This window comes from Phycodurus eques, chromosome 6 (genome assembly GCF_024500275.1).
Source record: "Phycodurus eques isolate BA_2022a chromosome 6, UOR_Pequ_1.1, whole genome shotgun sequence".
Lineage (NCBI taxonomy): Eukaryota > Metazoa > Chordata > Actinopteri > Syngnathiformes > Syngnathidae > Phycodurus > Phycodurus eques.
Genome location: NC_084530.1, coordinates 17,496,031 through 17,640,209, shown reverse-complemented (window position 1 = coordinate 17,640,209; position 144,179 = coordinate 17,496,031). Strand labels below are relative to the sequence as shown.

Genomic DNA, 144,179 nt, shown 5'->3' with positions numbered 1-144,179 from the left:
TCAAATTCATCACACAAGATTTTGAATGGATGAGTAGTTTACCTGGAACCAATTTGACAGTGTCAGGTACAAACACAGCAAAACACAATATTTCCAAACATGATATTATTTTATTTTGAACACACTCCCCCATACTGAGGCCAGTTTTGTTTGTTTGTTTGTTTTACAAAAACACGTTTGAGTTTTGCATCAACAGAAACATATGAGCGTAGATCCACAGTTTAGCTTTTATTTCCATGGTCATCAAATACAGGACTTAGAAGTTTGTAACATTTGTAATATTCCATCATTTTCAAGCATGTGAGCCAATGATAAGAAAACTTTTGCATTCTTCTTTTCTGATGCTTTTAGGCAGTGGAAGATTAAAGACTGGCCAAGTCAATCTCCAGACTTAAACCCAATTAGAGCAAGCATTTTGATTGATACTGTTACTGTCAGTATTAGTGTTGGAGGTCCATCCCAAAGTCAATATGGAAATACAGTTTACATACCAACGTAAATATAGAGGATTCTCAAGGCATTGAATCCATCGCAACTGGACTGTTTGGGTTGTCTTCAAAGACATTTGGGCTCTTATCCGAGCAGGCTTCATCAGTTCATGCACGAGGCTAGTTAGGATAGCACTAGCCTGGGTTTTGGTGTGGAAACTCCAGTATTTATGCTCCAAGTTGGAGGCACACCCCAAACCGGATGACCTCGGATGAGAGGCAAAACCATCAGAACAGTCCAGTTGCGATCGATTGAATCCCCTGAGAAAAATGACCGAAATGAATGAGAATATTTACTGGAACGAAGTCAATTTTACTTACCAAACTCAAAGTAGATGTCCAATATAAGTCTCAATACCAAAATGGAGGTCCGCCATAAGTCCCACAGTCAAAATGGATGTCCTTTCTAGGTGCCAAAGTTAAAATGGAGATCTTTATATTTAGTTGCAATAACTGCAACAAGCCTGTATGCCAATGACATCACCAAACTTTCAAAGCATTCTTCCTTTGTACTTTAAGGCAACAAGTGGAAGGTTTTGACTAACCAAATCAATCTCCAGACTTAAACCCTATAGAACATGCATTTCCTTGACCCACCTGTTTGCTCCTCTCGCTTCCAGCTCTGCAGGTGCATGTAGACGGCATAAAAGAAGATTCTCGCACGGTTGCTCAGTTGTCGTGTCACACGAGCTGCATCCCGGCAGCTCTTTTGTCTTTCTGCTGGTCGCAGAATGGACACCACGTGGATCCCTGTGCACCTTCTCAGACAACCAAAGAAATCACTTTAAATCCTGGAGACTACGTCACCTGTGGTGTGGAAGGACATGCCCTCAGTGTTTCTCCTCGCCTGTGTGAGTGTGGTTTTTTTTGTTTTGTTTTTTTTATATGAAAAGGAAATAACACATTTAAATCACTTAAGTCGGTCACATAGCAGAAAAGGTGCATGACTCTCATGGTCAATTATTGCTAGACAGAATTTGTAGACTCATCTGTGCCCCAAAGGCCATTAAAATAAATTACAGAGTAGGGCACAGCAGGGAAACAAGAGGAAGTTTTGGAAGTTAAAGTCCCCTTGTATCAGGGGCAGTGACCCGCCAGATGGAACTTTAATGAATATCATTACTGCCACCTGCAGGACTGGAGTTGAACAGTGTTACTATATACTGTATGTATGGGATTGTTGGGCCTTGGTGGAGCAGTACTCTCTGGTGACTAACATTCTTCTCCATGTTCTTACCTCCTCCTCCATGTATTTACCTTTACCTCCAGGTACTTACCTCCTCCATGTACTTACCTTCTTCTCCATGTTCTTACCCCCTCCAGATGCTCTGAGAGCTCCCTCAGTATTGCTGAGTGATTTTCGTGACATCCTAGAAGGTAATCCACTGACTCTGAATTGCAGTACCGACACCACATCAGCTGAACACCGCTGGTACAAGAAGATCAGACCTTCACATCATAAACTCATGAAAAATGGATCAAAGCTGGTCTTCAGCTCAATCAAGCATTCAGACTCAGCAGAGTATTTCTGTACTGTGGAGAACGAGTTGGGGAAGAAAACATCTGAACCAGTCGTGATTGATGTGAAATGTGAGTACCGTGGAGTTTTTTTTAAGTTATGAGTCATCACTCGGTCAATTCTTTGCAGTTGAACTGCGAGCAAAAAATTTGTATGACGAGACCATCAGACATGCTGCCTCTAAATTGCCACTACATAGCAGCAGCAAACTTCACAATATCCAACATTAGTTCAAATGGTTACCACGCAGTATGTCTGTTGTGTTTTCTTCTCGTATTTTCCTTTTCTTTTTTTTGTGCATTTATTTTGCCAAATGTCTTTTTTCTAACCATGGGTCAGAAGAAAGCGAGTGATGAGAAGAAGTTAATGATTTCCATTGTATTAAAGCCTGAAATCATAAAAAATCATGAGTGTGTCATGAACGGAACAGAGGACAAGACCCAAAAATGCACGACTCCAAAACAAATGGACAGTTTCAAAAAGAGAGGTTTAATCAATGAGCAGAGGTCGTAACACAGACAGGCAATCCAAAAAAGGCAACAGTATCCAAAAACGTGAGGAAAAAAGGTGAGGTCGATAATCGGAACAGGGTCTAGTCTTACTGTGAGTCTGTGACGTGGAAACAAGGACTGCTGGAACGCGACAACAAGATACAACGAACTGGCGACTAGAAAGAATGAGAGACGAGGTTAAATGCAAGGGGTAATTACGGCACAGGTGGTGAAGATGCTCTCAGGAGCAGGTGTGTATGAGACAGGGGGAAGACAACAACCGGAACACACACCCATGACAGAGTGAGGTGTGCGCAAAGTCGACTTGGTGAAGCAGTACTGGTGTAGTACATCTAACATACAGTATGTACTATACTGAAGCTGAAGGAGTTGATTAAGGCATTAACATCAGCCAAGGGCATTCAAATAATGCCTAAGTCTCTGTTCATGAAATGAAGGAAACCATGCTGAAAACATTACAGAAAATATTTTTGTTTTTTGTGGGGCGAGAATGGATTAATGATATTTATATTAATTTTAATGGGGAACGTAGATTTGATTGATTTGAGTTACCATCATGGTCACAGAACAAATTAAGATTGTAAATCAAGGTACAACTGTCTAAATTTAGAATTAGGAATCTAATTCTGTAAGCACCTCACTGATGGGGCCAATATTTGTGTTCTTCAGTTGCTCCAAGGTTCTCCTCTTTGTGGGTGAGTCCATCAAACGTCGTAGAGGAGGGCCAGTCAGTGAATCTGAACTGCAGCAGTGATGCTAACCCAGCCGCTAGCTACACCTGGTACAAGGGCAACCAAATTCTGCTCCAGGGAACAGAAATACATTACCGTTTCATCTCCATCCACGCAGAAGATGCTGGAAGCTTCTACTGCAAGGCCCAGAATAAATATGGACACGTCAATTCTTTATCAGTGTTTGTAGACGTCCAGTGTAAGTACCAAATTCAATCTGGGGGTCCAGTTTAGGCACCAAAGTTGGAGGTCTTGTTTTGGTATCAAAGTCAATATGGACGTCTTGCGTAGCTACCAAAGTTAATACAGAGGTCGGCCAAAGCCAAAATGAAGGTCCAGTTTAAATACCAAAGTCAATATGGAGGTATATGGGTCATATTCATATAATTTGATCAATAACAGTAAAGTATGTATGTAATATTAGCCAATTTTTATGCCGCCTTGGTTTTATCTGGGTAAATATCTCCCATGCTGAAACATCCATCCATCCATCCATCGATTATCTGAACCGCTTATCCTCACAAGGGTCACGGGAGCGCTGGAGCCTATCCCAGCTATCATCAGGCAGGAGGCGGGGTACACCCTGAACTGGTTGCCAGCCAATCACAGGGCAGATACAAACAAACAACCATTCACACTCACATTCACACCTACGGGCAATTTAGAGTTGTCAATTAACCTACCAAGGCCAATATGGAGGTCCACTCAAGATCCCCAAGTCAAAATGGAGGTCCACTGTATCTAATGTAAGTGCCAAAAGTCCAGACTAAGTACCAAATTCAAAATGGATATCTATTCTAAGTACCAAAGCCAATACGGACGTCCAAGGTGAGTCCCAAAGTCAGTATGGAGGTCTTGCATAATTATGAGATATGTACATGTTTATCTCATTTTTGTTTCCATGTTATTTTTCTTCACAGTTGATTGTATGCCAACTATCTCATTGTAATCTATAAGTAAGTATCACTTGTCTTTGTTCAGACGCTCCGAGGCTTTTGCGGACATCTGTGGTTCTGTCCACTAAGGTGACGGGGGGCCGCTGGTTGACTCTGACCTGTCGCAGCGATGCTAACCCAGCTGCTAACTACACTTGGTACAAGGACAACACACACTGGCCTGTGGCGTCGGGTCAGAACTTCAGCATTCGGCCGGAGGACGTCGCCAATTATGTCTGTGTGGCCAGAAACAGCCGAGGGCTCCGCCGGATCACCGTGTACATGGATGGTAAGCAGCAACACGGCTACTTGTGAGAGAACAGCAAGTTGTGCCGAAAGTAGTGAAACAGTCAACAGTTGGACATTCAAAAATTTACAGATCAAATTAGGTTCACTTGTTTAGGTTACTGTGCATTTTCGGTTCTTCCTGAAATTTCACTCCAAAGCCCAATATCCCTTTTTGGAAGTAGTGTATGTGACTTTACTCCAACCTTTGCAATTTGTAGCAACAGTAAGAAACAACATCATCAGGCTGACTGCGACGCTTGTGCTCCTGATCCTGGTGGTCCTTCTGGCTCTCTGCATGAGGTACGAGCACACCCTTGACCTTTGCTTCTCAAAACGCGCCTCACTCATTCTCATGTTGATGTGACCGCAACGATTGTGTGCAGGAAGATGACGTCTCCCTCCTCCAGAACGCAACCAAACGAGCAGCGGCAACCCGAAGAGGTGACATTTTTTTCATTGTCTTTTTCAAAACTTGAATCCAGCACTGTCTCGCTTTAATCAAACTCGTTGTCGACTTTTTGCTGTGTCCGTCCATCCATTTTCTATAGCGTTTATCCTAATTATGGTTGCAAGCGAGCTATGTTGAGGAGTGCAAGGTGATGTAATTCAATTGCAAAATGGGTGGAATTGTAATCCATTACATTACTGGTAGAAAATGCGGAATTAAATTACAGTTCATTTCCATGATTACAATTTTAGTTAGATTTGAAAAGTAGAGGCAAAAGCTCCGATTTTTGTTTCACCTTCCAAATCTGACGCTTGTGATTGGCTCTCTCGGGTCAGTGCCGTTCTGCTGTCGTCTCAAACATGACACAGTTTTTCAAATGACCTCAAAACGCCACCTTGTAGTGCAATCGTATAGTTTGCCTGAGAAAGGTCTTTGAAAGGTTAGACTCATAGTTACACTTTTGAACATAACAGAACATTGACTTTTGAACAGTTTTATCTTTATCATGTTGGACTTTTTTATGGAACTTCAATTTATTTGGGTTTTGTCATATGAGGTGATATTGTCAAAACACATGAGGTCAACAGGGTATCATGTTTTCCACATGCTGTACACATATAATCCATCCATTCTCCGAGACGTTTATCCTCACTAGGGTCGCGGGAACATATAATCCAACAAATACTTTTTTATTATGTATTTACAGTTCAACAATTTTAGTTATACGTTTGTTATCTGTGTAAAGAACAAATATCTGTTAATTCCAAAATAACTCATATGTGGTAATTCCAAAATAATGATATATGGTTCCACTTTTTTGAAGAAACATCCATAGATCGTGTCAATGTATTTATTCAAAATTAAGAAAAGTAATCACATGTAATTAGTGATATTACTTGGAGAAAGTAATTCAGATAATTTTCAACACGGTAAATTGTAACCAAACTATATTTCCAAAGTAATATTCCCAACATTGCAGTTGAGCTGGAGTCTAACCCGGCCAACTTTGGCCGAAAGGTGGGGTACACCCTGACTGGTCGCCGGCCAATCACAGGGGACATACACTGTTCCCCGGCTATACAGTGGTGCCTTGAGATACGAGGGACTTGATTTACGCCGTGTTATTCCAGACACGAACCGTTGTGAGCAAAGGTTTAAGATACAAGCGCTGTATGGACAGTGAAAGAACTCAACTCAATCCACTTCACAACAGCAAGCAGAAGTTTGGCAGATAGTGGACAATTTATCAAAGGAATTGGCTTCTATCTGTGAACTGCCACTCCCAGTTGAAATTTACTGTTAAACTAAACATAAAGCAAAAAGAATTACACATTGTGTGTTTAGAACAACCACATAACCTTCCGAAAACTTTCATCTAGCTTAATGTTAAAACACAACGCAAAATGCCATAGACGGGTTAACAAATAGCATCGATAGTCGAGGATTTGCAACATTTTAAGCAACTGATATTTTCTTTATCCTCTGTGAAAAACAACTAATATTACTGTAGCTTAGTGAGTCACTGGCAGCAGGTATGAAAGCCATCTTCTCTTGTACATACTATTGAAGTATATTATTACGTCATGTTTTATTCAGTATTATTGCAGTGATATTTTCCTTATTAAAAACATTACAGACATTTTGTTGGCTTTTTGGGGGAGGCTGGAACGGATTGATGGCATATCCATTCATTTCAATAGCTGTTATATAGTGTTTTGAGCATGGTTACAGAACAAATGAAACTCGAAACTCAAGGCACCTTTGCGTTGCGGTTCATTGCTCGCACCCCCACTATGCAGTTTTACAGATTTTTTTTTAAAGTGAACTATTTTATGGCTTTTTAGAGTATACAATGGTAACATGAGTGGCCCAACTTTCAAGTTTTTGGAGTTATGAGCTGTCACTTGGTCAAATTTTTGCTTTGCGTCCCGAGCCAAAATGTGTGTTAAAAGCGAGCTTCAGAGCGATGAGAAAAAAATATATATATATGGAGCAATAAAGGTACTGTAATGTCCTTGCATGAAGGCAAGGAGAGTCAAATTTGCAATGCACTTTCAGCCGTTTATTGAACGCGACAGTCAAAAACACAAATACAAAATGAGAACACCCGCAAGGAGCTGCTGTAGGCCACAACTAATGCCCAGACACTCACAAGTAGACAAACCTGCTCTAGATCCTGATATTTTCATGTCTCCTCAGCAGCGCCACCATGGGGACTATGAGAACATCTTCGCGGCAGTGTTGACACACAAACATCAACAGGAGGACACGCTGTGAAGGACATCTTGATTTTGTCAAATAAAACTTCCCAACAATGGCTGCACTTATTTTAAAGCATTGATACAGGGAGTACATTCTATTTATTTCACTGACATCACAACAATCTGATTGGACGTCTCGAAATTGCTATGATACTCTGTGACATCATTGCTTTTCTATGAATATTTACCTTTGGGACTAAAAAAAAAAGAAAAGTTCCCTCTCAGTTTACAGTTCAACAATTTTAGTTATAAGTTTGTTATTTGTATAAAGAACAAATATCTGTTAATTCCAAAATAACTAATATGTGGTCATTCCAAAATAATGATATATGGTTCCATTTTTTTTTAAGAAACATCCATAGGTCGTGTCAATGCATTTATTCAGAATTAAGAAAAGTAATCAAATGTAATTAGTGATATTACTTGGAGAAAGTGGCGGCACGGTGGACGACTGGTTAGAGCGTCAGCCTCACAGTTCTGAGGACCAGGGTTCAATCCCGGGCCCCGCCTGTGTGGAGTTTGCATGTTCTCCCCGTGCCTGCGTGGGTTTTCTCCGGGCACTCCGGTTTCCGCCCACATCCCAAAAACATGCATTAATTGGAGACTCTAAATTGCCCGTAGGTGTGAATGTGAGTGCAAATGGTTGTTTGTTTCTGTGTGCCCTGCGATTGGCTGGCAACCAGTTCAGGCTGTACCCCGCCTCCTGCCCGATGACAGCTGGGATTGGCTCCAGCACGCCTGTGACCCTAGTGAGGAAAAGCGGCTCAGAAAATGGATGGATGGACTTGGAGAAAGTAATAAAGTAATATTCCCAACATTGCAGTTGAGCTGGAGTTTAACCCAGCCAACTTTGGCCGAAAGTACACCCTGAACTGGTTGCCAGCCAATCGCAGGGCACATATAAACAAACAACCATTCGCACTCACATTCACACCTGCGGGCAATTTAGAGTCTTCAATTAACCTACCACGCATGTTTTGGGGATGTGGGAGGAAACCGGAGTGCCCGGAGAAAATCCACGCACGCACGGGGAGAACATGCAAACTCCACACAGGCGGGGCCGGGGATTGAACCCTTGTCCTCAGTACTGTGAGGCAGACGCTCTAACCAGTCGTCCACCGTGCCGCCAAGGAAAGTCCTTAAGCGAAAACAAGAATCCGAAGAGACCCAATATGTACTGTAAGTTGCAAAAGAAAACAGCAGTGCAGTACCGAAGTCAGATTGGAGATCTAGTCCAAGTACCACAGTCCTGTAAAGAGGATCTAGTCTCAGGCCCAAAATCAATATAGAGATCCAGTTTAGGTACCAAAGCCAAAATGGAGCTCCAGTGTAAGCCATTCTGTACTCCGTGTCACTTGTATTTCAAGGTCTTATGGTAGCTTAAAGTCTCATAGGTGCCAACTGTTCCCGCCATCTTTGACTAACGAGATCTGTGGCTCCAAAGTGGACCGCACGCTACGCTGGTGACACGCTGACACACCAACAGTGTCGCTTTCGCGTTCCCACATAAGCGAGCGGGGGACAAAGCCGGGACGGAGAAGCGATCACGCACCATATGGCGGCGTAATCCCGCCCAGGTGGGCCCGTCTGCTCCAATTAGACGCAGAGAATCTTCAGCTCATCCCCAGATGATGTTCAGCCGCTTGCTCACTGGTGAGCTGAAACTCTTCAACACGTCGCCCTCAGGTTTTTAGCACATCTGACAACTATAGGAAAATATGCGCTTTACCCTCAAGGAATTAAGGTTTTATTGCTTACAGTACACATTTACTGTAGTTTTATGCTGCCATTCTCCACATAGATCTTTTACCAACTTGCACTCTGACTTACAAGTGCCGCAATTCACGAGTTTTTCGATTTATGAAAACTAATTTGTGAAAACTCGTTCCGCTTGCTCAGGGCACTAATCTAAGATCCAAGATCTTAGCTTTGTTTCCTCTTTCTGTAGCGCTGATCTGTCATCGACATTGTTTTGAGATTCAGGGCTCATGTTTCGTTGCATTGTGTTCTTAACTCCTTTCTCCAAAGTCTCAGAGAGAGAAAGATATTCTTGGGACATCTTTTTGAAAGAGTATATGTCATTTGCACATTCCGACATGCACGCTAAGAATTTACGAGCTCCATCTTCGTGTCACGTATTTGTTTTACCTTCTTGGGCATCTCAAAGGGGTGACGCTAACCACAATAGGGACACAATCTCGACATTTAGGGCCTTTTCTTCAGTCAATGTTGTAAAGTTGTCTATGACCTGATCATGCAGTCAGCTGATCACAGTTCTGTTCCCCCACCAGGCATCGGATCTTCCGCCACCAGGCCTCCGAGAGCTTCTTGATCTTGTCGGGAGTCTTCGTCTTTAGTGTTCGTCTCTGTGGCCATACACCACCACCGTTGATGTCACCACCGTTAACGTCGCCTTCGCTTCCATCTTGCATATGTTGGATGCTCGCCAAGATTGCCGAATCGAAGGCCTCCTTGAGGTTCTTCTGCGTCAACGCGGAGCACTCAGCGAAGCCAGCGGCACCGAGCTGCTGCGCCAATTGCCGGCCCTCCTCCGAGCCCACCGGGCACTCCTGGTTCTGAGCTAAACGGATCAGCACCTGGACGTCCTCGCGCAAGTCCAGCTGGGTGCCCACCAGGACGAGCGGCGCACCAGGACAGTGCCGGCGGATCTCGGGCACCCAGCACTGGGTCAAGTTGCGGAAGGAAGTGGGTCGGACCACGCTGTAGCACAGCAGGAAGACGTCTGCGTTTCGGTAGCAGAGCGGCCGGAGACGCTCCAGCTCATCCTGAGAAGAACCACACTGGATCAGGATCAATTCGTTCACAGTGGGGAAAAAAATGACAATCATCAACAATGTCTAGGATCTTAGCAGCTGAAAGTTAGGAGGGGTGCCTGACGGAAGTCTCAGTGCAAGTATGCAGAGGCCAGTGGCGTTGATGATTGGATTTCCAAAGTAAAAATGTACCACCTGTTGTTTTTGGATCAGTTTTGTTTTTCTCTCCAGGAACATAATTTTTTTTTAAAAGTAACCCTGAAAGTGGCCAAAACTTAACAAAAATGGCGACTTCGAACCAAAATGGCAGACTTCCTGTGATATTTTGGGAACGGTTCCTCGTGTAGTGGTACACTCGCCTGACTTTGGTGCAGGCCGCGTGGGGTCAGTTCCCACTCAGTGACGGTGTGAATGTGAGTGCGAATCATTGTCCGTATCTATATGTGCCCTGCGACTGACTGGCGACCAATTCAGGGTGGAGTCCGTCTTTCGCCCAAAGTCAACTGGGATAGCCTCCAGCGCCCTGTGACCATGAACAGGATACGGGGTGTTGAGAATGGATGGATGGATGGCTTTTTTAGACTTTTTTTGTGGGTCTACTCATCATAGCTATGTCAACTTAATTTTATATTGCTAAGTGAAGCTGGCTCTGGGGGCTGGTTTTAAAAAAAGGCCAAAATTCACCTAAAATGGCCACTTCAAAACAAAATGGCTGACTTCTTGTGTCTTTTCAGGTATGGCTTCTTGAGACTTTTTTGTGGGTCTACTCATGATACACGTTTACCAAATTTCACATTAGTATACATAAGTGAAACTGGATAGAAACTGAATTTTCAAATACTTCCAAAACAGAAGTTGGGGCGCTAAAAGCGACTCACTAGTTACTCACTGCTACGATCACGAGTGATCACTGTGACTTACATTGATGGATCCATCACCAATTCCCCATTTCTATCGTGCCGGCAGAAAATGGAGGACGGGAGAATTCATATTACAAAGGCAATGGTGAGGTGAGGAAGCGCACACACGTATACACGGATACCTGTCCTGCCATGTCGCACAGCTGCAGTCTGACCGGCGTCCCGTCCACCACCACCACGGCTGAGGAGACAGCGGAAACGCTAGTCAGGCTCAGACAAGACTAGCATACACTAGGTTAGCTCATGGAACTTTAACTAAAATAACGTGAGAGCAGTGCATGATTCCGCTTAATTAAAAGATGATTGATTTAGAGAAATTTATGACACCACCCAAATACTTGCTTTGTAGTTTTGTGTCAGTTATTAACTTACTGTAGTTGTGAAAGTCATTTTTGTTTGTGTCTACATGACGGTATTATACTGACCCCCAAAATGCCCAGTCGCACACGCCAGAAGGAATTTCAATGAATAAATCATGCAAACTGTCTAATTCGTTACATTCAATTTAATTATGTGATTATGAAATTTTTATAAAGTATAGTATTATGAAGTGCTACCTTATTAAAGACATTACACACATTTGCGCTGGGTTTTTGGGGAGGCTGGAACGGATTAAAGGCATTTCCGCTTATTCCAATAGGGAAAGATGATTTGAGTTTTGAGTTACGAGAGCGGTCCTGGAACAAATTAAACTCGTATCCCAAGGCACCACTGTAATAATTGCTGAGAATTTGATTGAACATGGGTGCATTTCTTGTGCTTTTATTGAGACCATTCTCCCTCTTGAAAACATTTGGTGTGGATTTTATTTTTCAGCTGTGGAAGTTTCAGACTTTCATGACCTTACCCTTCATTCCCTTTGATCTTTACATCTTACAGATGTGCATTCTTTGTAATTTGATGACAGTCACAAATCACAAATCATTTTACCCTTTTGATCTTTATTTGTGCGGTAGTTTTATGATACTCGTTAATCATTTTAGCCTTAAATTCTAATATTTGAATATTATATATTTGAATATTTGACAGTGTTATTGTTTCATGAGGGATGGTGGTTGATCATGAATCAATTTTTGGCATTAATTGTGTATACTGTACATATATATATGTGTGTGTGTGTACAGTACAGTACAGTACAGTACAAGGTACAGTACACAGTATAGTAAACTAACAGTTTGACCAGTTTTACAGTAGGTGCCCATCTTGTTTCTTGTTGGGTTTGAAGGTGAAATGTTGCAAAAATAAATATATTTGCGTAAGGTAAGCATATTTGTCACCTCATGATCTTAAGAGTATATCTATATATAATTTGTTTTGGAGTTTGAATAGGTCTGAAAACAGGCTCACCTGTGAAGTTGTCGAAGGCGGTGGGCACGTATCTGGCGGGGTACCCATTGGTGGTGTAGCTGATAACCAGGCTGCTCTTGCCCACCGCACCGTCTCCCACCAGGACGCAGTTGACGCGCCGCTCCGGTGCGGGGCCCGAACGCCGCCGCCTCATGCCCAAGAGCAACGAGAAGTGGCGGCGGCTCGGCGGAGGGCTCGGCGGGGGCACCGGCAGCGACACACGACGAGGCTTCAGGCTGCTCACGTCCCCGGGAAGCATCGTTGGAGAATGAGGAGAAAAAGAAAAGAAGAAGAAGAGTGATGAGTGTCAGAATGCGAGCATCCTCGTGCTCTCCACAGTTGTGGTGCCAAAGTGTGTGTGTGTTCAGTTTTCACCTGATTGGCAATCTGCTGCACGTGCACGCGTGCTAAGGAGCTTATGCGGGCATGCACGCGCTCAGATTAGCATCCCAAAGTGAAACACAAACATGCTTCGATACCATAACCACAGAATTCTCACTTACACAGTAGATCTATATAAAGTACAACTATAAATATCCACGTTTCTGTATTTTCAGTGGCCATAGGTGTCCAAGGTCCTTATCTCTTCTCAAATTAAACAATACTTTGTTCATGTATTAAAAAAAATGATAGTTATATACTTAATACTTTCCAATGCAGCCCTATGGGTGGCACAAGTCAGTGCAAACTGTAGGCCGGTCCCAAGCCCGGATAAATGCAGAGGGTTGCGTCAGGAAGGGCATCCGGCTTAAAACCTTGCCAAACAAATATGAGCGTTCATCCAAAGAATTCCATACCGGATCGGTCGTGGCCCGGGTTAACAACGTCCGCCACCGGCGCCGTCAACCTGCGGGGCGCCGTTGGAAATTCAGCTACTGTGGGTCGAAGTCAAAGAAGAAGAGGAGGTGGAAAGCGGGTTCTTCGGCAGAAAGAGAAGAGGAAAACACAGAGCCTAGAACTGAATGTGGGGACTTTGAATGTTGGGACTATGACAGGAAAATCTCGGGAGTTGGTTGACATGATGATGAGGAGAAAGGTTGATATATTGTGTGTCCAGGAGACCAGGTGGAAAGGCAGTAAGGCTAGAAGTTTAGGGGCAGGGTTTAAATTATTTTACCATGGTGTCGATGGGAAGAGAAATGGAGTCGGGGTTATTTTAAAAGAAGAGTTGGCTAAGAATGTCTTGGAGGTGAAAAGAGTATCAGATCGAGTGATGAGGCTGAAATTTGTAATTGAGGGTGTTATGTGTAATGTGATTAGTGGCTATGCCCCACAGGTAGGATGTGACCTAGAGGTGAAAGAGAAATTCTGGAAGGAGCTAGATGATGTAGTTCTTAGCATCCCAGTCAGAGAGAGAGTCGTAATTGGTGCAGATTGTAATGGACATGTTGGTGAAGGTAATAGGGGTGATGAAGAAGTGATGGGTAAATACGGCATCCAGGAAAGGAACTTGGAGGGACAGATGGTGGTAGACTTTGCAACAAGGATGCAAATGGCTGTAGTGAACACTTTTTTCCAGAAGAGGCACGAACATAGGGTGACCTATAAGAGCGGAGGTAGAAGCACACAGGTGGATTACATCTTGTGCAGACGATGTAATCTGAAAGAGGTTACCAACTGTAAGGTAGTGGTAGGGGAGAGTGTGGCTAGACAGCATAGGATGGTGGTGTGTAAGATGACTCTGGTGGTGGGGAGGAAAATTAGGAAGACAAAGGCAGAGAAGAGAACCATGTGGTGGAAGCTGAGACAGGACGAGTGTTGTGCAGCTTTTCGGGAAGAGGTGATACAGGCTCTCGGTGGACGGCAGGAGCTTCCAGAAGACTGGACCACTGCAGCCAAGGTGATCAGAGAAGCAGGCAGGAGAGTACTTGGTGTATCTTCTGGCAGGAAAGGAGAGAAGGAGACTTGGTGGTGGAACCTCACAGTACAGGAAATCATACAAGGAAAGAGGTTAGCTAAGAAGAAGTGGGACACTGAGAGGACCGAGGAGAGGCGAAAGGAATACATTGAGATGCGACACAGGGCAAAGGTAGAGGTGGCAAAGGCAAAACAAGAGGCATATGATGACATGTATGGCAGGTTGGACACTAAAGAAGGAGAAAAGGATCTATACAGGCTGGCCAGACAGAGGGACAGAGATGGGAAGGATGTGCAGCAGGTTAGGGTGATTAAGGATAGAGATGGAAATATGTTGACTGGTGCCAGCAGTGTGCTTGCTAGATGGAAAGAATACTTCGAGGAGTTGATGAATGAGGAAAATGATAGAGAAGGGAGAGTAGAAGAGGTAAGTGTGGTGGACCAGGAAGTGGCAATGATTAGTAAGGGGGAAGTTAGAAAGGCATTAAAGAGGATGAAAAATGGAAAGGCAGTTGGTCCTGATGACATTCCTGTGGAGGTATGGAAGCATCTAGGAGAGGTGGCTGTGAAGTTTTTGACCAGCTTGTTCAATAGAATTCTAGTGCGTGAGAAGATGCCTGAGGAATGGAGGAAAAGTGTACTGGTGCCCATTTTTAAGAACAAAGGTGATGTGCAGAGCTGTGGCAACTATAGAGGAATAAAGTTGATGAGCCACACAATGAAGTTATGGGAAAGAGTAGTGGAGGATAGACTCAGGACAGAAGTGAGTATTTGCGAGCAACAGTATGGTTTCATGCCTAGAAAGAGTACCACAGATGCATTATTTGCCTTGAGGATGTTGATGGAAAAGTACAGAGAAGGTCAGAAGGAGCTACATTGTGTCTTTGTAGATCTAGAGAAAGCCTATGACAGAGTACCCAGAGAAGAACTGTGGTACTGCATGCGGAAGTCTGGAGTGGCAGAGAAGTATGTTAGAATAATACAGGACATGTACGAGGGCAGCAGAACAGCGGTGAGGTGTGCTGTAGGTGTGACAGAAGAATTTAAGGTGGACGTGGGACTGCATCAGGGATCAGCCCTGAGCCCCTTCCTTTTTGCAGTGGTGATGGATAGGCTGACAGATGAGGTTAGACTGGAATCCCCGTGGACCATGATGTTTGCAGATGACATTGTGATCTGCAGTGAAAGCAGGGAGCAGCTGGAGGAACAGTTAGAGAGATGGAGGCATGCACTGGAAAGAAGAGGAATGAAGATTAGCCGAAGTAAAACAGAATATATGTGCATGAATGAGAGGGCTGGTGGGGGAAGAATGAGGCTACAGGGAGAAGCGATAGCAAGGGTGGAGGACTTTAAATACTTGGGGTCAACCGTCCAGAGCAATGGTGAGTGTGGTCAGGAAGTGAAGAAACGGGTCAAAGCAGGTTGGAACGGGTGGAGGAAGGTGTCAGGTGTGTTATGTGACAGAAGAGTCTCTGCTAGGATGAAGGGCAAAGTTTATAAAACAGTAGTGAGGCCAGCCATGATGTACGGATTAGAGACAGTGGCACTGAAGAGACAACAGGAAGCAGAGCTGGAGGTGGCGGAAATGAAGATGTTGAGGTTCGCTCTTGGAGTGACCAGGTTGGATAAAATTAGAAATGAGCTCATCAGAGGGACAGCCAAGGTTCGATGTTTTGGAGACAAAGTTAGAGAGCGCAGACTTCAATGGTTTGGACACGTCCAGAGGAGAAATAGTGAGTATATTGGAAGAAGGATGATGAGGATGGAGCTGCCAGGCAAGAGAGCTCGAGGAAGACCAAAGAGAAAGTTGATGGATGTCGTGAGGGAAGACATGATGGCAGTTGGTGTTCGAGAGGAGGATGCAGGAGATAGGCTTACATGGAAAAGGATGACGCGCTGTGGCGACCCCTAACGGGACAAGCCGAAAGGAAAAGAAGAAGATATACTTAATACTTTCCACACCACACAGTCACCCCCCCCCCCCCCCCCCTGCTCCCTCAAAAAAAAATCTTCATAAAGTCTCACTCTGTGACATACCCCACCACCAGTTTTTGGGGGAAAATTCAGGTCTTCATTCAGCAATTGTATCAGCAGACTTTTACCAGTCAATTGTGTTCTTCAAACATCCACAAATCAGCAAGCATGATATGATGCTGCCACCTTGAATAGTGCAATCTGTCCAAAGGTTCACCTTCAAAAAAGACAATGACCCTAAGCACACAACTAAAATACCGAAGGAGTGGCTTCAGAACAACTCCGTGACTGTTTTTGAATGGCCCAGGCAGAGCCCTGACTTAAACCCAATTGAGCATCTCTGGAGAGACCTGAAAATGGCTGCCACCAACGTTCCACATCCAACCTGACAGAACTGGAGAGGATCTGCAAGAAGGAATGGCAGAGGATCCCCAAATTCAGGTGTGAAAACCTTGTTGCATCATTCCCCAAAAGACTCATGGCTATATTAGCTCAAAATGACGCTTCTACTAAATACTGAGCAAAGGGCCTGAATACTTATGGCTGTGTGATATTTCAGTTTTTCCTTTTTAATAAATCCGCAAGAATTTCAACAATTCCGGGAATTTTTTTCTGTGAATATGGGGTGGTGTGTGTACATTCATGTGGGAAAAAATTAACTTCAATGATTTTAGCAAATGGCTGCAATTTCACAAAGAGTGAAAATTTTAAGGGAATCTGAATACTTTCCGTACCCACTGTAACTGATATCTTTATCGCTGATATCAGTTATATACATATCAACTACAGAGATATCTATATACTATAGTCCATATACTGTATATAGTGTAGCTGATATATAGCTGATACTGTATCTATATACTGTAGTTGATTGCTAAAGAACTGATGTCAACTAAGTTTGTAAATTGACATCAACTATTTAGTTATATACAGTTATATAGATTAACTAACTCGATATCTATTCAGTTGATTTATATCTTAAACTACAGTATATAACGAATATCTACAGTTACTAACAGTATATTGATATCTGCACAGTGGATAACTTTATATTTTGGTATAGATCGCTAATGATATAGTCAATGGGTCAATGGCAGTTGAGCGATGATGTGGCGCCCTCTGGCGGCCAATACGTGTCAATCGAACATCTCAACTCAACTGCAGACGTCCCTCGTGCTGTGGGAGTTTATATACCGGACAGTACATATCTATATATATATATATTGTGTGTATGCTCAGTTGTAATTACATACGTATACACACACATTTTACGTGCTATTCAAATTGGTTCGCATAAACACCTTTGTGTTGTGTTTTATTGTTTATTGTTGCCTTTTTTCCAATCATATGGCAAAATATACCTCAAAGCTCTTTTCGTTGACATGTTAAAGATTTTATGATGGCCACAGTTTGACAGATTATTATGTCTTTCTAATATTTACTATATGGGGAAAAATTGTGTTGAAACTTTTAATCGTGTCACATCGTAGGCTATATACTCGCTCACTGTCCCACGCACACAAACAGAAACACACTCTCACACACATTTGCATTCCTTCTACAACAAAAAAACACACGCGCACTCCTTCTTTCCTCTTGCCCTCATGTCTGTTTTTGATGGGATCAGCTGAGAGACGCTTCCCTCATTTTCCCTGGGGGACGTGGCGGTGGCGGTGGGCCTCCATAGTTATGGCCCCGCGCGCGGCCATCTGCCAGCGTGTGCATTGACGCAGCCTCCAGAAGGCCGCAACATGTGCGCATTTAAATGGAGAGCGCAACTTTCCCAGGACACGCAGGCCTGACCCCGCCAGCCGCCGTCCTGCCCCCGCCCGTCCCAGCCAGCCAGCCAGCCAGCCAGCCAGCCAGCCAGCCGCCCCCGCCCCTCGTCCCACGACCGCGAGCACCACCCCAGCTCCGCCCACCTGCTCCTCCCTGCACCGTGATGGATTTCCACTTTGCGCGGGCCGGATGCTGCCTTGAGGTTGTTACAGGTCCCATCACACACACACACACACACACAAACAAACAAAATCCATCCGAAATGACTTCCAGTGTGTAAAACAATAGATGTCTTGTCCTGAAGAGAGTGTTGTAAGCCAGAGAGAAAATGTTCATCCTGAGTGAAATTCTTTTTTTTTAATTATGTTTTTTAAATTATTATTATTATGGTTATTTTACTCTATTTTACTTTTGTTTCATCATTATTTTGGAGAGGTACTCCCCTTACTTTACCAGATTTCTAAAAGATTATTTTACTTAATATTTAAATTACCTCATTTGATTTTTATCCTACTTGATTGCCCCTTATTTTACTTGGTTTTTATATTATTTACTTGATTTTTAAATTATTTTTACTCGATTCTTGAAATTATTTTACCCAATGTTTTGAATTACTTTACTTGATTTTTATCTTACTTGATTGCCCCTTATTTTACATGTTTTGAATTATTATTATACGTGATTTCCTATGTATGTATATATATATCCACTTGTAGCATTATCTCACACACTCTGGCGTTGCCTTACTTATCCTAATCAAGTTGGGAGGGAGCATGGGAAAGCCATGCGGGATCAGCTGATTGGTAAAAACTGATTGTGTGTGTGTGTGTGTGTGTGTTGGGGCGGAGGTGTGGAGTTCCGAGGGAGTCTAATACGATTGGTCTTGTGTCTTGGGAGGACAATGGTAGCAGCAGGGTATGTGTGCGTGTGAGGGGAGGGGGGGTGTTTTGGGGATGTCACACACTTTTGCTTTGTGGCTCGGTCAACAGGCGTGTGCCACGGGTGCACCCCCCACTCCCCCCCGCCCACGCCTGCTGTCCAAGCCACCACCACCATGAGAACGTGAGCCCCCCCCCAATCCGGCGGACCCTTTAATGAGGAGCGTGCTGCTTCTTATCAAAGATTGACAACCCATCATTACAATCATCATTAGACGACGGCACAATGGAGCATGCCAGGGGAAAATAAGCACAGGACGCTTGTGTGTGTATGTGTGTGTGTGTGTGAGTGTGTGTGTGTGCACGTGCTGGAATACATACAAAAATGCTAATTAGTTTGGTAAAACAGGGCTGATTAATTAGGCTGACTTGGAAATGACAGTTGTTAACGTTGCGGCGTCGCAACAAATTGGAAAGGGGAGCTCACGTGCGGCTCTGGAAAGCATGCCGCGACCTCATCTGCGACACTCAACGCTGCTGACTATTCTTGCTGCAGTTCACGGTCACTTCTGGATCTAAGTTATATATTTATTGAAGTATATTTGTCACTAGACTGCTCACAGTACTGTTGATCTCTGTATAGTTGTCACATACAACGCCACTGACTAGTCTGACTGCACAATAGTATATTATTTTGTTTGGATATAGATTTGTTCAATTGTCTCGTCACTGCTCATAGTACTGCTGACTATTGTTGCTGCTTTTGTCCACATTCACATCTGTCTAAATACAGTATCCGTAGTGTAGTGTATGTGTTTATTCCATTCTCAACTCTTTCTTTATGGACTACACATTTATACATACAGTATATCGTTTTTGGTGGGCCATACAATGGTGCTGACTATTCTTGCTGCTGTACATATTCACTTCTGGATATGTAGTAGGCTGTAGTTTTCCGTCGGTAGGTGAATTATATATATAAAGTCTCCACTGCTGAGAGTTTGTGTTGATGATTATTATGTCATGTTTAACTGTTTATTTGTATACAAAATACTGTACATTATTGAAGAGGTACCCGATAGTGACTTTCATTATTGACTATATCATAGTACAGTATAAGGCACGAGAATTAAAGTCATTTTTGTCACGGGCCACGTTGTAGTTACGTTTTCCCTCAGAAGGCCGTTATGACTGTGAAACATTTAATGGCCTCTATAGTATTACATAAACACAACAAATTGATGCATAACTACTTTTGAAATCACAAGTCAAGGATCATAGTTTGTTTAAATATTGTTCCAGTTATTGTAAAAATAAAAAAATAATAAAAAAAGTGGTTTGGAAACAAAATAATGCTGCAATATCACATTATTATTTATTACATATTACAAATTGAAATTTATGTGCAGATTTTAGCAAGAATCATGGAAGTTGGCACATATGATTTGATTTCATGGGCCACATAAAACAATGTGGCGGTTCAGATCTGGCTGTTTCAACCGGTATGTTACAAAATTCTTACTTGAGGACCTGACTTGTAAATATTAAATCATCCTTTCATCTGGTAGCTTCTTATATCCTTTTGCACATGATTTGATCATTTTAAAATGGCGTGGGGGGTGAGGGGGAGTCTGAATTCGCAATAACCATCGTCAGAGTTTGTTATCATTAACATTTTTGCAAAAAACATGTTGCTTCTCCAATTCCTTTTTCTTTTTTTTGTGATAGGACTGAAGGTTGGTGGAGGTGATGGGGGGGGGCACTCTGAGGGGGGTTGTGGGGTCGAGGAAGGGTGGGGGCGCATGACGCTGCAGCAGTGGCAGCTGGCGGCCCAGCTTGCAGGGGCCATCTCGTCACAATGGAGAGCCTTCCCCTGGGGGCCAGTGATTTAGGACAGGGCTCTCTGGATCTGGATGGACCCTCCCCTGGAGAGGAGGCCCCTCCCCCTCCAGGCTCCTTCCTCCTGTGCCCCCCCCCCCCCTCCCCTCCCACCACCACCACCACCAAACCACCATGGATAAGCTCTCTCCAGGGACGAGGAGCATTCCTGAGGTGCAGCACGCTAAAGCGGGCTTGGACACAATGGGGCGTGGGTGGTGGCAGGAGGGGAGGGGAGGGGGTAGACAACAGGTGCGTGTGGATCCTCTGTCCCGCAGTGGCAGCTGAGAGATAGGGACGGGGGGATATTAAGGCGCCATTAAGCACCGCTGCCCCAGCGATGGGCTGTCGCACCTCTTTTTCTGGAACAAAAAGACGGCTTTTCATGTGAAACCTGGTCTTCCGATAGCCCCCCCCCCCCCCCCCCCCCACACACACACACACATACTGTCTTTCATCCGCCCGGTCCGTGGAGCACCTGCAACCCCTGGCCAGCCCCGGGGCCGGCAAATGGGTTCCTGAGAGCCACTTATCCCCAGTGGTGGGCTGTGCTTTTTGTACTTGGGCCTTCAGTGGGGGGACCGCACGATCAGCTGATTTGGCGCAGTTCTTGAGGGCAGCAGTCCCCGATCATTTTTGCAATACGGACCGGTTTCACGAAAAGACATTCTGAAGGACCGTCATGAGACCGAGATGGCGGGCCGTCCACGCTCAGCCACTTTCATGGGGCACATGCTTGTACTGAACTGATAAAGGAACAAATTAGATCATGAAGGGATTCCGTTCAGTGCGTTCACTCAAAAGATTCATTCGTCTGAGCAAGTCGTTCACGAATAACACAAAACTACTCGAGCCCTGTCTACCTCTCTACTCCAAAAAAAAACGGTACGCAAATGCAGTGACACGCTTGAATCTGATGCGCTTTTAATATTTTCCTGACTATAGAAAAAGGTAATATGACAGAACAGTTGGGTCCAGATCGCCACAGACATATTTTGCTAGTCAAACTTGGCTTGCTCTGATGAACCAATCAGAGACTGGAAATGTGCTGACATCATTGTGGGCCAGCTAGCTGGCCTTCCAAGGCAATTTGGAAACCTTTTTTGAGTTGCTGTCATCACAATATGATTCATACTGAAATGTCAGCCTGATGTGTTTGTGCCTGTTTACTAGATATTTAAGTGACTCGTGTTCTTTGTTTACAAATGGGAACTGTTGTAATATTTCAGATGTGTGGTTTTCTCCCCAAAAGTCCAAAAACATACATGGTAGGTGAATTGAAAACACAAAATTGTCCGTAGGTGTGGATGTGAGTGTGAATGGTTGTTTATCTATGTGTCCTGCGATTGGCTGGCGACCAGTTTGCTCAAAGTCAGCTTTGGATAGGCTCCAGTACACACGCGACCATAGTGAGAATACGGATGAGTCGGCGACGCAAATCGAAACATTGAGGTCTGGATGTTTGCCCTAAGAAATCCTTTGCAACCGGACCCCACCAAATTTTTGTTGAAGATGTTGTTGTATTGTTGTATAAATTACTGAACACATACAGTTAACTCCTGATTTCCAAATGTGAATCTTGTCATTTGGAGCATTTATTTGCACGAAGTGAAAAATGGTCAAAATACCAAAAAAGGTTTGTTATTTGCCTTTTTTTTTTTTTTGGTCTCATAAAGTTTTTTCAGCGCTGTTGTGAAGGTTTCATGGGCCAGAACGACTGATCATAAAACTCCGGGCAGGTTAAAAATAACATGGCAACAAGAAGAGGCTGAAATTTTATTGGACAAAAAAAAAAACGTACACATACATGTACAAGAAGCAGTGCAGCCAAGAGAAACGCTACGAAATGAAGAGAAGAGAAAAGCACTTGTTTCAAACAGGCTGCACATCAATGCCGACAACACCTCTGGACGTCCCCCACCCGCCTCACCGTTGCCCCACTCCACCACATCGGGGGTCTGAAATGAGCAGTGCTACAACAGATTGTTTGGGGCAGCCACTCCACAGTGCACCCCACCCTCCTGCCCCACGCCACAGAGAGCCTGTCCTGTCCTAGGGGGATAGGCCGTATTTGGTTACTGCACCCCCCCCCCCTATTGTGGGCCCGCGGGGCTCCCATGGAGGCTCGGAAGGCTGTTTGGGAAGGGGGGAGAGGGGCAACGGGAGGAGGAGTGGGAAGGGGGGCAGGTGTGTGCATCTGTTCAAGTCAAGGCAGATGCTCGTGGTGAGGATACAGACAGAGTCAACATGGAGGAGGGGCACGGGACTTCCTCAATTCACCACGTCATAGTTCAAGTTACGAGACAAACGTGTTCCTTCACATACATTTGAGGCCCATTTTACTGTACATTTATTTTTTTTAATTGAATTACAGGGGAAACGCTTAAATGGCACACCGTGCCCTTCCTTACAGCCTTCTGTTTTCCCTTCTTCCTTCACTCCTTGCATCCTTCCCTCTTCACCCTTCTTCCTTGCTCTTTCTTTGCTTCTTTCACTCACATTTCCTCTCTCTACATTCTTTCAGTTCCTTTCTTCTGGACATGCTTCATTTTGTTCTTCCTTCCCCAATCTTCCATTCCTCTCAATCCTTCGCTCCCTTCCTTGAGTTGTTCACATTTCTGTGCATCATTCCCTCCCTTCTTCCTTCCGTCATTCCACACATCCTTTGCTTCCTTCCCTGACTTCCTAGCAACCTTTGTTTCTTCTCTCCTTCCTCAAGCTTCCCTTGCTCACACACTTCTTTGCTCCCTTCCTTCCATCTTCCTTCCCTTCCTCACATCCTTCACTCCCTTCTTCCTGAGTTAGCCAAATGGCTATGACTAAAGAACATAAAACTCAAATGAAAAAGTTTGTAAACAGCCAGAACAATAATAAAAAGAAAAGAGGATGTCAATGTTAACATTTAGGAAACCCTACACTGACAGGGACTTAAAACATGTTATGCGCAGGCTCATAGCATTGTATGAAGTATTAATAAAAATATGGACTAAAAGAAGATAGCATCATACATGTGTAGCTAAGTGAGGTGGTCAGAAAATTCGGAACAGTCGCGCATCTTGTTACATCATGAACAATGTCATAATCTGTCAATCAAAAGGCAATGAACTGGTCACAATGACGTCATCGTGATGCTTGCGGGGGGGTTACAACTTGTTTTAAAGACTTTTTGTGTGTGTGTGTGTGTGTGTGTGTGTTGAAGTTGGAGCATGCGCAGCAAATGTGCTTTCCTAAACATTGGCACGCGACTGGCCATGTACTGACCACGCCTACACCCCCGCACCAACACGCACACACTGACACACACTTACGCGAACCTGCACCCCACCCGTGTAATTACCACGGCACTGCGCTTTACTGCTGCACCAACATCAACTCAGCACGTCTCCGGGAATCCCTATCATGAATATGCAAATGAGAAGTGGGGCTCTCGCCGAGACCCGGATGTAGCGATCCATGGACACACAAGAAAACAAATTCAATAATAATAATATTAATAATAATTATTATTATTATTATTATTAATATTATAGTGAAACAATAACAAATAGTAAAAGCTATAAATATTTTTTTAATAATATAAAACTACAAAATACAAAACGAAGAATAATACTAACTACATATAAAAAATAATTCAAAATACAATAAAAGTAATAATATAGAAATAGTCAAAATAAAAAAATAAGAAATAAAATAAGCAAAGATAAAAGAAGAAAAGGAAAAAAAATACAAAACGTGTACTGTGAAGCGTCGTGTCTGCTAATGTGCATGCGCATCATTATAAAGTGTGGGATCAATTGTCAAACGTCTCCGGCGTGGCATCACACGCGTCTTGATAGTCCCACAAGTGCACAATCAATCGCTTGTCATTTCGCACACATACACGCGTAAACACACAACTCACATGCCCCCCCCCCCACAATCATATGATCGATATCGTGTGATGGGCGCCGTGTTTACGTTCCCACGAGTGACCATGTGGTGTCTCTTTTTCGGGGGACCCCGCCACCCTCACCATATGGCCCCTGAGGGCCCATACCGTTACAGCTCCCTTAACATGCTTGCAGTCGCGGGAACCCGCTGGACATTGGAGCATACAGACGAGATTCAGGCTCCCAGGAGGGGGGGGGAGGCATAAACGTAGTTGGAGGAAAGGGGGGTTGTAATGGCAGATGGCTCTGTCCGCGTCTGAAGGCGTGTCGTGGTCCTTCACTGAAGACCCCCTCGTGGCCCCCTTCTCACACGCACGCACACACACTGCATTCTCAATCAATGGCGATGAAAGCGCACAGAATGCATGAATGGTCACGCGCACACGCTCACACATAAACACACTTTCACACTGACTCACTCACACACTCGCAACCACACTTTAACATGCACACACACCCAGTCACTCTTACGGTAAACACACACACTCATGCACATATTCACATTCACACTTACCCACACACACCCACACTCACTCACACACAAACACGTTCTCACAGCCACGCTCACACTTTCACTCTCGCTAATAAACACAATCACACACGCACACGAGCACAGTTACAGAGGAACAGGAAGTAGAAGCGAGCCAATTTGGACCCCCACCTCCACCACCCGGGATGAGGACGGACCCAACCTGTGACGTCACCTCAAAGAAACAAGCCTGCAGCGTGCGTGTGACGTCAGAAGTGACGCTCAAAGCGCACCGGAGCAGAGACGCAAACATACTCCCACTTCCCTCCCCCAAACGTGCACGCGCCAGATGTGCGCTTCCTTGCGAGTGCAACGGGGGGGAAATGGGGGGCACGTGTGTTTTAGGGGGTTGTTGGGGGCGGCACAAGCAGGCAGACGCGCGTATGCTGTTGTTGAGAGAAGAGCAGGTGCGAGCTGAATTAGCATACAGCTGAGGGGGAGGGGGTGTCCGAGTAGAGGCGGGGGGCTCCTCCTTGGCTTGCGCACACACAATGGCACAAGTTCCCCCTCATGTTGCCCACGCGAGCTACACGCACACAAAGTACACACAACATACACACAAGCAGGCAGTAGTTGGTTTTGCTCCCAACTTTGCCAAGGAATGTTTTTCACCAAAAAGCAGGAAGAAGAGAATGAGGAGGAGGAGGATGAAGATGAGGGGGTGAAAACAATTAGGCAAGCTCACATTTTGTCTGCCAAAATTGTGTGTGTGTGTGTGTGTGTGTGCGTGTCCCTTTTCAGGCGATAAACTTATTTTGGGAAGTTTGAAGGCAACAAAAGGAATAAAAGTCACTTGTAATCTGTTTGGGAAGTTTTTAAAGTTCTCGAGTCCACCAAAATCTAAAAAAATAAGTATATTTTAAAATATTTCATCCAGCGGCCATGTTGTTGCTGGAGGAGAAAGAAGGCAACAAAAGGAAACAAACAAGTCACATGTCAGCTGTTTGGGAAGTTTGGCAGATCTGAACACCAAAAGCTCCTTTGAAGTAAAAACAATAAAATAATAATAATAATAATAATAATAAAAGTTCTATTTTCCATACCTCTTCACCAACGTGAAACCATCTTGTTGCTGGACGAAGATAGGAAGTTTGAAGGCAAAAAAGGGGAAAAAAAAAAATTGTCGTGTCAGCTGGTTGGGAAGTTTGGAAGGTCTCGTCAACACCACAAACTCCTAAGAAGTAAAAGCAAAAAAAAAAACATATTTTACATCTTTCATCATGCAGCCATGTTGCTGCTGGTGGATGAGATGTTTGAAGGCAACAAAAGGAAACCAGAGAGTCACGTGTCAGCTGTATTGGACATTTGGAAGGTTGCATCGACACCACAAACTCATAAAAAAAAATTTTTTTTAATCCATATTTTATTACTTGCAAACAGCTGACACATGACTCTTCTTTTAGTTTCCTTTTGTTGCCTTCAAACTTAGGCCCTTCATCCTCCTCCTTGATGAAAAGTTTGGAGCTTTTTTAGTAGCTTGTGGTGTTGATGAGAATTTCCAAATTTCCCCAACTAACTGACATGTGACTCATTTGTTTTCTTTTGGTGCCTTCCTTGCCGGCCTGTCCTGGTAACATTACCATTCCATCGGACTTGGCTTCCACTCAAACACGTACTGTATCTTGACTGTCCTTCATTCCTCAGAGTCCAAATTTGAAGGCAACAAAAGGAAACTGACGAGTCACATGTCTGCTGTTTGGAAGTTACCATCAACACCACAAGTGCTTTAAAAAAAAAAAAAAAAATGTGCCATATTTTTCATCAAGCATCCATTAATGGTTGTTGATGGAGGAGGATGAAAAGTTTGAAGGCAACAAAAGAAAACTACACAGTCACTTGGGAAGTTTGGTAGTTCTCATCAACACCACAAGCTTTTCAAAAGTAAGAAAATAAAAAAAGTATTCCACATCTATCATTACGCAGCCACAATGTTGCTACTGGAGTGGGATAGGAAGTTTTAAGGCAACAAAAGGAAACATGTCAATTGTTAAGGAAGTTTGGAATTTCTTATCAACAACAATAAGAGCTCCTACAAAGTTCCATATTTTACACTTTCACCATGCAGCCACGTTGTTGCTGCCGCAACATGAGAAGTTTGAAGGCAACAAAAGGAGACAAAAGAGTCACGTGTCAGCTATTTGGAAGTCACCACCTCCCCCTAAAACATAAAAAAAAGTTTCATATTTCAGAACATCCCAGCTACATGCTGCCATACAAGTTGCCGCTGGAGGACGACGAGCGAGGAGGCTCCTGCCTGGCGTAGTGGGGAGCGCGCATGACGGCCAGATTGGGGGGAGGAAGAAGACCAGGAGGAGGAGGAAGAGGAGGAGGGGGGCTACATTTGCATGTTATTAGCATAGCATGTATATAACCGGCTGCAGGCGGCCTTGCGCTTAACACAAGAAGAAGAAGAAGGAGGAGGAGGAGGACGCGAGGACAGCAAAGAAAGGAAAACATGTTGCGCTCAAGAAAGGAAGACCACATTTGTTTGGGATTATAACGCTACTGGACCACTTTTTCTGTAGATTATCATTTATTTATTTTTGTTTTTGTTGTTAGAATCTCCCAACTCACCCGGGAGAAAGTTTTGGGATTTTACTCTTTTGCTCTGTGCTTCCCCCCCCCCCCCCTCCCTACCAGCTGCACATGCGTGGTGGTGCTTTGTGACCTGCTCCATGCATCTTCCTCCTGGGCCCGTTTCAACTATTTATTTATTTATTTATATTTATTTATGATGTATTTATTGAAGGTGCTGCTGAGCGTGGCGGTGCTGGCCATGTTGTTGTGTCAGGTAAGACGCACTTGAATTAATCTCATATTTTTATAATTTTTTTGAAGTTGCTAAAAAGTCACTTCTTTTCGATCCCGTGCTGGGCATGCGCACAGGGCTCGTGCTCGGGCGTGTTCGAGCTGCGCCTGCAGGAGTTCCTCAACAAGAAGGGCGCGCAGGGCAACAAGAACTGCTGCGGCGGGGGGTCCTCGTCCTCCTTGTCGTCATCTGCGCAGCAGTGCGCCTGTCAGACCTTCTTCCGGGTGTGCCTGAAGCACTACCAGCCCAACGCGTCGCCCGAACCGCCGTGCACCTACGGCGGCGCCGTGACGCCCGTGCTGGGCGCCAACTCCTTCCAGGTGCCCGACATCATCCCGGAAAGCTCCTTCAGCAACCCCATAAGGATCAACTTCGGGTTCACTTGGCCGGTAAGCAAGCGGGAGGATGGAGGGATGGAGAGAGAGGATGGAGGGGCAAATGTGGGGCGTGCCCCTCTGTCTTCAAGTTAACACGTAGGGGGGGAGGGGCACCTGTCCGGTTGCACATGATTAAAATGTGGTAAAATGATGTCATTTTGCCCTCTTTTCCTTGAAAATAATCAAATAATATATGTTAGTTGAACACATTTGAATCACGTACAACTAACTAACATGTTCGAATTAAGTCAATTCAAAGCACTTTCTTTAAAGTAAAATCTAGCCATCTAGTCTGCTGTTGTTGCCTCCAGAAACAATCTGATATCAGTTTTGGCCCACCAAACAACTGATCAACTAATTAATTCTCTCACTCTCTCCCCCCATTTCAAATGTCCTTAAATGATCTGTCTCTTCATCCATTGATCTTGATGTTTCATTCAAAAACAATCTGAATTCCCACCTGTCCTCACGAAACAACTGATTTATTTGTTCTAAATGCCCTTAAATAATCTATACATCCATCTGTCTATCCATCCGCTTTTCTATCTACTCTGGTGTTGCCTGCAGAAACAATTGAAAATCACAGTTTACGCCACAAAACAACTATGAATTTGTTCCAAACGTTCTCAGCCATCCACCCATCCATCTATCCAACCATTATACTTTAGTGTTGCCTTCAAAAAAACATGTGAAGTCTGGTTAATTTGTTCCAAATGTCCTATCTGGATCAACTTGGGTTTCTCTTGGTCGGCAAGCGAGTGGATGGAATGAGAGTGAGGGTGGAGGGGCAGTTTGTGTGCTGACCCTTCAGGGCTTGACGTTATGACATGGTTGGGGTGCACCTCACAAAGCCACTTGTCTCCTCAGGGGACCTTCTCGCTCATCATCGAGGCACTGCACACTAACTCCAAAGACGACTTGTCCACAGGTAACACCCCCACCCCTTCAACCCACCATCAAGGTTATCATTAGCATCATTAGTTTGACTTTTTATTGCATTTGACTTAAATAAAAATCGTACCAAAAACAACTAGTTCAAAAATAAAAGCACGTTTAACTTAAGAAGTTAAACACAACTGAACTGTACTTGGGCATTGATTCTTTCACATACCACTAGAGGGAGCCCACGTGCCACTAGTGGCATTTGAGAATCCCTGAACTGTTAGGACACATGAACACCCATCCACAAATGACATCTCCAAACTCGGTCGTCTACCTCCTCCCCCAGAGAACCCGGAGCGCGTGATCAGCACCATAAGCACGCAGCGCCACTTGACGGTGGGCGAGGATTGGTCGCAGGACCTGCACACGGCCGGCCGCACGGAGCTCAAGTACGCGTATCGCTTCGTGTGCGATGAGCATTACTACGGCGACGGATGCTCCGTTTTCTGCCGGCCCCGCGACGACGCCTTCGGCCACTTTACGTGCGGAGAGCGCGGCGAGATCGTGTGCGACGCCGGATGGAAAGGGCAATATTGCACCGAGCGTGAGTACACAGACATGCCCACACCCTAAAAAAAAAAAAAAAGACCCCCTAAAAAATATGTGGTGCGAGTGTATTTAAGTGTTTTTACAGGGGAAGTCACTCTGCACTTATATTTTATTAAAACGTACTGTATTTACACGTTGTCTGTTGATTGGGCGGATGGATGGACACTTTAATGATTAAAAAAAATAAGAAAAAAACAAAGTGGGAAAAATCAAAAGAAAGAACATGAAAATGGTAAAAACAAAATGGTAAAAATATGAAAATGGTAAGTAGTCGTTGCTTTGAAAGAGTGTAAACTAATAGACACATTTTTTAACTTTTTTTCTTTGAAAGATGAAACAATTTACTGATTAAAACAATGAGGACAAATAACAGTAGGGCTGCAAAGGAAAAAAGAAAAATGGTGAAAAAAACATGCAAAAAGTAAAAAAAAATAGAAAAATGTTGAAATGAAAATCATAAATAGTTGTCGCTGAGAAGAACTGTAAATAACATGACAAACGTGAAAAAATGCACAAAAAAAAGTAAACCAAAGATGAAATATTTTAATTTACTTATATGATTACAAAAAGATTAAAAACAAAAATAGCAATGAAGTTGTAAAAAAAAATGTAAAAAAGAGAGAATGAAAACTAATGGTAGTCATCATAGATGAGAAGGGACAAGTGGAAAAAACATGAAAATGGTAAATACTGTTGCTGAGTAGTGGAGAAAAAAATTGAACATAATAGCAAAAAAAAAAAACGTGAAAACCTTTTCATGTTCTTTTTATTGTACTACATCCTATATTATATAATACTCGCACCTTAGTATGTGTTAAATACTAAATATGGTACAATTATGCTATAGTATTTGTACAATTCGGGCAAAGTATAAAAATATTGACAGTGATATATAATGATACAATGATGAATTGTAATACACCCAATATGTACAGTGTAGCAGTGTGTTTGTTTATTTGAGCTGTGGAGTTGTCTACTTACACATTGTTAAAATCCTAATGGGGTGGAAATTTACAATATTAAAAAACATGATAAGGAAAGTGCACAGTGACTTTCCCAACAACCTGTCACGTGACTGGCAATTTTACACATAAAAAGTGCTTTAAAAGTTATTATTGTAACAAGGATGTGCCTTGGAGGGGAAGTTTTTTTTTTTTTTTTGTGAACCCCCCATCCCGCCAAGTGTGGCACACTTGATTTATTCCAAGGAAAGTTTTGGGGTGAATAATGTCACGCGTGCCATAAATTGACATCCATGCCTCGTGATTGGCTGCCGCCGGTGGTGATTTGGGGTTGGTGGTGGTGGGGGTCATCATTGTTTGAAGTGGGCAGCTGCCGGCAGCTCTCAGACAATGGGGCAGCTGTCACACGCTGGCAACACACTCGCCAGCTGTCCGCTCTTATCTGGGACCACCAGTATGTGCGTATGTGCGCGCGTGTGTGTGGGGGGGACGCAGGGTGAATAAAAGAGTTTTGAACCGCAGCTAAGAAGAAAAAAAGACAGTGGCTGGGGGGCTGGGTCAAGAAGGATGAGGGGAGGGGGCAGAGTGAGAGCGCATGCTCATAAACACACACAGACACACTAAATGAACACACACACGAATACACAAACACAGAAATTTGCAAACATATACAAATATACACTCACACAAACCCATGCACACAACAAACAAACACACACACTAACAAACAAACATACGCAACCACAACACAGACAGTAACTCTCAAACAGCACACACTAACACTTACACACACAACTACAACACATTCTCAAACACAGAGACATGAACAAAGACAACACGCACAGACACAAACAAAAACACATCAACTCACAAAAACAACATTCACTCACAAACACACACACAACTACACGCACACAAAACAAACAGACACATGAACAAACGTTTAGACACAGACACACACGAACAAACACATGCAAACATCCACACACTAAAACAAACACACACACAAACCAAAGCACACAAACAAAAACCACCACAAAAACACACACTAACGAACACTCCAAACATACTCCAACAAACTCAGACCACACATTTACACAAAACACACTATCACACACACACGCACAACAAGACACACAAATAAACATAAATACTCAAACCAAAACACAATCAAAAATACACTAACAAAAACATAGTTAAACAAACAGACACACAAACACATGCACACGTATACAAACAGAGAAGCAGAAAAAAGTTGGGTTGCAAATATTCCCATCAGGCGGACGTTGCCCCCCTTACAATCAGCCTCTGTCTTTAAAAAATGGACTTAATTTGAATAATGTATTTTTTTCCCTTTTTTTTTTTTTTTAGCAATCTGCCTGCCAGGCTGCGACGACGAGCACGGCTTCTGCGAGAAACCCGGCGAGTGCAAGTAAGTTCTTCCTCAGTGGGTGGGAGCGGGGGCTAATATGGGTCACACGGTCTTACCTCTGTCCTCTGATTGGTCCACAGGTGCCGGGTGGGCTTCAAGGGGCGCTACTGCGACGAGTGCATCAGATACCCGGGCTGCCTCCATGGGACGTGCCAGCAGCCCTGGCAGTGCAACTGTCAGGAGGGTTGGGGGGGCCTCTTCTGCAACCAAGGTGGGCACCACACCTGTGGAAGGGTGGGGCGGACACATAAACATACCATTTATTGTGACAAACTCACAAGATCTACAGCCTCATGCTGTTAAGTGCATCCAAAAGCAACATGGAAAAAATAGATTAAACATACATGGCGATTTGCTTTGACTCAATATCTCCACCACTGGTTACTTGTGGTACTGCAGAACTTCGTCTGTGAGCTGTGAAAGGCTAAAGGAAGTCCTAAATAAAAGAAAATGGCTACTTGCGAAAAAATTATAAATGATTGTTGTAAAGTGGGCAGCAGAGTGTACAACTGGCTAGCACATCTGCAAATGTGTGAGCACATCTGCAAATGTGTGTGGTTAGCACATCTGCAAATGTGTGAGCAAAACGGCTACTTACAAAAATATAAACGAAACGTAAAAGGTGATTAGCTTCGACTTGACTCGAATTGACATAGTTGAACTTGAAACAGCCTCAGAAGTGTTTATCCAACTAGTAACCCCTCACATTAATTGGTACCCAAGAAGTAGCTCTTCGTTTCAAAAAGGTTAGTGTGATATTGCCTTGTAGCTTCTTTGGTTTTGTTTCATCATTAAACAATACCAAATAAACAACAGTAATCAATTAATGAACAGTAACTGCAAAAGAATTTAGTAATAAACTTTATGCAAAATATATTTTTATCCAACTATTAGATTAATAATTGAAATATTCAATAGAATAATCAATTCTAAAACTATTCAATAGTGACAGCCCTAGATAAAACCGACTCACAGCTCGTTTTGGCTCGCAATGAAAAAATAATAATAAAAAAAAGAAACATTTAAATACTGCCCCACAGGTTTGTGCTGGTACTGCAATCATTAGTCTGTATCTGTAAACTAACTATGAACCTAAACTGGATGCTTGGTCACCAATGTTACAGCTGTGGTGTTTGGGATAGAGGGGGGGGCTAAGTTGGGGGAGCCAGTTGTCGGGAGCACAAAAAAATGGAAAAACCGCAGTCAAGTCGGTCCAGTATGCGCAAACATTCCGGGCCAGGGGGGGCTAATCCACATGTGCGTGTCATGTGTCCCTCGCAGACCTGAACTACTGCACGCACCACAAGCCGTGCATGAATGGAGCCACTTGTAGCAACACGGGCCAGGGCAGCTACACCTGCTCCTGCAGGCCCGGCTTCACAGGCGCCAGCTGCGAGCTCCAAGTCAACGAATGCGCTGGGAACCCCTGCCGCAACGGCGGCAGCTGCACTGTAAGGCCATCTTCGGATTCACGCCCCAATCGACACAGGCCATGCACAAACACAGGCAAACAATTACATGCGCACACAAACACACACACTCAAATAATAACACAAACAAACACAGACAGAGAGAAACACAAACATTCAAACAAAAACAGAGAAACACATGCACACAGAAACAGCAGCCAATAACGCGGCAGTCTCCTTCCCCCCGTCAGGACTTGGAGAACACGTACAGGTGCGAATGCCCTCACGGTTTCTATGGCAACAACTGCGAGCTGAGCGCCATGACGTGTGCCGACGCGCCGTGCTCCAACGGCGGCCGCTGCAGCGACAACCCCGATGGCGGCTATTTCTGCCAGTGCCCTACCGGATACGCCGGTTTCACCTGCGAGAAGAAGATCGACCACTGCACCTCTGGGCCCTGCTCCAACGGTGAGGGCGAAAGTACTCTCCGCTCAAATACTGTAGATATACAGATACCCGGTACTTGAGTACAAGCACTACAGATACTTGACCGCAAACTTTGAATGAAGGGACCTGCCTGGCCTCTGGACGTTTCGTCTTTAACAACCAAGAAGAGTCCAGTTGCCTTCATTCAGTTTACGTCGTGTCATCATCAACGCAGCTTTGAAAAAAAAAAAAGTATATTTTGTCAAAGTAAGGAGTTGAAAGTAAAGAAATCTGTTTTATGGATTGACCAATCCGTCGAGCAGATTATCGGCATTTTGATGCATACTGGCATTTTTTTTTTTTAATATAAATTCAACAGCTGATAAGAGATCAATTTAAAACTGGGTAAACTTTAGTGAAACATTTATTTTTGTCTAACATAACATTTCAGTTATATAGAAATTTGGAAAAGTATTACCTGTGGAAAACCTAGGGAGCTATTTATTTATTTTTATTATTATTTGTTTTCATTGAACTTTGTAATACATGCTGGTGAGACGGAGCGCTCGCTCTACTTTTTCTTATAATTTTAAATATTTTTGTCTATTGTCTAAGATAAGAAGAAACCTTTAGCATGTTTCAAATCAAAAAAGCCATTGAATAAACAGATGCAGGCATTTAATTGAAATATTGGAATTTGAATTATTCAGAATTTTGACACCAATATTTTCCCTTTTACTGGAAATCAATGTCAGTCAACCTCATTGACTACTAATAATCAGTATTGGTCCTGAAAAAAAACATACTGTTCTGTTTCTAATCCCTTCTCAAGCGCCCACATTCAAGGTTAACTGAAGCTCACCCTTGACTGTAATGATGTGTATATGGATGAAAAAAAAATCTATTGAGTACAGTAATCCCCTCATATTCACTATTCGCAAAGTAACATTTTCACATTTTTTAAAACTATTATTTTTTTTTTTTTTGCTGCCAATTTTTTTGCCTTGAGTTTGTTGTCACATTTCTTTCGGGTCAATTGGACAGACTCGTGCACTCACTGTAGTAGTCTCGCCACGCTGCACTATCTGCTTATCTGTTGTTGACCAATACTGACCACTCATGCCAGAGTAGCATCTGCCCCACTTGCGTTTTTTGCGACAGAAACTTGGGACTTGGTGGCTAGCCGCACACCTCGGCCCCACACGGCTGCCTTTTCAGACCGGTTCAAACCCTTTGGTTTGTGTTCTTAGGTGCTCGTTGCGTGGATCTGGTTAACTCATACCTGTGCCAGTGCCCGGACGGCTTCACGGGCATGAACTGCGACCACACCGGTGACGAGTGCTCCTCGTACCCCTGCCAGAACGGCGGCACCTGCCAGGACAGCGTCCGCGGCTACACCTGCACCTGCCCGCCGGGCTACACGGGGCGCAACTGCAGCTCCCCCATCAGCCGCTGCGAGCACAACCCATGCCACAACGGCGCCACCTGCCACGAGAGGAACAACCGCTATGTCTGCGCCTGCGTCCCGGGTTATGGCGGACGCAACTGCCAGTTCTTGCTACCTGAGCACGCCGCCATCCGAGGCACCGAGGTGCCCTGGATGGCAGTGGGGTCCGGGGTTGCTCTGGTGCTCCTGCTTCTGGCGGGGTGTGCCGTGCTCGTCGGATTCTTCCGCTCCAAAGTCCAACGTGATGGCCCCGGGGAAGTGGGCGGCGAGGGCGAAACCATCAACAACCTGACCAATAACTGCCAACGTGGCGAGCGGGATAGCGTGGTGGTGCCAACTCCGGGAGTGAAAAACATCAACAAAAAGATGGACTTGTGCAGCGGGGGGGATCCTGATGAGGGGGCGGCACCGGGGCGGCGGAGCTACAAGAGCAGGCCGCCGCCCGCCGACTACAACCTGGTGCGCGAAGTCAACTACGAGCAGGCGTCCAAAGACGCCATGTTGGAGGCGGCCTGCGAGGACAAGTGCCAATCCCTGGACTCGTTTGAGTTTGAGGAGAAACACAGCAAACGCTTAAAATGGTAGGAAAGCTCCAGCCCCTGTCAGGGTTCCTACGTAACGATGGACAAGTATGGAATTTGATTTTTAAAGAATTTCAGAAAAGTGCCTATTTCACTGACCTGGAGACTATTTGGCAACCAGATGGCGACTTGAGTCTCCGCTGGTTGCAGAGAAATCCTCCCGACGTCTTTTGGAGACTAGCCGAGTCATCAAGGAGTTGCAGTAAATTCAATTCCTTTTAGAGACTTTTTTTCCAAGTCTAAATCTGGTCTCTGAGATATCTCGGTGCATATACACATAGAGAAATCGCAGCGACGTCTCCGGGCGAATAGTCTCCACGAGACATCGCGCTGGTGAGAGCACAAGCAATATTTGGTCTCCTGAGTCAGTCGCGGCAATGTCTCCACCAGTGAGATACATTTGTGAAAGGAAAACTATTTATATTTCCAAGAGCTGCAAACCACTGGAGTCTTTTTGGTTGTCCAAGACGTTTCACTTTTAACACAAAAAGGCTTCTTCAGTTCTAAATCTGAGTTGTTGTTTTTTTTAAAACATTTAAAATGTAGAATTTAAGAGACCTTTTGGATTAAAGGCGAAACATCTTCAACAACCATGAAGAGTCCAGTTGCCTCCATTCACCTTTTCCGGATTACGATGACCTGGATGACTGACAACCTACACGGACCCATTTACTAGAAAAATCTCAAATGACTGCATTTTTCTTTCTTTTTTCAAACTGAGAAGTCTGGTATTTAGTTGTCTGAAAAAGGTATTGAATTATTAAGTTTCAAATGTGTAGGAAACCTGTACACTTTTCCAGACTTGTAAATTCATCAAATCTAAGTCCATACTTGTGTCGGAACCCTGCAAACATAACATTGATACAATCATGGCTAAAGTTAAAAGTTTTTTTTCCTCTCTCTTCCCCAACAGTGACACGTCAGAAAAGACTAGCCCAGAAACGTCTGCATGTGCGGACAACAAGTACAAATCTGTGTTTGTCATGTCGGAGGAGAAGGACGAATGTATAATTGCAACTGAGGTGAGTTCTTCTTGTTGAAGTTCTTCTAGTAGCTATGCTTCCACTCCATGAAACACAGATGTGAAGCAGTTGTCAGACAGTTCTTATTGTTCAGTGATTGACCGGAAAGTAACATTTTCACCGCTTTTTCCGGGAACTGCTTCACATCTGCATTACATGGAGTCGAAACAAAGCTATTAGAGGAATATTTGGTCCTGGGCTGGAACGGCAGTTCACAGGTGTTGTTGAACTCCATGTAACACAGATGTGAAGTAAGTGTAGGGAAACAGTGCGTTTAGCGAATGATAGCAATGCAAAATCGTCAATTATTTTTCACTTAAGCACATTAGCGTCATATCTATGTTGCATGGAGTCCACCAACTTCTGCCACAACTATTGGGACTACATTTCCCAATTCTTTAGATAGCTTCACTTTGACTCCACGCAACACGGATGTGAAACAGAGCGACTACAACCAACAACTGCTTCACATCTGTGTTGCATAGAGTCAAAACCAACTTGCAGCAGCTGTGAATTATTCCAGCCCCTTGAACTACTTTTCACAATTCCCCCAATAGCTTAACCTTGACTCAGCCACTTGGATGTCAAGCACTTCTGAGAAATGACAATTCTGCAGCTGTTTTAAAAAAATAAATAATTCCCTAACGCTGGTGTATCTTGCAGGTGTAAAGGGGCCGGCGACGGGCTCGCTCATTTTGCTGTATGGGAGAATTTTTATGCTCCTGGATGAGATGCTGCTCTAAGCTCGCTGCTGCTGAGACCTTTGACTGATATTCAGACTGAGCTGGTTCTCGACTGGAAACTTTGGTGGCCTGCGGGATCGGAACTGGCGGGGTCATGTAAGGGGAAAAAATGTCAAGTTTACGGTTAAACGTGAACGGCCACTTAGCTTTCTGTTCTGCCTCTTTGTCTGGCATTGGGGGGTACAAATGAAGAAAAATATTAAATGGAAGGTATGAAAAATGATGAAAAAAAAAAAAAAAACAGGCACCAATATAGGATTTTTTTTTGTTTTGTTTTTGTTGTTGCTGCAACATTTGCACCCAGGCCTTTTTCTCGAACCCAGGAACCGCATCAAACGGGGGATGTTTGGCCATACTGGCCTCTTCGTAAAAAAACAAAACAAAAACAAACAAAAAAACAAGAGTGGTCGCTCTATGAACTTTGAAGTTTTTTGCCCTTCAAACTTCCAGTGACAAAAGTATTGTTGTCCTCTTTTTCCTCCCAACGCTTTCTCACGCAGATTGTCCTTTTTGTAACATATAGAGAAAAAGAACAAGAAAAAGTTATGATTTAATTTAAGTTAATTTAAGCATTTTGTGTTATTCTTATTTTGTATTGTATATTTGTGCTTGTTTGTCAGGATTATTTAAATTGCTTTCTTTTAACGGATAATGATATTTGCAAAGGCACTTCAGGTCAATGGGAAACAAAAAAAAAGTTATTTAAGAGGGATTGTGCTGTACATTGTATTTTTCTGCTCTTTATCAATGAAGGAATTAGCCAAGACTATTTTTCCAAATAAAAAAAAAGATGCTCAACGTCCTCACTGGTGTGGCCTCCATCTGTTGTCTTCGCGCCCGCCCAACCCCGCGGTGGCAATTTGAATGGACGCTCCGACTTAAAAGTGTCTCCCTGGAGACAGAAAAGGGGGCATGGGGGGTCTATTCAAGCAAGAGAACGTTCCTCCTGCCGCTACATTTAACACCAACAAAAGTCCAGCCTCTCAAGTTTGGAGAAACTACAGAAAAAACAACTCAAAAGAAAGTTAAAAAAATATATTAAATTAAAAAACAAAACCATAAAAAAGGTAATTTTTACCCTGTTTTGGGACTCGCAAAGTGCTTGGAATGCCCCCCAAATGTTAGTAAATCATCACACATACACAATGGAAGAGCACAATAAAAACAAAATTGTTTCTCAAAAACTTACCAAGAATGCCTGTCTTATTCTAGTCAAAACTAATTTGATGATACTTAATATAAGACTCATCGCCTAAAAAATTACTTGTTAGACAAATTTCGCTTGTTTCAAGTTTGTTTTTACTTGGAAGAAGAAGAAAAAACATTTTTCATTTTTTTTTTTCTTATTACAATGGAACATTTCTCTAATTCCAAGATAAATTTTGCTTGAAACAAGTGAAAATTGTGTATAAAGTGAATTTTTAGGTCTTCTTTTAAGTGTGATGTCTTGTTTTAAGTGTAATAAGAGTAGTTTTGACTAGAAATAACAGATATTCATGTTAAGATTTTAAGTTGCATGTGTTGTATGTGCAGCATTGCATGGAGTTGAAACCAAGCTATGTCGAAAGAATTGTGAACAGAATCCAAGGATCCTGCGCTTTAATAGTCATGTGGGGTCAGTAGACTCCATGTAATACAGATGCGAAGCAGTTGCTAGAAAGGGTGCTTTTACAACAGATTGTTATTCAGTGATTGCTCATTTCTTAACTGGAGCACGTGCGTAAGAGGGAGCACATACCGTAATTCTAGTCTTGGCCTCCCTCCACTACTGTCGGTGCAATTTAGAGTTAATTTTAAGATTATGCTATTTGTTTTGTATTTGTTTACAGCACTTTGTTTCAGCTGCAGTTGTTTTAAAGTGCTCTATAAATAAAACTGAGAATTGAGAAGCATTTTTTATCTTATAAACTCAGTTTCCAAATGCTTCACATCTGTGTTGCATCGAGTCGAAACCAAGCTATCAAGAGCAATTGTGGCAGTCCATTTATCCTGAGCAGTTGACATGGGTTCATGAATTGAAATGTACAAAATCAGCAATTATTTCTCACTTAAAAACCACCTGTGATGCATGATGTAAAAAAGAAAAAAAATTAAATCTCTAGCCAGTTTCAGGCTCACCATCATACACACACACAATGAACAAGCACACAATGGTGCCACTCACAAAAGCTTGACCCTCGGCATGCTGGGAGAAAAAAAAAGAAAGAGCGACAGATGTTGTCCGCCAGCAGATGGACTGCCATGAAAAAAAAAAAAAGGTTCAAACATGGTGTGCTGCTCCCTGGACTTGAATGAGGCTCCTTGGTTTTCTTGACAAATGTTCAAATAGAGTATAAATGGTGGACTCCATGCAACATGTGTTTACATACAGAAATATTATTCAGATTGACAGAAAAGCAAAATCAATCACTTTTCACTTTCTCCTTTCAAGCATTGTTTCTGAGTGCTTCACATCTGTGTTGCATAGACTCAAAACTAAGTTATCACGGAACTGTGGCATGTGGTCCAGTGGTGCACGGTGTACAGAGATGCCAGAAGTTGGTGGACTCATTACAACACAGATGTGAAACACTTAAGAATTAGTGCTTATACAACTAAATACAAATTCATTGACTGACAGAAAAGCGAAAGCGTTCCAACATTTTTCATTTTAAAAGCACCATTTCTGATAAGCGCTTTACATCTGTGTTGCACAAGTTGAAGCCAAGCTGAAATGTAGTTTGATGGTTCTGGGCTGAAAGAGCAGTTGACCTGTCAGATGTTTGTGGAGTCCATGCAGCACAGATGTGAAGCACTTGTCAGAAATAGTACTTATATAACAAAATACTAGTTCAGTAATTCACAGGAAAGCAAAATCATTTTCACTTCATATGCTCTGTTTATGACAACTGCATCACATCTGTATTGCATGTACTTTAAACCAATCAGAGGAATGTAGTCCAATTGTGTATTCCAGTGTTCCTGGACTGGAAAACCAGTATCCTTGTGTTGGTAGACTTCATGCACCACAGATGCGAAGCTCTTTTTAGAAATGGTGCTTACACAACTAAATAAGTTCAATGATTGACAGGAAAGCAAAATGAAGTATTTTCAATTTATGAGCGCTATTTCTGGAAACTGCTTCACATCTGTGCTGCATGGAGTCAAAGTCAAGCTGTCAGAGGAATTGTAGAATGTAGTACAATTGTGTAGTCCAATAGTCCTGGACTGGAATAGCAGTTCACTGGTGTTGGTGGAATCCATGCGACACAAATGTTAAGGATTAGGCAGAAATAGTGATTTTACAACTAATAGTGTAGTAATTCACAGGAAAGCAAAAATAGACATTTTTCACTATGTAATCACTGTTTCTGAGAGCTGCTTCTGATCTGTGTTGCGTGGAGTCAACGTCAAGCTATCAGAGGAATTGTAGTACAATCACGTAGTCCAATGGTCTTGGTCTGCTGTAGCAATTCACTGGCGTTGTTGGACTCCATACCACAATATGAAGCACTTGACAGAAACAGCGCTTTTACAACTAAATAGTAGTTCATACATTCCATACTTCTTCTCATAGATTGCCTTGGACTCCATGCAACACACATGTGAAACAACTGTCAGAAACAGCACTTGATAACTGCAATAGCCAGAAACCGGTGTTCTACTGCTACAGTGGGGCAAAAAAGTATTTAGTCAGCCACCAATTGTGCAGGTTCTCCCACTTAAAAAGATGAGAGAGGCCTGTAATTGTCATCAAAGGTATACCTCACCTATGAGAGACAAAGTGAGAAAAAAATAAAAATCAGAAAATCACATTGTCTGCTTTTTAAATAATTTATTAGCAAATGATGGTGGAAAATAAGTATTTTGTCAATAACAAAAGTTAATCTCAATACTTTATTATATACCCTTTGTTGGCAATGACAGAGGTCAAACGTTTTCTGCAAGTCGTCACAAGGTTTTCAGACACTGTTGCTGGTATTTTGGCCCTTTCCTCCATGCAGATCTCCTCAAGAGCAGTGATGATTTGGGGCTGTAACTGGGCAACACAGACTTTCAACTCCCTCCAAAGGTTTTCTATGGGGTTGAGATCTGGAGACTGGCTAGGCCACTCCAGGACCTTGACATGCTTCTTACGAAGCCACTCCTTCGTTGCCCGGGTGGTGTGTTTGGGATCATTGTCGTGCTGAAAGACCCAGCCACGTTTCATCTTCAATGCCCTTGCTGATGGAAGGAGGTTTTCACTCAAAATCTCACGATACATGGCCGCATTCATTCTTTCTTTTACACGGATCCGTCAACCTGGTCAGTTTGCAGAAAAACATGCCTAAAGCATGATGTTTCCACCCCCATGCTTCACAGTAGGTATGGTGGACTTTGGATGCAACCCAGCATTCTTTCTCCTCCAAACAGAGGAGAGTTTCCACCAAAAAGTTCTGTTTTGGTTTCATCTGACCATATGACATTCTCCCAATCCTCTTCTGGATCATCCAAATGTTCTCTAGCAAACTTCAGACAGGCCTGGACATGTCTGGCACTGCAGGATTTGACTCCCCGGCGGAGTAGTGTGTTACTGATGGTAGCCTTTTGTTACTTTTGTCCCAGCTCTCTGCAGGTCATTCACTAGGTCCCCCCGTGTGCTTCTGGGATTTTTACTCACCGTTCTTGTGACCATTTTGACCCCACGGGGTGAGATCTTGCGTGGAGCCCCAGATTGAGGGAGATTATCAGTGGTCTTGTATGCCTTCCATTTTCTCATAATTGTTCCCACAGTTGATTTCTTCACACCAAGCTGCTTACCTATTGCAGATTCAGTCATTCCAGCCTGGTACAGGTCTTCAATTTTGTTCCTGGTGTCCTTTGAGAGCTCTTTGGTCTTGCCCATAGTGGAGTTTGGAGTGTGACTGAAGTTGTAGCGACGTGTCTTTTATCCTGATAAATTCAAACAGGTGTCATTAACACAGGTAACGAGTGGAGGAGAGAGGAGGCTCTTAAAGAAGAAGTTACAGGTCTGTTAGAGCCAGAAATCTTGCTTGTTTGTAGGTGACCAAATACTTATTTTCCACCATAATTTGCTAATAAATTCTTTAAAAATCAGACAATGTGATTTTCTGGATTATTTTTCTCATTTTGTGACAAAATGCACAATTGATGGCTGAGTAAATATTTTTTTGCCCCACTGTAAATACTAATGAACAGAAAAAGCTCGAAAAACTTATTTCTGGTGAAACAAGAGTCTACTCTCTCTCTTTGTAGGTTCAGTGCTTATATACACAACATTCTGTGGGTTTTGAAAGATCAGCAAAAAAGCTCAAAAACGGCATGCAAAACACAGAACTTTTAAAATCGGCTGGCAGCAAATGAGTTAACAATAAAGCCTTTTTACTTTATAGAGTAAATGTAAAGAAAACACCAGGTTTTTTTCAAAAGCTAGATATTCCCTTTTTTGCTTTGATATCGAATAAAATGTTAGTGCTGCTCTTTTGGTTACCAACATAGTTCCAATTTGCTCAGCAACAAATCACACACAAACGCATAATAACGACCACGGAAAACTGTGGGCCTTCAGTCATAGAAGACGTTTAATTGGAGAAAAAAATCCTTGAAAACACTCAATCAGTTTTCAAATTCAATTAGAGTCATCGACTACAACATCTACAAGTTGTCAGAAAAAGGTTAAAATCATGCCTCTTAGCCTTTGTCATACAGAAAAGATCGGCTTGCTTTTCTTTTTTTGAAAGGATGACAAGTTTATAAAACCGCCACTGCATGTCGGAGAGGATTTCCTGTAGAAAACATCCTAGAAGTAGAAGAAGAACAGAAAAGGCATCACACAGTACGTCACAAAAGGCTGACATGTTACAGTACTGTACACGGGTCCTTGAATGCACCACAACCACTTCTGCCACTGAGAAGAAATCAAATCCGCCCCCCAAAAAAATCAAAACACTTAAGTTGACTGAGGAGAGCACCGCCTTCATGTTGTTGGCAGCTGCCAAAATGAGGTAAATATGTCCAGAAAGAGAACACAAACAACAACAACAACAACCCCAAAAAACAAAACAAAAAAAGCACCAGAGGTTTGGCGTTCAAAGTGGACATTTAGCTTATTACGTGACAGCATGTGTGCACTCGTCTTTGCCACATTTAACCACGGGGACATTTCATGTCAAATCTTTTGCGTGAGGTCTCCACAAGCTCGTTGCGTACGAAAATAACTTTTATTTAAGACTGGCGAATAGGTACGCCAAAGGGCGTGGGGGGAGGGGGGGACAAAAAGAGGCCAAATATTTGAGGGGGAACGACAACATCTAGCTCTAAGAAACAGGATGTGCAAACTTAGGTGTGCATAGAGATCAAATTGCAATAAATATTAATGTGATAACTTGACATTATCACCATTTTTTTTGACTTGGTCAAAAACTCTTTTAGGGGTGATTGTACAATTTCATGATTCATTTTTAGTTTTGACTAAAAAAAAAAAAAATAATAATAATATTTTCTTTTGTGACACGAGAAGTGCATCAACCACCTAAAACCCCGAAACACAACCAAACATTCATTTTCATTTTTTTTATAATACATATATAAAATCCTGATAGAAATCATTGATTTGTCAAAGTTTTCCCCACCGACTTTCCCTTCCTCTCAATGGCTCTTTCATGTTAAAAGCATTTTTTTTAAACTTCTGCATCACAGGAGCAACAAAGAACAAAGTGAGCGCTGTTACCACTGTTTTTTTTTTCACACTGAAGTAATAAACTTTTCAAATGTAAACGGATGCGTCTTTTAAGCTTTAACTGTTGTAGCTTCAAATATGACACAAAAAGCCTGTCTTTGGACTGCCGAGGTAATTGTAGCTGTGTGTGTGTGCGTGCGTGTGTGTTTGTGTGCGTGCGTGTAATAGAAGCTTGAAATGTTTCCAAAACATTTCCTATTTGCAGTGCGTCCTGTTTCGAGGTATTTGATTGTGGGGTGCAGCCGGTGGACGTCTGTGGAAACTGTGACCAACGTGTCTGATGGATGAAGTTGAATTTCATTTCACGACGCCTGCCGTTGCCGCCCTCCTACTCCCCATCTCCACCCCGGTTTTCCTTCACAGTCAACTCATTTAAGTCTCAGAGCGGTTTCTGTGTCCTGAAATTTCCCAAAAACATTGGACAATTTTACAACTAGAAAGGACTCTTTGGTCTGATTGGCCCACCAAAGCTAAAATTGACAGGTCTGGGAGACAGCTAGTGGTTGAAGACTACGCTTACCATCAAAAAGCAACTGCATATAGAGTCGTTTCAGCTTTGAGGGGCTGAATGGGACCCATCACTTAAGGTTCCGGGTCATTCCACCAGGTAGGGGGACCTGGGGGGGACGTTTGTTTGACTGCCAACTTTTAAGACTAAATGAACTGATTGTGAATGAAACCTTTCCAACCTCCTCCAATAATCTCCTCTCAAGCTTTGTCATGACCCCCCCAAACCCACCTGATGACAACCACCCACCCCCACCCATAATACCCACCCTCACTGCATGCCTTTTAGCCACCCACATGGACCCCAACCTCCAAACATTGTTTATTCCCACAGAGGCTCTTTGCGGAAATGTTCAAGTGTAGGTTAATACTGTGAGGTTGTTGGCCACGTGGGCTCAGTAGCGTGAGGGTGAGGAAATACGGTTCTGATGAGTTGTGCATTGGGTTCCAAAAGAGCCTCTGCGGGAGCCCCGTGGGAAGGTTCTGGTCTGTTAGGCAGAGGTGGGAGGAAGTCAGAAATATGCAAGTCATACTGTGACTAATCTCAAGTCCCAAGTTACTGTGGCAAAAAACAAGCAGGTCGAGTCGAGTCCCCACTAAATTTGAGTTCAGTCATTACATACAATTCAAAGTCAAGTCATACAATCTTGCACTCACTGTGTGGACTGGCGTGAGTTAGCTGTACTAACACATTCACATTGTTTTCTAATTGCCCCAAACCAGTCTTATATTGTCCATTACTCTTTATTCTTAATTCAACGTAGAACTGACATAAACCTTAGCTCATGTTTGACCGGCTACTGGTGAGCTAAACTGTCAAGTTAAAAGTAGTGAACATGTCTAAGAGAGTTTTATACTAACGGATGAAATTAGATATCTTAGTTGTTGTATCTCTCATATTCTCTTTGTCCCAATTCTATCGCCCCCAAAATCCTTGAATCCAAATATATAGAAAAAATTACAAACTCGTAAGTTGAGGTACCACTGTACTTGCTTCATACTGTGGCGTCTGCACTTCAACTCGTAGCGCACTGGTGGGTTGCGAGGTTTGCGCGCGCTAGACAAAAAAAATAACTAATTAACTAAATAAAATGCTCTTGAAAATGAAGATTTTAAATGTAAACAGACTTATCAAGTCATGTAGTTCAATAATTCACAACCAGTGTGTTGCAGCACATTAGTGTACTGTGGGAAATTTTCCAGAAAGTATTTATCTTCAAATAATGTATCTTTGTTCTGTTATCTACACCAGCAACCTATAGTGAGAGGAAGAACAATTAAATCCCCTTCCATTAAATGACAGAAAGTACATATTTAACCTGTGTACAGTAATAGGGACTAAGCCCGACCGCGAATAGTGAAAATTCACAAGCAACCGACACCCCCAAAAAGATTCATAATTGCCTTTAGATGTTAAATGGCGCCAAAGCTCTATTTTTATATTAGCCAATGCTTTAGCCAGTTTAATTGAAGCTCCTCTCCTCACTTCAAGATCATTCCCTAGCATCAAGATACCACAAGATGGCCCCAAAACACTACTTTTATATTAGAGAGGGCTTTGGCGCCATCTTAGGGGGTTTCACAAAGCAACAAACAAGTTTCAAATCAAATAACATTAGGATAACGTCCACAAAAATGTTTTGCTAAAATAGGCAAGTCTATATCCACAAATAGGCAAGTCTATATCCACTTTTTGTGACATTTTTGTTTGTTGCTTTACAGTTTGCCTTGAGATTTTTTTGTAATGTCCTACAAGTAGGTTGGGAAACATTTAGTTCAAGTCAAAGTCGTGTTTGGTCTCACAAATAAAAGGGTTTTAGCCAAACAAGTCCTAAAACTGGCAATTTAAGTGTGACCAGAGTCATGTCATGTGACTTGCGCCCCCCACCTCTGCTGATGGAACCCCACGGCGGCCGGCTTGAGGAAGGGCCTGAATGGCCTGGTACCCGTGCTCCCGCCGTCGACTCTAGTTGGATGCGGCGCCGTGGCCCGGCAGGTTGGCCATTCCGCCCACCATGCCAGCCGCCCCGGCCATACCTGAGGGCCCCCCCATGGCGGGAGGGCTGTGCTTGGCGGGCGAGGTCATGTCGACGCTGCGCCCCGGCGGGACCTGGGGCGCGTGCTGCAGGGCGTGGCGCTCCAGCAAGGTGCGGTGAGTGAAAGCCCGGTGGCACACGTTGCACTGGAAGGTGCGCTCGGCGCGGTGCGTGCGCATGTGCACGTTGAGCGAGCTCTTCTGCGTGAAGCGCTTGCCGCACATGGAGCACTGGAAGGCCCGCACGCCCGTATGCACCACCATGTGCTTGAGGAGGTAGTCGCGCAGGGAGAAAGAGCGCCAGCAGATGGAGCACTGGTGGGGTTTCTGACCTGCGGGCAGGTATGTGCGTGGAGCACCATTAATTTTAGCGCTTTGGAATGCTCGACTCACCTCGGTTCAGGTTGGAGCATAGCAGGAAAATTGTGTTATGTCAAGCACACACTGATGATTGGAACGTAATGTTACAACATACTTTAAGAGCTCTGATCACAACCAGTAAACACACGCAGACTGGGATTAGGGCTAAAGTTTGTGACTAAGATTGTGATTACATTTGTGGTTCGGTTAGGGCTTCGGCAAGGGTTAGGAACAAAGCTCAAGGCTTAAGGCTACGGTTAAGGACTAAGGGTAAAGGCTGGGATTCGGGACTGAGGATGGGGTTAGGGATGAAGGTTTGAGGCTTGAGTTTGGGACTAAGGACTAAAACAGCGGTTAGGGACTAAGGGTTAAGACTAGGGAGTAAGGGTTAAGACTAGGGAGTAAGGGTTAAGGCTGGGTTTGTTAGGCTTGAGGAATGCTGACTAGATAAATGCCGTAATTCTGTGAGCAGACAGTCAAATGCTTACCAGAGTGGATGAACATGTGCTTGCTGTAATTCTTCCTGGAACGTAAAGATTTGCCACAGTGCGTGCAGTCGAAGGAGGTCTCGGATCCTTGGGAGGAAGGCGAGGGGCCCGAAGAGCAGGCAGCGGCCGTGTTGGTGGCGGGGGGTGGCGCCGGTGTCATGGGGACAGGCGGCGGGGCCTGTTGGCTGGGTTCAGCCCCCGCCATGGTGTCCATCCCTCCCATGTAGAACGGCGGCGGCTGCGACTGGCTCACTGGGTACTGGAAAAGAAGCTGTGCGCAGAGCATCCCATGAGCTTCAGACACGTTCGTCTGCTCAACCGAGGATTTTATTTTAAAGTAGTTATTGATTTTTTTTTATTATTCATGTCAAATATTTGTATTAGTTGTGTTATTCAACATATTGTATTAAAGTTATATTTTTATCAATATTACATTTTCAATTAGATAATTTAGATCATTTATTTTGATATGGCGGCATGGTGGACGACTGGTTAGAGCGTCTGCCTCACAGTTCTGAGGTTCGGGCTTCAATCCCCGACCCTGCCTGTGTGGAGTTTCCATGTTCTCCCCGTGCCTGCGTGGGTTTTCTCCGGGCACTCCGGTTTCCTCGAACATCCCAAAAACATGCATGGTAGGTTATTTGAAGACTCTAAATTGCCCGTAGGTGTGAATGTGAGTGTGAATGGTTGTTTGTTTATGTGTGTCCTGCGATTGGCTGGCAACCAGTTCAGGGTGTACCCCGCCTCCTGCCCGATGATAGCTGGGGTTGGCTCCAGCACTCCCACGACCCTTGTGAGGATGGGTGGCTCAGAAAATGGATGGATGGATGGATGGATGGATGGATATTTTGATTAGACATGCTAAACCACCATGCCAATTAACTTATTTAATTTTTTATTATTATTAAAATGTATTGTCATTTGTTTTTATGAATTTTTTTAGATTTAAATATTATATTTTTATTTTAAATATTAAGACTATTGTTAGCATTTATTTGAATTATCATTATTATTGATATTATTATAAATATTTATTTATACATGTTAAAATTCAGTTTTAATTAATTGTATTAATAACTGCGAATCAAAAATAATCATATCAGCATTAACAATAATAAGCATTAAGAGTCACAAAACACAACAACAACAAAAAACTGTTTTTGCACAGAACAGAATTGAAGAGAGTAGCACACATGCCTCTGTACAATATGGCCAAAGTTGCAGTAATAAAAATATAAAACCATAAAAGCAGAAGGACAAAATGTGCACTACGTCATTTGTGTTAATGTTTAGCGCCTTACCTCCCAGGCAGATGCAGTCACCTCCTTGGATATTCAGGTAGAACACACTGTTCATTGATTTTGTTATTTTTACAATCATACGACAGTTACGAACTAAAACGTTACTTACAACATCGCCTATACAGTTAGTAAACGTTTTACGATGTATGTAATATACTGTGTATGATATGCTGTAGACCAGGGATGGGAAACTTAAATAATGGTGGGGGCCACAATTTTTTGTCAGTGTTACTAGGGGGGCACAGGGCACCGCAATTTTCTTGATCTCTTACCGCAGCTATTCGCCATTGAGTAATGACTCTCTTTTCCTGCTGATTTTCATCATGGCGTCACCACTCTTCTTCGCTGATGGAGAAGATCTAGCGTTATAGTAAGCGTTGCATTTAGGAGTAAGCGTAAAAATCAGCTGCACATGCAGTTGCAAGCAGTGAAAAGATTTTGAGATATCAATATCTTGAAAGTCACAGAGAGTGGAAGGTGACTTTGTTGTCATAGTTTCCGCCCGTTCCCAGTGACTTTTGCTCCCGCAAGTGCCTAATCACATGATTAATAGTGAAATTTACTCCCCTCCCACCAGCCGCGTGGGAATCCAAAAAAAATGTCAGCCTCTAGCGCAAACCGGAAGGAGAAGCACAATATCCAATGATTTGAAGAAAAAAAAACATTGCAATAACTGTTTAACTTCATCATATTTGATTTAATTATGTCATTAATGTATGTATTTATAAAGTACAATTATTATAGAGTGCTATTTTTCTTGTTAAAAAAACATTGAAATATTTCTGTTGTATTTTTTTAGGGAGGCTGAAGTGGATTAATGGAATTTCCATTTATTTCAATGGGGAAAAATGATTTGAGATACAGTATCTCAATGCACCACTGTATTTCCCATGGGAAAATGTCTTCCAAACGCAATATATCAGTAGTCCAAAGACCCAACGTTGGAATAAATAAAACGCGTTACCTGGTTGTTGATGGACTGCGAGGTTGAGGGTGGAGTCAGAGGCTTGCTGACCCGTCCTCTGGGATTAAACGCCATGGGCTGAGGAGGTTCGCTCTGCGGCCAGAAACTCTCAGTGAAGACACCCTGCTCGTCATAGAAGTCCTGGAAGACAACAAACATGCAGTCGGATTGAAACACACAGCACTTTCAGGACCTTTGACCTATCCTTGATAGAAAGCGAAAAAGAGCGAAAGCCTTGCATGCTCACCTCCATTGGTGCAGCCCTAGTCTGAGTCGCGGTGTGACACGTTTAATTCTTTAGCCCTACTTTACCCTGCACATCACTCTGTAATGCTTTTTTCTTTTTTCAAAACAGCTATTATAAATGCCACAAAAAGCTGCTCGCACACATCAGAAGGAACGTTGCCGTCGAACTGGTCGGGCCACATCGCCGGCTGTCTTTCTGTGCACTTTTTAGCATCTGAGGCCGCTTTCAGTCCTGATACCAATTAACTTGTCAGTTGTAGCAGAGCCCTGCAGTTTGCAGCACTTTGAACAGTCACACACGACAGCTTCAAAATGAACACAATAAATCAAGCAACCACCACGACATACCATACAATGGTACCTTGACTCACGGGTTTAATTAATTCCGTGAACAAGCCAGTAATTTAAAATCCCTGTAAAGTAAATATGTCTTCTAAACTTATAATACCATGCCGTGCGATTTTTCAATTGTAAAATATGTTCCTTGGCTCCATAAGGTTGGAAATCACTGCTCTAGTCAGATCGTGTATTCTAATCAGTCAGGTCAAACCAACATTACATGACAGAAATAATGGGTGCTAACTTACTGTAATTAAATTACTTTATTTTTAATTATTATTTCACCCACACCGAAACTTTAGAGCATGATTCGATAGAACAACGGCATGTTTACGTCCAACCGTTTGTGCTACCGCTAGCTTGCTGGGCTACATAACATTTTATTGCCTGCTTGTGTCCCGTATCGTATTAAAAGTACGTGAACATACCTCAAACAAGCCTTAAACGAACGTCCTCTCCTGTCCTGAACACCGGTGACCACCAACACACGTTTTCCCCCATTTTGTCCTTATAATGCCGTCGGCTCGCTCCACTGTTGTTGCTGTCGCCACGTTAACGAGTGTATCTGGTCGCATTTGAGTTGACAAGATAAAGCCCAATGATCGTAAAAAACGGGATGCGGTGCTAACGGAATACAAGATTTTATTTCAGTAGTCTGTAGAAAATTTGTCTTGTAGTTTGATACAGGCATTACGTGTTGTCTGTCCCACACCGCCGACATGTTTTCTTTCTTTTTTTTTTTTAATAACTTTATTGGCCATCAGATATTTCCAATACTATGTCAAAGGACACGCAACAAGGCTAAAAATAAACTACCTCTTGGATATATAGAAACTAGTATATATAAATATACTGTGCACGATGGCGATGCAGAGTAAATGTCTTTTGCGGAGCCGACCAATGACGTCATTGATTGGATCGGCGAATTACGGTCATTAAAGACGATCAGCCCATCACCATAAAATGCTATTTATCAGCCGATACAGATAAGCCCGATAAAAACAGTGTAAAGTCTAGAAGGAAGTATACATTTATTCAGATTAGGGGGGGGGGGGGGTTATGAGAGCTGTAGCATGGTTTGAGTCATTGTCAATTCAAACTCTTCCATACTGCACAGTATTGTTTGCACAAGCTGTGCTCTCCTCATGCGTCTGTTGCATGAATCCACTGTAAGATGTCTGACATTCATAATGACTCCTGCTAAACCACCGCCAGAACATTTGACGCTTTAGCACCACTTTAAACACACTAATTTCTCCCGCATTTTCAGCTCACCTGTCCGAAGGCCGCCATGGCTCCCTGGGGTCCGCCCTGCTCTCCGTCCCGCCTGCCGTCCTCCAGGTTGTAGGCCGTCCCGTCGGCGTCCTGCGCTCCCTCATCTTTCACCACGACGCCCTCACCTCCGCCTCCCAACACCTGGAACAGAACACATTAATGGCATTGAAAAAGAAGAACAAACAACATCTTTTAATGACCTACGGTAACCATGGAGATGTCCATTGCTTTCAGTGAGAGGGGCGCATTGTGCACCAACATGTCAGACATATGCGCCAATGCAGTGCGAGGAGGCAAAAGCAAAGAAAAGCGATGCAGCTCTGCATGCCTGAAAGCTGTAACCATGGCAACCCTTTCCCATAAACCCCCCTACCATCACTACACCCACACCAGAGGTAGCAACAGTACTCACACTTTGTACTTAAGTACAGATCAACGTATTCTCCTGGCTTTGCCAACGTTGTGAACGGACATAGCTAATGATAACAGGAAGAAGAAAAAAAAAAAAAAACCTTCTCATCAGTGCTGCAGTTTTTTTTTTTTCAGATTAGACAATTTTTGAACACCTGAAAGTGGTGGTTCGCATTCGCCACCAATCATATATTGCCCTCTGTTGGCCAAAGCGCACACACCAGAATGAGCAGCACAACGTCCACTGAAATAAAGTATGAAATCCCAAAGCAAAAACGTACATTTTTTACATCCCATTTAATTATGGGATTACTGTGTTTTTGTACAGTGCAATAGTGTGTAATACTATTTTTCTTCTTAACAACACCGTTGTAATTTTTCAGGGGGGCTGGAACACATGACTGACATTTACATTAATTTCAATGGGGAAAGTTGATTTGCGATACGAGTCATTTGAGTTTAGGGCAGAGAACACAAATTAAACTCGTAAATCAAGGTACCACTCTAGTTTCAGTTGGTTACTTGCCACCACTGACCCACACCCACCTGGAGCCTGAGTGGCTGCCTCTGCTTGCGGCTATGGCTTGCCCCCCTGTCTCGGTCTCCATCTCTGCCACGCTCCCTGCCGTCCAAGTCCTCCTCCTCGCTGAAGTGCTCCATGCTCACCAGGTCGTCAGAGAGGTCGGTGGCGTTGCCACGGAGACTATTCCTGCCGACGCTGTCTACGCTGCCCACGCCGGAGCTGCAGCTTGCGGACAGGCTGCCGGCTTGGGCGGCGCCTCCGTTGTCTGCCGTCTGCGCTAGCAGGTCACGCAGCTTGTAGCGGACGTCCTGCGTGCAGCTGGGGCTCTGCTTGATGAGGCCACCGCCCAGACCCTCGCCACCTCCGCATAAGGACGTTGGGCCCATGTCCCCCAGCGCCATCAGACTGTTGGCCTGCTCCATTGGGCCGCAGGGTTCCTACACATTTTGAAACGTTAAAGTTAAACCAAAGTCATTTTCGTGTTTTGTTTCTAATTAAATATGCTTGAAGTGCTGAAAATGTGCTAAGACTGAGAACAATTTAGTTCCAAATTGTTGCGATATAGCCTAAAACTCTTTTTCACCATCTCAGCCGGCCGGATTGTTTGGGCGAGGCAAAAAATTAGCTCCATGACAAAACGGGGGTGGGGCGTACATTTTCTGGCATGAGGACCTTCCCCGCGATATAAATATGGAGCGCCATCTAGGCTATTCACCGGAAATGTGAGTTACTTAGTAATAATACCTTGGCCTATTTCTAGCCTTCAAGCTATGCCTACAACCTCAAAAAAATGCAACTTCCCTAAAGTGTTTTGTGTTATTTGGGTTACTGTCTCTGCTGTGGTGACCCATGCGCGGCTCATGCAACGTGCCGACAGCAAGTTAGACGGCTCCTCGGCGAAGTGGCCTGCTAGTAGCGGCTACGCTAGTACATATTAGTTGCTCGTGTGCTCGTGGACCGGCGTTGGCACCGTCCAATACTCCACCCTTAATCCATGCGCTATGCGAATATCCACATAACAGAGACACTTGAGGGAAAAGTAACTACAGTATTTATTACATTTGTTAGTCCGCAAGATAATGAGCTGAGGTGTCAGGCGTCAGCACCTCACTCTGAGCTGTTGTGTGTGGGTCTCCTCACACAACATAGACACAGGAAAGTTAACTGTTTATTAACCATAACCGCAGAAGCACACATTATTCAGCCAGTTGCTGACTACAGACACTAGAGCACAGCGTACGGGTGAACATATTCAACTGACAGGTGAAGGGCCCATCTCCAGGGGACACGCCCACACAGTCCTGCAGCTCAAGGGTGGGCCTTATTTCTTTATGATTTTAGAGCCTTATTTGAGACACATGGTTATTTTTATTATTATTATTCATTCAAATTTGGCAAGCTTTTTGAAAACACCCTTCTCTATGGTGTGTAAAATTCACATTTTTTGGGGCCTCTTTGATGCATCTTTAAAATTCCATGCTTACTCCAGACCTTAACCACCAGACTTCTCCATGAAGAAAAAAATAATAATTTCTGATATTTTCGGTTATACGCATGATGTAAACCAGTGATTCTCAAAGTGTGGTATGCGTATCACTCCCTCTAGTGATATGTGAGGAATCACTGAATTAAATGTTCAAACTGCACAATGTAACAGTGGTTTAACCTTTTTTTTTTTTTTTTTTTAAATCTAGGACAGCACATTTAAGTACAGTTCAGTTGTATTTATTTTTTAAGTACAATACATTTTCATTAAATCTTTTAGAACTGTTTGTTTTGAAACATTTCATTAGTTTTATTTATGTGCAATACACAGTAATTGAATTAATTATTTTCATATTTTATTTAAGCAGTTAATGTTCAAACTGCATCATGTTACAGTGGTTTACAATAATATTATACTGGATATACTTTTTACGAAAATAAAATCTGCCTCGTATTTTATTAACAGTAATATTTTACTCTTTTACTCAAATGTATCAGTTTTTCATACTTTTTCCAGAGCTGGAAATGTTTAAAAATAAAATTCCATACTTTCCATACTTGCGCAGAAACCCTGGGGCCGGGCCCGCTCTCGCCACCCATGTTACTGGCGCTGCACTCCACCATGAAGTTAGGGAAGTTGGGGTATCCTCCGCTGACGCTGCCTGAACAGCTGCCACCGCTCTCCCTCCCTTTCCCTCCACCGCCGCCACGCTCCTCTTGCTTGGGGAGTACGCTGCCCAGCATCCCCCCGCCGACCGCCGCCGCCGCCGCAGCAGCTGCCGCCGCCGCACTCGCCGCCTTCCTCTGCGAGATAATCTGCGTGCACTCGTCAATGACCGTCTTGATTTGCAGTATGCTGGCGGCGGTGAGGATGCAGAGCGCCTGCGACTGGAGCACCACCAGCGAGCCGCTGTACATGAAGTCCACCAGCTGCTTGACCGTTTCGGCTGGCACCAAGGGCGGCACTGAGATCTCTGAGTGTCCCAGGAGCAACTTGTCCTGGAAGAAGGGGCTGCCAGCCGCCAGAACACAGGCGTGGGCCCGCAACGATGCGTCGTGGATGCGTACCGTCACATCGCAAAAGAGGCCCTCACGCCGTTGGGTGCGCAGGGCCTCCAGCACCGACTGGCTTGAGTTGTGGAGGTGGATGTAGTGGACTGTCTCTGTGCCGGGCGCCATAGCGGGCGGGGGCGAGTCGCTGGGGACTGGGTGGGGTTGGGGAAGGGGGAGGGGAGGGAGGTGCCTGGGATTCTGCGTCAGCTTGAGGGAGGAGGAGGACAGGAAGGGAAACGAGTACAGCGCATGAGCCACGGTGGGGCTGGGTCCCAACTCAACGAGTCATGGGGGCGGACACCACTGAACGAGGCGAGCTGCTGCTGCCCTCTGGAGCGAGAAGGTCAGGACTGACGCTTTTCACCGTTTCTGTTGGGGTGAGGGACAAGACAAATATAACCTTTTAATTATTTGTAAAGTAGGATATTGGTGAGTACAGTAATCACCCAGAGCAGGGCTCGATCCCAACCGCTGCAAATACTGAAACACCTTGAGTACTTGACACTAAATGTTTACAATTGTCTATACAGTGGGACCTCGACTTCGGAGTAACCCATCTTATGAATGTTTCAGGGTCTGAGATGTCTCTGACAATGTTTTGCCTTGTATTGTGTATTGAGATACGAACAGTAAATGGTGGCAGCGAATTTCACAGCAAGCAACAATTTGGCAGATAGATTGGATGTGAAGTATGTTAGCTTCAAGCCATTTATCTACAAAATGCTTTAGAACTGATACATATAATGGGAGGACCAGTTAGTACAAGCACAAAATCGTTGAAATTGCCACAAGTGCGTCATGACGTTTGTATGTGAAATCCTGTTTTGTGCGCATCACTTCACAGACACATTCCATTCACAGTAGAAGTCCCATTTGTTTTTTTAAGACCAGTTTTACAAACAAATCCAAATTGTGCACCACGCCCTGCAGTGTGAATGTAGCCTATTTAGGGTGTTTCAGAAAAAGCACCAAAAAAATGTGAATCGAAGACTTTTTCAGCTAATAGCTGGGGATAGATTGCAAAGAAAAAACTGACTAGTGAACTGCTGGGAAGTACAAACATCAAGGCCATCATCCAAAGGCGGGACGATATGGCCTTAAAATTCACTAAAATAAGATTTTAATAGATTTTTTTCCCTTTGTCGCTTATAGAAAAAACCGAAAATTAACCCAGTAATCCCACAAGAGTTCATTGTGTTAGCGAATTCTGTTCCCCATATCTAATTTTGAATAAAACCTCATTACAAGAAATTGATATGTGGAGAGTTAGCATTTAAACTTTCTTCTCATATTCATTTGTTGTAAAGATTCACACAGAGAAGGAAAAAAAAAAAAAAAAATTATAATGGCACACACACACACACAAACACACACACACACAGCTTGCACTTCAACACACTATTCTTCTGAGTATTTTGAAATAGGCCAATACATATACACAAATGAATGGATAATTACTTTTGAAATCAGAAGCCAGTAAAAAAATTTTTATTCAACTACAGTATGAATCAATTGTATTTTAAAAGGGGGGTTGGTAATAAAAAAAAATGCTTGCAATGTTAACATTATTAAAAGTGAAGCTGATTTTCAATTTTGGTATTTTAGCAAGAAACACAAAGTTGAGGCACACTCTCGCGGGCCACATAAAATGACATGGCCGGCCGGATCTGGCCCCCGAGCCAGCAGTTTAACACCTGTCAAATAGGCGAATACTTCCATTCGCCCTGTAGATCGACTTTGATCTTTCAGTTACACGTGTTATTGAAAAAGCTGATTCATAACACTGTTGAAATTTAAATCGTTTTTGTTAAGAAATTTCAGATTTCTCTTATGATTTGCAACTAGATTGGAATGAATACATGCAAATATTTTCCCAATGTACTTCTAATTGTTCACACCAAAACAATTGGGGAAATGTGCAATAGCTATCGCTTATTAGCCACGAATACACTGGGACGGCCAGTCTCGCGAACTAAACTGAGTTTGTGTAAACTCACTGTACTGTACGCCCCGCTTGAGAAGGTGGCTGCTGTTTGACCGGAGAGTGACGTCATCGAGCAGGTTAGTTCCAAACCGAGTGACGTAGCCAAGGCTAGCTCGCCGTTAGCTGTTGACGTTAGCCGCATGGAAATCGGCGCGTGAGAAGGCCGAATTCCAGTCGACTAAACAAACAACTCTTGCTAAATGTACGCGAGTGCCTGACAAAGTTCATAATTAAAACGGCTACCCGGGCTTGCTCGCTCGACCCCCTTCCCACGTTGCCTAACCTAGCTACATGCTAAGTTAGCATGTCGAGCAATTGAGACGATTTTTTTTTTTGCAAGCTTTTAGAAACGTCACCGCAAAGCATACACGCGGTAAGCATGCACGCACGATGTTAAATGTCGATTGCATACCTGATACATGCGCTGACACTTATGAACACTTGTTTCGTTTTTTTCTTTTTTGCTACCGCGGGGTGGATGCAGCAGCAAATCTACCCTAGCTGCTGCCTGCCTGGTGGTGGTGGTGAGGGCTGGAAACAAACACATGCACGTCAACACGCACGCCCACACACACAACAAGGACGTGATGTTTCAACCGCAGCAAAAAAGAAAAAAAAGAAAATGAAAAGCACACAGAGCGCTCAAAGAAACACGCGCATGCTCACAAGACGTCTGGAAGTAGGACTGTGGCTGTCTACCTTCGAGTTCGTGTAGTGATCAGGATCACTTGCAAACGCCCACGCAGACTCACGGGGTAACGTCAAGACAAAGACTATTGTTTCGGTATATTCACGTTGAAATTAGTCGAAGCGGACTGTATTACTACTGAATTTGAACTGTTAAAGACAACAAAAAGCAGAAAATACATACATATACTGTAGATGTTTTTGCCTCCTGTAACAGGTGGTTCCTGAACGCAACACCCGGGAATGACAGAGAGCACACATCTGGAAAAACTTGAGTGAGTAATGTATTTACATTGGACCAACGCATATTCGCGGTTTGCCACCCCCTGATATATTTATTCACGGATTTATTTTTAAAATTGTCTAGAAATTAAAAAAAAAAAAAAAATTATTGATTTTTTTTTTTTGGGTGGGGGGTCAACCAACCCCTGTCTTTTCGTAGAAATGTCTTATTGGCGGATATCCCCACTTATTCAAGAATTTTGGGGGTTTAAAAAAATAAAAAAATGTTTCCCCTTGCTCGCCAGCCTGAGTGACGTCAGGATCTCTGACTCCAGCTCCGGTTGGCCATTTACTGTACGTCGCGGTTAGCTAAGTGTGAGCGACTTCTCCATGTCCCTTGAGAGCATCAATTGCAGAGGTGGTCAGTTACAGCATTTGTGGATTTTCACGATTTGCGGTTTATCCCTTGCGAATAGTGGGGGTTCACTGTCATCTTTACACCTCTAATGAAGCATATTTACATCATATTTAATGTCCAATGCACATTTACATCGTATTCAACGTCTATATACCTTTAATCCACCTTATTTACACCATATTTAATGTCTAATGTACCATATTAACATTTTAAAAATATGCAAAAATCATCCAAAAAAATCATCTGACTTTTGCCAATTTCAAAAGGGGTAATATCGGCCAATAAATCCGTTGGGCCCTTCTATTAACATCATATTTAATGTTCATGTAGTTTGTTTTTTGTATGTGGGCACTCACTTTTTTCACACACTCCGGGCTGTGCTTCAGCAAGCAGAAGGCGCTCGCCTCGTCGCAATGCCCTCGCTCTGCCCCCGAGTCGCCATAATCCCAGAAGTTTATGGGTCAGGTTCTACGGTAGCTCACTTGCATGAGACAGGCCCCTTAAAACAAGCTAATTTGAGCAAGACAATAAATATGTGTAAAGTGTTCCGTAATTATTGATTCTTGAGGATCTTGGTAGTCACTGATGGCGTAGTGGTGCAGGCAGCGTGGGTTCATTTCCCACTCAGTGACGGTGTGAATGTGAGTGCGAGTGGTTGTCTGTGTCTATATGTGCCCTGTGACTGACTGGCGACCAGTTCAGGGTGTAGTCCGCCTTTCCCCCAAAGTCAGCTGGGATAGGCTACAGCGCCCCGCGACCCTAAACAGGATAAGCGGTATTGAGAATGGATTGATGGATGAGAATGGATCTTGGTGTGTGGACTTAATTCTTTAAGAAAGAGACAACAAACTTTGTTCCACAACAAAATAGAATTTAATCATGAACTGACTTCACTGTGTTCTTCTTCCAAATGAAACAAAATGCATCATGTCTCATATGTCCCTCTTTTGTCTGCGTGTAAGGCATGCAGTCTCCACACAGCTTTAGACATTGAAAGCGTACAGGTCTGACACACACGTACACACTCTTGACACAAAATACACCATAAAGCGCTCGCAGCAGTAGTAGTACTCCACCTCTCCCGGTCAGAGTTGATGCGGGATTCATCACGACAACAAAGCGTAGTTAGTTCACAAATATGTTCTAATCTAGGGCTAACATTTTCCGCTTGCTACTTGGACATGTGACCGATACGGATCAAACCTGCGGTCAGGAGCAGAGTCGGGATTAAGTCACACATGTGCAAGTCTCAAGTCTTAACCTTCAAGTCACAGTCAAGTCACAGGTTATTCTCAAGTCAAGTCCCAGGGACTCAAAAGGTAGGGATACAGTATTTGGATTTGGGGGAAATTTCTGAATGAACCTAAAATGCTGCATCACCTTTACAGGTGAATGTAACCTGACCATCTCAAAACTTTTGAATGAACATGTCCAGCTTGTCAATGTTTCAGTACTTTTTGCACAACTCGCTGTTCTAAAACAAGGAGCTGGATGGCAAAATTCACAAGAGGTGTTTGATCTACGAATGAACAAATTAACTTCATGGTTCACTTAGAATCGGTCTTTAAACAGTCCTCTTCATCATGCTGTTGACATTTTGACATCATGAGACCAAGATAACACCTAATAAATGATCAACAGTACGAGGCGTCTTTGGCCACTGAGCTTAGAGTCACAGAGTGTCATCACCAGGTTGAAACAGAGAGACTGGAAGAGCCACAGAAAGGCATACAAATGGACGTCTTTGGAAATGTTCATGGCTCAAACACAAGAACAACCGATGGTCACTAGAAAAGCAATATATCTCGCGATGCATTGTGCCAATATGAGACAAAGTTGTGGCACGAAAATGTCTTTAATAAAAGTACGGATGGCATAAAGTGCTTCGTTTGTATTACTTTGTAAAGTATACTCATCTTAAAACAATGTAATTATAACTTATTTGTTCTTTATTTATTACAGAAAGCGATATTATACATTGTATTTATGCAACAGCAATGATGTAATTGATGGTGTAAGAACAGTTTTCCAAAAGAATTTTTTATTTGAGTGAACTGTATAAAAATCCCGATATCGTGATTAGGGAGTAATCATTCATGCATTCCCTACTCCCGACCCACTATTTGGGGGGTTTTAGTGGGCTTTTTAGTGAACTATATATTCCACTATTTAAAAATCAGTTTATAGTGATTAGGGAGTAGGGAAATCCCAACACAGCATGTCTCAAGCCAAGGCAACTCCTGAGTCTTTAACTCCCTAGTCCAAGTCGAGTCTCAAGTCTTTTTGTTTTTCTCAAGTCACAAGTCATGAAAACAGTGACTCGAGTCCAAGTCGCAATGACTCGAGTCCCCAATCTCTGGTCAGTAGCATAGCACGTGATGTGATGGGGAGGAATGGAGCAGCCATGACTCGGCGGCAAGCACTTGTTGCCCGGCGTTTCGAAAGGTACATTGGGAACGCCGTGGCCCGTTAGGCTCGTGTGTGTGTGTGTGTGTGTGTGTGTATATAAAAAGTGCAGGCATTTTCTTGTCTCTCTGGTGTAAAATCCTACCGGATCCAAAAGTGGCCTCAGCTATATAAATAGTCATATATTTGCCTCCATATAAAAATAAAATTAGCAATACACAAATATTACACACCTACGGAGTTTAGACGATGACGAACTACCAAAGAGAATGTTCAAACACAAGAAAGCTGCTGGTGCAGAAAAATAAATATGCAGAGCTTGGGGTGCTTGTTGTGCTCTGCCCTGGCTGCGGGGCGGTGGTCTGGTGGTGGGTGTTTGGGCCCCAGAGTCAGAGTCACGGCTGTCGGGGGGTAGGCGGGGTGAATGGTGGCAATGGAGCAGCGGGTGGTTTCTTTCGTACTTTCCAGGAGGACCTCAGTGCTGCTGAGCTTCTTGCTCTCTCTGACGGCAGCCCACCGCCGTGATGAGGGCAGCCCCCTTCCCGCTGCCGTCCTCTGACAGCAGAAAGTTGACGTCGCATTTAGGGGAGAGCTCCTTCACCGTTTGCTGGAAGATCCGTGAGAAGCTGCAAGGAGGAGAGGGAGAGGAAACAGGGTGAGAAGGCAGCTCAAGAGATGCAAGCAGTTCCTAAAGTGGGTGGCGCACAGAAATGTTTTTGGGGGGGGGTGGGGGTAAGTCTGGAAAATTTTAGCAACTGTGTCAACTTCCAAAGCTCAGGTCGAAGACTAAGGCTTAAGTCGATGTTGTGTGCGAAAGATACTGATAAGGAATTGTGGGTTGAAGTTGACCAACAAATATACACTGTATACAAATATCGAAAACGAGAAGGTTTTTAAATTCAGCGCATTTCGAGTGGCTGCCACTCTTTTTTTGGAGGGCCGATTTCAAGTTGTCTTTATCCCTGTTTTTTCGAAGGTCGCTGTTATGTATGAAAGGTAGCAATCCGGAATGCAAGGAAGCAAAGGGTCCCACAATATTTGGTGGCATCAGAGGCGTAACAAACTGTAACGCCTCTGTACCTGATGCTTGGCGTCTGATACGAAGTTGTAAACTCTCAAGTTCACGGGTTGACTTCAACTCCCCATTCTGTATTGGCACTCAAGAAAAAAAGATGGCATATATGGGCTGTGTGAAAGGGGCTACTGGAATGAAATACACAAGACTCACTTCTCCCACCCTTCATCACAATTGCGCCAATTTAATGTCACACCAGATGCTGGCGTTGACGTCATCAATGTCCTTTGTGAAAGGTCCTGATACTGAAAATGGGGTCAAGGCGGCAGCAAATATGCCGACCTCGGTAATATTATGGTGTAACAGAGGCAGGATGTCGTTTGTGTAGGCCTTTTCACACTGCCAAGATGGCCTCGTCTTCGGCTCTGATACTATGTCATAAGCCGGCAAATTCGTGGCTCGACTTCTATGGGGTGCCGTTTGTAAAGCTGCTCACGGCAAAAATAACAGCAGCATTTTGTCATATCCAGCTTCAAAACATGTTTAAAAAACTGGTGTGAATTTTCGAGACTCACTTTTCTGCACATTTAGAACAATATTGGTCAACTTAATAGTTAAATCCAAATAGCAAATGTTAGACCTAAATCTCAAATCTAAATGTTAAATATATATTATGTTAAAAAGAATCTAAATCTAAATGTTAAATATATATAACAAGGTTAGGGTTAGTTAGGGTTAGGCTAACCCTTCTTCATAAAAGTGACACCAAACACTCAAAGTACTCATCAAATAAAGTTTCCCTAACTGGTTTGTTATTTCCGGTAGTGATCATCTATGTTCAAGGGTCAATTTCCCTGTATATGTCTTTTTTGACACTACAAACACACAGCTTTTATTTTGGTACTTCCGTTGCTTGGCTGTGTGGATCTGCATATTTGCTAAATATTTTGTTTGACCTGAAACATTTAGATTTAACATTTATATATAATAATTATATTTAAATACCATAGATTTAACATTATCATATAGAGTTCACATTTAGTTTTAAGATGTATATTTAAATTATATATATATATATATATATATATATATATATATATATATAACATTAAGGCATATATTTAACATTAATATTTAAGATTCATATTTAAATATAAAGTTAACATTTAAATATATTTACCATTTAGATTTGAGATTTAGATGTAACATTTAATATTTGGATTTAACAAAGTTGACGAAAATTGTTCTAAATGTGCAAAAAAAATGACTCAAAAATTCACACCATTTTTTTAAACACTGTTTGAAGCTAAATGTGACAAAATGTTGCTGCTATTTTCAGTGTGAGCCGCTTTACAAACAGCACCCCACAGACTTCAACCCGCACGACCCCCCCAACCCCATTTCCTATCAGTACCCTTCACATACCTCGGGGGCGTGGGGAAAGCCAGCTGTGATGGGCAGTGATTTTGTTTTCATTTGATTTTACTGATGGTAAATATAATCAATGTCAAGTGAAGTTTTATTTGTATAGCCCTTAATCACAAAAGAGTCTCAAAAGGCTTCACAGGCCCACAGCTGGCAATGATTGACGACATCCCCTACTCTCAACCCCCCAACCGGGCGAGGAAAAACTCATAACCCCATTTGAGGAAAAAAGAAACCTTGAGAAGGGACGGCAGACCGCAATGTAGTTAAATTAAGCTTGCATGAAAAGTACGACTTATACAAGTCAGAAATTGTTACAATTTTATTGATCAATGAACATTCCATTGTGAGGGAGAAGGTTGTAGAGTGGTTGTAACAGATTGGAAAAGACAGTGAACGTTGAAGCAGCTGTCCTTGGGAAAGATGTGTTTGTTAGCAGGATCAAAGGGCAATGAAGGTGGGCAGTTTTGACCTCCATTTATAAAAGATGTGATGATGTCACAGAAAGAAACGCACATGGATGCGAAGGAGGCTGGATTAAAAGGAAAGCAAGAAGACGATCTTCAGTCTTTGCCAGCAGCCGTATCTGCTGCAGACTCTGGGGTCAAGACTGTTAGTTTTGAAGTTTTGCTCTACGTTAGTTAAATATTTTTTAAATTAATTAATCAATCAAGTGCCCTGCGATTGGCTGGCGACCAGTTCAGGGTGTACCCCGTCTCTCGCCCAGAGTCAGCTCCAGCATGCCCGCGACCCTAGTGAGGATAAGCGGATGGATGGATAGTTAATCAATCAAGGACGGTGAAGCTGTAAACTGACCAAGCGCCAGAGACATTATTTGACTTCAAGGGGATCCTATACTACAATTTATGGGAGAGGAGGAGATTGTGTAAATTGTGTGTGTTTGGGTAGTTGCCCAAGGATTTAAAATTGTTGGGGGTACAATGAGTCAACTCAACTTGCAGCTATGAGGTAGCCTTACTGTGGGTGCAACTTGTAGAGGGTTCCGTCCACGCCCACGGTCACGTCTAGATGGTCCTGTGTCCGGTTCTCGCGGATCTTGTCCACCACCGCTGCCATGCCGGCCCCACAAATCTGGGCAGCGCGGCGAGACACGGTGCCGCACACCTCCTTCACGATGATACTGTCATCACAGGTGCTGTCCAGCCCCAGCTGCTGCAGGATGGCCCTGACCTGCAGCAGAGCCAGACGATCGCTGCGGAGAAAGGTGGGGTGGAGGATTAGGGGTAGTGGGATGGAGGGAAGACATGACATGTCAAAGGCTTGCCAATAGTTACCGAATCCCTCACAGCTGTTGCCAGAGGCGAAGGTTTAGGGCTTGAACAGTCTTGACGTCTTACCGCCCTCAACTCTTTTCCAGATGCGTTATTCTGTGTTTTTGAGTCGTTGCTCCCCTGCTGCTTAGTTACATCGAAGTATGGACCACAGGCCACATACAGCCTCTCCATTTTTTTTTTTGAATTAATCCGGAACACTGAGCATTTATCCAGAGCCCTGACATATTTTTTGCATTAATTTAGCCATTATTAAAATGTATGTATGTATGTATTCTGTTTTATGTACATTTTATACATTTGTCTCATTAAATAATTTATTAATTAATTAATTGTGAATAAAATAACTGTAGAAGGGTTTTTTTACATTCAACATTCATTATTAATCGTATTAAATTGGTTGCTTAATTGTAATTACATTATCAATAATACAATTTTAAAATGAAAATGAAATATTTTATTGAGAATTCAATTATTTTCCATATTCATTTAACATTTATTTATTTAATTAAGTCATTAGTTAATTAAATGATCAATAATAAAGTTTAGAAATGAGTGATTATTTTATTAATAAAATAATCTTCACATATTCATTCAACATTTCATTTTACAATTTCATTAAGTAATTGGTTAATTATAATGAAATTATGAATAATACAATTGAAAAATGAGACTTATTTTATTATAAATATAAAATTAAACTTTTTTCTTTTAACCTCCTATTTGAATGGCATGGCCAATTTGGCCAGTTTGACAATAAAATGTAACCCTAAAAAAAAAAGAACATTTTGGTATCTGTACCAAGGTGTCATTTTCCCAAATGAAGGCCTTAATTATCCTTCAAATTGTCATGGAATCCTGAAATCCGTCATTAAAAAATGGCACTGTAAACAACGTATTTTGGGGGTTTTGGGCATAACCGGGATTCGAATGAGCAGAACCACCATCAAATATTTCTTTGTAGAAGGTATATAAAAACATCACAAAAAATAACAGTCATGCAACTTTGTGGAGGAAGTTCCTCTACTTTTATTTAAATTCTTGCATCCACATCTAAAAAGTATCATGCACTGAAGGTAAGAAAACATTTAAGAGGATTTGTTTTCAAATCAGTGTACAGCTAGTCTCAGATGTACTGCCAATGCAACATAAATCAGTGAGATTTTATGACAGTATTCACAGCTTGGCCGTCCCCTGCAAGCTTAGCCGTTTCCGTCTCGGGTTCTGTCGCGTACAGTGTTTCACTAGCCACTAAACTACAGTACAGTACATCCTGCAAGAGAAAACCACCTGTGTCTATAGTGAGGCCTTAAAAAAATCAGAGAACCACACTTTCAGGAACCAAGACCAAGATTTTGAGTTATTGAAACCATATCAAGACCAAAACTTTGAGGGTATGAGACCAAATCAAGACCAAGACTTGAAGGTGCCAGGGTCAAGTCAAGAGGGGATTAGACAAAGTCAAAATTAAGATGTTAAGGAGCCGAGACAATGTCAAGGCCAAAAACTTTGAGGGGTTGAAACCAAGTCAAGGCCAAGACTTTAAGGAACCGAGACCAAGACTTTAAGGAGGCGAGACCAAGTCTAGACCAATGACTTTAAGGACCCAAGACAAATACCTTGAGGAACTGAGACCAAGACTTTGAGGAGCTGAGACCAAATCAAGACCAAGTCAAGGAACAGCTGAGACCAGGTCAAGACCAAGAATTTAAAGAGCAAGGGCCCAGTCAAGACCAAGACTTTAAGAAACCGAGACAATGTCAAGGCCAAAAACTTTGAGGGGTTGAAACCAAGTCAAGGCCAAGACTTTAAGGAACCGAGACCAAGACTATGAGGAGTTGAGAACAAATGGAGACCAAGACTTTAAGGAGCCGAGACCAAGTCTAGACCAATGACTTTAAGGACCCAAGACAAATACCTTGAGGAACTGAGACCAAGACTTTGAGGAGCTGAGACCAAATCAAGACCAATAATTTAAAGAGCAAGGGCACAGTCAAGACCAAGACTTTAAGAAACCGAGACAAGTCAAGACCAACAACTTTAAGGACCCGGGACAAAGACGAGACATAGACCTTAAGTAACCAAGACTGAAACTTTGAGGAGTTGAGACGAAGTCAAGACCAAAACTTTAAGGAGCCAAGATCAAGTCAACACCAAGACATTAGGGAGCCAGGACCAAGTCAAGACCGAGACTTTAAGGACTTGAGACCAAGACTTTGAGGTGTTAAAAAAAAAAACTTTAAGGAACCAAGACCAAGTCAACATCAAGACATTAGGGAGCCGGTATAAAATCAAGTCCAACAATTCGAGCAATTGAGACTAAGTCAACACCAAGAATTTAAGGTGCCATGACCAAGACCAGTTTAAGGTTTTTATGATAACGTGAAACACTGCTGTCCCTGCAGTTTTGGTCTTGTCTGGTCTTGAGAATATATCCCAAGTCCACAATGTCTGGTTTAAAATCAATAAATTCCAAAGACCGGAAATACTGCAAACTATGATTATTACTCACCTCTCGATCTGAGACAGGAACTTCGTCTCAAAGATGCCTCTAGTCTTTAGCGTTTCAGAGATTTGTCCCCGGAAAAGGAATCCACGTTTGGTGAGATCGATCAGGATCTGCCTGACAATCTCTCCCAGGTACATGCCGCTGCACATCTTCTCGTATCTGAAGAAGAACTTTGTGAGGAAACGTTGACGTGAAAGTACTCTGAGATACCAAAGAGCGTCCTGACCTTTGTTTGCCTTCGTTGAGCGAGTTCTCGTCCACCGCCTGGTCGTACTGGGTCCTGATGTCATCGAGGCAGCCATTGTCTCCAAACGCCCCCCACTCCATGTTGACACACATTCGACCTTCATTCCCCTCCACGATCTCAATGTTCCTCATCTCCTCCATGTAACAGGCATTGCTGCCCGTCCCTGAGGGAAGACCAAACCACTTGTTACCCAATGGTGGGAAGTACAAATACTTTGTGACTGTACTTAAGCAGATTTTTCAGGTATCTTGAGTATACATTTTTCTGACAAAAATTTACTTTTAAGTACCAACATTTAAAAACAGATACACTACTCACAAAAAGTTTAGGAAATTGGGCTTTGGGGTGAAATTTCAGGATGAACCTAAAATGCACTATTACAGGTGAACTTAATTTGACTTTGTGTAAACTTTTGAATGCACGTGTCCAACTTTTTTGCAGATCTTGCTATTCTCTAATAAGGAGCTGAACGTCAAATATTTGCCAACTAACCCAAAGAAAATACAGCTTTAGAGGTGTATCTTTTCTATTGTTGTCATTAGATAATTTAGTATGTTTTGGTTACTCAGTTAAAAAGTTAATAAAAAAAAGGGAAACTATTTAGTGTACAGAGAAGGTTTTTTTTGTCTTGTTATGTCAAGGTATCAAAACAGGTATTGTATATAATTGACAGTTAAAATTCATTATTTTGTAATGTACATTTTATACTCAATACTGTTTTACTTCAAAGTACAGGCGTTATATCGGCACTTCTACTTTTACCAGAGTAATTTTTTAATTATCTCTTCTTCTGGCAGTGTATTTTTTGTTACCCGCTGTGTAAGTGTGAGGAGTTTGAACTTCTGCAATGACTTACCTGCAATCAGACCCACTTCGCAGGTAGGTTCCTCATATGCGCATGTCATCATGGTGCCCACTGTGTCATTGACGATTGCGACTACATCCAGCTCAAACTCCTGAGAGAGGAAAAAGATAGAAGTAAAAGACGCTGGTTGGACACCTGAACCATGGAGCACCGTGATCACCTATTCATTTAACTTCAACCTAAGAAGCATGCGTTAGCTCTAGAGTTTGTGGATATTGTTACTGCACAAAATGATTCAGCTGATCACTTCTTCCCAAAGTTTTAGCTGATGATTCCACGGTTCACACATTCAACCCGAAAAGACCATCTTGACACCGCACAATGCTTGCATACCACACGGAGCACAATTCCCCAGATAGCCACAGGGTGCCGTCGCTGTGGGTGATTCCCAGTTAGAATGACGCCACACTGCAGACTCGTACGTCGGCTGGTGTGTCAGTGTTAGGGCATGCTAGCACAACAGCAGCCACAACCATCGCCGCCCTGGCACTGTGTTACCTGGCACTTAAGCACTAACAGTCACTGAATACTTACTGGCTCCTCCATCTAAAAGGGTAAAACTCCTATTAGACCATGACAAATGATGACATATGTTTACAAACAGTGTGAAGGAACTGTCTTATAGTTCAGTCCAAGGAATCCTGCGGTGAAGATGTGATGTACACATGGTTGCTAGTAGGGTTTGTGTTTTATTTGGCCGTGACAAGGAACGTTCCACACATAAACATACAAATCCATTTTAAGGATCTACTCAAATGGGAAATGTGCAGGAGTTAAACGATTAGATGTAAAGGAGGTGCAATCTGGAATGAATGGTACAGTACGATTAAATGCAGTGCATCTTAAAGAACAGTTGAAACTAGTCACAATAATAAGGACGCGTCAGTTGAAGTTCTTTCATCAAGTCTGGTACTTTAGGTGTGGTACTTAAAATCATAAATGGGTGGGGGGGGGGTCTTCGATTTATGACGTTCATACCGTGGTAACGTAACCCAAATTTGTACATCAGCCCTTGTCACGCCCTTTCCACAACCGCTGTCCCGCCTCTGATAATACCTTGGGAGCTGGGAAATTAACAAGTTGATTGTCTGTGTCGGTAGTCGGTGCCTGTCGGAAAAGCCGGCTTTGACAGGCAGTGCGAAAGAGGCTAATGTCTGGTTGAGTGCTTGGTTCGAGTATATAGTTCAATATCTCCTAGTTTAGCTCATTGTTGTTTGTTCTACCCCATCGAATGAATGAAATTTAATCTTTCTTCCCAGTTAAATCACCTCTTTCCTCTTGATTGCCTCCCTCAGAAGCTCCACCACATCTTCACCCTCGCAGTCAGTGGCTTTGAAGCCTTTGGTCCAGGTCACAAGAATTCCCTGCCAATCACAGAGCATTGTTAACTCTATGCAAATTTAAGGGTTTGAATCATTTGATATTTGTTAAACTCGTTGATTCAGTTCGGTGTTTATAAAACATTTCTAGAACACTTACTGCATCCAGGCTGGTTTGATGACAAGGGAAGGAAAAGGTGAAACCCAGAGGCAAACGAGCGCTCTTCATTCCCATGTAGTCCAGGAAGTCCGAGATGCAGTGCACAATGTGGTCAAAGAGCTTTAAAAAAAAAAAAAGAGCAGTAAAATGAGAACTATTTCAGAATAATTCAGTTTCCTGGTGCGGAAAAACAGTTGTTAACACATTACCTCCTCTCCTGTGCCCTGCATAACCTCTATGGGAATGGCATAAATTTTGTTGTGCATCTCCACTGACCGCCTCTTCCCACTGCGAATCTTTACTAGAAGCACACGGAAGTTTGTCCCTCCGAGGTCCAGAGCGAGAAAGTCTCCATTCTCTGTATCACAAGGAAACGTTTCCATCTTCACTCAGTGCATTTTCTTTTCAGTCCTTGATTACATCACTTGGAATTTCAAGGGGATATATTATGGAAAAGTGACTTTTTAATGTCTTGTATCTTGTCAATGGAGTGCATGCCAACCCATCAAATCTGAAATGGAACAACTAAGTGAATCTTTCGTGAGCTGCCTATTTCTGAAAATGTGAGGGAACCATTCTAAGTTTTTGAGAATAGTGTTGTCACAATTGTAATTTACACAATCCTGCCCCAACATTGGGTTTCTCCACTCATGACTTGCCAGTTAGGCTCAATGAAAATCCAGAGCCATTTTCAGGCAACTCTTAGTGAAATACTATCATGTCAAAGCCAAAAGGAAAGCATCACGGTTTTTGTTGGATGCCCTGATTAGCATTTCTGATAAGCAGCACATACTTGATTGCTCAATGAAGTTGTCCACCTGATGTTTGTCCATGTGCCGAATACACACAGTTTAGTGTATAAAGTGTTGCAGCCACTAGTGAAAATGCTTTCATTACCTTTACGGGGGCTTGCGCTTTTAATTAATCCGGAACACTGACCCATTACCTTTACGGGGGCTTGCTCCACCCCCCCCCCCCCCCCCACACACACACTTTGTGTGTTCTGAAAGTAGAAGCTGTTCGCCCAGTCGTAACGCAACGAGCAACGAAAGCTGGATTCGCCTTTAGCCCCACACACAGTGGCTGACTTACATGAGACAGGGCCGTCCCCCCCAAAACAGACAAATTTCAGATATAGGGTATAAAATGTGGGGTATAAAATGTGGTATGATTCTTGATCTTTGGGGATTTTTGACAAAAGCACATCAGACATGTTATTAAGACACCTGGACACTGTGCATTCAGTGTCTCCTTTAACATTTAAATGGTTATTTCCTCTGCCTCTCCCTTGGCTACTAGTCACCTGTTCCATCCGGTGTACTTCGGACGTATGTGGGCAACATTTTGACCGTGGCCTCCTGGTGAGTGTCCTTCTTGAGGCCCCTTTCGATCTCCACTCGCATGCGCTTCTTCACTTCCAGCAGTTGGGCTTTGCTCAGTCGGAACTCTGCCAAGGTCTGCTGGATCTGCCGCGCCTGCTCCGTCAGGCGGTACGCCACCGCGGTCACCATGGCGGCGCCCTTGGCACTCCCGCTCTCTGACAGCAGGAAGCGGACATCCGAATCTGGCACCAAGCGACGTACCATCTTGTGCAGACGGCGGGCGTACCTAGTCACAGATACAGATTCTTAACTTCGTCTGTCTTTTCTGGAAGACCCCAGGAGCTGTTAAATCAATGCTACAAAGCAGTCCTCGAATCAGTTATGTGGTTCATCCATCACAGTCTGGTTCGGTTCTGCTACATAGAAGAACAAAATCAGACAATAACGAACAGTAAGGACTTCCAAAATTTAATCAGTACCCGTCTACCCACTCTTGAAGGATGCTGCAAGGACTAATAGAGCAGGCAAAGTTCTCTTCACCCCACCCAAAGTGAAGTGAGGAACTTCATTAGTAGTGCTTTTCAGCCATCTTGTGGCATCTATATAAATCGTTTGTTGGGGGGGCGTTTATTACATGGCCATAGTGTCTTTTTTGCTATAGAATGACTCCAAATACCGGGGACAAATTCTTTGTTTGTTTTAACATACTTGGCCAATAATGTTTACTCTGTTTCTGAATGGGTCATTAGGCAAGGGTTATTCTGCTTACTGAGGGTGCATCTTGTAGAGAGAGCCGTCGATGCCCACAGTGGTGCGAAGGCGAGCCACCCCCTTGTTCTCTTTCAGACGAGAGAGTATGCCACCCAGGGTGGCGGCAATCAGATTGGCCGAGCGGAACGACACAATGGTGCACACGTGCTGCACGGCCAGGCAGTCTTCATCAGAGGGCTCCACCCCTAGCCTTGTTAGGATTTCCATGCACTTCTTCAGCCCTTCTTTAGTCCTGGTGAAAGAAACATCAATCACTATGGGGGGGTCATGGCTTGTAAAATCAAGAATTTTCCATTAACTTCTCAGATTTTCATCAAATTTTGAGGTGTGGTGTGAAATGGAAGGAAAAGACCACAACATAAAGCATTATTTTTCTAAATCCCCCTAATTACAGAGAGAGAGGCCCCAAAACTATTATGAATATATAAATAATGAGAGATACCTCAACTTTAAAGATTTATATTAAAACTACACCACTTGGGAAGCTGATTGTTTTAAAGCTCTTTCATAGTCCCAGAAAAATGTTACAAATATTGTTGTATTAACTCAAGAATGATTTAAAATTTCCCTTTAAAGGTAAGTAAAAAAATATCTCTCAATACAGTACTGTACTCCCGGATGTAGAGAAGCTTCAGAGCTTCAAAATTTTATAATCAGCTTCTTAAGTGTTAGCGTTTGAAAGATATAGATGTTTAAAATTAAGAGGTGTGTCGACTAAGACGAAAGTTTGTTCACCTACAGTTTCGCCCTATAATTAAACAGTTTAGAACAAAAAAAAAATTGTGTTCTGGTCTCTTTCTCAACCGCACCTCAAAATTTGAGAAAAATCTGAGAGTTGAAAGGAAAATTCTTGGCAGTTTTTACATGTAATGACCCAATAACAAATATTGATCATCGTTGCGTCTATTCTTGCGTGAAACCACGTCACTCACTTTTCAATGGCAGAAACATGCTTGGTCTCAATTTTCCCCTTTGTCAGGAGCTCAGGGGTTATGCGTCCTTCAAACAGCAAACCCTCTTTGGCCATCTTGACCAGAATGAGTCGCACCAGTTCCCCCATATACATGCCACTGGCCATCTTCTCAAAACTGAGTGGAAACAAAACACAGCTGGGATTTCAGATGAGGTGTTCGCAATCATTATTCCTTCATGTCTGCGTGGATTCTCAGTCATCCAAGACATTGTAATTGGCAAAAACTGAAATTGAGGAATCTGGACTCTGAAGACGTTTCAGCTTTATACTGTAAATCCATAAAGCTTCTTCAGTTCTAAATCTTAGGTGTGGAGTTCACAAACATACACTAGAGACATAAAATGGGGAACTCCACACTGAAGATTTAGAACCGAAGAAGCCTTTTTGAATAAAGGTGAGAGTCCTCCATTCAACTTTTGTGGATTATTCCTTAATTTTATCCAAATATGTGGTATTGGAAGGCACTTAACGTGTGTGTAGTTGTGGTACTAGTAGTGGTGTAATCCAGGGCATGGTAATCTACAAAAAGTTAATTAAGGTAAATGGACTGTTATTAGTTGTTGAAGCCACCTTTAATCCGAAAGGCTTCTTCAGTTCTTGTTGTATAGGTCTGGAGTTCCACACGTCCACGAGAGACAGTGGAACTTCTCAACCAAGATCTAGAACTGAAGAAGCCTTTTGCACTAATTGATAAAACCTCTTCAACAACCAAGAGTCAAGTTGCCACGATTCAACTTCTGCAGATTCCTTCATTTCCTTTCAGAAACGTGGCAGTGTAAGACATAAAACATCAACGTAAAAAAAACACAAAAACATCTGAGTATCTTTCCAGAGTAAACTGAAGTTGACCCTCACAGCTGCTTTCCTGGGTTGATGGACCCCCTGTCGATCTCACGGTCAAACTCCGTACGGAGGTCCTCCAAGGAGCCGTCGTCCCCAAAGGCTCCCCACTCCGTGTTGATGCACATCCGACCTTCATCGCCCTCCACCTGGTCGATGTGACGCATTTCCTCCATGTAGCAGGCGTTGGTTCCTGTTCCTGGAAGCAGACAAAGTAGGGAGCATTGTCAGTTGAGCTACAGAACCATAGCCATCATGATGTCAGATTGCGGTGATAGTACTTCTAAGTTGTATGGTACAGTATCTATACGCCAACTTCTGATATTGATGCAGTTGCAGTCTAACGTCCAACTGTGCGGTTGCACATTTAATGAGTTTAACTTTTTAATGTAGTGACTGGCTCACAAAATTTTACTCGAACCAATAAAAATTCACTCCAGACCCAGGATAGATGGATGGATACATAGATAGATAGATAGATAGATAGATAGATATGAGAGATGAGCATTGTAAATGACAATTTATTCTCCATTGCCTTTCCCAGATAAATAAAAGTAAAATTAAAAAATGCATATAATGGTAATTAACAACAGCCGACTAGCTAAACCAGCTAACTGTCAGAAAACTAGCTTACTTACAATGGTATTAATTAATTAGTTAGCTTGCTAGCAAGCATTCGCTAACTATCTGGCTAGCTGACTAGCGACAAAATAACAATCTAATGGACTTTGATTACAGTTTTTTACCATTTGTATAATTAAAAATGGTAACATTCGTAACCATTGTAGTTTATTTAGTGACAATCCAATTTTTTATGAATTTTTTCCACAAAAATATCAAATCTATAAGGTCAACTAAGCAGGGCTCGTATCTGCATTCTCCGTGTCAGCATGTATCTAAACCACCAATGAAAACCTGTTTCATTTTGTGAAGATTTGGCTGCTTTGCTATGTGCTACTGCAACAGTAATGAAGCTAATTGTTACTTTGTTTTTTAATGGGGGGAAAAAAAGTTTTCTCTCTCCATAAATGTTGCGGAGTATTGTAGATGTTTTTTCCCTCCATCTGATTGTCACATTATGGCTGCATCGCGATATTATCGTTGGCAAAATACAGCAATAATTGGTTCACTAGATTTTGTCAAGTGAACACCAACCCAGATCTTACCAATAATGATGCCCACTTCACAGCGTTGATCGTCAAAGCCGCATGTCATCATGGTTCCCACTGTGTCGTTCACTACCGCCATGATGTCGGCCTCATAGTCCTGACAAACGAACCAAAAAGTTTAGCTGATAAAAACTAATTTGCCTCGCCATGGTTTTGGCTCAGTGAGACCTACCCCCCGTTTCTTGATGGCCTTGTTAAGAAGTTTTACAACGTCCATGCCTTCCACACCGCTGGCCTTAAACTTCTTTGTCCATGTCACTAGGACGGCCTGCGAATGAATTGATTAAATCAGTTATGTAGTTAGGCTACAACATAGTTGGGTATGGTCTCCAAACTATGCATTTAGAAGCACTATCTGTCGCTTGCTTGTAGCTAAATATTTGCCAGGAACACAAATAAATAAAAATAATAATCAACCAAGTTACGAAATGTAAACCGGAAAACCTCTAAACCAGGGCACTCGTAAGTGAAGGTAGCACTGTATGAAAACATTCACAAACACGTTTACCTCATCCAGTTTGGTTTGGGCGCAGGGAAATGAGAAGGTGAATCCGACGGGAAGCTTTTTGTCCTTAATCTTTTGTTTCTCCATGAAGTCGCCGAGGCATTCTGCCACGTGGTCAAAGAGCTATAACACAACATGGGAAAAACACTGAAACATGATACGTGGTTCATTGTTTCCACTCACCTTTCTTATTTTGTAAACTTGAGGTTAGTCCTCGCGTTTTGTCATAAAGTTTTCAGACCTCTGAAATGACGTGTTCCTTACCCAATTTAGTTCAACAGAAAACAGGTGCTGAAATCTTTACCTACAGTTACGATATGTGACTAAAGCACTTTGCTGTGAAAGCAACCGTGCTGTTTATTAACTCACTTGTGCATCATGTTACATTTTAGACACAGCTGCCGTTTCATGAAAGTGCATCTGTCTCTGCTGGCCGCCACCAGCCAATGGCAGTACCCCCCAGCTGCCGCCTGTGTTTGGGTGATCACATTACAACGCGACTACCAGCTGTTGTTTGCGAGTTCACCAGAAGTCATTGCGGGATCTGATCTCACACTACGTGGAACTCGATTCTGCTTTTGATGAGACTTCAGCTGGAGTTTCTGTAGAGTACCTCCATGTCTGCTTCACTGATGGCTTTGTGGTACACAAGGCAGTCACTGTGTGTCTATGTGCCTTGCGATTGGATGATGACTAATCCAGGGTGTAGTCAGCCTTTCACCCACAGTAAGATGAACTGGATACATGACAGAAAATGGATTTGTCTGTGTAGAATGCTCTGAAGACCCTCTGTTGTTGGCTAAAAGCTCGGTCCCTTCCCAGTTCCATTTGTTTTCACGCAATTTAAAATCCAAGTAAATCAAATCTCAAGAGATTGCAGTCTTCTCACATTGATTGCAAAAATGTAAACAGGAAGGTTTGTTGTACAGAATGGTGAAACAGCACTAATATAAACATGAGACTTTGAAGCTAATCACATACATGCTAAACAACTGTCAAGAAAGTCAGTGGGGCTATTGCCAGTTGGATCGCTTTCTGAAATCAACCAAACCACACCAAAGTTCGTTTGGAATCGTACCGACACCCCCTATTTTAGACTGGTGGATTTTGTCTGCTCCCAAGTTCATTCACTGTGTTTGCAGCTGACCAAACAAAATAAAACTCAGTTGAAACTCTGTCGAAGTACCCTTACTAGCCATATACATCCTAAACCGGACAAATGTCAGCTGAGTCGATGATCTCATCTGTTTACATGCCACCTGTAGTTTCAGGGATCTATTGCCAGTAGAATCAGTTTCTCAACCAAACCACGCTGAAGTGTGTTTGGAATTGTCCCGATAATTTGATTAAAATGTTGTTGAAGCACCCTTATTTACTGACACCCGAGTATGTTTCTGTAAATGATCCATGACTCTGTATTAATTAATAAAACATTGCGTTTACCTGAGTCCCACTCCCGTGAATGATGTCGTCGGGGGTCTCGTAGACCTGGCTCTCCATTTGGACCGGTTGTTTTTTATCCTGAGTCACCTTGACTCGCAGGATCCGAAAATTTGATCCCCCGAGGTCCAGAGCGATGAAATCCCCCTTTTCTGTCAAAACACGTTTAAGGTTTAACAGCTAGCATGCAAACACTAGTAACCAAAGTGTTTGTTTTTTTGTGGTTTGAAGAAGTTTGAATACACACGTTCACACATCTATTTATATTAATACGTAAATGATCAAAGTTTAGTTGTTGTAACAGAACAAGAAACCATATCAAAACACATTCACTATTTCCCTGTTCACACTTTAGTCGGACGTAGTATCTGTTAAATGTTTGTCAACCGTTTGTCAACTCTGCCCTTTGCGTGTCCCCTCATGCCGCTGCGACCTAAGGCTATTTTTAACACCATCATCAGGTGGTCTCGGCTGGCCAGGACAAGGAAACGAATAACGGTGGTGTTTGTTTGCTGCCTGTCTGTTAAAACCTTGTCTGAAACGAAAATAATATATAAATGTAGATGTGTTTATGACAAGATAAATATATAGGGCTTATCATCTATTAACTTTAAACTAGGTTTTGTAATAGCTGTCGTTCTAGCTTTGTGTTCATTCATAACAAGTTGAAAATTAAAGCATCATCTGCACACAAAATATTTGGTCAAGGTCTGCTCTTGTTGACTTATTAGTTTCCTGTTTTATAGCATGTGGTCAAACTTCGCTTCAATGCACCAGCGACTCGTAATGACAAAACCACAAACTTTTAGCAATTTCGAGTCATCCAATATGTCTAGTGTACTGTATGTGGTTTCAAATCTTTGGCGGACCACTTGAAAATGTCCAAAATGATTAAAAAATGGCAGTTCAAACCAAAATGGCAGATTTCCTGTGCATTTTCAGGCATGGCTTTTTGAGACTTTTTGGGTGAGTCTACTCATGAAAAACACATCTACCAATTTTCATGTTGTTCAGTAAAACTGGCTTCAAACCAATCATAATTGTTATTGGAGTTTTATGTTATATGGCGTTTGTGTTTGAGTATGCCTGAAAGTGAACATATGGTAATGTATTTCAAAACAAAATGGCCTACTTCCTGTGTCTTATAGGGCATGGCATTTTGAGACTTTTTTTGTGGGTTTACTAGGGATAAACACATCTGCCAAATTTCATGTTGCTAAGTAAGCAGCTCCCCCCCCCCCCCCCCCCTATATTTAAAAATAGTCTTCATATTCAAAATGTGCAGAAGGTTAGAGTAATATTAAATAGATATTTTTTAATTCCTAAAAATTCTGTCTTTTTTTTTCTTTAAATAGAGGGCCCCGGAATCAAATTTTGTTTGTGGCCTCCAGACATTGTTTGTTTGATCGAGGTGCAGGTACACAGTCACATTTGTGACCGCCGGTGTCCCATCTGCCCCCAAGAATGTGCTGAAACATCAACATCTTTTGTTTATTGGCCAGCCCGATACATCGGAAAGCACGCTAGCGGCCTTAACTTCTGACCTCACTGCTGCTTGCTTCAAGTTTTCCAGTCGTGTTCTGTTGTCACTATAAGACAAGTCAAGTCTCATAGCACTCAACTCTGCTAAGCTTTGAACTAGGAGGTGTGCAGTATATATGGTAGACCAGGTGTGTCAAACTCATTTTAGCCTACGGGCCAATTTCTTAAGTGGGCCCGACCAGTATATTTGTGGCTTAATAAGCTATAATAACAAATATTTAAAATATGTCACATTGTTTTGGTGCAAATAATTAAAAGTACATTTGGAAAATATTCACATTTATTATTGTTGAAAATGTTGCAAATCATATGCACAATCTGAAATTTCTTAATAAAAACGATTGCAATTTCAACCGTAATATTAATCTTTTTTTTTTTTTTTATTTTCACATTCGCAATTTACAGATTGAAGTGGGTTCAGCCTTCCCTACCAATATTCATAAACAAACACTTTGAGGAACTTTAGTGTGTTTAATATTGCGTAATGTTAACCCAATATGCAATTATGTCTTTAATACATTTTTATATGGCTTTTGTCTGCTATAATTAGTTTGAAAAAACTGTAGAACTGGCATCGCTGCCAACATGGAAGTACATACAGTATGAGTTCATTATTAACACGTTAAAACAGTGTAAAACAAATAAATGTGAGCAATATTTGACAGAAACTAACTACTACTTACCAAAAGAAATCATTAGCCTCACATTTAAAAAAGAAATAGTCACTTTATTTTAATTTTTTTTTAAATTCTGGGTTTCGCGGCAAACGATGCATCCGGACACCTAGTCCGGGATGAATGGAACAGCTGACAGCCCACAACAAACCATTTGGACAAAAATCCACTTAAAAAGGCAAAAACTGGGACAAAGCCAGCACAGTCAACTGCACGTCTATGGGGAAACGGAGACGCTGTGGAACAAAACGGTGCCCATAAGCCATGTGATGCCGATTTAACAAATGACAGCGCAGTGCAGTGAATTCAGTGGACAGACTTTCTACAATGTAGGTAAGGGGTTTTCAGTGCGCCCTCCAGTGGACAAAACTGGCAACAACAGTTACTTTTATTGAAAAATACCAGTGAATGTGTTCTCTCTTCCCGCAGGCCGGATGGGAGCCCCTAACAGGCCGGTTCTGGCCCGTGCGCCGTATGTTTGACACCCCTGCGGTAGGTGGTATAAATTTGGCCTACGGTGTAGATTTGGACTCGACCAACCAATGGCAAAAGCAGTGCGTCCACGTCAAACAGTCAAGCATCCTCTCTGCTTTCCCGGCTGCTGATTAGTCACTAATAATCGCCTCCAACATGTCTGACAAGTATCATTATCACTTAAGGGGGTCAAGTCCCATCCTGCAGGCCTCAACCTCCACTGTCGGGCCCAGAAATGTCATAATTTAGTGCACGCTTGGACTGGAAATAACAACTTTATGTCAACACGTTCAAAAGGAACGCTAAGTGACTACTCAGAAAGAAGTTTAAAAGGCCATTTTATTGTGCTATTGTTAATCGACTGAATGGGACTTTTGCGCAACTTATTTACAGTTTTGTACGCGTCTATTAGAGCAGACTTGCATTAATTGGCCGCGAAGGATAGCCATACCAACGAAAGGTGCCCCCCCAAAAAAAGCTAATAACCTACTAAAAAGCTGCTAAGATATCCTTCTCAGCTATATAGTATTTGACAGAGGACGAGTATGTTTATTTTTTATGCAAATGAGATTCGTCTGCTTTGGGTCTGGGAAGTTATCCAAGCAAATAAAATTTGTAACATATAAAAGCTATCATGTATAGAGACATTTCAGAGCTATGTGGCTAACTTGTTTAATCCGAAGTTCGTCTGTTATTTAAACATTGTGGTAACTTTTCATTTTTGCTTTAAGCAGGCAGGTAGGTAGGTAATTATTCCATAATTATGTGTGGCACACAAATAGCAGCTAACTGTTGCACAATATGCTCTCAGCTGTATCACTGCCCCCCTGTCGTAATTATAAACCAACAAAATTGAGTTGGTTCAAGACTCACCTGGACGTCTACCACAAAAAAGCTATTTCGTTTGGAGGTGATTGTGTTAAGTCTATGGTGTGTGTATAGGTACAGCTACACAACGTATTATTTATTGATAGACACCATCTTTTCATTTGATTTATTTTCAGATTTAAAAAAAATATGTATATGCAAATGCGGTCTGGATTGGAGGGCTGCAGCACATTTCCATTGCTCTGTCTGCCATAAAGCAATCATCAGAAGAAGTGACACATGGTTGGGCACTTGGTGGCTTGGCAAGGGAAAGTTCGTCGGATGTCTACGTAGGCTGCTGAGACTCCCTCGAACCCTGATCTACCGCTGTCTATCCCTGTCCCACTGAATTTGTATACCGAACTCTCTCCTTCTTCAGTTCAGCAGAGCCCAACTACTGCACTGTCCTCCACACTCCAAAAACTGATGTCTCTCCCTTGCCAGTGATCAGACCTCCCACTACACATGAACACACAAGTGCCCCTGTTGTAAAAAAAAAAATAAATAAAAAAAAAAAAAATCTCCCCATTGTTTACACGAAGAACATAGCAAAACACATTATAAGGAAACTCAGAAAAATCAAAAGATCATTTAAAAAGTGTCGGTGTGGACCATAAAAATGGCAACAACAGCAAAAAAAAAAAGTTGTAGTACATTAAAAATGTGTGCTAACTATGAATACTACATTTGTGAAATTAGTTACATTCTTTAGTAGTTGATTCGGAAATTTAAAAATTAAACCCCTCATTTATAAATTTAGGTTTCAAAAGGTAAGTAAATACCAAGAAAAAAAATAATACGTCTGCATACTGTTCTATGATGCAGCAGAGAATACAAATATTACTTTTTTCCTTTAAAATATGTTTTTTTGTTTTCAAGCTATGTATGTCTGATTGCTTAAATGGAGCAAAATAATTCTGCTAAGAATGCTACACAGTTGAAGAGTAAATTTGACATTTATCAAAGTACAGTAGACTTAATGAGGGATCGCAGGCGAGCTTTCTGTTGCTAATTAACCAATATGGAACTATGGCGAACTCTGATTTTAATGTGCCTGTCATTCCTTTTTATTTAAGCCTAAAAAAATGATATATTTAAATACGTTTAACTCTGAGGAGTCCATCTACCGTTTTTCACTTTTTAAATAAAGTGTTGAGTGAATTACAAATGAAAAATTAACACGCTTAAACCGGGAACGGAAAGCATATGTAAATGAAGTATTCAGTGCATGACACTGTACATAATTGTCTAAAAGGCTGACACCGGAAATGGAAGACAGTTTTATTTTAAAAGTATTCAATTTCGTTCCGAAAACGCGGAAACCGGAAATGGAAATCGATTTTATTTTGAAATTCTTCTTCTTAGTTCCGGGCCTGACGGTGGCGGTTGAGCTCTGCTGGGTCGCGACTTGATTGGTGAGGTGGAGTGAGAGCTGAGTGAGGTCTGCAGCCAGACTCTCTTGGGGACAAGGCTGCTTTGATTCTCTTGGCCCGTTGCAACACGCTCGTTAAGGAGACACGACATACTTTACTTCTAAATAAGTCTGCAAAAATAAAGCAGCGTCGCCAACCAGTCGCGAGAACGCCAGACAGGTTAGAAATTGTGACGCATTCAATGGTCCTAACTTCAAATACAAGTTTAACGCGTGCGAATTATTTTGTGACAAGCAAGCTCACTGTTTGCATTTTACAGGTAAAATAAATCAATAGTCCTTTGTAGATGAATCGATCACACATTACAGCCAGCTACAGTTCGTAGCTGCAAGAATTCGTCATTAGCCTACATTTAAGACCCACGCTAATAAATAACTATGTAAATTTCGTCTTTACATTTAGATAAATCAAATGCACTCAAACAAATGAATCCTACACCATAATAAAGCTTATGGCCATTTGTGTCTCCAGAGGGGGAGGGGGGAGTATAAATGCGCCTTAAAATTACATGAAATGAATTATTATTAATCATCCTGCACATTTTTCAGATACTGTGCTTAGTGTTAACATTCTATTTGCATAAATGTCATTATTAGCTGTTACTCAAATGAGGAGTTTCAGTACCAAACGCACACAATTTGGATGCACACTTTTTTTCTTAATGCACTGTTGAGGTATCTAATTGGGATTCTTAGTACTGTATAACATGTTCAGAAATACTTCCATTATAATTCTTACACTTAAATTTAAATAGCGATACATACCATAACGTGAAGGGGTTCAATTTATACCATGTTATGATTTTTATGCCCTATTGCGCAGCCCTACTTTGAACCATCTTGTGCACTACTCACAAAACGTTAGGGATACAGTGAAGCCCCGCAATTTGTAATTTGGCATTTGCAAATTCCCATAATAGCTGTTTTTTTTTTTTTTTTAAATCTATCCTTTTTTTGTTTGCTGAAAAACTAACCCATTCACTGTTTTTTCTGCACAATCTTCTGGGATCTTGGTGCCAGAGAACTAGTTAGAGTGAGTTTTGGAGCTTCATTTAAGAAAAAGTAGCACTTTGCCACCATCTTGTGGCAAATATAGGGAATTATAACCCTTTTTAAGGGGGTGGTGGCAAATACATATTTTAACTATTTGGAGCAGGACTAGGCTAATAGTGGGGGAACACAGAATTGTATTTTCATGATGAGCCTAAAATGCACCAGGGTTAGGGTTAGGTGCTTAGGCAATTTTGGTTTGAGCCAGCGAATTCATACTTTGACAAAGTCTCACTAAGCACGTCGTCCAAATGAGCCCCATTGGAAGAAGGAATTCTAGACAGTTGGGTGACTCTTGCAAGAATGTCGAGTTTTCGTCCTTATGTGTAGGCAGAGCATGGCAGCGAAATTTGATGACTCGCCATAAAACACAAACATACAGCGGCTGAAATAAGTACCTGTATTTAACACGTCACTATTTTTCTCGTTAAATGTATTTCCAAAGGTGCTGTTGGAACAACCCAAGTAATCCACACATACAAAGAAAGTAGAAGAAATACACAAATAAATTAAGTTGTGTGTAATCATGTGAAATGACACAGGGAAAAAGTATTGAACATGCCAACTGGTATTTATTGAATTCCTTGTACAAAACACTTTGTTTGCAATGACAGCTTCAAGGCGCCTCCTGTATGGAGAAACTAGTCATATGCATTGCTCTGGTGTGATTTTGGCCAATTCCTCCACACAAGCAGTCTTCAAATCTTGAAGGTTCCGTGGGCTTCTTTTATGGACCATGAATTTCATTTATTTCCATAGATTTTTGTTGGATTCAAGTCAGGTGATTGGCTGGGCCATTCTAGCATCTTTATTTTTTTTCCTTTGAAACCAATTGAGAGTTTCCTTGGCAGTATGTTTTGGATCATTATCCTGCTGAAATGTCCACCCTCATTTCATTTTTATCATCCTCGTAGATGGCAGCAGATTTCTGTCAAGAATGTCTCGGTACATTTGCCCATTCATCCTTCCTTCAATAATGTGAAGTTTACCAGTACCATTTGTTGAAAGGCAGCCCTACACCACCATGTCCCCACCTCCGAACTTCACTGTTGGTATGGTATTTTTAGGATGTGCAGTGCCATTTCTCCTCCAGACGTGGTGTACATTATGACATCCAAAGAGTTAAATTTTGCTCTCATCAGACCAGACTATATTCTCCCAGTATTTAACTAGCTTGTTCAGCAAACTTTAAATGACCTTTGACATGCTTTTGTTTTTTTTCAGCAATTGGGTCTTGCATGGTGAACGTGCATACAGGCCATGGCGGTGGAGTGCATTACTCAGTGTTTTGACAACAGTATCTGCTAACTCCAGGTCTTTTTGAAGGTCTCTACAGGTGGTCCTTGGCTCTTGGACAACTCTTCTGATTATTCTTTGCACTCCTCTGTCAGAAATCTTGTGAGGAGCACCTGATCGAGGCAAATTTATGGTGTTATGATTGGCTTTCCACTTACGTATTATGGCCCCAACTGTGGTCACTGGAACGTTCAGAAGCTTAGATATACGCCTGTAACCAATGCCATCGTTATGTTTTGCAACAATTAGTTTGCGATGGTCTTGAGACAGCTCTGTCCTCTTAACCATCATGAGATGTGTCTTGACTCACACCTCGGCAATGAGACCTTTTTTTACGCCATCATGTCCTGACTGAACCAGCTGATATTTATTTGCACTGACAAGGGGCTGGATTTCTGTTTGATTATTGATAGATTTTGGTTGTTGTCTTGGCTTCCCAAGCCTTTTTGCGCCTCCCTTTCTTCAGGTGTTCAATACTTTTTCCCTGTGTCATTTCACATTTTTACACACGTCTTAATTTCTGAGCATATTCGTTCTACTTTCTTTGCAAGTATGGATTACTTGGGTTGTTCCCAACATCTCGTGAAATTTTCAGGCCAATAGCACCTTTGGAAGTGTATTTAGTGAGAAAAATGGTGACGTGTTAAATACAGGTACTTATTTCAGCCGCTGTATTAGGAGCGTGCACCACAAAGATAGAAGAAGAAAAACAGCCCCTGACACCAGTTTAACTGATCGACACTAAATTTGTCGGACAAAAAAAGTCTCAAGGATGCATGACTGAATTTTTACAGAAAGTCAGTCATTTTGGGCGAATTCCAGGCCACGTATTTTGACGTACTCGGAATCGGGTATCATAGACAGATTGAGGCGATGCTAAATTGAGAGAGAATCTTTAGTTTTGGTCATAGCATGCAGGCAGAGGTTGGCAGCTAAATTTGATGCCTGGTCATCAACAATATTCTTATCATTCATGAAAAATAACATTCTGGCCATGACTAAATTAACTAATATATTTTGATTTTTTTGTTGTTGTTGTTTTTTTCGCCCCTCTACCTGATCCGTCAGGGATGGACCTGACAAAAGTGGGCAGCATCTTGACGGTGGCGGTGGGGTTGGTGCCGTGGCCGAGGCCGTCCTCCATCTCCCGGCGGAAGCGGTTCATGATGTCCTTGAGCGTCTCATCAGACAACCGCATGGAGTAGAGGTACTTGTCGATCTGGCGACGCAAAACCAACAAGTTCGGTAAATGGTCACTTAACGTCAGTAACCACTCAGGGGCAGCACTGAGAAGATGAAAATGGAACGTAAACCTTTTAGATCATAGTTATATACATTTTAGAGTAATAGGTGTGCAACAAACTACTGGATGAAGTATTTATTTTAATTACATTTTTAAATTAGAGTGTTTTATTTATTACATGTTTTTCTCTCATCTGAAAGCATTTTAAGACGACAGAATTATTTGTTTCAAGAATTTTTTATTAACATACATGCAAATAAGTCTCCCTTGGCGAAATTCACTGTTTTGAACTCAAAATAGGCCATTTACATGAATCACATAGATCCGCTGAGTTTTTCCTGGATTGGGGGGGGGGTCACCGTCGCTGATGTCATAGGATGTTTCGTACTCCTTGAACACTGGCGGCTAGATCGATTCCACACAGCCACCATCCACACACAGATGTAATTGTGAATATTACTCTGAAGGCGGACTAATATGGGAGCGCATTGGCCGGAGGTTCCGCCTGTCACAGGAGTTGACGAGACCAGAAAAAAACACTTCCGCCACTTCTCCTGTTAAGAAGTAACTGTACTTTTGTCGTACACCATCCCGACTGGTTAGCACATTATATTGTTTTTATTTTTTTATTTTTATTGATGTTCATGCTGTGGTTTAAAAAAAAAGGTTATTTACTCAGTACTTGAGTAATTATTTCACTGTGTACTTTTTCCCCTCAAGTATTTTTTTGGAGGACTACTTTTTACTTTTACTTGAGTCACATTATTGTCAAGTAACAGTACTCTTACTTGAGTACAATATTTGGCTACTCTACCCACCTCTAGAGCGGACATCCTCTATTGTTACTCTTAGGTTTAAGCAACACTTTTTCTCATCAGATCAGCCCGTGTCGTATTTGTTGCTCTGGTCTTTTGCATTTTGGCGTTGAGGTGCTGCGGGTCATGGCCCTGGTTGTGGTCCCAGCGGAACCGCGAAGCAGACGTAACATCAGCGACAAGAGTTGATCCGCTAGTACATTTTGTATTAATTTTGATACATGCCTAATGCCTATCTAATTAGTTTATGGATGTTAATGTTAAATGTATTAAGCGACGGAGAGATATTAGGGAATATGTCATAACTTAGATGAACTAACTTCAAATTTAGAATGGACAATAAAAACAGAAAAATATTGTAATTAATATTTTCGTGAGGGATACATTTGGGGTTAGCCTTTGAAGTTGGTAATAGTGAAAAATGAAGTGAAACAGACAATGATTTTAGTCAACCCTTTTCCAGAATGAGAGTGCTTAAAGAGGAGGATGCTATTCATGTGGCACAGCTTGAAGCAGCCATCAGGTGTAGGTGGAGATGGGCCTGGTTCAAGTTGGAGGCCAAAACAAGAAAACAAAGAAATGAGGCAAATTTATTTTGAATCTTAAATTTGTACATCAACATGTGCGGTGTAAATAGGTTTTTCTGCATGAAGACATTTTTGTTTGTTTGTTTGTTTTTTGCCTCATTGTACTCTTCAGATTCTTCCAGATTTCTTAATGTATCCATCCATCCATCCATCCATTTTCTGAGCCGCTTCTCCTCACGAGGGTCGCGGGCGTGCTGGAGCCTATCCCAGCTGTCATCGGGCAGGAGGCGGGGTACACCCTGAACTGGTTGCCAGCCAATCGCAGGGCACATAGAAACAAACAACCATTCGCACTCACATACACACCTACGGGCAATTTAGAGTCTGCTTAATTTATGTTAAAATAAAAAAAAAATTCTGCGGGGTTCCCGGGGGATCCCACCAGACCCCCCTACAGCAGACCCCCCTTGCTGTTTGTCACCTTTTTCATGCCTTTGGTGTTTGCATGTCTGTATTCCTTAATTTAATTTTACAATTCTGAAGTTAAATGGCGGCACGGTGAACGACTGGTTTGAGTGTCTGCCTCACAATTCTGAGGTCCGGGGTTCAATCCCCGGCCCCGCCTGTGTGGAGTTTGCATATTCTCCCCGTACCTGCGTGGGTTTTCTCCGGGCACTCCGGTTTCCTCCCACATCCCAAAAACATGCATGCTAGGTTAATTGACAACTCCAAATTGCCCGTAGGTGTGGATGTGAGTGGGAATGGTTGTTTGTTTGTATGTGCCCTGCGATTGGATGGCAACCAGTTCAGGGTGTACCCCGCCTCCTGCTCGATGATAGCTGGGATAAAAAAAATTCAAGGGAAAAAACACAATAAGACAGCAAAATACTTCCAATCTCTATTAATGATTCTGCATGAGGACACTCTCATAACTTACATAAAAAAATTTTGTTTTTTAAAAAGTGAATACATGATTGATTGAGTTGACATGCAAACCACCTTAACACCGTATTGTCAAACATTACCATCAACTGAATTCAACACAAGGTCGTTTTTTAATGCTAAAATAAGAATAACGTCTCAACGTAAGGCACCGAACGGTTGAACTGTCGTCCAATCAGCACTTGAGGTATTTTTTTGTTGTGAAACATGACACGCAATCCCACAATCACATTTGTTCGTCACAGCGGTGACCTTTGGGGTGTTGCTATTATTAAACACTCATTAACATTGCACGCCGACCGGTCGATAAAGTCCCACGACCAAGTAATCCTTCCTATAAATGTAGGACGTTATGTTTAAAAATAATTTGTGCATTCTGTTTACGATTGTTCTACATTTACAATAACTTTTTTTAAATCATTTGTTTGATGTGCAATGTGTTTAAAACTCTTTCTAAACAACTACATACATTGTGTTTAAAATACACCAACACTGATTATGGAGTGCGTTGTTAAGGACAAAAAAAATTTGCGAGTGTTCAAGGCCACAGACAATCAGAGGGGGGAAAAAAAAAAAAAAAACATTGTTAAAGCCCTTAGTAGCTTTAACCATGCTGTGAAATCCCGCCTGCCTGATGTTGGCCGCAGTGGCCCACTTTCAGCACGTCATCATCACTTAATTTGCATCCACGTACGTCGACTGCACTGGGACAGCTACTCACTTTGAAAATTGACATCATTACATACCAGAATTTTTTCCATGTTTTTTTTTTTTTTTTTTTTTTAGAAAATTTCATCCTAAGGGAATATGGTCATATTTCTTTTGATCTTTTTTTTCCCCCCTCTATAAACAGTATTTTTTTTCTAGGAAAATATTTATATTCTATCGAGAGGAAAGTTTAATTTTCTTGAAGAAAATTATGTTATGAGAATAAGGTCATGTTATTTTTTCTGAAATAATTTGTATGCATTTATTTTTATAGAAAAACGATATTACAAGAATAAGTTCATAATTTTTTCCAGGTAAAAAGTTGTTTCATTCTCAATTCTTTTTCTAGAAAAAAACTAAAACTATTATAGAAAAAAAGTTGTAGTTTTTTGAGGGGAAAAAATTAAAGGGCAAGGGTTTTTGTAGGAATGTGATCTTATTTGTCTAGACTAATATACTTTTTTATTTTTTATTTTAAATATTTTACCTGGAAAATATTTTCTCGAAATATTTAAGTAGTAAAAGGTAATATTTGCGGCACGGTGGACGACTGGTTAGAGCGTCGGCCTCACAGTTCTGAGGACCCGGGTTCAATCCCGGGCCCCGCCTTTGTGGAGTTTGCATGTTCTCCCCGTGCCTGCGTGGGTTTTCTCCGGGCACTCCGGTTTCCTCCCACATCCCAAAAACATGCACGTTAATTGAAAACTCTAAATTGCCGTAGGTGTGAATGTGAGAGCAAATGGTTGTTTGTTTGTATGTGCCCTGCGATTGGCTGGCAACCAGTTCAGGGTGTACCCCGCCTCCTGCCCGATGATAGCTGGGATAGGCTCCAGCATGCCCGCGACCCTATCGAGGAGAAGCGGCTCCGAAAATGGATGGATGGATGGAAGGTAATATTTTTAGGGGATAAGTGTATTTGCGAAATATAATTTCTTTTAGAAAAAAGGTTTTAAATTTTTTTTTTTTTTTTTTTTTTTAGAAATGGTCTTCATCTTAATCTTCTTGAATATTTTAGGGGGTAGTTTAATTCCTTTAAAAAATATATTTGTATTTTTGTACAAAAAAATATATTTTTGGAGAATTTTATTATAGAAAAGTTTTTTGAAAAAAATCTCGAAAAGTTTATTTTTAGAGAAAAATGTTTGAGTTTTAGTCAAAATAAATTTTTTTCATTTAAGTTTGAAAAAAATTAAAAATTAGTTTATTTTTTTGAGAAATATCTTCAACTTAATCTTTTAAAATAATGTGATTTTTTTTTCGAGAAAAAAGGTTTGTCGTTTTCTAGAAAAACCTTTAGTCGAGAATTCTAAAAACATTCTATTTTTTTTTGTTCTTCTAGAAAAAAAAATTATTGCTTAAGAAATATTCTGGACTAATACAGTTTTTTAGTTTTAGCTTTCTTGAAAAATGAATAAAATGCCACCCCCCTTTTCCTCTAAAAAGCGACATTGCATCCGATTTGTGTCCCGGTGGCCCTCTTCTCGTCTTCCTTTCGGTGCACGTGCGTCTACTGCACTGTGACATCACAACCCTCCTGCCCCCTCCCTCGTTTACTAGTACAAGGCCCTCCCCCGACCCGCCATCCATGTCGCCGGTCTGTCATCTCACACACACACACATTAGCACATTAGCACAGCACCTAGCGGCTGGCAGCTCATTTGTGCAAGGTCACATCCTGCCAACGTTTTTTTGCACTCGGGTGAAAGAATTGGGAATCTTCGGTAGGTTCCACCTGTGGGAGCCATCATGGAGCCATCCGTGTCAAGGACACACCGCTAACGTACCAACAGCGCTACCACGTCCATCCTCCTCCTCCCCCGCTTCTCCTTGTCTTTCTTTGCGCCTGCATCCACCCACCCACCAATTAACATGGCTACCTTACAAGACACAAGCAGTGTTTAGCAGCCTTTTTTACCTTTTTGAGTTGATCATCCTTTAACTCTGTGAAGTAGTAGGCCAAGAGCTGAGCCGCGATCATCCTGCCTTCCTTCCTTCCTTCCTGCCTGCCGTGATTGTCGAGAAGAAACTGCAAATCTGCCTGCTTGCTTATCCCCCCCGCCTGAGTTTCCCGTCTTTTCCTTCCCACTGGTGGGTGAGGGTGGCTGCACGTAAAAGGGAAAAGTCGTGCCTGCGAGTCTGCAACTAACACTCACACTCTCTCAGTCACACACACGCAGACAGGGCGGGAGGGAGGCTGGCTTTTGAGTGTGCCCACCCACCGACGTGTAGCAGCTCAGCCGTGGAATGGCATTCCCTCTGTGCCCTGCCCCCATCTCCCGTCCTGATTGGCTGTGCAGGAAGGATGTGCTGGGAAGCAGGAACGGCGAAGAGCCTGGAAAAATGTAAGATTTTTTTTTCTTTTTTTCTTTCTTTCTTTTTTACAGAATGTGTTTTTTTTTAATTCCAGAGAAAATGTTATTCTCTAGATTTGTTTAAAATTGAATTATTGGACACCAACAAACATTCTGGAATTTCTCTCTTGATTTTTTTGTCAAAGATTTTTAAAATTCTACAAATGGCCTTTTTTGTTATCTTAATCTTCGAGAATAATGCAATATTTTTCTAGAACAAGTTTAGATTTTTTGTATATTTTTTTTCCAAGTAAAAAAACAAATCCTTTCCTACGGTAGTTTTTTTCCCACCTAAAATGTTTTGTCTTCTGGATTTTTTTTAGCTTGTGAACAAGTCAATTTGGTCTCGATTTTTATTTTTATTTTTTTTCCTTTTTTTTTTTTTATTGCACAAAAATGTTTTCCTGGAAACTGTTTTTACAATTATAGAAACTGTCTGACATCATTCATGAAAGAGATCTTGTTTGGAAAAGTCCAAGACAACCCAAACATAACAGACTGACGACATTTTAGGGACCTACGAAACAAGTGTCTGTCTCAAATACGTAAAGTCAAAGCAGATTTTTACCTTACTGAAATTTGTGACAGCAGAAGCATTGTCTCCATGCTCAAAGGACATTGTGCTACTGAACACAATAAAGCGAAATGCTAAGATTATTACAGACAAGAAAAGTATGCTCGACTCTTTTAACCAGCACTTTATATCTTCTTGGTTGGTCTTTGAGGAGGAAGCACCAGAAAAGAATTTCGCTCTACCTGGGGAAAACGTACCTTTTCGTTTTGATTTTGCACTCAGTACTAGAAAGAAGGTTTATGATGCTCTCATAAGGTTAAATGCCACGAAATCATCTAGTCCTGATGGATTGGGTCCCTACTTTTTAATAATAGTTTTAACATATTACAGAACTATTGAAGTACATTTTCAATGTAACCATAGAAACTAGGATAATACCTTGTGTTTGAAAGTCTGCATTTGTCACTCCTTTACTAAAAGGTGGTGGCCAATCAAATCCCAATAATTCTAGGATGATATCCCAATTGTATTAGCCAATGTCTTGTAAGAGCTCATAAGTGACCAGTTGAAAGAGTTTTTGATGACAAATAGCATTGTAAACTCATTACAGTCTGTTTTCTGGAGAAAAAAACACAGCACTGTAACAGCCACTATGAAAATGTTAAATGACATCATAAGTGCTCTGAAGAAGATTGTGCCTGCATTGTTTCTAGATCTGTCCAAAGGCTTTTGATACTGTTGACCACTGTGTCTTGTCCCAGAAATTCGGTAACTATTTGAGTGGCAGAACGGGAAAGGCTCAAGTTCATGGTCATTGTTTTAAACCCCTTACCTATTCAAAATGGTCTCCTCCAGGGGTCCCTACTGGATCCCATTTTATTTTACTATTCATATAAAAGTCTGATGTCAAATGTCAAAATATAACTGATGCCAAATTTCACTTGCAGATGACACTATTTTATATTGTTCAGCTTCATCGTTATCAAGTGCCTTAGAACATCTGCGATCTGCCTTTATTGTGATCCAGAAAAGTTTTCATCAGTTGCATTTTGTACTCAATTCTAACAAAATGATTTCCACAATCACGTAATAGAGATGTTTGTCAGATTTTTACACTAATTAAGAAAGTGATTAAATGAGTTCCTGTGTGTAAATACCTGGAATTTTATTAGGAAGAATATGTTTCATGTCAACTGAGTGATTTTTTTTCTCAAAAGGATTTGAAATTTCAGAAATAGCCTTTTTTTTTTTTTGACAATGTTTTCCAATCTAGAATAATAGTCATTTTCTAAAACATTTTATTTTCTAAAAAATGGTTTGTATTTGTTATGAAAAAAGTTCGAGTAAAAATATGAATTATGAATTACTCGAGAATTGAGAAAAGTCATTTTTTTCTAGTTCTTTTTTTTGTTAGAAGTTGAATAACTGGACCCAAAAAAATTATTTTTCTGGGATGTTTTTCCAGAAAACTTTTTCAAAATTAAAGAAAATTTTCTTTTAATCATTCATACTACAAAAGTTTTTTTTTTTTTCTAGATTTTTTTTCAAGGTATGGTCTTTTTTTTTAGAAATATTTTATGAAGTAAAAATGAGAAATTCAAATGAATGTTTTTTTTTTTTAAATTAATTTTCTTGTAATTTTTTTTAAATGCCCTATCTTACAAAAACAGGGTATGAAGTTGTATTTTATTCAGACATTAAAAATGTCTATCGTTTTTAGAAACAATTTAGAAACTAGAAATAAAAGTAATTTCATTGAAAACTTTTTTTCTTGGAAAAAATAATTTCCTTCACAAAGTATTTTTTCTAAAATTTGTTTTCTTGTGAATTTTTGTGTCTTTTAAATGTCTTACTCTCTTGTCAAATGCTTTTAGAATGTTTATTATTCAACAAAAAGGTTGTATTTTGTAGATTTTTGTATTTTAGTGAAATCACATTTTCCTACAAAGATTTATCTGCAATTTTGGGGGTTATAATGTATTTTTTAAATCCACCCATCCATCCATTTTCTGAGCCGCTTCTCCTCACTAGGGTCGCGGGCGTGCTGGAGGCTAGCCCAGCTATCATCGGGCAGGAGGCGGGGTACACCCTGAACTGGTTGCCAGCCAATCGCAGGGCACATACAAACAAACAACCATTCGCACTCACATTCACACCTACGGGCAATTTAGAGTCGTCAATTAACCTACCATGCATGTTTTTGGGATGTGGGAGGAAACCAGAGTGCCCGGGGAAAACCCACGCATGCACGGGGAGAACATGCAAACTCCACACAAGCGGGGTCGGGGATTGAACCCCAGTCCTTAGAACTTTGAGGCAGATGCTCTAACCAGTCGCCCACCGTCCCAACTGTATTTTTTAAATGATTTTTCAAACTTTATTTATTTAATTTACAAAATGCAATAATCTTACTGTTTTTATTAAAGAAAATATTTTATTTTGGTAGAATATTTTTTTCTTTTTCTTTCAGGGTTTCAAGAGTGTCCCTTCCTGACATGTAGCAACTCGAATGAGTATTGGTGGCTTGCCCCCATGCACCATCTTGATTGGCTGAGCAGGAAAGACATGTGGGGAAGCAGGGAGGGGAGGAACCAATGGGGCAATGGGCTTTTAGTGGTGGTTGTGGGAGGTGTGGGGGGGACCTACTCCCAGTAAGCAAGAAGCTGCATTTGACTGATAACCCGCCATCCCTTCCCCCACCCTTACACTCGCTTTCCTGGTCGGCACGTTGCCACAGCAACCAAGGGCGGACGTGCGGTCAGGCAGGGAAGTCATGTCATGTCATGTGATGTCATCATTACGCTTCCTGCTGCATCACCCGCAGCGTCGACGATGACGGCTTGATGGACTGCAGCGAGTGGGAAATTCTTAACAGCATAACTCCACATAACAATCAATATCAGAGCCTCAATTTCAGTTGTCACAATACAGTACACCTGTTTGTTTATAGATTAGTTTTGTTTTTACATGAAATAATTTTACTTTAAACAATTTTACAAGAATAATGTCAGATTTTTTTGCTATTTTTTTGTCTGAAGTAAAATCAATAATACTGTATATTTCTCGAGAATTATTATTATTTGTTTTAAATGGCATAATCCAACCAGAATAAGATTGTTACAAGAATAAAGTATTTTTTTTAAAGGTTTATCTTTCAAGAAAGAGGTTGTTATTCTAGGGAGAAATTTAACTATCCTCAAAAAGTTTTTTTTATATAGAGTTTTTAAAAAATACATTTAAAGTAGTATTTAAAATATATTTTTTCCTGCAATGACAAGTATTTTTACAAAGTATATCTTTCTACAATAACGTTTTGTTTGCTTTTTTAAAGGTGGTATTTCTTTTTCACTTTTTATTTAGAATAAGGTGGAACAGTGGAGGACTGATTAGCACATCTGCCTCACAGGAGGACCCGGGTTCAAATCCGTGGAGTTTGCATGTTCTCCATATGCCCGCGTGGGTTTTATCCAGGTACTCCAGTTACGTCCCACATTCCAAAAACATGCATTAACGTTAATTGAAACCTCTAAATGCGTGTGATGGAATGTTTGTCGATATGTGCCCTCCAACTGGCTGGCGACCACTTCACGGTGTAAACTGCCCCTCCCCCAAAGTTATCTGAGATAGGCTCCAGCACGCCCACAACCTCAGTGAGGATAAGCAGTATGGAAAAAGGATATTTAGAAAAAGTCACTGGCTTTGTTTAATGAATGGAAAACCACCAGCAGACAATGAGCAAGGTGTCTTCTAGAAATGGTTAGCAAACACTCCACTCCTTCAAATAAAGAACTAAAAGTGCAAACACACCCTGGATCATTTTGCTGCACTCCAAATGACTCCAACTTGCATCATAAAGGACATCGATTCACTTTAGGTAGTTGGAACCGCTGCCTGTTTGTAGCTTAACATTAAATTGTCACAACCCCCTCCCCACAACCACCAACAACCAATACCCCCCCACCCCCCTGGTTTACATCAAGAATCAGCATGTGTGTATCTACTCAGTGGCATGCAACACTTCTGACGTGAGTCAACACTGGGAATGCGCTCCCTTCTTTTATTCCCCACATGCTTCAACCTGAACCCCCCCCCCCCCCCCCCCCCCAACACACACACACAAATACACCGTCACCCATCCCCCACCTGCTTACAAGTGAAAGACGTTTGGGGGGTGGGGGCACCATGCTCCTGTCTGCTGTCATGGCTGCTTGAGGCCAGGGTGACCTTCCCCCAAAGACCTTTTTGTACTCCTGTATATGTGTGAATAGAATTGAAAAGCCTTTGTTAGTCCTACAATGGGGGAAATTCCGTTTTTGCAGCTGAAATATCTACACACATATTTACAACATTGTGACATGAATAAATACAACCCCAATTCCAATGAAGTTGGGACGTTGTGTTAAACATAAATAAAAACAGAATACAATGATTTGCAAATCATGTTCAACCTATATTTAATTGAATACACTACATAGACAAGATATTTAATGTTCAAACTGATAAACTTTATTGTTTTTACCAAATAATCATTAACCGAATTTTATGGCTGCAACACGTTCGATAAAAGCTGGGACAGGGTCATGTTTAACACTGTGTTACATCACCTTTTCTTTTAACAACATTCAATAAACGTTTGGGAACTGAGGAAACTAATTGTTGAAGCTTTGTTGGTGGAATTCTTTCCCATTCTTGCTTGATGTAGAGCTTCAGCTGTTCAACAGTCCGGGGTCTCCGTTGTCGTATTTTACACTTCATAATGCGCCACACATTTTCAATGGGAGACAGGTCTGGACTGCAGGCAAGTCAGTCTTGTACCCGCACTCTTACTATGAAGCCACGCTGTTGTAACATGTGCAGAATGTGGTTAGGCATTGTCTTGCTGAAATAAGCAGGGGTGTCCATGAAAAAGACGTTGCTTGGATGGCAGCATATGTTTCTCCAAAACCTGTATGTACCTTTCAGCATTAATGGTGCCTTCACATATGTGTAAGTTACCCATGCCATTGGCACTAAACACAGCCCCATAGATGCTGGCTTTTGAACTTTGCGTCCATAACAGCCCGGATGATTCTTTTCCTCTTTGGCGCGGAGGAGACGGCGTCCACAATTTCCAAAAACAATTTGAAATGTGGAGTCGTCGGACCACAGAACACTTTTCCACTTTGCATCAGTGCATCTTAGATGAGCTCGGGCCCAGAGAAGCCGGCGGCGTTTCATTCCACAACTTTTTCAGTCTTTTTTTCCACCTGTCCCAGCTTTTTTGGAACGTGTTGCAGCCAAAAAATTCTAAGTGAATGATTATTTGCTAAAAACAATAACGTTTATCAGTCAAACAAGATACATTAAATATCTTGTTTTTGTAGTGTATTTAATTAAATATAGGTTGAACATGATTGTCAAATCATTGTATTCTGTTTTTGTTTATGTTCAACACAATGTCCCAACTTCATTGGAATATATATATATATATATATATTAAATATATTAAATTGTCACAACCCCCTCCCCACAACTACCAACAACCAATACCTCCCCACTCCCCTGGTTTACATCAAGAATCAGCATGTGTGTATCTATATCTATATATATATATATATATATATATATATATATATATATATATACAGTAGTGTTGTGTGTATACTCATAAAACTCCTATTTCACTTTATGAAGTCTATTTATTAATTTTGAAGTCTATTTATTAATTTTGGGGGATTTCACACAGACAACAAAGTATTCCCATTAAACTAGTAAAGAAAAGCACAAACATCAATTTAAAGGGCGACATCTGCATAAATCGGCACCAGCGTTGTCTGGACGGGTGTATGCGTAAAACTTCCTTCACGCCATCCAAAAGTGCATATTTGAGCTTTTGCAACTCGCTGCTCGGCAAGTTATCACGCTCCAATAATCTCTTTTATTCTCACAACCGACTGACCTCACGCACACAGGACGTCACTGTCAAATATTAACATTCTGTCAGCTACATGAACTCTACAAGCATGGTTTTAAGTCATACTTTGAGGACCAGCAGAAGTTAATAATACAGCTGAGATAAAGTAAAACGACTCACCTGTTGAAGACAATCATAGAAGAGAAATAGGAAGTTTTTTTTGTTTTGTTTTTTTATGCATTTGTGTGTGTGCATTGTCCCTCCTTTACAGTGGCCTGGATGTGCAAAACAATATAACACATTGTGAAACACTTCAACATTACAGAAAACACAAAAACAAAAGCAGAGACACTTTTACAAAAAGACGAAACAAATTACAATTGCGGAAACCCGGAATGGGAGGGGTCTATTTCACAGACATTGTTGGAGATCCCACGGCCTTTCTCGGCAAGCACCGCCCCGCTTCAACATGATTGGCTCCTGCATTGCGGGAAGGGTAGACGACACAGATGGAACGTGATGTCCATCCCAAATAGCGATTGTATATACGGACGCCCTGAACAGCGAGCCTGTATTGGCGTTTGATGCTGTGTATACAATAGATTGCAATTGATCACATTTCTCAAACCATAAAAAGATAGATTAAGAGTTCAAGAAGAAGCAGGTTGCTAAAGAGAGAGGATGCTGGCGAGAATTAAAGGGAAAGTGTGGATATTTGCAAGGAAGCTGCCAGCTCCATTCATTTTTGAACGTACCGAGCGAGGGATCTACCTTGCATACATTCTGGTCACAAGCTTTGCTTTTTCATCGACAGGCACATTATACATTATGAGTATAGTTTAGCATTGATGTTAACATTTGGTGCTTTACGTACTATTTATATGCTTTGAGCAGAGGCACCGCGGCGCCACGTCTCGCAAACACGGAAATGTATTTTTCACCATAGAGCGAAACTGCATTTTGATTGAATGTAAACTGGGACGTGAAGACGGCGTGCAACGGAGATTATTATTTTGAATTGCGTCAAAACCAGTGATCGACCGATCGGCTGCTCAAGAAAACCACCCGACTGAACTATGGCGCAGTGTACGTGGTTAGGCAACTGTTTCCTTCCCGATCGACCAGACCAGAATCTATGCAAGGTAGATCCCTCGCTCGGTACGTTCAAAAATGAATGGAGCCGGCAGGTTCCTTGCTAATATTCACCCAATATTCACCCATTCCCTTTAATTCTCGCCAGTATCCTCTCTCTTCAGCAACCAATACAGGCTCGCTGTTCAGGGCGCCTGTATACACAATCGCTATTTGGGATGGACATCACGTTCCATCTGTGTAGCCTTCCCTTCCCGCGATGCAGGAGCCAATCATGTTCTTGTCGAGGAAGGCCGTGGGATTTCCAAGAATGTCTGTGAAATGGGCCCCTCCCTTTCTGGGTTTCCGCAATTGTAATTTGTTTGTGACGTGTTTCTGCTTTTGTTTTTGTGGTTCCTGAAATGTTAAAGTGTTTCCTCTTTGGTTTTTGTTTTCTGAAAGTGTTTCACAATTTGTTACATTGATTTGCACTTCTAGGCCACCGTACTCCTTGCTATCACTGGTACGCTTAACAACAACAACAAAAGCCAAAGAAAGATCCATCCATCCATTTTCTGAGCCGTTTCTCCTCACTAGGGTCGCGGGCGTGCTGGAGCCTATCCCAGGTATCATTGGGCAGAAGGAGGGGTACACCCTGAACTGGTTGCCAGCCAATCGCAGGGCACATAGAAACAAACAACCATTTGCTCTCACATTCACACCTACGGCAATTTAGAGTTTTCAATTAACGTGCATGTTTTTGGGATTTGGGAGGAAACCGGAGTGCCCGGAGAAAACCCACGCGGGCACGGGGAGAACATGCAAACTCCACACAGGCGGGGCCGGGGATTGAACCCCGCTCCTCAGAACTGTGAGGCTGACGCTCTAACCAGTCGCCCACCGTGCCGCCAAATACAAATCTATTTGAATATTTTTACCAAACTTCAAAGGCATGAGCTCCTTCTCTCTTCACAAAAATGTCATGTTCAGGAGTTGGCCGCCAGAGGGAAGTGTTGCACCGTGCATTCGTCCTTAAGTTAAGATCAGGTGATGTTTGTCAGTGAGTGGCGTTAAAGCAAAGGAATCCAAATATGCTTTTATGAACCTTGGATGACATACACTGTATTTTGGTCAAAAAAAAAATCAAATATTGTTAAAATGACGGGCTTTCTTTTTATTTTCAAGAATGGCTTCTTGAGACTCTTTTGTGGGTCTGTTCATGGTAGAGAACACTACTGAACCAAAACATACATTTTCACCTTCATAAAGGCTCATCACACTTTGCTGCTATTGCCCACACACAAAGAGGATTATAAAAATCTCTCCATTTAGCCCTCTGTCTAGTTCAAATTTGGTAGCAATCAGACCTAATCTCTCGGAAGGTTTTTGAAGTACCCTTGGAAAAATGCTTAAAATGACCCTGAAATGGCCTGTTGCACCAAAATGGTTGACGTCATGTGTCTTTTCTGGCATGACTTCCTCAGGCTTTTTTATGGGTCTACTATGATCGATATTGCTACCAAATTTCATGTTGGTAGGTGAAGCTTGCTTCAGCGGCTGAATTTTCAAAAACTTTATGACTTTTTACTTTTTATAATTCCCAAAAGGAGTCAGAAATGGCAGCTTTAAAACAAAATGCTAGACTCTGTGTTTTTGGGGGTATGGCTTCGAGAACTTGTCTTTTCACATTGCTACAGTGAGCGGCAATGGCTTCAGGGGTTGCATTTTCAAGTACCTCCAGGGGGCGCTAGTGAACCAAGCAAATGTTCACTTGAATGAACTCGCAACAAACGTTGCTGCCATGTTCTGTCCACATGCAATAAGGAAAAACTCAAATTCTTCACGTTTTAGTGGTCTTCATCGGTCTTGTATAAATGCTTCAACTTTGGTAGCAAACGGACAAAATTTCTACTGCAAGTTTGTCTTTTGAAGGACCCCTGAAAGACATTTCCCAAATTACCCTGAAATGGCAACTTCAATCCAAAGTGGGAGACTTTCCTTGTTTTTTTTTTCCAGGCATGGCTTCATGAGGCAAAAAAAAGTTGGTCTTTAGCGCAAATGGCCAAAGGTTTTGAATCCCTGCCTCAAACCAAAATGGTTGACTTCCTGTTTCTTTTCAGGCATGACTTTGGAGGCTGTTTTTGCAAGTCTACTCATTTTAGACTTGCCTACTAAATTTCATGTTACTGAGTGAAACTCTCTCCAGGGCTGCATTTTCAAAGATCTTACAACTTAGTTATTAGATTTTGGAAAAATGGCCAAAATGACCCTAAATTGGTCCCCGAGAGCTACAATGTGTATTCTCCCGTGTATTTTTTGAGAATAGCGTCTTGAGACTTTTTTTTGTGGGTGTACCCATGATAGACACGCTTATACAAAATTTCATGCTGCTAAGTGAAACTAGCTTCAGGGGCTGAATTTACAAAGATTTTACATAAAACTGAGTTATTAGACTTTTGGGGAAAATGGCCAAAATGACCCTAAGATGGCTACTTGGAGTTTTTAAAGCTGAGTTTTAGGAAAAATGGCCAAAACATCCCTGAAATGGCCACGTCGAGCTAAAATTGCAGACTTGCTGTGTCTTTTCGAGCATGGCTTCTTGGCACTTTTTTTTTTTTTTTAGGATCTTCTCATGATAGACATGAATACCAAATTTCACATTACTAAGTGAAACTGGATTTGGGGGCTGAATTAAAAAAAAAATTAAATCCAGTGGGCTTAACCGAGCCAATTTTTGTTCGACTTTACTGTTTGAGTTTGAGAGCTGAATTTCTCTCTTGTGCTTGTGCAGTAAGACTTGAGGGGTATCCGTGTGTCTCAGGAGTTTAAAAATAACTGACTGCTGTTCACAAGTGTGCAGCTAAGGAGGACAGGCGCCCCCTAACCCCCCTAGAAACCTAAAAAGGGTTCATCAGGCTTTCATCACCCTCTTGCAAATAAATGATATTTACGTTTGTATGAAAATGGACGTACAATTTACCTGTTGAAATTTATTGTTTACAACTAAAGTACATGTGCCGAAAAGTAATACTAAGGTGACTATTGGAAGAAAAATATGTAAAGAAAAGAGTTAATTTGGTGGGGGGGGGGGGGGGGGGGGGGATCAAAGAATGAAACAAAGAGTTCGAAGATGATGTAGATGAAGCTGGTCCAACTGGTAAGAGTAGAATTTGTAGGTAAATGCTATATATAGTCACAGGCACGTCCATACATGGGGTGGAAGGGGATCGGCATGCCCCCGGCCGTCGAGGGGCTAATGTGGCTAATGTTTTTCTTCCCATCAGCAAAGTCCAAGCCACGTCCGCCCGCTCCAGCGCCGCCAACGCCGCCGTTGCTTTGCGCTCTTTTAATCTCTCGGGGGTAAGTACTCACCTTTGTATCAGCTTGGAATTGTCACAAATGTACCACTAACCGTCCTGCTGACATTGCAATTCAAACAGACCAAGAAATTATTATAAATACAAGTCTGTGTGCCAGTTGGTGGCTGCCTAAAAAGCCATAAATATATGTGTTGCATGTTTTATAGAGCTAAAGCTGCCTTGGCTCAAATTGACCTCAGCAAAACCGTCCTTGTCACCTTGAAAGTTACTAACAATTTCTTATCACTTCTTTGAGTTAAACTCCCCCAAAACTATTAGCAATAGAAGTCTAGGTGTTAATTGCTGGTTGATCACTGCCTAGTTAGCCCTAACTATATTTATTCTATGTTTCAAACAGCTTTGGGTCAAATTGACCCCAACCACACCCCTCGAAAAAAATTATACAATTTCTTTCCTATATTTCAGTTAGTTTACGTTTTTGACTGGCCAAATAGCCCTAAATATATGTGTTCTATGTTCTATCCAGCTAAAACAGCCATGGGTCAAATTGACCCCCAAAAACCCACCTGTTACCTTGAAATTTACTAATATTTCTTATTCTCGACCCCAGCAATTTGAAAATGATTATAAATATTGTTTTATACAGCTAAAACAGCCTCAGGTCAAACTGACTCAAAACAAGACATTGAAAACATGTTAATTTTATGTTGTTCACATTAAATTAGGAAAAGTCATTACTATTAAGTGACAAACAATGTCACTAATTTTTTTAAGCGACTTTAGCCCTCCTGTGATGATGCGGGTCTAATTGACCCATTAGAAAAAAAAATAAATAAATAAATCTAAAAAATTGTTTTTAAATTTAAAAAAAATCTGCCAGCCTTCTTTTTACCATTTTTTCTTTTTACCATTTAATCATGTTATTATATATTTTTGAAATTAATTTTAATTTGGGCGGCACGGTGGCCGACTGGTTCGAGCGTCAGCCTCACAGTTCTGAGGAGCGGGGTTCAATCCCCGACCCCGCCTGTGTGGAGTTTGCATGTTCTCCCCGTGCCTGCGTGGGTTTTCTCCGGGCACTCCGGTTTCCTCCCACATCCCAAAAACATGCACGGTAGGTTAATTGAAGACTCTAAATTGCCCGTAGGTGTGAATGTGAGTGCGAATGGTTGTATTAAAACCAATTTTAAAAAATGGGTTGTATTTTTTTGGTTTCTTTTTACGAACATTTTGTAAATTATTTTTTGTACTTGCAATTTTTATCCCATCATATCATCATGTAAACATAAAACATGAATAAGTAATGTGTGTTTCATCTCAAGTTTACCTAACAGGAGGGTTCAAAAGTCAACTTTCCAGAGTGGAAGCACGTCTGCTTGTCACTCAATAATAAATCAAATCCACAGTATAAGAAGGAGCATTGCATTTAATTGTATCACATTGAAGGATTTTGTGGTGTTCATGACTCACTTTTATTCCCACTTCCACTTATCTAATCACGGCTGACGGCTGCAAGCTATTCATAGCTGAGCGGTGTGAGCGCCTCAGGCCAAATGTTTCAAGGGCCGTCAAGTCTGTCCTCCAGAATACATCCATATTTTTTGCGGGTCTACTCATGATTGAGATGTTAACCGAATTTCATATCGCTAAGTGAAACGTTTGGTCAAGTTTTTATCTTGTGCAGTTGAACTATTTGACGAGTCCTCAAACTTTGCTGGCATGCGGCGTCCACATGCAGCGATGAAAACGGAAACATTTTGTAATTTAAAATTGTAGCGCTCTCTAGGATATGTGGTTAAGATTTTCTATCAATCGGACAAAAACTCTTGGAAGAGTTTGTCTTTGAAAACCTCTGGAAACCACTTCAACCCAAAGTGGGAGACTTCCTGTCTTTTCAGTCATGGCCTTCTTGAGGCGTTTTTTGTGGCTCTATCTACTACTCATGATAGAGATGTCTACAAAGTTTCATGTTGCTAAGTGAAACCAGCTTTAGAGGCTGAATTTTTGAAAGTATAGTTATTTAGACAACTTTTGGGGAAATGGCCAAAATTGAGCCTAAAATGGCAGTTTCAATGCAAAATAGGTCAGCTATTTTGCTTGTTTCTTTTGGGCATTGGCTTCTTGAGACGTTTTGGGGGTCTCCTCATAGACATGTATACCAAATGTCATGTTGCTAAATAAAACTGGCTTCGGGGGTTTAATTTTCAAACAGTGTTTAAGTTGAGTAATAAAATTGCCAAAATGTAAAATGGCCACTTTAAATCAAAATGGCAGAAAACCTTTTTTGTTGCTGTACTCATTATAGACATGTCTACCAAATTTCAAGCTGCTAAATGAAACTAGCTTTGGGGACCGATTTCTTTCTTTTTTGGTTTTTTTTTGAGGTACAATGTGTCGGATTTTCAGTTGTTTCCTGGCCAAAATCGATGTCTACATTTATACATGTGTTATCATTGGTGTATTATGACCTCTGCTAATAATCTGATTTATTCTCGTTAGCAAAGAATTTGAAATGTATTCACTGAACTTTTAAAATAGATGGTTAAAAAGCAAAAACACATGCAACTTGATTAGCTCCACGTACCTTCGTCCGGAAGACAAGTTTCCATTTTTCGCCGGTCGGCTTCATCATGTTAACGTTCTGCATCCAGATGTTGGTAAACTGCACATCAGATGCTAACGATTTTTTTTTTGACTCTATAAAAAACAAATAGTTAATTCTCAGGGCATTGAATCGATCGCAAGTGGACAGTACAGTTTGTCTTAGAAGACGTTCCGCCTCTCATCCGAGCAGGCTTCATCAGTTGAGCCAGATCACTTAACGGCGCTCTCCCTTTTTTTGCATTCCAAAAGAATGATTCCCTACGTGATGTGGGGCATGCCTTTAAATTGGAGCATAAATAGTTGAGTTTTCCACACAAACACTGGATTTAGCACGAAAGAACAAAGTAGACAGACTAATGGAAATTAGTATTGATATTATGGTAATTCCAAATCGTAAAACAACAGCTACTTTCATACACACGGAGCAGCGACACCAACCAACAACAACCTTCTCTGCCTCTTCTTCTTTCTGTTAGTTATCATTTCCAGTAGCGTTCATTGCTGCTCACCGTGTACAATTTGGTACTATACTGAAGGCATGCATCTCTAAATTGAGACTTGCCTATCTATATACTGTAAAAACCCATTAAAATAAAAACAGTTAAAAATATTGCAATATAGTGGAGGAACACTGTTCTGATTCTATTCGTATATTATTGTTCAATACACTCATAATAACACTTAATAAACAATAACACTAACTGGTCACATAGTATGACCACCATATAGTGTATGGTGGTGATGTGATGACTAACATGTTTGGTGTCCCTTCCCTCCTTCCTCCTTGGTCACGCATGAGGTCTCCTTCCTTTCCAGTGTTCCCGTCATGGCTTCCAAAGTCATTCCCTGGTATAAGCGGAATCGCGGCAGCCAAGTGAAAAGTGATCTCGCTTATCAGTACAGCACCAAGCGTGTCGTCTCTGAGCAGACGACACAAAGGTACGGTACGGCGGGACGCTGCCTCTCGCTGCTTAGCTGCGTTCAACTTAAGCGTACGTGTGGCTCGTCTTTTATTACTTTTATGACATACTTTATGTCATTCAGCTAAATGCTACATTTCTTTGGGGCGGGAGGGGCGGGAGTATAAAACACAGTGGAACCTCTAACCTAGAACACAAGCTGTTGGATTGATGATAAATGATATGCGAGGAATATGTTTTGTTGTGCCGTTGCACCCTACACCAAAGAGATGAAGATAGAAATAGTCACGTTAGGTAAAATTTCATATTTCGAAAACGTTTCTATGTATTTAAAACAGCAGCAAACAATAATACAAAACAATACAAATATACAGTGAATCCAACGTCCCAAACCTTTGAGGTGTGTATTTATTTCAAAAAGAAAATTTCCTTCCTGTTTTTTTCCATTATTATGCTCTTTTTTTCAATTAAATGACATCATAACTATTTGGTAGATGCTCATATTTTTAAAGCTTTATTTGTGTTATAACTGCCCAAACGAAATAAAAAAAATAACTTTTTTGTGTAGGTGGTTAAAGCGTGAATAGAAGTAGTAAAAGAAGTGTAAAAATAAGTGTAAGTTTCAAAAGATAGTAAATACAAAAATAAATTCCATTAAAATGTAAAAAAATTGTGTTAACTGTTTTCTTTTAAGTTTAGTTATTTATTTAACCACTAGAAACAATGAAACTGTCAGTCTTAAACATGTAAAAAGAAGTTAAACAAGGGTTTATAACAAAAAGATGATTAACATTTTTTTTCCTCTCCTTTACGATAACGAAGAGGTTAGTGTGATTGAACTTGTTTGCTATTGTAATATAACCATCTGTGTAAAACTATTTAGTTAGCCTCTTGGGCCAGGTCGTAAATTTGTAAAATTTATTCTCAGCTGATTTACCCACTTAAATTACGGAAAACAAATACAAATAAATACGTCCTAGTCACTTTAATTCAATAATGAACGTTGGTTCAGTGCTTTGGGTATCCAGTGCTCAAAGGTTACTGAATAATAACGCATTTTTTACAAAGTATAAAAAGTGTAAAAACAAAGAAGCTACAGCTTTGCCTTGGATAACGAGAAAAAAGTGGCGCACGATCGCTTCAAAACGCAATGAAAACCAATAGAAACAATATCGCACATTATGCATAACATTAGGAGTGTTTCAACATGAGTTTCAACCTATTTTCCCCCAAAAAATGTGGTCAAATTCCCCCCTAAAATAACTTAAACAACAGGAACAATGGATATAATGATAAAACCAAATTTTCATTGTGAATAGAACAAAAAAAACAAAAAAAAATAAAAATCCCTCTGTCTTATGTTAGTGAAGGTCAACGAGGCTGTAAGTGTAAAAACATGCTAATAACAGTAAATAGGAAAAGTTAGTGATGTGTTTGATTTAGCTTTGCCTTTTGGGGGACTCAAGGACACCGTACAGAAATAGCTAGAAACAAACGGCGTTGGTTTAAACTTTGGATGCGTATTTTTGCTGACTTAGTACAAATTTGGAGGTTCCGCTACATGTCCGCTTGTAGTTTGGCGTAAAACTTTGTGCCTTCACCGAAGAGCTTTCTGCTGCTTTAGCTTAGCTTTAGCATCATGTCAAGCTAGGGCGGGATGGCTTTCCATTAACTTGCGGGCTGCACTTTCTACTTGTTGTTTTGGTGTGGCAAAACCAGCGGATGCTTTGCATGCCAAGCTGCAGGGGCCACAATGCTAAATGGAGCAGCCTCTGATCCTCAGCACCTTCTGTTCTATAATGTTCTGCACTCATTCCACAATGTTCTAGATCCATTCCACTGTGTTCTACACTTACTCTCTGCAATCATGAATGATTGTTCTGTAATCATCCCGTATTGGTATTCACATATTCCACAATGTTCTACAGTCATTCCACAATGTTCTACACTTATTCCACAATTTTCTGCATTTATTCCACAATGTTCTGCACTTATTCCACAATGTTCTACTGTCATTCCTCAATGTTGTACACATATTCCACAATGTTCTCCAGTTATTCCACAATACTAAGTAAATTCCACATCATTCTACTATTATTCCATAATTTCCTACAATTGCTCCACAATGTTCTGGTTATTCCACAAAGTTGAAGTTATTCCACAACATTCTACAATTGTTCCCGTGTTCTGTGATAATGAAATGATTATTCCATCATAGTTTATTAATATTTCCCAATCTTTTACAGGTATTGCACAATGTTCTGTTTCACCACGATATTTAACAATGATTCCACAGTTTTCTGTTGCTATTACACAACATTCTACAATGATTCCACAATATTATTGTCATTCCACAGAGTTCTACAATTACGTCTGTGCTCTGCAACTATTTTACACCATGGTACGATGTTTCTATAAAGTTCTACAATTATTACACAATATTCTAGATATTCCACAACCTTCTGTAGTTATACGATCATGTTCTACTATGATTCTACGAGATTCCACAATGGTCTACAGTTGTTCCCCCACATTCTAGGATTATTCCACAAAGTTATACAATTATTACACAATGTTGTACAATTACTTGACAGTGTTCTACCCTCATCCTATAATATTCTGCGATTATTAACGCTGAACTTCAGATGTTTCTGTGTGTCGACGTTTGTTGCAAGAGTTAATCCACTCGACTGTTTCTGAAGCTACGTGATGAAATGGAAAATTGTCTGAGAGGCAGTGCAGGCCGCCGTGTCGTCATGTGCACAGCCCGGCCCCCCAGATTGTCACAAATACTCAGCAGCATTGCATGTGGCAATAAACTATTTGTGGATCAATAAATAGTCTATGACAATGACAATTGACAATGTAACACCAGCAATACTATACTATACTGTCCGTTCTATACTGTACTGCATATGTAGATCTGCATGTGAACAAAAGCAGCAAGAAGAGTCAGCAGTGTTGTATGTGACAGTTATACATAGATCCATTTCCATGAAAACAAGTTCTCAGACAAGACGCCACTCGCTGACTTTTTGTTTCCCCGGTCAGCAGCAAGTCAAGTTCCAAGTCGACGAGGCAGGTGCAGGCCGCGGCCACAGAGGCAATGGCGGAACCGGAGTACACCATCCCGGTGTTTCGGCAGAGGTGAGGATGACACGTCATGTCGGAGATGTCGCGCTATTCTGAGGGGTAAGCTAACACCTAGCCGCGCTGACCCGGATTTAGGATCTGCTCTTTTACTATGTAGCAGAGATGGGAGTTAAGTCACAAGTAAGTTCAGCCTTAACATTCGTGTTTCAAGCAAGTCTCAAGTCGAGTCCCCACTAAATTTCAAGCGAGTCAAGTCATGACTTGGGTCATACAAACTTACTAAGACTTTTTAAGTCAAGTCGGGTCTCATGAATACCAAGTCAAAGTCAAATCAAGTCGAATCCTTTATAGGTTTTAGCCAAGCAAGTCCCCAGTTTTAAAATTGGAAACTTAAGTCTACCTGCACTCAAGCCATGTGACTGGAGTCCCTTGCCTCTATTTTAAACGGAGTAAGTAAATAATTGCAACTCAGTCTGCGGCAGGGAAATTCTTTGGTAAGCGACCACTGACTTGCACTCAGTCTAGTGACAAGTAGGAGGTGAAAGTGTTCGTGTTGTTAGGGATTGCGTCTCCATCAAGGATGCGTTTCTTGATGCACTGCCAAGATACGATCTAGTCAAAGTACGTAAAAAGCTATTCGTAATGTGATGATACACGTCCCTCCAATTCCAATTGGATTTGATACAATTAATTCCAAATATGATATCCTACGATTCAGTCCAATTATCATATGCATATGATACCATTCACTCCATTTGCAATATGATATGATAAACTTTGCTCCAGCTGCGCTACGATATAATTCACCACAATTGCAGTACAATTCGATTCACTGCTATTGCGATATAATACCCGTTACAAAGGAATACAATCCAATTACAATTCAGTCTAATTACAGTGTGATGCGATACAATACAATTCCCTCCAATTACAGTACAATATGATTCACTGTAATTATGATAAGATACCCACTAATTATTGCACAGTACAATTCACTCCAGTGCAATTCACATAATACGAGACGATTCACGCCAAGTATGATATGATCGGATTCATTCCAGTTATGATACAACTCAAATAATTCCAATTGCTGTCCGATTTGATACAATTGTTTCCAATTACAACTCCAATTGTGATATTATATGATATGATACGATTAATTCTAGTTATGAAACGATACACTCCGCTTGCCAAACAGTAAAATTCACTCCATTTAAGATACAATTCAAATCAATTTTGATTTGAGTCACTCCGATTACGATGTGATGCCATTCATTCACAATACTGAATTTGGGTGTCATATGTCATGTATTACTGTCTCGTAAGAATGTGTTTGCATACCGTAGGACCAGCGAAGAGACAGGAGAGACTGAGGAGTACCAGCGAGTGAGCACAAAGTTGGAAAAGGGCTTGGCTGCCATCCAGGAGGAACTCCAAAGGATGAGGATCTCCACCAAGGCTCAAGTCGATAGTCTGGCCATCGAGAAAGAGGTAAGGTGAGCCTGGTCCAGTCCAAAAACCAAAGCCATGATCCCGTTTTTCAAAGCGTCCGTCTTGTGTGCCAGGTGAAGGAGAAGATGTACAGGAAAGTGGATTTGCTGGAGGAAATCCCGCGCATGCCAGACTTCATCGTGGCCTTGCGGCCTCACACCGTGTGGGAGAAGATGCCCGTCAAACTCTTCTGCACCGTGCTGGGGACCCCCATGCCCGTCGTCAAATGGTCACAAACAAACCTTTTAACCTCTTTAAGTCTGCCGTTTGCACTGCACTACCATTTATTCAGCAAGGTTCTACAGTTGTTCCACAATTCTTTTACAGTTATTCCACAATGTTCTGCCCTTGTCCCGCAATGTTATATGATCATTCCACAGCGTTTTAGGGTTATCAAACAGTTTCCTAGTGGTTCCTATGATTGCCCTACAACTGTCTGCGACACTTCCGTAATGTTCCAACAGTTAATCCACAAGGTTCTACCGTTATTGTACAAAATGCTATCAATATCCCAGAATGTTTGAAGATAATTTCACAATGTTCTAAAATTGTTCAGCAACACTCTACATTTATTATAGTGTTCTACGATTACTACACACTATTCTATGATTCTGGTGTTGTCCAATTATTCCATAACGTTCTGTGATTGTTCCCCGATTTTCTCGTAATTCTGCAACATTCTGTGATTATTCTGCAACATCCTTCGACAATTCCACGTTTTCCAGTTAATCCACAAAGTTTTAGAATTATTTATAATTATTATTATTATAAATTCTAGATTTCCCCACAACATATGATTATAGCAGAACCTTTGAAGGTATTGCCGCAATGTTCTAAAATTATTCAATGTTCCATGATTAATCCAGTGCGCTACATTTATTCCACACAGTTTTATGATTCCATTGTTCTATTCCACAACAGTATGCAATTATTCCACAGTGTTTTACAATTATTTCACAGCATTATACATTTATTTGTATTATTTCACTGCATTCGCCACTGTTGTACAATTATTCCTCAGGGTTCTGATTATTACACAACCTTCTGTGATTATTCCAGTGTACTATAATGATTCCACAACATTTTATAATTATTCAACAATGTTTCAGTTTATTACAGTGTTAAACAATTATTCATCAATGTTCTTCAATAATTTTTTTGCAACGTTCGATTTTTTCGACCTTATTTTTATAATTCCACAGCGCGGGACTCACCTTAGTCACTATTTACACTTGAGTCGTTACACAACATTCTGCAAATTCGGCAATTATTTCACAATGTTCTGTAGTTATTCCACAGCACCCTACAATTATTGAATTTATTCCACAGTGTTCTACCACTATCAAATCATGTTCTACAATTATTCCACATCGTATTACTATTATTCCACAGTGTTCCAGGGTTATTCCCTGAAGTTAAAGAGTTGCGCTTGTGTGCAGGTACAAAGGAGGCGTCCCAGTGGACCCTCTGAGTGCTCCAGGAAAGTACAAGATTGAGAGCAAATATGGAGTACACAGTTTGATCATTAGCAGGTATGACAGCACAAACACAAACAAATGGTAACAAACAATCATGATGAACACTAACACAAACAACAACACACACACAAGACAGTTGTGTGTGCCCCACAGTTCAATGTCAATCAATAAAGCCGGAAATGCGCTACTCAGCGCAGAATGAGCAATATAATTCATTCCATGAGCATTACCTATCGAACACCAGCAGGTGACAGTATCACAAATAGTTGTACTTTATTTTAGTATGTCAACTTGTGTGACTGTTAAGAATGTTCATGAATGTTCAGAGGAATCATTATTTCCTATGGTTAAAAAGAGTTTTGAAAGTAGCATTGTTCATGCATCGAAATCAGGGGTGGGCCAACATTTACATTTTTAAACAGACAGATGGGCCGGCTCATTTGTATATTAGTACAAATAAAAAAATAATGATAATAATAATTTAATATATGCTAAATTGTTTATTTTAATAATAAAGTAATAATTCTTTCTAGTTGTAATATCTTATTTGTAAATAATTCAATTCTATCTTATATTGCTATCATGTACGGTAGCGCACCAACATAAACACTACACCCCAAAATCATGTTCAATCACTCGTTTGATTCTCAAAATAATGGTGAAATTCACGCCAACCCCCCACCAAAAGCTTTTAATTCTTCACAAAAGCAAATGACCTTGCTTATATCGTCTTCACAAACTTGTTTTCAAGCGTCCCAGAGCCATGAGTGATGCAAAAAAATGAAATGGTAAGCTGACTATGCACTGTAATAGGCGGAAATGAATTTGTATGCAACTTGCCTTCATGGCTGACCAGTTCCTTCTGCACAGCATCCATTTTTAACAAAAAAGACTCACTCGAATGTGTGTACCCTGAATACAGTATTTTCACTATCGTCTAAAAAAAACACCCCGACTTTTTCTTGAGACAAGATAATGTCTCATGGCTTTTGTTATTTACAGTAAATCAATGAACCACTTATTTAATTACATAAATGAAGAAAAAAGGCATAAAAAAAAATCAATGAATTAATTTTAGTTCACCATTTGTAGGCGAAAATGTCTCAGTTTAGCAGTGTGACAATTGGCCGCCATCTTTGCTGAATTTTCTAAAAACTATAACGAAAAAACATGGAATGTGTATTTCAAACACCTGTCAAATCCTCCATAAAAAATACATCCAGGAAAAAAACAATTGATAACTAATGTCATCAATTCTACTAGCGCCACTGCTCTTCTCACGGTTAATGTCCAATTTGCACTGTTTAAGTTGAGTTTTCAGGGGCAAATGATACTTTCAAACATCACGGTAATTTTGATGCGTCAATTTGGAGAACCCTTGGGAATTTCACCCCGCACAAGTTTATTGGTGGATATTTTTAACTGAAACCTGTCCGCCAATCGGAGAAAGGTTCCCAAGTAGCAGACAAGACAAAAGGGTCGATCGAGGAGATATGTTGAGATATAATGAAGTTATCCTGTTTGACTCTAATTTGAAGGCATTTTTTGACCAGATTGGCGATAGGTGATATTAAGCAAAAACGTTCCCTAAAAAGCCAATTTTTTTCACCCGCACAAAAAACTCTATTTCTCCATAACTCATCATCTGATTTTCAAGAGTCGTACTGCGTGGTACTCAGGTTGAAGTTGCCGTTCCAACCAGACTTGGCATTTTGACAGACTGTGATTTTTGGGAAATCTTGTCACATTGCTACTCAGTCGCATCTTCTATTGCAGAACTCTCTGGTTCATACTTTTCCCACTCTGATCTAAAGCCTTGTCTCGAGACTCGTGTTCTCAAAGCAGCATACTGTTAGTGTCATAAAGTCGAGCCGAGCGCTGACCTTTCATGTAAACAATGTGGGAGAGGACATTTTGGGCAGTGGGGTGAAATGTTTGAAGGGTGTAAGGGAGGAGGGGGAAAACAGAGGAGGGGGTTCTTCCTGGCCCGTTGCTCTCCTTCAAGACTCTTCAGCTGTTTCAAGCTCTGATGACCTTTGCGTCATTGGAGCTTCATTGGAGCAAATTCTTCACTGTGTGAGGCCGCGCCCACTTCTCCTTAATACGCCGCGTGGTCATCGAGGAGACGAAAGAGGAGCCTCGCAAGCAGGATTCTACCACAATGTTCTACAATTATTCCACATGGGGCTGTGATTGTTCAACAACAATCTACGGTCTTTCCACAAGCGTCTGTGATTGTTCTATAACGTTCTGCAACAATTCCACATTCCGGAATGTTGTACAATTTGGCATCACAAAATACGATCATTCCACAATGTTCTATGAATATTCCACAATGTTCCCCCGTCTTGTTTCACCATGTGGTGATCAAGGAGACACCTTTAAAATAGTCTGCGAGCACAGTAAAGGTCACATTTCTTCTTCTATTCTCACCCGACTACGCCAGCGCTGCTTTCGCCGCACATCATCCGTATGCCCATTTTTAACTCCACCACCACTGTTTTCACATTCCACAATGATGCCTCAATATCCTAAAGCAGTGATTCTCAAATTGTTTTACACCAAGTACATTCTAAAAAATACTTAGCTCTCCAAGTACTACTATAATGACACACATTAAAAGGATTTATCCCGAAAACATTTATTTTATATTGTCGTAAAGCACTGTAACATTTTGCAGTTTGAACATCCATCCATCCATTTTCTGAGCCGCTTATTCTCACAAGGGTCGCGGGCGTGCTGGAGCCTATCCCAGCTGTCATCGGGCAGGAGGCGGGGTACACCCTGAACTGGTTGCCAGCCAATCGCAGGGCACATAGAAACAAACAACCATTCGCACTCACATTCACACCTACGGGCAATTTAGAGACTTCAATTAACCTACCATGCATGTTTTTGGGATGTCGGATGAAACCGGAGTGCCCGGAGAAAACCCACGCAGGCACGGTGAGAACATGCAAACTCCACACAGGCGGGGCCGGGAATTGAAACCCGGTCCTCAGAACTGTGAGGCAGACGCTATAACCAGTCGCCTACCGTGCCACCCAGTTTGAACATATATGCAATAATTTGAGGGGATTAACTATTTATATGGTTTCATAACGTGGCTACAACGTGGCTTGCGACAAAAAATGAGTTTGACACCCCTGATCTATGTGTTCTGTGATCTTCGGACAATGTTTTACAATTATTCCACATTGTTGTGTGATGATTACAGTGTTCTGTCATTATTCCGCCATGTGTTTTTTTCAGGTGTGTAGTGAGCGACACTGCAGATTACAGCGCCGTGGCCACCAACACACACGGCACAGCCACCAGCGCGGCCACAGTCACTGTCAGGAGTAAGTGTACGTTACACATTTCATGTCCGTTGTGTTGAGCTGCGCAACAGTGATGTTATGACGACTCTCGTGTCTGCGCAGGAGCGAGTGGAGGCGGATGGTCCAGTCAGATCGGTATAGGTAAGATGACGCAGACAGACCTGAAATCTTACACAGTTTAGTTTATGCTTAAAAAATATATATATATTATTCCACAACATTCTATGATTGTTAATGCAGCCCTATGGGGGGCAAAGCCAGTGCAAACTGGAGGCCGGTCCGAAACCCGGATAAATGCAGAGGGTTGCATCAGGCTTAAAACAAATATGAGCGTTCATCCAAGGAATTCCATCCCGGATCGGTCGTGGCCCAGGTTAACAACGTCGACCCACAGTAGCTGAATCGGGCCACGACCGATCCGGGATGGAATTCTTTGGATGAACGATCAATCATGTTCTATGATTACTCCACAATGTTCTACCGCTGTTACACAATGGTACTATAAACGTGCTACTATTATTGAACAATGTTCTCCTATTATTTCACAACAACCAGCAATGTTTTATGATTATGCTACAACATTTTATAATTAATCCATAACAAATTATGAATATTCTACCATGTTCTATGATGATTCCACAGTGTTGTACATTTCTTCCATAATTGTAGTTCCTCGTCTGAGCGGGAGCCACTTCAGTAAGTTGGAGGTGAGCCTGGTGCATTGTTTCCCGGTCACATTCGGCGTGGAGGGCGAGTCGGCCAGCCTGCTGTGCTCCCTGGTGGTGGTCCCCGATCTCCCCAACCTGCCCCCCGCCATCGAGTGGTACCGAGACGGTGAGGCCTTCTACAATTATTCCACAATCATCAGAAATTATTCCATAACAATAGATTATTCCACAGAGGTCTATGATTACACAACATGTTATGATTATTCCAGTGTTCTATGACCATATTTAAAAATTATTCAGCAATGTTCTATGATTATTCCACAAGGTTTCATGAGAGACCCATGATATTTTGCAATCGTTCCACAATGTTATCCAATTATTCCACAACATTCTAGAAACACAGTACAGTATTCCGCAATGTTTTATGATTCATCCATGACATTCTGCAATCATCCCACATTCATCTTCCGTTCCGCTTATCCTCACGCGGGTCGCGGGTGTGCTGGAGCCTATCCCAGCTACCTTGGATTTTTCCACCACCATCTACAATTATTCCACACCATTCTACGATTATTCCACAAATTTATGATTATTCCAATGTTTTCCAATTATTCCACTACATTCTTTGTTTATAACGACACAATTACTCCACAATGTTTTATGATTATTTCACAATGTTTTGTGATTATTCTGAAACGTTCCACATTGTTCCACAATTATTGCACAATGTTCTACAATTATTGCACCACAGTCCACAATTATTCCATAATGTTCTACAGTTATTTCACAAAGTCATTAATTATTCCACCATGTTCTAAAGTTATTTCAATGTTTCGTTCCACAATGTTCCAAGATTATTCCACGACATCTATGATTGTTTCACTACATGTTGTGGTCCTATTCCAGATAAACTTTTGCAGCCTGGCCCCCTGGTGGACATGTCGGTGGGCGGCAGTGTGGCTCGCCTGGTGTTGCCCCACCTGGCCAAAGACGACGAGGGTCTTTACACAATCCGCGTGTTCACCAAGGACGGCACCTCCGAGCACTGCGCCTACCTCTTTGTTTCAGGTAGCGCATGCTAGTGTGCTAGCATGTTAGCATTTGATCACTTCTTATTCTTTGTCCCCTAGATGCCACCCCCCCTGTGGCTGGGGCCCCCGGAGCCCCCATGAGCGTCAAGGCGTATGACATCAACTCCGAATACATCCTGGTTGCCTGGAAACCACCCAACACCGTCAACGAGGCAGCCATTACTGGTTACTTTGTGGACAGGTAGATGCGTTCACCGGTCATGTGACGCTGCTAGTTAGCATGTAGCACAGAGGCCCACTGCATTCATTTAGCTATTTTTTTCCGAAAATATATTTATTAATTTTGATAATTTTCTAATTCATTTAGCTTCTTAAATTATCTATTTGCTTTATTGTAATAATACAAAAACAAAAAATATTAGCAAAATAAATATTTTAAATGAATAATAAATGAATAACTATACAATTAATGAATAGTACAATAAATGGCATGATTACCTTATCATTAAGATTAACAATGCAACATAAAAGAAATATTATCGATATTTTTAAAAAGGAAATATTTAATTCAATGATTGGTTAAATCATTATAATTAAATTAATTCTAACTAATAGCATTTTGAAAATTGCATTAAATAATGTTGTATTATTAAAACAAATAATTTTACGTAAATACATAAATATCTGTAAAATAATAAAAATTGGTTAAATAATTATAATTAAATTAATTATAAATAATAAAATCTAAAAATGAGCATGAGCTACCCCCGCGACATGACCCCGGATAAGCGGAAAAACATGGATGGATGGATTTATTTAAATTTAATTTGATAATTGATTATCCATCCATCCATCCATTTTCTTTACCGCTTCTCCTCACTAGGGTCGCGGGCTGCTGGAGCCTATCACAGCTATCTTCGGGCGGGAGGTGGGGTACACCCTGAACTGGTTGCCAGCTAATCGCAGGGCACATAGAAACAAACAACCATTCGCATTCACACCTACGGGCAATTTTAGAGTCTTCAATCAACCTACCACGCATGTTTTCGGGATGTGGGAGGAAACCGGAGTGCCCAGAGAAAACCCACGCAGGCACGGGGAGAACATGCAAACTCCACACAGGCGGGGCCGGGATTTGAACCCCAGTCCCCAGAACTGTGAGGCAGATAGCACACCCATTCATTCACCGTGCCGGCGATAATTGATGAACTAATTAAAATGTAATTATTTATCATTAATACAATTTAAAAAGTGAGCATGGCATATTATTAAAATGAAGTATTTTACATGTATTACATATCCATTCTAACTATTTTTGTAACCTCATCGATATATGATCATTTAGCAGCTAGCACGTAGCACTACTTGAACAATGTTTTAATTTTGTATTTATTGATTTATTTTGCAGGTGTGAGGGGGTGAGCGACTCATGGGTCCAGTGCAACGACGCCCCGGTTAAGGTGTGCAAGTACCCGGTCCACAGCCTGAAGCCGGGCCACTCGTACCGCTTCCGGGTCCGAGCCGTGAACAGCGCGGGTGTCAGCAGGGCCTCCCGCCCGTCCCACGTAGTCACGGCCCTGGACGCCGCCGAGAGCGCCAAGCTGGAAGGTAGCCACGAAGGTAAATGCAGGAAAAGGGAACGGACGCTCCGCCTCACACTCCTGATCTTTTCCGTCACAGTGATTAAGAGGCAGGGAATGTACCACGTTGTCACCAGGAATCATGAGCTGGAAGGTACAACAGGATTCTGGTAGCGACTGACTGTATGTGCCACCCTGAAAAACACCTTGAAATCCACTTTCAACCCATCTTAAAATACCCGTGAACACACCTTTAAAAGAACCTTCAACTAATCCTACCTTATTCCTGACCATAAAACAATGTTAATATCAATCTTAACAATAAACCCGCCTTGAAACAACCTCAAGCCTGAGTTAAAGTACACCTTAAACCCTCCCAAAGCAACCTTGAACCCACCTTGAAACAACATTAAACCTGACCTAAAACCCACCTTCATCCAACCCTAAACCCACCTTGAAACCAGCCTTAAACCCACACTGAATCCAGCATAAACCTGACTTCAAGCCCACCTTTAACCCATCCGAAACCAACGTTAAACCCACTTTGAATCCACCTTTAACCCACCTTGAAACAACCTTAAACCTGACTTAAAACCCACCCAAATCTAACCCTAAACCCACCTTGAGTCTGACTTAAAACCAAGCTGAAACCCAGCCGAAACCAACCTTGAGCCCACCTTAAACACACCGTGAAACAACCTTAAACCTCATTTGAAACCCACCGTAAACCAACCCAACACCCACCTTGAAAAAACCTTAAACCTGACTTCAAACCCACCTTAAACCCACCCTAAACCAACCATAATCCTAACCTTAAAGCACACCTTTAAACAACTTTGAAACCACCATAAACAAGCCTAATGAATCCATCGTACATTCTCAGGCCAGGCGACCATTCCTGGTCCGCCCAGCGATGTGCACGCGTCTGAGATTTACAAAACGCACGTCGTGCTCAGCTGGACGCCGCCCAGCCAGCGTGGACCTGCACCACTGTCCTACGCCGTAGAGAAGGTGCGCGTGTGTGTGTGTGGTTCAAATAAAAATCTTTAGTTCACAAAAAGTTGGTCGTCACAAACAGAGGCTCCAAATCAAAGTCCTTTGCTCACAAAAAGTCACGCAATCATAAACAGGTCTAAAACAAAATCCCTTGTTTGCCAAAAGTCACCGAAGCACAAACAGATCAAAATCAGCAATTTTTTTTCCCCCAAAAAAGTCAATAAATGACAATCAAAAAATCTAAATGAAAATCCTGTGTTACAAAACATTGGTTGAGTACAAATATAAGAGCCAACTCAGTGTTTTATTGACAAAAGGTTGGTCAGTCACAAACAGAAGATCCAAATCAAAGTCCTTTATTCACAAAAAGTCAAGCACAAATGGAAGATCCAAATCAAAGTCCTTTATTCACAAAAAGTCAAGCACAAATGGAAGATCCAAATTAAAGTCCTTTCTTTGCAGAGTTACCCAATCACACAGAGATCCAAATCAAATTCCTTTGCTCGCAAAAAGTCCCTCAATCACAAACAGAAGTTCTAAATTGAAGTCCTTGGTTGAGCACAAAGAAAAGATCCAAATCAAAGTCCTGTGTTCGCAAAGAGTCGATCGAGCCAAAATGAAAATCAGAATCGAAGTCATGTTTTCAAAAAAGATCAACTGTAAATCAAACTCCTGTGCTCACAAAAAGTTGGTTGGGCACAAGCAGAAGATCCAAATCAAATTCCTTCATTCACAATAAGTATGTCAACCATAAACAGATCCAAGTTGAAGTCCTTCGTTCACAAAAAGTCGCCTAATGACAAGCAGACCCAAATCAAAGTGTTTTCTTCACCAAAAGCTGGTCAATCACAAAGTGAAGACCAAGTTAAAAGACCTTTGTTGACGAAGAACGTTGCTAAATTACAAATATATCCAGATGAAAATCGTTTGTTTACAAAAAGTAAGTCATAAAGAGGCGTATTTTCAAGACGTGTTAGCTGGGAGTCCCACTGTGTCGCTCGTCGTATGTGATGTCCCGTCAGTGTTTGGCTGCTGGCGGCTCATGGCGGCGCGTCAACACGGGCGTGGAGCTTCACTCGCCTCGTTTGGCCGTCTTTGATTTCCCGGACGAGCGCGCTTACCTGTTCCGAGTGTTTGCGTTCAACGCGTACGACGTCGGCCCGGCCTCGGAGCCCTCGGAGCCCGTGAGGAAGGCGCACCGGGACGGTAAGGGAACAGAGCAGCGTCCCTCAACGTACCACATTATCCACTACTGTACATTATATTTCACATTCTGTAGTGTACATGACTATGTGAAACGCTATGTTGCAGGTTGTGAGCTGCCTGTTGGTACGTACCAGGTTGCTTTTATTCACTTTTACTTCCTACACGTTTAAAGTGTGTCCTCCTCTGAGCACCCTGCACACACATTAAGCCTCCTCTCATGTGCGGGCCAAATTTTAAAATTAACCTAGACCTTGAAAATAATTCATTCCACATATTTGCGACACTTTTCTACTGAAACATGTCAACTGCCAAAAGTGTAGAAATGTTGATTACGTTGACTCGGACAAGTAGAGAAGAAGTTTCATGCCAAAAAGTAATTCTGACAGATTTGTTTTCACTTTTTTCACCCGGGACATTTTAAATTCTATTGTATATTATATTATTATAATAAGTGTGCGAACAATTTCATTATCTATGTTGATATGACCCTTGTGAAGCCAAGTAGAGAAGACGTTTTATGCTAAAAAATGTATTTGCCATTACGAATTAATACATTTATTTATTTATTCATTCATTCCTACAATTTGTGTATTTATTTTTGCTTAAAACATTTTTTTAAAAAAAGGGTACATTTGACCAGGACATGTTTAACTATCCAAAAGTGTCTGAAACACCAAGTGAAAGCAGGTGTATTCAGGTGAAAATACGTGTATTTTTACAGGTCCCCAACACAACACCCCTCAAGTCATTTAGTGGTGCCGGCTTGAAAGTTTGAAAAAACTCAACCCCTGACACCAGTTTCAGTGATCAATGCAAAATTTGGCAGACATGTCTGTCATAATACGATGCACAAAATGTCTCAAGGACCCATGTCTGCACCTGAACAGAAAGTTTGCCATTTTGGTTTAAAGTAGCCATTTCGGAGTAATTTTGCTCAGTAGTGCAGGCTAGAAAGTTTGAAAAAAATCAGCCCCGGACAACAATGTCACCATTTGATATCAAATGGTGAAATATGGCCTTTGTCTGGAATTGAACAAAAAGTCGCCCGTAGTGGTATGAAGTAGACATTTTGAGACCAATTTGCTCAGTAGTGGCCACTGAAATGATTGGGGGAAAATTAGCCCAACACTAGTTTAATCGATTGGCATGACATTGGGTGGACAGGTCCATAATAATATGACACATGAAAAAGTCTCAAGGACCCATGCTCGAAATTGAACATACAGATGGCCATTTAGTTTTTTGCGAATTCACCCAAATGAGCCCAATCAGATCAATATGACCCTCAATATTCCAGGAACATAAACAGTTTGTTTTGAATTGCTTTTTTGTTTGTTTGTTTTAAGTCACAAAGAGGCAAGAACACAGTTATAATTATTGCTGTTGTTGTTGTTGTTGGATTTAAAGTCAGATCACACACTTTGGGAGTGGAGCACGCTTCACTGCAAATGGCCGACTGGACGCAACATTTAACGTTTGTGCTTCGTTAGCTGACCCGTTGCTAACGTGTCCTCCCTGTCTGTCCCAACAAACAGGCGTAGCGTCCGCTCCAGGCCAACCGGTTGCCACCCGCAACACCAAGTCATCTGTCTTCGTCCAGTGGGAGGCACCCAGGCATGGGCAGCAAGACCTGATGGGATACTACATCGACGGCCGCGTGGTGGGCAGCAAGGACTGGTTTGCCTGCAACCACAAACCTTTCAAACTCAACAGGTCCAGCATATACTTAAGTATTGGGGCTGTTACAACAGGTGTGATTGGCTTGTATGCCGAGTTAGCCATTTGGCACACCTCCCTGCCGTTTAGCAGGCATTCCCCCACGAGCAACTCTCCCACTTAGGGTATGTCCAGTAATGCTAATGCTAATTTTTAATCAAATAAAAATTGACGGTAACACTTCCACAGTGTTAAGCTGTGCACTGTGACAACAACACCATCTGTGATTGGCGTGTATACTAACTTAGTCAGTTAGCAAGCCTACCCGCTGTTAAAGGTGGGTAAAAATACAGCCAAACGTATTCCTACCAACCAATTGTGAGTTATTTTATGTGAGGAAAGACCACTGCAGTTCCTGGAGACCAAAGGGACAGTTGTCTGTAGTTTGTTGGCAAGGAGTAACAACGTTTTGGAGACATAGAGACATAGTTTGACAAGTTGCGACTAAGTGTCTGCCGAAACAAAGAAGCGCTATCTATCTTATACTCTGAGTAGGGGGTGGGGTGGAATGTGCCAGAAAGTTCCACTTCTTATAAGGCAAACAACAAATGTTACAACCTTCAGAAACAAGCCCAGATAAATTACTTATACTTGCGAATATACACAATCTTTATTGTTCCTTTTCCCAGGCTACGCCTATCTTGATCTCACACAACCGCCCTTATTTATTTCGATATGCAGGCATTCTATCTTTATAAAAATATATCACCGTTAACAACTCTCCCACTTTTGTCCACTTATATCCAATAATGCTAATAGTGAAGCTAATTTTCGTCATGTTAAACATAAAGCAGTATGTCTACAATTACCAGAGTAAACAACACGTGATCAGTTATTCAGTGAGCAAGCCTCTCCGCTAGCAACTCTATCGGTTCTGTTCACTTATATCCGCTAATGCTTATGCTGCTTTTCAAATCATGTGAAACTGACAAACAAGACAAACACGTCTCTACAACGACCAGAGCAAACAACACGTGTGTTTGCCATTTAGCAAGCCCCCCGACTAGCAACTCTCTCTTGTCGGCTGATGCTACTTTTAACCATGTTAAACTGAAAAACATTTTTCCACAGTGTTGGCAGTACGTCTATACAATGACCATAATAAACAACACGTGATCTCCATGGACTCCCGCTTCTGTACACTTATATCTGCTAATGCTAAAGCTAATGCTCCTTCTTACTCACATAAACCTTCTAAACGTGTCTCCAGAGTAAACAACGGTCAAAGTTAGCCACTTAGCAAGCTTTTCCAGTAGCAACTGTCCTGCTTTCTTCAGTCTAGTCTACGGTCGCTTTTAGCTCTTTTTACACAGGACGGTGTTACATCTTTCCAGGTTTGTGGTGCACGGCCTAACGCCCGGGGAGACCTACGTGTTTCGGGTGCAAGCCGTCAATGTCTTCGGACTGAGCGAAGAGTCTCAGGAGTCGGGACCCATCGCAGTAGAGCCGGCCCTGGGTGAGTACTGCCCGGAAGCTTTGACGACAAACCGCTTGGTTATCGTCGGGTACTTCGGTCCTTTCATGTTCTGTGCTATTCTATTGTTATACCAGGTGAGGGGTTTGAGTGTGGTATGTATTAAATGGTTGTGCCTCCCTCCTGCCCTGATCTGCACGGCACCTCCTCCTTCACATGATTTGTTATAGTCATCACAAGACACATTTTAAGATCCATGTGGTTCTGACCCACCACTGATGCACTTTTCGCTAACAGTACCAAAACCAAAGGTGGCAAAAGTACTCACACTCTGTACTTAAGGAGAAAGACTGTTTAAAAACATGACTTGAGTGAAATTAAAAAGGTACAGACTCTGAAATGCAGTAGCAGGAAGTAACAAAGTATTTGCACTGCATTCTCTCTATTTACATCCTTTTTACATCGTGTCTTCATCAGCTGAGGTGAAAGAAAGTAACAAGCCTATTTGGACAAAGTAAGAAGTAGAAAGTACAAATATCTGTTCGCAAATGTAGAGTAAAAGTAAACTCAAACATGGAACAGTTGCAGGCTGCGTTTTATTTTTTTATTTTTATTGATGGTTTCTATAATTGCTACATGAAACTGATGTTATTAACAGGTGGATTGTCATTTAAGTCCCCAGTGAAGGCCCAGGTACCACATGCATGTCGTGCCACTGGCTCCCACCACTGACCATTAACCTGTCCATTAGCCACCCCCAGCTCCCCATACGGTATAAGCCTGTTGAATTGCGATGGCTCCTCCATGACGGTGTCCTGGAGCAGCCCCAAGCGCTGCGGTGGCTCCAAGATCATTGCCTACTATGTGGACAGACGCGACGTCGACTCACTTGTCTGGAAGGAGGTCAACGTAAACGGCATCATGGACCGAGTGTGCACAGTGAGTGCCTGAAACCCTCTGGGGACGTCCTGCGTCTTTTTTTGCGACTGAATTTGTACCTTTACAGCAATGGCTTTCCATGGTCTGTGCGCCATATCTTGGGGTTCTCAAAATATTTAGTAATATATTAGTATTCTATTGGGCGGCACGGTGGACGACTGGTTAGAGCGTCAGCCTCACAGTTCTGAGGACCCGGGTTCAATCCCCGGCCCCGACTGTGTGGAGTTTGCATGTTCTCCCCGTGCCTGCGTGGGTTTTCTCCGGTTTCCTCCCACATCCCAAAAACATGCATAAATTGGAGACTCTAAATTGCCCGTAGGTGTGACTGTGAGTGCGAATGGTTGTCTGTTTGTATGTGCCCTGCGATTGGCTGGCAACCAGTTCAGGGTGTACCCCGCCTCCTGCCCGATGACAGCTGGGATAGGCTCCAGCACGCCCGCGACCCTAGTGAGGATAAGCGGCTCAGAAAATGGATGGATGGATGGATAGTATTCTATTGTTTAACTACAGTAAGTGCATATCTACATATGGCGATTGTTGCTTTAGGTGAAGAACATCTCTAGAATCAAATATCTTCTTTGCCAACAAGACTATACAAATAAACTTGCCTTGCCTTTCCTTAGGTGGATAATCTGACGGAGGGAACCTTCTATGAATTCAAGGTTCAGGCGGCCAATTTGGCAGGCGTGGGTTTGCCCTCGGCTCCAAGTCTCGCGATGAAGTGTGAAGCTTGGACCATGGAGCAGCCAGGTACACCCATTTTGCAAAAGACTCTCCGTCATGTTACTGTTTACATAGCCCCTAATGCGAATGCTAATTTTCATCATGCAAAACGGACAAAAACCCATATACAGTGTTAGCAGTACGTCTCGACAATGATCAGAGTAAGCAACACATCTGGTTGATGTTAGCCGGTTAGCAATCCTCTCCACTAGCAACTCTCCAGCTTATGTTTGCTAATCCTAATGTTATCCGAATGCAAATTTTCGTTTTAGTTTGTTCGTCACCACCGTCTCATCCTTTTCCTCTGCCGCAGGTCCGGCTTACGATCTGACCTTCAGCGAGGTCCGCAGTCACTCCCTGGTCCTGGTTTGGAAAGCTCCAGTCTACACAGGGGCAAGCGCCGTTTCCGGATACTTTGTGGACATGGCCAAGAAGGGCTCATGCGAGTTCGTTGCCCTGAATGAGAGTTCAATCAGTCAGCGCTACATGCAGGTGAGACACCAGCCAGAGCGTAGCGGTCTCGGTCCAGTCTGGTCACCTAAAGATCTCACCGTTATTAGCTGCAGATGATGTGGTTCCCTGGGATTCATCTAAATAGGACAGTCAATGTCTGCCTGGGAGATTTGCAGCTCAGTGCGTAGAAGCCTCTAAATCTGAGGCCATGGTCCTTAGTAATGAAAGTGGTATCTTGGGGTCTTGATGGAGTGTGAGATGGACAGTAAGGGAATGCAATTGCTGTATTGGACTGACGTGGCTCAGCTATATATATACCAGTCAATCTATTTTCCTACCCTTACCTGCAGTAGTGATCACCTGATAGTGACCGAAAGGAAGATTTATATATGAAGTTCAGTTGAGCTAAGAGAGTTGAGGTGGTCTTTGTCCTGCAGGTAAGCGGTCTGGAGGAGGGCGAGTGGTACGTGTTTCGTGTTCGCACCGTCAATGCTCACGGCATTGGTAGAGCCTCCCTGGTGACTGAGGCCGTCTGCGCCAGACCTCCTCCGGGTAAGTACTCTGCTTGTAGACGGTCTTTGTGGAGTCTGCTGACCAAGTCTCTCTCAACGCTGCTCACTGGTGTCTCCAGGCACCAAAGAGATTTTGACCGGTGTGGACGAGGAAACGGGCGACATCTTCCTGTCTCTGGAGGCCTCTGACATCAGCCAGACCTCTGCCTTTGTGTGGTCCAAGAACTACAAGCCCATCGGCGATTGCCCTCGTGTCACTGTCACCACCAAAGGACGCACGTAAGCTCGCCATTTTTCCAAACTTTAAAATCTTTTCTGCTGCATTTGAGAGAAAAAAGGATTGAATTGCTCACACAGTATATACTATCAACATTAGATACCATTGACATTAAATACCCTACATTATATACCATGTACAGTATATACCATGATCATTACAGGCTATATGAACAACTATGAACATTATATACTATGCCCATTGTATACCATGAACAGTCGTGATGTGAGCATGGTATGGGCAACAGTAGACCTAAATTTTCTATACAGTACCTTGAACATTGTGTACCATATTCAGTGTTCCCCTGCTATTTGTGGGGGATAGGGACTAAGCCCTGCTAACAAATAGCAAAAATCTGCAAGTAACAGATGCCCCCCTAAAAAGGTTTATACAATAGTTGCCCATAGATACACAAGATGGCAAACTGCTACTTTCGTCTAAATGAAACCCCTCAACTTCAACATAGTTCGTTGGCACAAAGATGCCACAAGATGGCACCAAACCAATACTTACACATGTGAATCTGCGAGTCAAAAATATGTGGGGATTGTGGTTGGATGTTTGGTGGTGGTCGGAGGGGCCATAGGCACAGAATGGCAGCCACGCTTCCATTACACTGCCGCAGGGTAGCTGTGGCCACACATGTAGCTTACCACCACCAGGGTGTGACTGAGGAGTGACTGAATAATGCGTAGAATGCTAAAGCGTCTTTGAGTGCTAGAAAAGTGCTATATGAGTGTAATTCATGATTATTATTATTATTATTATCATCACTGTACATTATATACATGAATATTGTACACCGTGAAACATATATACCAAGAACAATCTACAGTATATCATATTCATACCATGAAATTATTTAGTGAAAGTTACAGTGTATTGTGAATGTACATTGCTTATAAGAGCAGTGTGTGTTTCAACTGTGGAACTGATGTCTTATTGACGTGTTTTAGTTCCAGACTGAGTTTCATGAACCCCGACAAAGACGATCTGGGCCGTTACTCCGTGCTGGTCACAGACACAGACGGCGTGTCCGCCAGCCACACGCTCACTGAGGACGGTAAGCCAGGCCACAGCCATCATCTGCTAACCTATCAAAATCTATATTTCACACTGCTTGTCATTCCCCGCAGCACTCAACTCCATGCTGGAGCTCAGCCATGCCATCAGGAACCCCAGTGAGTATTACAATTACACTGTCAGGTCATCAGGCTCTGCCAAGCAGAGGTGGGAGACTCGAGGCACCTGACTTGACTCGAGTCAGACTCAAGTCGACAGTTTTAGGAATTGGGATTTTCTTGCCTAAAACCTATGAAAGACTTGACTTTTACTCGCAAGTATAGATATTGAGTGAAACGTGTCTCATGTACCAGTATACCATATGCGCAAGATGACTTTACAACTTGCTAAAACCATAATGACTTGGCTACACTTGGTTGAAATTTAGTGGGGACTTTTTGCCAAAGTAACTTGGGACAGTAGCTTGAAACTTGAAGCTTGAGACTTACCTATGACTTGCACATATAATAATAATAATAGTAATAAAAATAAAAATAACTTTATTTATATATTATTTTTCAAAAAGAAAGGTACAGAGCGCTTAACAATAAAACAGGTAAGCAACATCGGCCATAATACAAACAATAAATGGGAGAAGAGATTTTTAAATAAGACATTGAGTTTGCTTGTTTGATATCTTCAGGCAGGGAGTTTCCACAGTCGAGGGGCTCGGGTTGAAAAGGCCCTGTCACCAGAGGTGGGTAGAGTAGCCAAATATTGTACTCAAGTAAGAGTACTGTTACTTGACAATAATGTGACTCAAGTAAAAGTAAAAAGTATTCCTCCAAAAATTACTTGAGTAAGATTAAAAAGTACACAGTGAAAAAACTACTCAACTATTGAGTAAATCGTGAGTAACTTCTGATTTTTTTCATGAAAGCATGAACATAAATTTAAAAACAAAATTAAATGTGAAATTTCTGATAAATGTGTGTGTGTGTGTGTGTGTGTGTGTGTGTGTGTGTGTACAGTGTGTGCGAGATTACCACATGCCCCAAGAGATGCATGTTTTACAGGTATTTGGTAAAATAGGGCTAATGTGGGCTAATATGTCTAGCCAAAGCAACAACAAAACATCTGCAATTAACCACAAGGTGTTTTCTCAAGTTATAACTGGGCTGAAATATCCACGTTTGGGCAGACAGTGCCAGACAAATACTACAATACATGTAAGCTGTTGTTTTTCTTCGTCTAAATGTAAACACAAGTCGCGGGCCGTTGTCTTCAATGGCAACCACAATCTTTCGAACATGGTCGCCACTTAAGTACGTCGATTAGCCAGGCTGGCTTATCTAGTGTTTATACCATATATATATACCCAATTTATACCCAATAGAAGATGTTGTGTGAGGTCATGTGACTTCCTTGTGTCGTTTGATTGGTGAACTAGACTTAAACGTCCCCAGCGCTTTAATTGGTTTGGCGCAAACAGCGTCCAATGCGGAAGTCAAAGTTGTAGTTGAAACAGATATGTTGCAAATGAAATAGTTGATAAATAAACAATAATAGATAAATAAAAGTTGCGAGCGGCATTGAGATTATTGGAACAAGGAGTAAAAGTACATTTTCTTCTTAACATAAATACTTGAGTAAAAGTAAAAAGTATACAGTATTAAAAGTACCCTGACAAGTACAATTTACCCAAAATGCTACTTGAGTAAATGTAACGGAGTAAATGTAGCGCATTACTACCCACCTCTGCCTGTCACCCTTAGTGACCAGGTGTAATATGTGACTTACTCCCACCTGTGGCACCTAACCAACTACTACTAAACTTTGTCTCCTCGACGCAGTCGTCCCACTCAAGCACGGCCTCAACTATGAGGTACTGGAGAAAGGCCATGTGCGCTTCTGGGTGCAGGCCATCAAGCTTTCGCCCGCCGTGACATACAGGTTCATCGTGAACGACAAGGAGTTGACCAGCGGCGAGGTAAGTGTCAAGGAAATGACGTAGTGCACAAACTTGCAGCCATTGGCGGTTCTGGAGGGTGGGGGGGCAGTTGGCAAACACTGTGTCTTGACACCCCCTGAATTTTTCAAATTCAATGGAACAAAATCTCTTGGAGGAGGTAGTCTTTGAAGGCTCCTGGAATTCTCCCAAAATGGCTGCTTCAAACTAAAATGGCCAACTTTCTGTTCAATTCTGGGCATGAGTACTTGAGTACCTGTTTTGATTGAGATGTCCATGCAGTTTAGCATCGATTAGTGAAACTGATGTCGGGTGCTCATTTTTTCTAACTTTCAAGGGGGCGCTACTAGGTGAGTTTTGGGGTGTTGTGTTGGGGACCCTTAAAATACAAACCATCACATCAGGGCACATGTGCTTGCCAAGGTTTGGGAGTTTGCGGGCATGTTCAGGCCCCCAAAAAGGTGATTGAATCATCCGGAGAATAATGATAAACAGCAATTTCTGTGTATTTATTGCAGGGCCACAAGATAAATCACGATGTGTCTACGGGCGTCATCCAGATGATCGTAGACAATTTCACCCGAGACAGCGAGGGCACATACACGATGCAAATCCATGACGGCAAGGCCAAAGCGCAGAGTTCCCTGGTCCTTGTTGGAGATGGTAAACCTGATTCCTAAACCGCTCGCTGTGGTAGTATTAGCATAGATGCTAACGTTAGCTCCATACTTTGTCTTTGGCTTTGTGCGTCCAGTCTTCCTGGCGGTTCTGAAGGAAGCCGAGTTCCAGAGGAGAGAGTATGTCAGGAAGCAAGGTCAGCTCCATGTGTTTGTCACTTCACTTTGTAGCTGTTTGTGTAGTTGATCACAGAGTTTGGCATGTTTTCTAGTTGTTAGTTTTTATCAGTTTTTTGGGGTTGTTTTTTGCTTTGTTTTGTAGTTGATGGTGTTTGTCACTCGTTCTTGTAGATGTTTGTCACTTATTTTTCCACTTTTGTGGGAACAGTTCACTCTTCGTCACTTTGTCGTTGCTGTTCGTCGTGTGTCATTTTTTTTTCTCACTCGTTTTTGTTGTTCATCGTGTTTGTAACTATTTTTTGTAGCTATTTATAGTATTGTTTTGTTGTTTTTGTAGTTCACAGTTTGTCACTTTCTTTTTTTAACAGTTCTGTTTGTCACTTGTTTGTAGTTGTTCACTGTGTTTGTCACTTGTTTTTCTTGTCTGTGTTCAATCTGTGTCACTTGTTTTTGTTGTTGTTCATGGTGTTGTCAGTTATTTTTGTCATTGTTCATGGTGTTTGTCACTATTATTGTAGTTCTTAATGGTGTTTGATGCATCTCACTTTTCATAATTATGTTTAGTTGTGCAGTGTTAGTCATATGTTCTGTAGTTTTTCACATTATTTGTTACTTTGTTTTATTTATGTTGTTCACAGTGTTTGTCACTTGGTTTAGTAGTTGTTCGTGGTGATTGTTTTTTGACATTTATTTTTGTACTTTTTCATGTTGTTTGCCACTTTGTTTTGTAGTTGTTTGTGGGATTTGTCAAAGTTTGGTAGTGGTTTCCTGTGTTTTTCACTTTCTTCTGTAGTGGTTTCCTGTTTGTCGTTGTCGTTTCTCACTTTTTTCCATTTGGTGATTGTTTTGTAGTTTTCTAGTTGTTCATCAAGGTTTCCACTTTCAGGTGCACATTTCTCAGAGTACCTGACTTTCACCGTCAATGAGGACTGCACCGTGATGCTGACCTGCAAGGTCTTACACATGGGCCATGTTGTGTTTGTGGCATTTGTCATGCATTGCGCTCAACGTGTGCGGGTGTGTCTCTATCCAGGTGGCCAACGTGAAAAAGGAGACCACCTTCCACTGGTACAAAGAAGACGAGGAGATGGTTCCGGAAACTCCCCCCAACGTCATGACGGGAGCCTGCGCTCTCCCTATCCCGCTGGTGAGTGACTGGTCACCACATCTTTCGGGTATTGATTGATTGATTGATTGATTGTTTGCTACAGTTTTCCAGGAAGGATCAGGCCGTGTACAAGGCCGTGATCGGAGATGAGCGTGGAAAGGACACGTCCACCTATGACATCTCAGGACAAGGTACTTCCTGTTCCTCTCCCTGTTCCTATTCCGGGTTCTGTCCCTGTTCCGGTTCCTGTCCCTGTCCCTGTTCCTTCATTTGACGCATCTTTGTGTTCTTCCTTTGCAGTCTTTGATGACATCATCAACGCCATCGCAAGGATCGCTGGTAGGTCTACAGTATATACCATATACGGTATACATTAACCATTAAATGCTATGTACAGTCTATACTGTGAGCATTCTATATCATTTACACTATATACAGTTCATAGCATACACCCTCTACATTATATACCATGAACATTATGCAACATGCATAGTACTGCATATACCATGGACCGTATATACCAGTGGTCACTAACTGGCGGACTGCAGTCTGGGTCCAGACCCAGAAGCAGTCCCATATGGACCCACACCATAGTCAAAAAAAGAAAGGTTGTGATTCAAGACATACAGGGCAATTTTATTATTAAGTGGTGCAGCATTACAAGCTTTACGGTAGTGACGAACCGTACTGACCAATCACATGCGAGTTCATTCACCCCCTTCAGCCAATCAAATCAGATCTCAGGCGCAGCCCAGACAGAGCCGAGGGGAAAACGTAGCAGGGGAGAGAGAAACAGTTCGGGGTAGAAGTTGAGTTAAAGATGGAGAAAAGCCATTATGAAACAAAACATAAAGATTTTGAACTAAAATAACCTCTAAAACGAGTCAGTTGTTAAGATTTGTTGAATTAAAATATGTAAAATTGTTTGAGACTTAACTGTTGTGTCAATTAAGATGCCAAACAGAAAAGGGGAAACTCAAACCTTTTTATTTTTCTGATGTTTAGCGCTTCATTTGAACTTTCTCATTTGATTTACTTGCTCTTATTTTGAAATGTGCTGCTTTTGTGCTTTTATTTAGTAAATGAGAGAACACAGTTGTGCTCATATGTTTGATTACCCGGGCAGAATTTGTAAGATGTATACAATTCTTTAAAGAAAACATTAACGGCCAGGCAAAACACATTTATTTTTAAAGGAATTCAAATTAAACCGTCATGCATTTCATTCAACAAAAAATAACCATAAAGAAAATAATGATGGTCCTTATCTTATTTTAAAAAACAATATTTCACAAATTCTGCCAGGGTATGTAAACTTATGAGCACAACTGTACATATCAGCAGTCATACGTATATGTTTAGTTCTGTGTTACTTAACAATAATAAATGCCAAAAGGTTTTTGGATTTGACTTAGGTATTGATTACGAGCAGATGTTGACGACTAGGCAGGCTACTTAAATATATACTATCACAATAAATAATGCAAAGCATATTTATTCATATAGCACGTCACACACAAAGTAACTCAATGTGCTGTACATAATTAAAAGAATTAAAAAAAACACCTTATCAAAATTGAAAACAAATGGAAAAATAAAAAAATCCAATTAAAACAGCGTAAAGTGCAAGAATGATTATTTAAAAGTGGAAATCCTCTCTAAAGGATGAGAAAAAAGAAGGGTTTTTAACCTGGACTTGAAAACATTGACACTTGGGGCTGACGTCGCTTCTGTTGGCAACTTATTCCATTTGTGTGCAGGATAACAGCTAAATGCTGCTTCACTATGTTTGCTTTGGACTCTGTGCTCCACTATTTGACCTGAGTGTGTAGATCTCAGAGCCCTAAAGAGTTTATATACCATTAGCATTTCTTTCATGTATTCAGGACCTAAACCATTTAGTGATTTATAGACCAATAGCAGAACTTTAAACTCTATTCTAAAGCTGACTGGAGCCAGTGTTGCTTCAAGAAATGTTCTCAATCGGGAACTTTAAAAAAAAATGTCGAATACCCGATATATACCATACGGTATACATGACTAGTATATATTATGCAGTGTATACAGTATATCACAGCGCGATGTGCATTTCAGGCGATTCGGCTTCTGAACTGGTGCTCCAGTGTACTCCGGAGGGTATCCGTCTGCAGTGCTACATGAACTACTACACGGAGGAGATGAAGACCGTGTGGAAACACAAGTACAATTTATTTTCTCAAATATGGTTTTGTAGTTGTTCCTGGTGTTTGTTTGTCACTTGTTTTTGTTGTTGTTCACGGTGCTTGTCAATTTTTTTGAATTTCTTCACTGTATTTGTTATTTTTGGGAGTTGTTTGTGGTGTTTGAGCTTTGTTTATGTATTGTAGTTGTTCATTGTGTTTGTCACGTCACTTCTTTTTAGTTGTTGGTCGTGTTTGATCTTTGTTTCTTGTTTTTGTAGTTTATAGTGTTTCTCACTTGCTTTGTTGTTGTTTAAGTTGTCGATCACTTTTTTTCTAGTTGTTCACTGTGTCTGTCACTCTTTATGTAATTGTGCAAGGTGTTGGTCACTTCTTTATGTAGTTGTTCACGATGTTTGTCATATTTTTCTAGTTGTTCATGGTGTTTGTCACTATATGTAGTTGTTCAAGGTGTTACTTATTTGTATAGTTGTTCACAGTTTTTGTAGTTGTTCACGGTGCTTGTCATTTGTGGTCGTTGGTGGTGGTGTATGATCCTTATCACTTGATTTTGTAGTTTTTCATGGTGTTTGTCACTTATTGGAGTAGTTGCTCAAAGTGTCAGTCACATGTTTATGTAGTGGTTCATGGTGTTTGTCACTTGTCTTTGTAGTTGTTCGTGGTGATTTATGTCAAGAAACAACCATGACGCTGGATGCTTTTACGTTAGCCACGTGCCAACGAGCATAATAGTCAAGAAGCGATTGATGCTAGCTCGTTGTCCCGTACGACGTCGCCCCCTGCAGGGAGAGCAAGATCGCCTCCTCTGAGAAGATGAGGATCGGCGGCACGGCCGAGATGGCCTGGATGCAGATTTGCGACCCGTCAGACAAGGAGAAGGGTCTGTACACCATCGAGATCTCTGACGGCGTCAAGACCCACGCCAGGACCTTCGATCTCTCTGGACAAGGTAAGGTCTTCAGTTACCCACATTTGAATGTAGTATATGATGTCATTGTGTAGGAATCCAAAGTTAGACAAATAAGTAGCCCCTGCCACCAGTTTCGCCAATTGACACAAAATTGGATGGATGTTTCTATCATAATAAGATGTACAAAAAAGTCTCAAGAACCCTTGCCCAAAATTGAATAGGAAGTTGGTTTGAAGCAGTTATTTTGCACTTAGTAACACCCCCTGGAAAGCTCGAGAAAAATCAGCCCCTAACACTAGTTTCACCAATCAATGGAGTGGACATGTCTATCATAACAGGATGCACAAAAAAGTCTCCTAAGTGTCCTAAATTGAACAAGAAGTTGGCCATTTTGGTTTGCAGCAGCAAATTCTGTCTCATGACTTGATGACATTTGGACAATGAATCCCCACCCCCAGGGTGATTTTTTTTCTTTTCTTGATGGAAGCTTTGAACAAGATGTTGAAATGTTGTTTGTTGTTCCACAGCTTACACCGACGCCTATGAGGAGTACCTGAGATTAAAGTTAGTCGTTTGTTAATGTCAATATTGACGCTGTGTTCTCAATGCGTGTTCTTATTCAAACTTGACTTGTTCTGTTCTTTCAGGGCTGCTGCGTTTGCGGAGAAAAGTGAGTATTCAGGCCTGATGTCTGCTCTGGTGTCCATTCAATTTAAAGTGAGCACGACCAATGCATTTGTGCGTCTCCACAGACCGCGGCCGAGTGCTGGGCGGCCTGCCCGACGTGGTCACCATCATGGAGGATAAGGTACACTGAAAAAACAAAACTGAAATAGCCATGTAGTGGTTCACTGTGTTCACACACTCACATACACACAGCAGTTGCAATTGCAAACATGTCAGCTTCAGGCAAAGCTCCAGTTCTCCAGTCGCATTCCAGCCCGAGTCGTGTTGGAGCACACGGGAAGTAAACACCATACCGTGCCCTCATCATTTCAACCATGTAATGCATTTATTATACATTCAAGTAAAGAAACTGCAACTACCAAGCGGAGCCACTGATAGTGTAGCAGTTCACATAGCTGACTCTCAATTCCCACTCAACCTTTAATTTATTAGCGACCAGTCCCAGGGCGGAGTCCACCATAACATAGACCATGTACACTATATACCATGGATACAGTAACATCCATCCATCCATTTTCTACACTGCTTGCTCCTCACTAGGGTCACGGGCGTGCTGGAGCCTATCTCACCTAACTCCGGGTGAGAGGCGGGGTACACCCTGAACTGGTCGCCAGCCAATCGCAGGGCACATAGAAATAAACAACCATTCACACTCACATTCACACCTACAGGCAATTTAGAGTCTTCAATTAACCTACCATGCATGTTTTTGGGATGTGGGAGGAAACCGGAGTACCCGGAAAAAACCCACGCAGGCACGGACAGAACATGCAAACTCCACACAGGTGAAGCCGGATTTGAATCCGGGTCCTCAGAACTGTGAGGCAGATGTCCTAACCAGTCGTCCAGCGTGCCGCCCCTCGTACGTATAACGTATAATATTCATGTACGTATAACGTACATGAATATTATACACTATGTACAGTAAATACCGTACCAGTATATACTATGAACACTACACAGAAAGTATAACATTTACAGTATATACCATGAACACTATATGCCGTAAATTACCATTGTATACATTTACATTAAATACCATATAAATGTACGTATATCATGAAAATTGTTTGTACAATGTACAGTATTTTATATACTGTACATTGTACAAACAATTACTTAAGTCAGAGTACTGTTACTTTTGAATAATATGACTCAAGTAAAAGTAAAAAGTACTCCTCCAAATAATTACTTGAGTAGAAAGTACTCAGTGAAAAAACTACTCAAGTACTGAGTAACTAGTGAGGAACTTCTGATTTATTTTTTTTAAATCAGAGCATGAACTTCAAATAATATAATAAATACATAATTTAAAAAATGCTCTTATACTATATGGTTTCCAGTTAAACAGCACAAAACTGTCGGTTCACCAGGCATCTTACAAAAACAGGAACAAGGCTTCTGAGGATATAAAAAGTATACATCCCCCTTTTCAAGTGCCAGGTTTTTGAGATTTTTAACCAAGATGAATAATTTTAAAACATTTTCCACCATTAATATGATCTAGAATTTGTACAACTCAACTGGTTTATTTTTTAGATACGCACACAATTATTGATAAATGAAAGTAGCGAACGGCATTTAGATGATTGTAACAGAGTAAAAGTTACTGTTTCTTCTTAACATAAAAACCTGAGTAAAAGTTAAAAGTATGTTTCATTAAAACTACTCTGACAAGTACATTTTATACAAAACGTTACTTGAGTAAATGTAACGGAGTAAATATAGCACGTTCGTACCCTCCTCTGAGTAGATAAAATGTACATTATATACTACTATGTACAGTAAATACAGCATGCACAGTATATACCATGATATATATACCATTTATACCATGTGCATTTTTTTCATTACATTTCATTTCCATTGAAACATCCTACTAATATACAGTATGTGTCCAGTATATACTGTGAATATTATATCCGAGGTACAGTATACAATGAACAAATACATAATGTGTACTGTACAGTAGCCTGTGAAACAGTAACGTTATTTTATACAGTAAATACCATGCCCGTACATACCACAAACATTTATTATATACAGCATTCACCATGAACATTATATAATATGTACAGTGCAGACATGAACATTGCATAATTTGTACAGGAAATGCAATACCCGTATACAGTATACCATGACAGTTGTATATACAGTATAACTAGGTATAGCATGACCATTGTACTGTGGAGTACAGTCTATATATTAAATACCACATCTGTATATACTATGTACTGTACAGTATACACCATAAACATTGTATATGGACAGTGGACCCCCGCTAATCGTGGAGGATAGGGACCGGGCCAGACCGCAAATAGCGAAAATCAGCAGATAATTGACGCCCATTATAATTGTGTTTAATAACAGCTTTTGGAGGGTTGGTTCCCCCCTAGACAAGAAAAAAAAACAAAAGGAAAAAAGAAAACAAATGGATAAAATTGAAAAACATTTTGAATGTTTTTTGTTTTTTTTTCAAAATTCTGCGAATAGGTGAATCCGTGGGTGCCAAACTATGAGTATGCGGGCTCCGCTCTACATTATATCCCCATATATACATAAACATTATATACTTAACACTATATACCATGAACATTATATACCATGGACACTATACACCATAGCATCCATCCAACCATTCTCAATACAACTTATCCTGTTTAATGTCACGGCGCGCTGGAGCCTATCCAAGCTGATTTTAGGTGAAGGGGGACTACACCCTGAACTGGTCGCCAGTCAGTCACATATAGACACGGACAACCATTTGCACTCAGATTCATACCATCATTGAGTGGGAACTGAACCCACACTGCCCGCACAAAGTCAGGCAAATGTACCACCACACCATCAGTGACTTACATCATAGCATATATACCATAGGGTATACGTATACCATAACAGTAACTACCTACATTATGTGGGAGCAATTCCCACTCAATGCACGCTTTACAATCACCCTGCGGTTGATTGGCGACGAGTTCAGGGTGAAATTCGCCATACCTCCTACTGTAATAAGAGCAATTGTCTACATGGTGTACATCATTTATTGGTCCACCTGAGTACCCAGTCTTTAATTTCAGACGTGGTCTCGAGGGCTACCCATTTTGACAAACATTGCTTGCCTTTCCCTTTGGCCTTGTCCAGTCCCTGAGCCTGACCTGCACAGTATGGGGCGAGCCCACTCCCGAGGTCACCTGGTTCAAGAACGAGCAGGAAGTGGCCTCTAATGAGCACACCAGGATTACCTTTGACGGCGGAAAATTCTCCAGCCTGGTCATCAACCAGGTCACGCCTGAAGACTCGGGCAAGTACAGCATCAACGTGCGCAACAAGTACGGCGGCGAATTTGTGGAAATCACCGTCAGCGTATACCGGCACGGAGAGCAGATCCCAGAGTCCAAGCTGGGCCAGACCAAGATGGCCACGCCCGCTGTTATACCGCCCTCCAAGACACCTACCCCTGCCCCGTCTAAGACCCAGACCCCGGCCCTGTCCATGAAGAGCCCCACACCCGCCTCCACCCCCAAATCCCCGACCCCGGCTCCCAAATCCCCCACTCCGGCCCCTAAATCTCCCACCCCGGGCCTGAAATCTCCTACCCCAGCCCCCAAATCTCCCACCCCGACCCCCAAATCTCCAGGCTTCAAGTCTCCAACCCCCTTTGGAAAGTCCCCGACTCCAACCCCCAAGTCCTCTACCCCCACCCCGACACCTAAGTCCCCGACCCCCAGTGTCAAGTCGCCCACTCCACCCAGATTCATGAAGTCTCCAACCCCACCCAGGAAGTAGGTGGTGGCCCACCCTGCCCTTAAAGTCCCTCACCCCTGGCCTGAAATCTCCAGACATCAAGTCTCTGACTTTCTTGGGAATGTCCCCAACTCCAGCTCCCAAGTTCCTGACACATACCCTGACACCAAAGGTCCCTGACCCCTAGCGTCAAGTCGCCCATTAAGAGTCAGGAAGTCCCTCACCCCAGGCCTAAAATCTCCCACTGCAATCTACAACTTTCCAACTCGCTTGGCAATGTCCCCAACTCTAGCCCCAAAGTCCCTGACGCATTGCCCGACACCAAAGTTCTCAACCCCCAGCGTCAGGTCACCCACTCCACCCAGATTCATAAAATCTCCAATCCCATCCAGGAGGTAGGTGGCGCTTCAACCTGTCCTTGAAGTCACCCACTCCACCCAGATTCATGAAGTCTCCAAATCCCATCCAGGAGCTAGGTGGTGGCCCAACCTGGCCTTGAAGTCCCTCACCCCCGGCCTGAAATCTCCAGGCATCAAGTCTCTGACTTTCTTGGGAATGTCCCCAACTCCAGCCCCCAAGTTTCCCAAACATACCCTGACACCAAAGGTCCCTGACCCTCAGCATCAAGTCGCCCATCTAGATTCAGGAAGTCTCCAATCCTGCCAAAGAAGTAGGTGGTGGCCCACTTTAGCCCCAAATTTGCCACACCCCAGCCTTGAAATCTCCCACCTGACCCCCAAATCTCAAGGCTTCAAGTCTCCAATCCCTTTGGGAAAGTCCCCAACTCCAGCACCTAAGTCCCGGACCCCCAGCATCAAGTCTCCTGCTCTGACCAGATTCAGGAAGTCTCCAACCCCATCCTGGAAGTAGGTAGTGGTGAAGGTTTATAGTATAAGCGTGAACGTGGTAGTCACGAAACATAAAGAAAAAAATCTAACTTTTATGGTGACATCGAATATTTGCTTGATGAGACATGTTGAAAAGCTGCACCTTCCGCTACGTTACATGCTAGCAGAATGCCTGGTGGGGGGCGTCGAAGTGTGGCAGTTAGCACTTCTTGTTTTGGAACCAAATGTAACAAGCGTTTTTATTTGGAAGATCATCTTAAGTGATCAGCATCAAAGGGGACATTCAGTATCTAGTATACCAATTTGTTGTGTTTCTGGAGTTTCTGCCCACCCATCAAATTTAAAATTAAACAACCAAGTCAAGCTTTGTGGCCACAAATTAGCCTTTTGTGTGCACTTTATATCTACAGTATGTTGTGGTCACAATTTATTAAAATGTTCACGTCATGTCTCGGGCTCCGTAGTTTCCTGCTGTTTTTCTATTTTTCCTTTTTTTGGGACTTGTGAAGAGAAATGTTCCCCCTCAATAAACCATGGTACTGACGTATGGACCTGGTCTTGGTTTTTGTGGTGTCATCTGTGAGGTCTGTTGACTGAACAAACCTTTTGTGGCCACAGTTTTGTATTTTGTGGCCACAAAGAAGTATTTTGGGTTCAGTATTTAATGCACACGTTATACTTATTTTCTGGCGACAATTTAGCTTTTTTAAATTAAAAAAAAATTTTTGTTTTGTTTTTTGCAGGAAATATTGCAATTTTTTATTTCATGGCCACAAATTTGCATTTTGTCCGCACGTTATACCTATTTTGGCCATGAAATACTAAATTATGGTAACAATTTAGTATTTTCTGGCCACACATAAACATTTACCTATCAGCAGTTTTAAAAGCAATTAATAACACCACCTTCTCTAAGCATCTATATAACATGGACACACCATTAAAAAAATACATGATAGTGTTTTGGTTCAGCTTCTCACCTACCTTATTAATGTTTCTATTAAAACTGGGCTATTCTCTGACAAATGGAAAAATGCTTCGGTCAAACCTGTTTTAAAATCTGGGAATCTCGAAGTAATGAGTAACTGCAGATCAATTAGTCTTCTTCCAGTCATGTCGAAAGTGCTACAAAAGATACAGTGGGTACGGAAAATTTTCAGACCCCTTTAAATTTTTCACTGTTTGTTATATTGCAGACCTTTGTTAAATCCATCCATCCATCCATCCATCCAGCCAGCCATCCATTTTCTGAGCCGCTCATCCTCACAAGGGTCAAGGGAGTGCTGGAGCCAATCCCAGCTATCATTTAAGATAATGTTTTTCCTCATTAACACATTAACTGCCATTGACGGCTTTAGAAGTCAAATAGCCATGTTAACTGGAAAGGCTGGCAGTGAATGAGTTAATGTACACACATATTGACAGGAAAAAAAATTTCATTGTTGAAATTTTTGCAGATTTTTTTTAAAAAAGAAAAACTGAATTTTCACACAGCCATAAGTATTCAGACCCTTTGCTGTGACACTCATATATTGAACTCGGGTGCTGTCCATTTCTTCTGATGATCCTTAAGATGGTTCTTCACCTTCATTGGAGTCCAGCTGTGTTTGATTATACTGATTGGACTTGATAAGGAAAGCCACACCCCTGTATATATAAGACCTTACAGCTGACAGTGCATGTCAGAGCAAATGAGAATCACGAGGTCAAAGGAACTGGCTGAAGAGCTCAGAGACAGAATTGTGACAAGGCACAGATCTGGCCAAGGTTACAAAAACAATTCTGTTGCACCTAAGGTTCCTAAGAACACAGTGGCCTCCATAATCGTGAAATTTAAAACGTTTGGGACGATCAGAACCCTTCCTAGAGCTGCCCGGCCAGCCAAACTGAGCAACTGGGGTGAAGAGCCTTGGGAAGAGAGGTAAAGAAGAACCCAAAGATCACTGTGGCTGAGCTCCAGAGATGCAGTAGGGAGATGGGAGAAAGTCAACCATTACTGCAGCCTTCCACAACTTGGGGCTTTATGGCAGAGTGGCCTCTCCTCAGTGAAAGACACATGAAAGCCTGCTAAAAAACACCTGAAGGACTCCAAGACGGTGAGAAATAAAATTCTCTGGTCTGATGAGACCAAGATAGGAATTGTTATAAGTGGCATGTGTGGAGAAAACCAGGCACTGCTCATCACCTGTCCAATACTGTCGCAACAGCGAAGCATGATGGTGGCAGCATCATGCTGTGGGTGTGTTTTTCAGCTGCAGGGACAGGGAGACTGGTTGCAATCGAAGAAAAGATGAATGCGGCCAAGTACAGGGATATCCTGGACAAAAACCTTCTCCAGAGTGCTCAGGACCTCAGACTGGACCGAAGGTTCACCTTAAAAAAAAAACAATGACCCAAAGCACACACCTAAAATACGGAAGGAGTGGCTTCAGAACAACTCTGTGACTGTTTTTGAATGGCCCAGCCGGAACCCTGACTTAAATCCAAATGAGCATCTCTGGAAAGACCTGAAAATGGCTGTCCACCAACGTTCCCCATCCAGCCTGGCAGAACTGGAGAGGATCTGCAAGGAGGAATGGCAGAGGATCCCCAAATCCAGGTGTGATAAACTTCATCATTCCCAAAAAGAGTCATGGCTGTATTAGCTCAAAAGGGTGCTTCTACTAAATACTGAGCAAAGGGTCTTAATACTTATGGCCGTGTGATATTTCAGTTTTTCCTTTTTAATAAATCTGCAAAAATTTCAACAATTCCGTTTTTTTTTCTTTCAATATGGGGTGCTGTGTGTACATTAATGAGGAAAAAAATTTACTTAAATTATTTTAGAAAATGGCTGCAAATATAAAAAGAGTGATGATTTTAAGGGAGTCTGAATACTTTCTGTACCCACTGTAGTCTCTGATCAACTTATACACTATTTAGAGACACATCACTATATACATCCTCTGCAGATTGATTTAAGATATCAGACAGCAGAGGCAGCTACCTGTTTATTATTGGAAAATAATCTCTGGATAAAGGAAATTTAGTAAGAGCAGTGTTCCTGGATTTAATGAAGGCCTTTGACATTGTGAACCATGACATTTTAATTTCTAAATTGTCATTGTTTTAATATTTCTGAAAGCTCTCTCATGATTCAACTCATACTTAAAAGTCCATCAACAATGTGTCATGATTAATAACACCAAGTCTGTTTTTTTTTTTTTCAAAACTGAAACAAGAATTCCAAAAGGGAGTGTCTTTGGCTCAACCCTTTTCAGCTTGTACATTAACGACTTGCCAAACATCTGTCCGGTTGTTGTTGTTTTGGGATGTTAAGAAACTGGTTGACAAGTAATTGTGCTTTTATGTTTTTCAGTTCAGTGGTACTTTCACTCTTGGTTAACAGCCTGGGGTCAAACAAATCAGGCAGCGACAAAACCTCTCAGTGTCTCTATAACCGAGCTTTGAAAATCCTGGATGAAAAACCTATTAGACACGATCACTGCCAGGTCTTAAACAAATACAAGATCTTCAGTTTTAGTAATTTTATTAAGTTCCACGTGAAGTTTGTTTTTAAATCTTTAAATGGGCTAGCTCCTCCACCCTTCTGTGCATATACAGTATAAAGAGACTGCAAACCTGCGTCAGATCCACTCGAGCAGGATCAGAAACTGTGTCATTTCATTTAGCAAAACACCATTTTCTCAGACAGCCTCCTCTGTGAAAGGGGTGAAATTCTAGAATTCTCTGCCTGAAAATCTGAAATGCATAATAAACAACTATTTTTAATATCATGGCCACAAATGTGGACAGCGGTGAGGGATGCCGTCAAGTTGAAGAAGGAGTCCTATCGGGCCTTTTTGGTCTGTGGGACTTTTAAGGCAGATGATGGGTACCAGCTGGCCAAGTGGAATGCAGCTTTGGTGGTCGCTGAGGCAAAAATGGGAGTAGTTCGGTGAGGCCATGGAGAACGACTTCCGGACGGCTTCGAGGATATTCTAGCCCACCATCCGGGGTCTCAGAAGGGGGAAGACCATCAACACTGTGTATAGTGAGGATGGGGCACTGCTGAACTCGACTCGGGATGTTGTGAGTCGGTGGGGAGAATACTTCAAAGACCTCCTCAATTCCACCGACACGCCTTCCCATGAGGAAGCAGTCTGGGATCTCTGAGGCGGGCTCTCCTATCTCTGTGGTTGAGGTCACCGAGGTGGTTAAAAAGCTCCTTGGTGGCAAGGCCCCAGAGGTGGATGAGATTCCTAAAGGCTCTGGATGGTGTGGGGTTGTCCTGTTCCTCCCCAACATCGCGTGGTCATCGGGGACAGTGCCACTGGATTGGCAGACTGGGGTGGTGGTCCCCTTTTTTAAGAAGGGGAACTGGAAGGTGTGTTCCAAATACAGGGGGATCACACACCTCAGCCTACCTGGTAAGGTCTATAGGGGTGCTGGAGAGGAGGGTCCATCGGGAAGTCGAAACTCAGATTCAGGAGAAGCAGTGTGGTTTTCGTCCTGGCCGTGGAATAGTGGACCAGCTCTACACCCTCGGCTGGGTCCTTGAGGGTGCATGGGAGTTCGCCCAACCAGTCTACATGTGTTTTGTGGAATTGGAGAAGGCGTTCAACTGTGTCCCTCGGGGAGTCATGTGGGGGGTGCTTCGTGAGTATGGGGTACCAAATCCCCTGATACGGGCTGTTCGGTCCCTGTACAACCAGTGTCAGAGTTTGATCCGCATTGCTGGTAGTTAGTCGGACTCGTTTCCGGTGAGGGTTGGACTCTGCCAAGACTGCCC

At 41.9% G+C, this 144,179-nt stretch overlaps 5 protein-coding genes across 11 annotated transcripts; 2 read left to right on the top strand and 3 right to left on the bottom strand.

The window, feature by feature from the left end:
- Positions 1-8,231: 8,231 nt before the first annotated feature.
- On the bottom strand, positions 8,232-12,563 carry si:ch211-133l11.10 (rho-related GTP-binding protein RhoU). Its single transcript, XM_061680332.1, has 4 exons — positions 12,224-12,563; positions 10,999-11,057; positions 10,878-10,907; positions 8,232-9,968 (listed from the first exon to the last, which is right to left on the bottom strand). The coding sequence occupies exons 1-4, from the start codon at positions 12,480-12,482 to the stop codon at positions 9,435-9,437; spliced, it is 882 nt and encodes a 293-aa protein (XP_061536316.1). The 5' UTR covers positions 12,483-12,563; the 3' UTR covers positions 8,232-9,434.
- A 15,003-nt stretch (positions 12,564-27,566) lies between these two features.
- On the top strand, positions 27,567-38,542 carry dla (deltaA). Of its 2 annotated transcripts, XM_061680585.1 has the most exons (11): positions 27,698-27,838; positions 27,934-28,245; positions 29,101-29,161; positions 29,462-29,719; positions 32,058-32,118; positions 32,199-32,329; positions 33,400-33,569; positions 33,779-33,995; positions 35,204-35,981; positions 36,895-37,003; positions 37,667-38,542. In XM_061680585.1, the coding sequence occupies exons 1-11, from the start codon at positions 27,779-27,781 to the stop codon at positions 37,670-37,672; spliced, it is 2,163 nt and encodes a 720-aa protein (XP_061536569.1). In that variant the 5' UTR covers positions 27,698-27,778; the 3' UTR covers positions 37,673-38,542. The 2 variants fall into 2 exon arrangements, with proteins under 2 accessions (XP_061536570.1, XP_061536569.1); XM_061680586.1 differs by having other exon boundaries at positions 27,567-27,838; positions 36,895-38,542.
- Positions 38,543-43,285: 4,743 nt separating this feature from the next.
- On the bottom strand, positions 43,286-58,347 carry zbtb45 (zinc finger and BTB domain containing 45). 6 transcript variants are annotated; one of them, XR_009768781.1, is made up of 8 exons: positions 57,848-58,060; positions 54,948-55,820; positions 52,937-53,350; positions 51,980-52,120; positions 50,120-50,260; positions 47,855-48,125; positions 46,860-47,338; positions 43,286-43,525 (listed from the first exon to the last, which is right to left on the bottom strand). XR_009768781.1 is itself a non-coding variant. In XM_061679675.1 (7 exons), exons 2-7 carry the CDS (start codon positions 55,575-55,577, stop codon positions 46,938-46,940), a joined length of 1,998 nt encoding a protein of 665 aa, XP_061535659.1. In that variant the 5' UTR covers positions 55,578-55,820; positions 58,307-58,347; the 3' UTR covers positions 45,243-46,937. The 6 variants fall into 6 exon arrangements, 5 of the variants coding, with proteins under 5 accessions (XP_061535659.1, XP_061535658.1, XP_061535661.1 ...); XM_061679675.1 differs by lacking the exons at positions 43,286-43,525; positions 57,848-58,060 and adding an exon at positions 58,307-58,347 and having other exon boundaries at positions 45,243-47,338; XM_061679674.1 differs by lacking the exons at positions 43,286-43,525; positions 57,848-58,060 and adding an exon at positions 58,102-58,141 and having other exon boundaries at positions 45,243-47,338.
- A 1,265-nt stretch (positions 58,348-59,612) lies between these two features.
- LOC133404076 (hexokinase-1-like) lies at positions 59,613-90,856 on the bottom strand. The gene is made up of 18 exons (XM_061679671.1): positions 90,506-90,856; positions 85,412-85,574; positions 77,024-77,172; positions 75,584-75,703; positions 75,248-75,343; positions 75,073-75,172; positions 73,922-74,105; positions 73,026-73,181; positions 72,092-72,325; positions 71,304-71,608; positions 70,210-70,358; positions 70,001-70,120; positions 69,790-69,885; positions 68,513-68,612; positions 67,636-67,819; positions 67,413-67,568; positions 64,588-64,821; positions 59,613-61,794 (listed from the first exon to the last, which is right to left on the bottom strand). The coding sequence occupies exons 1-18, from the start codon at positions 90,566-90,568 to the stop codon at positions 61,644-61,646; spliced, it is 2,760 nt and encodes a 919-aa protein (XP_061535655.1). The 5' UTR covers positions 90,569-90,856; the 3' UTR covers positions 59,613-61,643.
- Positions 90,857-101,742: 10,886 nt separating this feature from the next.
- On the top strand, positions 101,743-139,928 carry LOC133403843 (M-protein, striated muscle-like). Its single transcript, XM_061679180.1, has 34 exons — positions 101,743-101,779; positions 105,160-105,282; positions 108,318-108,410; positions 109,703-109,847; positions 109,922-110,076; positions 111,287-111,379; positions 114,578-114,666; positions 114,748-114,786; positions 115,315-115,479; positions 116,220-116,381; positions 116,444-116,585; positions 117,753-117,964; positions 121,662-121,839; positions 123,177-123,298; positions 124,008-124,195; positions 124,819-124,945; positions 125,232-125,410; positions 125,809-125,923; positions 126,003-126,162; positions 127,117-127,223; positions 127,297-127,341; positions 129,016-129,152; positions 129,650-129,794; positions 129,886-129,945; positions 130,815-130,882; positions 130,962-131,075; positions 131,140-131,227; positions 131,337-131,375; positions 133,131-133,236; positions 134,002-134,165; positions 134,654-134,690; positions 134,774-134,796; positions 134,879-134,934; positions 137,958-139,928. The coding sequence occupies exons 2-34, from the start codon at positions 105,170-105,172 to the stop codon at positions 138,600-138,602; spliced, it is 4,311 nt and encodes a 1,436-aa protein (XP_061535164.1). The 5' UTR covers positions 101,743-101,779; positions 105,160-105,169; the 3' UTR covers positions 138,603-139,928.
- The last annotated feature ends 4,251 nt before the right edge of the window (positions 139,929-144,179 follow it).

Bases quoted from the DNA above. Each gene is read 5' to 3' on its own strand.
- si:ch211-133l11.10 (XM_061680332.1), bottom strand. From the start codon at position 12,482: ATGCTTCCCGGGGACGTGAGCAGCCTGAAGCCTCGTCGTGTGTCGCTG. The intron at 11,058-12,223 runs GTGAGCCTGTTT...CTGTCTCCTCAG, and splicing joins CGCCTTCGACAACTTCACAG to CCGTGGTGGTGGTGGACGGG. The intron at 9,969-10,877 runs GTAAGTCACAGT...GGTTCTTCTCAG, and splicing joins TTGGTGATGGATCCATCAAT to GATGAGCTGGAGCGTCTCCG.
- dla (XM_061680586.1), top strand. From the start codon at position 27,779: ATGATGTATTTATTGAAGGTGCTGCTGAGCGTGGCGGTGCTGGCCATG. The intron at 29,162-29,461 runs GTAACACCCCCA...CTCCTCCCCCAG, and splicing joins CAAAGACGACTTGTCCACAG to AGAACCCGGAGCGCGTGATC. The intron at 33,996-35,203 runs GTGAGGGCGAAA...TTGTGTTCTTAG, and splicing joins CTCTGGGCCCTGCTCCAACG to GTGCTCGTTGCGTGGATCTG.
- LOC133403843 (XM_061679180.1), top strand. From the start codon at position 105,170: ATGGCTTCCAAAGTCATTCCCTGGTATAAGCGGAATCGCGGCAGCCAA. The intron at 115,480-116,219 runs GTGAGGCCTTCT...GTCCTATTCCAG, and splicing joins CATCGAGTGGTACCGAGACG to ATAAACTTTTGCAGCCTGGC. The intron at 125,411-125,808 runs GTGAGACACCAG...TTTGTCCTGCAG, and splicing joins TCAGTCAGCGCTACATGCAG to GTAAGCGGTCTGGAGGAGGG.
- zbtb45 (XM_061679675.1), bottom strand. From the start codon at position 55,577: ATGGCGCCCGGCACAGAGACAGTCCACTACATCCACCTCCACAACTCA. The intron at 50,261-51,979 runs GTGAGCTGAAAA...GTTGTCTTCCAG, and splicing joins CCATGGCGGCCTTCGGACAG to GACTTCTATGACGAGCAGGG. The intron at 48,126-50,119 runs GTAACGCGTTTT...CTCTGCGCACAG, and splicing joins CGCAGTCCATCAACAACCAG to CTTCTTTTCCAGTACCCAGT.
- LOC133404076 (XM_061679671.1), bottom strand. From the start codon at position 90,568: ATGATCGCGGCTCAGCTCTTGGCCTACTACTTCACAGAGTTAAAGGAT. The intron at 69,886-70,000 runs GTAAGTGTTCTA...TGTGATTGGCAG, and splicing joins ATCAAACCAGCCTGGATGCA to GGAATTCTTGTGACCTGGAC. The intron at 68,613-69,789 runs GTGATTTAACTG...TTCCTCTCTCAG, and splicing joins AGGCAATCAAGAGGAAAGAG to GAGTTTGAGCTGGATGTAGT.